The sequence below is a fragment of the Periophthalmus magnuspinnatus genome, chromosome 3 (genome assembly GCF_009829125.3).
Source record: "Periophthalmus magnuspinnatus isolate fPerMag1 chromosome 3, fPerMag1.2.pri, whole genome shotgun sequence".
Taxonomy (NCBI): domain Eukaryota; kingdom Metazoa; phylum Chordata; class Actinopteri; order Gobiiformes; family Gobiidae; genus Periophthalmus; species Periophthalmus magnuspinnatus.
Window position 1 is genome coordinate 25,732,627 of NC_047128.1, and position 144,179 is coordinate 25,876,805.

General features: G+C 39.3%; 3 protein-coding genes across 3 annotated transcripts; 2 read left to right on the top strand and 1 right to left on the bottom strand.

The window, feature by feature from the left end:
- Window positions 1-49,480: 49,480 nt before the first annotated feature.
- Window positions 49,481-115,495, bottom strand: LOC117385532 (A-kinase anchor protein 13). The gene is made up of 38 exons (XM_055229557.1): window positions 115,270-115,495; window positions 103,395-103,438; window positions 95,002-95,155; window positions 93,899-94,041; window positions 93,355-93,526; window positions 91,814-91,997; window positions 90,813-91,008; window positions 88,623-90,603; window positions 86,958-87,019; window positions 80,127-80,178; window positions 74,546-74,682; window positions 73,061-73,398; window positions 70,829-71,006; window positions 69,789-69,891; window positions 68,022-68,064; window positions 67,816-67,927; window positions 64,793-64,946; window positions 63,345-63,412; window positions 63,187-63,253; window positions 62,931-63,075; window positions 62,747-62,859; window positions 62,468-62,614; window positions 61,524-61,780; window positions 60,711-60,836; window positions 60,387-60,504; window positions 58,656-58,904; window positions 58,503-58,579; window positions 57,660-57,841; window positions 56,860-56,942; window positions 56,572-56,760; window positions 55,908-56,054; window positions 55,280-55,353; window positions 54,311-54,355; window positions 53,792-53,842; window positions 53,437-53,709; window positions 53,137-53,316; window positions 52,426-52,711; window positions 49,481-52,121 (listed from the first exon to the last, which is right to left on the bottom strand). Exons 2-38 carry the CDS (start codon window positions 103,425-103,427, stop codon window positions 52,069-52,071), a joined length of 6,972 nt encoding a protein of 2,323 aa, XP_055085532.1. The 5' UTR covers window positions 103,428-103,438; window positions 115,270-115,495; the 3' UTR covers window positions 49,481-52,068.
- A 7,664-nt stretch (window positions 115,496-123,159) lies between these two features.
- sv2ba (synaptic vesicle glycoprotein 2Ba) lies at window positions 123,160-135,826 on the top strand. Its single transcript, XM_033991689.2, has 13 exons — window positions 123,160-123,256; window positions 125,824-126,473; window positions 129,890-130,070; window positions 132,146-132,297; window positions 132,419-132,552; window positions 132,914-133,003; window positions 134,008-134,121; window positions 134,197-134,285; window positions 134,358-134,522; window positions 134,596-134,729; window positions 134,846-135,046; window positions 135,128-135,287; window positions 135,368-135,826. The coding sequence occupies exons 2-13, from the start codon at window positions 125,987-125,989 to the stop codon at window positions 135,549-135,551; spliced, it is 2,091 nt and encodes a 696-aa protein (XP_033847580.1). The 5' UTR covers window positions 123,160-123,256; window positions 125,824-125,986; the 3' UTR covers window positions 135,552-135,826.
- A 4,020-nt stretch (window positions 135,827-139,846) lies between these two features.
- On the top strand, window positions 139,847-140,744 carry mespba (mesoderm posterior ba). The gene is made up of 2 exons (XM_033991873.1): window positions 139,847-140,563; window positions 140,691-140,744. Exons 1-2 carry the CDS (start codon window positions 139,847-139,849, stop codon window positions 140,742-140,744), a joined length of 771 nt encoding a protein of 256 aa, XP_033847764.1.
- The last annotated feature ends 3,435 nt before the right edge of the window (window positions 140,745-144,179 follow it).

Sequence of the window (144,179 nt, forward strand, 5' to 3'; positions counted from 1 at the left end):
CAACAAATTAAAGTCTGTCATTTTATTTATTTTTTTATAATCAGTCAAAGTTTGCATGCCATTATTGTATTTGATCAGAGTTTGTATTTACTATTATTATCCAGTGTTTTATCTTGCACCATGTCGCTGAAGGAAATTGAGGATTTAACTAAAGTCTCAAATTAAAGAATTTTCAGTATAACAGCATAAATAAAGACTTAATTCATAATGAAAAAAAAAAAAGTGTTAACAATGATCCTTCTAACCCTATCACTTCCAACATTAAATTCAAGTTTGAGGGGGAAAAATAGTTTTGTTTTACGTAGGTCAGTCTTACTAACATGGTAGAGCTTTTTTTCCACTATCAAGTGTTTCAAACATAACATATCATGATCAATTTTAACATTTCAATTTCAGTTTAAAAACACAGGACAGAATGGACTAAATCACATGTAACTTTGTTTTTTTGTTGATCCTTGTCTCTGTTAAAGTAATGATGCAGACTAAACAAACCATCAGAACTGTAGAGAACCCCTGTAGTGGTAGAGCAGAATGGAAAACACAAAAGCAGTTGATCTGTAGCAGCTCTAGCCATAACTTTTGGATGTTTTCCTCGTGCTCTGAGGAGCCATAATATACGGCAGTGCACTCACAGTGTTCAAGGACGATTCTGAGCCGTGTGTGTTTAACCTCTGTTGTGGAATATAATAAAGAATGCATTATCGCGGCGGGTACTGCGCCTTTGAGAGTGTGATCCATGAAGGAGAGTGTAATAAAAATGAAAAGAATCCTAAACACAGGCTCCAGAACACCTCAACCACTCTCAGCTTGTCCATAGGAGGAGCTCAAAAAAACAAGACTCACAAATGTCCCATTGTATTTATTTTACCTTGACTTATAGTATGGTTCTAGACAGGAACATATTTAGCTCTTAAATGTGCGCTTGGTTTCTGGTGGTGGCTTTGATGTCTGCTTTTCTCCAGGGAGATGTTATTGCTTTGTCTGGAATCCGCAGTATGGCATTAAACTTATCTATATAGCAGTTATTCAATCTAGCTAAATATACCTTGAAAAACATGTATTCGGGGCCACCTTTCCACATAGCTTATCTGTTTCTTATTTGAAAGAAATGTATGTTAAATAAAAAAAAATAAATAAATAAAATAAATACTTGTATGCGACTCAACCTCTTCTATTTAGTCTTTTTGTCTGCAGATTCTAATACCAATCTGCGTTTATTTCAGTGGATATATTTCATCTTAACGTTTCATGTGGTACTTATGTGGATGGAAAGTATTTTAACACTGATTTGAGGAAACTGGATCACATCAAACTCCACCAAGGCATACTGCAGTCTCGTCACATGCGCATATTATTCAGTAGGGATCAGTCTATTTTAGAGGGGCTTAAATGCATCCTTTATCAAACCATTATTTTAAGATTATTTTCTGCCATGTTTTCTGGCCTGGTCTGGTGGTATTTTTATCACCACAGTCACAGTGCTGCAGTCATTCCTCACGCATTTATATTCAGGGTGAGACTGCATTAGGCAACCCATTTGTGCGTTTGAGTAATTAGGCCAACTCTACAGGGTCCCCAAGTCCAGATGGCAAGCTTTACTTTATAATTTAGGCACATAATTCTATAGTTACATAAAACTCCTATGAAAGACAGCTTGTACAGGGTGAACCCCATGGCGTGTAGGCAAAAATTGAAATGAATTGTAACGCTGTGTACGGAACAGGAGAAAAAGACAATGTGTTGATTTGTCATTTGTTGTGAATGGCTGATTAACCCCAGGATAATGATACCACTATAGCACTCTCATTTGTCTTAATAAATTATGAGCAAAGATTTATTTTAAAATTTACAAATAGCTAATTATGAAAGATTCAGGCTTAGTAACTAGATAGTAAGGTTGGTCACATTTTATATAGCGCTTTTCTGCCTTCTAGGTACTCAAAGCAGGGCGGAGTCAGACATTTTTGGTTAGAGCAGCTAAAGGGGTGCAAAGGTCTTCAATGTGGGTGCTCTGTACACCTTAAATTAAAGACTTTTAACAATGGAGTGTACCTCACAACCCTTACCATGTTTGCTTTGCTGATTTAAACAACTTTAAATGCAGTTAACACCTTGTAGTGATTTATATAAGCTAATATTATGGATTTTTATTTTATTTTTTTATTCATGTTCTACCAAAAGGAGGCCCCGGTGGGACATAAACACCTTGGGGTCCCACCGGAGGAGCTAGAGGACATGTCCGGGGTGAGGGAAGTCTGGGAGTCCCTGCTTAGACTGCTGCCCCTGTGACCCGGTTCTGGATAAGCAGAAGAAGATGGATGGATTTATTTTATTTTTTTATTGGAGTCTCATTTTGAACAACATGGATGTGCTATGAAAGTGGGGTAAAAATCTTTAGAGGAGCCATAGGGGTGCATTGACCTTTTTAGGGGAGGCTAGTGCCCCCTCAAGTCCCCCCTGACACCGCCCCTGACTCAAAGCGTTTTACATCACACACACGTCCGTACACCAGCGTACACAGACACTGGGCCGAGGTGAGCTAAGTGTCTTGCCCAAGGCCACAACAACAGTATTCATTTTGTGGCAGCAGGAATCACACCCCCAACCTGTGGTTCAGTGGATCTGACTACACAACCAATGATATTTATGTCAAGAGCAGAATTCAAACTGCCATCTCCGGATCAGTGAACAAACACTACCAACTGAGCTATTGTTGCCTGAATCATGCTCAGTAAACAATGCTTTTATTATGAATTAAGCCTTTGTTCATGATTTACAGTATCAAGGCTATTAAAATAGTATTTATTATAAAGTGTTATCCAGGATCTTCACGCAAGCTTGAGTTATGTAAATCAGGTTCACGAAAACTTGTATTGTATCTTACAGTTTTACCATTTTATGACAAACAATAGCTCAGTTTATTGACAGCACCAACATAAATAAAAGAGTTACACAGGGCAGCAAAAATCTGTGACATAACAGTAAAACATTTTAAAGCACACAAAATGTTTTCTATTGAGAGGAAAGCGCATCCCTATTCCTTGTACATTCACTGCACCCGGTTGAATTGTATTGGTTTATTCCTGTGTGTTCAGCTTATTACACTGACTTGCCGTTAAATCATTTTCAGAGCGCACAATATTTCTTCCATAGTGTTGCTTTGAACACTTTTCAGTCCGGTTGAGCCACTCCATAAATTACAGCCCCCCACACAAAGATGTCAAGTATCCCATGCGGTGGCAGTAGAGGTGTTTTGTGCACCGCTGATTGATCATAATGACGCCAATGAGCTGTGGAGAAAGTTGGCTTTTGGACGATTCTGGCCAGGTATTGCCGTGGACTGGTCGGGTTTGGCAGTGCCCATCCCAACTAGAGATGAATAACAGATGCTGGCCAACAGACTGCATCATCTGTCATTTAATTGTCTAAGCAAAACAGGCTGCAAGGTGTCGCTATACGTCACCGTCGGCACTTTGGAGGGAATGGGAATGCGATCAAGGCATTTCAATAATGTTTGACCTCTAAGTTTGCGTTCTAGTTTATCAAATAGCTTAACTGTTAACCTCTCGGTCCCTCTTTGTATTGTGGGCACTTGCTCTTTTCCATGATCTTGAAAAATTGTTGCATGTCTCATAGCCCTGAAGGTTAAATGAACTTTGGTGAGTGGCTATAGGGCACTTGAATTATAGCTGTCAGAAGACTGTATTTTAAATGGCATTAAAGTCAGTTATTCAGCTGCGTACTCTGGATGACCTTAACAGAAATGTGACAATGCAGAAGCAGCCATGGGGATCTGTAAATGGCTGCTCCTATAGCAACAGCCCAGCCTCTTCAAGAGCAAATATCCTCAGGAGCAAATGTGTTTATACAGTGTATGTGAAATATACAATATATAGAATACATAGAGGTTATTTTAGCAGCGCAAAACCTTGGTAACATTTCAAGATGTCTTCTTCTTTGTTTACTTGAAGTTCACACATTATGTATTCTTGTCGCCTTAGTTCCCTTTTAAACATGCTTTTGGTCACCTTGGGATTAGTATTTTATATTTTCAAACATCTAAATGTCAAAATTTGGAAAACATTTTAAAAGCTACACCTCTGTTTCCCATGTTTTAAACGGTAATGAACAATGGGGAAATAAACTAATAACGCCTTTAGACCATGTGACACAATTTGATCCCAGAAAAAGTCTGGGGATGGTTTATGAATTTAAAAATTGTAAAGGAGAAGTCTGGGTTTTTATCTGTGATGTAGCAATCCAGGTAAAATGCAAGATTTTTGAGTGCTCAGAGAAGACAACTTAACGGATTAATGACCTGATTAACCTTGTAAAGGTAGGATTTGTTAAGCCAGGCAAAATCAATGCAAACAATTTGTCTTAACACCTTTAACCTCTTTCCAGCACATGAAATAGCAGCACATTAAGTCACTACCTAGTTACCAGGTTCTCACATTGTCATCTACTGTACTCAGGGTGGTGTAAAGCTCAGGCAAATGTCAAACTGACCATTCATAGTCGGGTATAATAAAAATCTGTGTTGTCTTGTGATGGATTGCACTGTACAGTTCCCCTTCAATAAATGTCACAAAGTTAATATGTAGCATGCGTGCAGGGGGTTGTTCTCTTTCTGCAGGTTGTTGGGTCCACTGTAGCTTCCATGTTGAATGATGGCTTCTTTTATTGAGACAACAGCTAGGCGACATTGCTCATGTTGACAGGGGCTCTATATACACCTCAACTCTTTGGGGGGCTAGCTCAAAACCTTTCTTACAGAATTCTTGTCAAGGTCAGGAGCACACATGACTAACACCAGATGTCTGTCCAAGCCATGCCTACAGCAAAATTGTATGTTATTTTATGTTGGAATAAAAAAAAAAAAAAAAAAGCTATAGTGTAAGTAACTGCAATACAATTCCCACTGGTAAAAAAAACAGGTTAGACATCAGGCCAGCAGCCAATGATGCAAGAGGGAGAATTCTTAGGAGATCGGAGACTGAAAAGCACAAAAATAGCAGCCTCTAGATTCACTGAGCCACACAAATCTACTGATAACAGAGCGGTGGAAAGGGGCCTCCATATTTTTACTCAAATAATCTAAGGACTTACTAAAATGTGAGTGATTTTATGTTTTGTCTGGGTATACATGGTTGTGTGTAATCTTTATTTTCCTACAATCAAGACGCCATAGCTCCAGAAATAATACAGCTGTTAAATTATATTATAAGTTAACTTTAAGTTGTAACCGTAATAATATAATAGCCATTTAGTTATATAAAATAGATATTATGAATGCAGCTATGGAAAGCATAATATGATGACTCCCCACTTGATACAAAAACTGAAATACTGCGTTGTTAATTGTCGGCCTGTGTCCATAAAGCTATCTGAAAAGCAGTCTTAATGAAGAGGATAGAAGCGCTTTGCTCCTCTGATCTGATACTATTAAAAAGTGATCTATGAATAAAGTCTACATAAAGAAGGAGTAAAAGAAACCCATTTGGCTTAAAAGAATAAAACCCAGTGTAATGAAAGAAATTTGCTCAGCTACACTTCACAGAGTGGACCGGGGAGAGACCCAGGGCATTCTGTGTGAGAAGCTATCAAGTCTGTGCTTTCATACGATTTTCTAATTTGCAAGAGACAAAAAGTATAATGATTTGAATATTATACAAATAAGGGGAAAAGCTTGGTGTTTTTATATATCCACCACAACTGCCCTGACACGGATTGACATGGATATTGCTGCCACTCTGCGACTTCGACCTCTCTGAACCTTAATAATACAATCAAGTGGAAAAAATGTATGTGGAGAAAGGTGGATGATGTTTCTTGCATAAAAGCATGACAGCAATTAGGTTTAGGACATACTGGCTGCGTATTTCTTGCTTGAGATCAAAACAAATATGGCTGCTTACAAGGAAAAAAAAGGGAAAAGGATAACACATGGTTAATCCGAGGTGAGAGAACTTTGGTTTTGTTAACCAATGAGACGGAGGGAGGACCAGACTGATTTTCCTCTTCATAAAAATACAGAAAGATTTAATTCTGGACAGTACAAGTACATGTTGCTCTATGCACGTGTAACAGCTGCATGTTCAGAGACGTTTTATTAACCCACCATTGAAAGTGAATTGTTGGGGGTCACACTGCCGGGGCATACGAGGCGCCTGTAGTCTGACTCATTACTGGCTTAGAAGAATCATTTGTTCTTTTGTCAATTCATTTTCAGCTAGTAAAATTAAGTTTAATTGTTTTGCCGATCAACCAACAATGGATTCTGGATTCTTGGTAATGTAAAGGTCTTGAATGCTTTTTATGATCATCTTTTTCTTCTCCTCTTTGATGACATGTACGCTCAAACTGTCATACTCACTTCTTGGAGTCATATTTACAGCACTTTATAGATCACCAGCTGTCATTCGACGATACACACCATGTACTATTACACAAAATGAACAACACAGAATCCTTCCAATGTACTCATTCAAATCCCACTTAAGGAATGCCAGTTTCTTCAGATTAACCTGTCTCTTATGTGCAGCAGCTGTCTTTAACATGCGAATCACAGATGGATTTCCACTTACCCTGCCTGGAAACTAATAAAATATGTGATGTGTTACAAATGCCTCCATTACGGCCCGGCATCACCTTTATTCTTCATTTCCTAGGTGTCACTAAGTGGTTTTTAGGCCTGTGGGAGCCATCCAGCACCCTCATTAGAAATCGTGTTGTGACCCAGTCTTAAACATGTCATCTGCATGCGTCTCGGCGGCACCATGCATTAGCTAAAGAGCCCATTGATCGCTGTAGGCTTCTCACAGTCTTCTGAGCTGATGATTCCAGATGGACATTGACATCCAGAGCCTCCCCAGAGCTCTATGCCCCCCACATCAACACGCCAGTCAATAGTGCTTTCCATCGATAAGAACAGAGGAGATGGAGAGGTGTTTTGATCATTGGAGCAGCCTGATACTGATGGCTACAGGAGACTCAAAGGAAAAAACAATAGAGCGCAAGTAGATAGGAAGGGTACATTACGCATTTGTTCAATTACAGGTTTTTCCCTGTTCGAAAATAACTTTAAAATAACAAAACATGCATTCTTATTGTGAGTGGAGCAGATCCGACATGCAACTCGTCCCGGTATTAGTATGGGACGTTAAATTAAATGCCATTAGCTGTAGTCTGCAAGATGATATTGACGAGATCATGCTGTTTTTGCATCTTTGGGTAAGACACTCCACTTTCTTTTTGTTTATGAATCTGTTATATGTACAGCAGTCATTCCTAAGTATTTAAAGCAACTGGAAAAGGTGCTTATGGTAATTCTGCCATATACAGCAGTAATTCCATGGTACTTCTGTGGTCATTGTTATTAATTAGTTTCAGATCACATCACGACATTGTATAGTTCAGTAATATTTTATACAGATTTTTTCATTTTTTTGTCTAGTCACTAATTTGTGAATTTACTTTTTGTATATTTCATGACAAAGTACAGTGCGAGTATGAAATCATCACATTCTATAATCTGAAAACCACCTGAAAACGAGGTATTTAGCAGTAATAGTAATTCATTATTGTGTGGTTGTGGTATTTTGCTCAATATTTAGGTATGGGAATTTAATGGGGCTATATTTGCTATAGACATCTAGTTCAAGGAAACCGGACGTACTTTGGTTTCAAACGAAAAGAAAATCCTCCTGCATCACCCCAGCGGTCAATAGTGCTTTCTATTGATCGGTCGGGATGATGGACAGATGAGGTACTTACCCAAGTCAAATGATACAGACAAGTCTAAATAATACAAAAGAATAGACTGGAAAGCATGATATATTTACTAAGGTTGGTCGTTCTTAAGCAGCCTGTAACTGAGCTCAGGTAAGTGTCAGTGAGAGAGATGGAGATTACAGACTGAATGTCATGATCGATGCCTGAAGCAAAGAAGAGTATCCGTGACAGGGAAAAGACACTCAGATCATTGGGAGACTTCTAATCCAAAGAGCCACTGGTCATTTCTTGTTGCGACTGGATCTGTATGCAGGTATCTATTAGAGAAACCACCCACATATCTGTCAGTGTCTTCATATAAATCATTTCAGAATTGCATAGACTTCATTGCCATTGCCTTTAAACCACAATTTACAAACTAGGAAAGTGTTTAGGTGGCCATGATGCGAGTGTAGTATTCAGTATATGCAGGTGCCACAATAAATTGGAGTGAGGCTGGAAATAAGTTTAGCTCATTTATTTAAAAATGAAAGCACCTTTAAAACATTTAATGGGCAATTTAGTAAATGTAGATAAAATGTCCAGTGCTATTCAAAACATCTGCATGTACCCAAATCAACATTCCCAAAATGCAAAACACAGCAAATCAAAATAAAATGTTTCAGAATAGTGTGGCACTTCAGGACACTATGATACTATGATGAGATGATATATTGCGCCATTGCCCGAATTTTACTAAACCATATAAAGAGCCAAAGTGCATGAGTTAAATGTTAGGGGCCCATGTACATTTATTAATAAAATAAAATATAGTAGTGGGATTAAAATAAATAAATAAATAAAAACAACAGTGACAGGCATAAAATCAGATCAAGTTCCTATAAATCACACACCTCAGAAGTATAAACTCATACCAGTTGGATATAATCAAATAAATTAACAATGCCTTTGCCAGAGGTTGAGTTCAAAATGTTTGTACTCCTCTTCCTTTGGCTTAACACCCACAACTAAATTATTCAAAACAACAAATTAGTATTTTAAATAGACACAGTAGCAGTAGAAGTGCATGCAGAGCTCACGTCATAAAGTGCTTAGTGCTACTTCTGCCCACATTGTGGATGGCTGGAGGTAGTCTGTTTGATAAAGTGCCTATGGAATGAATGTGCAAATTGCAAGATTACTAGGCTGCAAAATGAGCGCATTACACTACTTTCATTTTAGTAAATGCAATTAATGAAAAGATTGCTTAATGCGCAAGGTAAAAAGATCGCTTACACAGGCTCTGTTTGATGTCCGTGTGCTGCAAGAGACTTTCGAAAGAATAGGAAGAAGAGAAAGGTACCATTTCATTACACATGGTGCTATGAGCCTTCGCCTACAGACAGTCACACGAACTCCTGCTACAACTTCTCCTGTTACACAAACATCAAGCAAGGAGTAATCAAAATATTCAAAATGTAATAATATGGAGGTTAAAGGGACCATACTCAGTATAAATGCTAAATTGCTACAGGAAGAGAATTTGAATTTGAAGTCTGGTGAAGGTGTAAGGACTTCTAATAGACAAAGGATCTTCACGGGAAACATTGATGTCTATGTCACTAAGATGCATGGATTTATGAGCTCAGGAGAGGGAGATGTACTCAACATACTGATCGGTTTGGTCCGTTCCACTGTCTAAAGTGAACTGTACCATCCTGTTTGATGCGTCTGAAGTGGACCCTGGCGGGTGCTACCAAAGCAGTCTGGTTCACTTCACTTCAAGATGGCTTTAGCTTAAGGAGGAGCTAAGCACCTGAAGGGACTGGATAAGAGAGAACGTAGACTCCGGTGAAAACAACAATAGCAAAATAGCAGATATGAACAGAAAGTAATTATTTCTCACCAAATGCTGCATTACTCTTAATAACCCACCACATTTCCAGTGATGTTTACTCATATTTTTAGCCAATATGCTTAGCAAAAGTAGCCAATGCGCATTAACAATAGTTGTTTATTCATGCATGACTGAGGACAGGCTAAATAAAGTAGTATTGTATTTAGATTTAGACACAAAACATAAAATTATTAAATGTCTTTTTTTCTGCATTGCTTGCTAATGATTAAAAAGTATAATGATTAAAAAAGATTTAATTTATTAGGAAAACATTTGTCCAAACTGCCCCATGTCAGTGCGGGCCCAAGTGCAGCTTGTGACCATGAAAAGGGGCCTATGGTATCCACCTTATTTAACCCTGCACACGTTTACTTCTGACTACTACTAACCCGCACTCATGTTGACCCTTTCTCTGGGTGGCTTAAACAGCTTTGGATATGATTTATTCAGCAGCCCTATGCAAAATCATACAACTGGAATGATAACTTCTGGAATAGGGTGAGTGGGATTACAACCATTTAAAAATATGGTGGGGTTTGGGGTCAAATAGTTTCACCTCAGTTGCTCATTCTGGTAGAACATGCTAGGCTTCAGTTCCCCATCAGACCTTTTGACTCCATGTCTTTACACATGTGTGCTTTCCCAGGGCACATGTCGGCCCGGCACTGAACCTGCAACTTATACAGAGTTGTGCCTCCCCTCAAATATATCAGAGTTCTAAGATGCACCTATAAAATGAAAAAGCCAGAGGAGAGCACTGTGTCTCGGAGTACACACACTGTGGCTGATTGAGGGAGAATGCCACTGATGGAAAATGTGCAAACTGCTGAAGGAAGGTAGCAAGGGAGGAAGCGAGGAAGGCCTAGTAGATAAAATGGGGGAGATAAATATCCCATCAGCCGCAGGCATGGGATTTAATTTTCCTCTATGAGCATTTCTACTTCAGCTTGGGAAATTGATCATTTATATTCCCAGACCAGGTGGAAAAGTGGAAGACGTGGTGCGCATGCGTGGGGCCAGCTTGTGCGTGCCAAATTTGGTGCTGTGTGTGTGACTGAGAGAGAGAAGGGTGCATGAAAGCATAACTAACCACATCCAGGCCAGAACAACATCTCTCAGTGGTGATACATTTGTTACTCAGTTAAATGATTCAGCAGTAACAGGATCAACAGAAAAACAAAACAATCCGATGCTGGATGTAGTGGCTGGGAGTAAGAAACAGGGGCTGACAGGTAGATAAACACTTCCCCACTGCCTGTTTAGCTGCACACAGTAACACGCTCATATTAATCACTCCTATTGATTGATAGCGACTCTGCACTTGACATTTCCATCATGCATCTTATGATAAGGTACACGGGCCTGCTGCTTCCACTGCATGTTCTGACATTATTGCTTTCCAGTTCTTGTCATTTTGTTAAATATAAACTGTATGTAATATTCAGTTTACACATTTACCCATGTGATTGTGGGAAAAGACCCAGTCAAAAAACAATCTTTTCATCCAGGCATAGTAACGTGAATACTACTTGACAACAGCACCAACATATTCTTAGATAGCAAAACATGGAAAGATGTTTGCAGTGAGTCAACTCCTATAAGGAACTTGTAATACCAGTATAGAAACGTGACAAGATGCGATGCTTCTGTTAAGTATTCTTGATCTGGAATTAGCATTATTGCAACTGTTTTGACATTTTAAGTGTCCAAACAGACTTTAGTTCAAGTGTAAATGTTGTTCTACTGCTGGAAAAGAATCCATTAAAGTAACCAATGTATTTCTTCTTTTACTGATTCCCGGCTGTTGGAAATTGTATAGTATCTTCTATAGATCTTGTTGCAATTTTAGATATAAATGCATGATCCACAATCACCTTTTCATTTTTCACTGTAAAAACACTGATGCCACATTTAGATACACCATTCTCTTGAATCTATTACAAAAAGCTCAGACAGATGAGTCGACCATCTCTATGTGGAAATTATTTAATAATAATAATAATAATAATAATAAGAGCAGTTAATTCTGAGGAAACGTCCCCTTGAAGAGCAACAAAACAGAAAGGAGAGAAACAACATTGGTCTCGGTTGGAACAGAAAGATAAAATAAAATAAAATAAAAAATTGTCTGTGCATCGTGTGATTTGCCATTCAAGTGAGCTCTCGGCTGGGGCTCCCATGAGTGTCGCTCCTGGGGAGTTGGGCTAATCAGATCACTACATTTCAAATTAGACCTTCAGGGAATGTAACATCCAAACAAACGAAAACATAAAATGTGTTTCTCCCAACAAGGGGAACCCCTAACAATCATTCCCAAAGTGGTACTCCTCTTCGATAACGTGAACTAATTTTTCTAATCTCGTCCTAAGAGGGTTCTCGGTACGTTTTTGTGCTGCTATAACCCAACGTACCTGTCCAGCATTGTGAGATACAACTGAAACACATCCTGGAGTTTCGGACTGGAAGCAACATTACATAGATATTTTGATGAAAAAATCTGGATATAATCATCTCCACTGTGCCCAGAAGAAGCCAGCAGTGCCATTATAACTATCCACGCTCATCCAAAATGCCGTAATTAGCAGATACGAGTACAAGCAGGAAATGTCTGTTCTAATTAAGCATTCATTTCACACCCAAATCTGCAAAACTTCTGTAATGCATAAGTTTATGTTGCACATAAAGTCACTTGTTAAAATTGAGACAGAAGTTTGGCGAGTAACTTTGCTATGCTAATAAACTTGAATATGAATGAGACATAAATGTGCTTTGCAACTAAAAAGGGAAATTGTCTACCTCCAATGCCTCTGCTTTATCCTAACTTCGCTTACAATGCTCTTCTTGCACTACATCCCTTAAAGGTATCATATTACACTATTTTCTGATCTATGTTATGTTTCTTCATCAAAAAACATACCTGGAGTTTTGTTTTGTTTCATTCACACATGTTTAACACAATCCTGCACATTTAGGCTGAGTTCTTCTCTCAAACAGTCTGTTCCACCTTGTGATGTCATGTGGTTATGCAGGAAGTGCTCCATCGACCCTCACTAGAATTCTTTGGATGATTTCAGCCCTGGAAATGCCAGTCTCTACTGCACTAAAAGTAAAAGGTTTCTGTCTCTACATGACATCACCAGGTGGAACGGAACATTTTGAGCTTTGAAGATGCAGACCGACTAATAATAAAGGGTATGTCTTTGATGAGGTAAAACATTATAGCATTGCTTAAAGCTCAAAAGAATCCATTTTGGATGATACAGGACCTTTAAACTCAATTTAGTTTGTTTTGTCTTCCAAGCCACTGACACTGTGCACATTTCTTTAAAGAGACTATAACAAATAAAACAAATGGGATGGATTCTTGGAAATAATTAAAGAGAGTATATACTAACCTATACAGAACATTTTTAAGATTCAGGACACAGATCTTATCTTGAAAGGAAGAAAATGAAGCAACATGAACCACGTTGGCGCAGGAAATAAGACCAATGATGATAATAACAAATATATATTATAACAACATAGTCTAGCAGAGTGATGAAAAAGTGAATAAACTCTCTAGTCATTAAAACAGAACCACGGTAAGGAGGGATGTTGGATGCCACTGTACTTAAGATTCCCATTCTCCTATATTTTCCATACAGCCTCATTGCTTTGTACTTAACTCACTCAAGTTTTTATTATTTTCTGGAAACTGTGAAAAAAGAAACTCGCTTATGATGACTTTTACAACAATGTCCCAAGTCAGAAATCACTGGACCCATTTGTATTATTCATTTTTATTAGATCAATATTTAAAGCAGAACAAAATATAAAATAATCATCATCATTATAATTTCTAACTTTCTAACTAACTTTTTAACTTTTCTGGTGGAGGATCTGCAGCCTTGTGTATTGTTGCATAGTATGTACTTGATTGTATTTGCCATCCTTAGGAAACATTCCAGTCAAAGCAATTACATCTCCATAGAGACAAGAAAAGTTATGTAGTGCACCAAGTACATTTATTATTACTATCAATCTGCATAGAAACTACATCTGAAATTATACAATCAGTGCTTCCCTGTGCACAACTGAGGTCAGTATCTCTACACAATACACATACATTACCAGCTGAAACATTTGAGATATTGGTCTTGCTACTTCATGCATAAATAAGACCTGAAGCAACACGGGTGAAAGATGAAAAGATTCCATGTTCCCTTCTCTTGCCTGTCCAAGACGAGAACTATCTCAGAGCTTACATTGGCTTGAACACCCTGATCTGGGTAAGTCGTGATTTTCTGAGGAGCAATGGCGACAACACTTAGTCCCAGGAGTGTGCAGAGGAACCAGGTTTGATGTGATAATTCTGACGCTCGTCTCCGCACTGTGCCATATGCCCGACCTCTCTGAGGAGAGGGAGGCAGCTGGCTCTCCTCACTGTTAATCAGCCTGAGGGGGGGAACGGGAGCAGAGAGTGGAGGGGAGTAACTGGAAATGTTTACTCAAGTACGATATTTGGAAGCATTTATGTTGATGTTTGAACTCTTGAATTTTAGTTGTTAGAAAAATATTATGTAGTAATAGTGTTAGGGAAAGGAGTAGTAGATGTAGTAGCACGAGCATGTTGGATCAGCAGTAGTGGCATTATAAGAGGAAAGCACATTGTTGATTTTCCGTTACTTAAGTTTTGTGCAATGCTATTTACCTGTATTTATAGTTGAATTCATGGATTTCATCTTCTTGAACTTTTCACCATTCAAAAAACACGACATTTTGTTTAAAACTGTTAATGGCTACAGCAACGGTACAAATTTTTTATCATTCTGAGCCCATACACATGTAGTACTTCAACCATTGTATACTATGATATTAACAATAATAATAATAATAATAATGCCTTAGTTTTTATAGCACTTTTCCAGACACTAAAAGTCGCTTTACAATTCATTTGTGGGGAAGTTGGCCCGAAGTGGTCGAAGTAGGAGACAGACTCAAAAAAGTCCCATTAGACACAATTTATTTGAAGCCTTGAGGTACTCCGCGGACAAAAAAATAATACATATTTACAAAAAAACAGCTGTGCTCAACATAACAAAGCAACAGAACTTAACTACAACTAAGGAGAAACTCCGCGTGTACCCTGGCTACACTGATGTCCCTCTTTCATGTCTAATTAGCCCTGCTTAAATACCCTCCTGTACAGGAAGCACCTTCCCCCGGTATACACCATATCCTTCACAGGTGCTGTGTGTATAACATTAGCTGTATATTATATTAAAACCATCTCTCAGGGCCCAAGTCCCTTAACTAAATTGTGTTTGACAAAATAACTATAAACACTTAAAACATTAAAACAAAATACAGAAGACACTGACACAAAGAAATAAACAAACTTAAACCAGTTCTCCCCTCCACATGGTCCGGCCCATGACCACACCCCCAAGCCCATAAAAATGGCCGACATAGGGCATAGCCCCTCTTTGTCTGGACCATGTGGAGATTCAGGTAAGTGGATTGTAGTATTAAATTGAATTGACACAATAACTGAATTAACTGCATTTGACCAAATACAATATTTTTAAACTAACAAGTGTGTGGTGATTTAACTAATTAAGCGAAAAACTAAACTAAACAAACCCGGGATAGTTCTATTTAGTTTTATATTGGAAAATTGAATGAACATACGTGTGAACAAACAAAATTATGGCAATATTAAAAAAGGACAAAGGTCCACTTTGTCACATCATTATTTATTCATTCACTCCATACTCAGTGGTGTTATGTTACTATTGTAGCCAAAGCTGCCCTGGCGTAGACTGACAGAAGCGTGGCTGCCAATCTGCACCATCAGCCGCTCGAACCACAAACACTCACACACAACACATTCATACCAGGCAATATGAGTGAAATGTGTTGCCTAAGGACAAAATGACAGTTTTGCCACTGGTGCCCCACTGTGGCCCCACATCCAAGTACTAACCAGGCCCAGCTCTGCTTAGCGTCTGAGATCTGACGAGATCAGGCTTTGACAAGGAGGGCTGGTTTGGCTAACACAGACACATGCTACATTCTTTGTAGTTTCTTGCTATGAAAAAAGCTGCCTCAGCACTCTCTGTATCCTCCTCTCTTCCTCCTCGGGTGCCCCTTCTTCCTCCCTCATCTGTCCTCATCTCCTGCTTCTTTTCCCTCTCTCATCTAAAAGTGCTGAACATCCATTACCCCTGCGGCCCAAATACTCCGGCGGGCCCGCTGAGGTGGAATCTACAGAGTGGACCAAATATCTGGATTATCACAAGCTGCTACTGTCTCCATGAATCAGATTGCCCAGGCGGATCCAGGTGAGAGCTTTGATCCCTAATTGATTTACCTGTTAAATCGAGTGCAGGCCGAGGGAAAAAGACAAGCCAGAAGTGGAAAGAATATCAACAGCAAAAATGGCCCCTCAAAAACTGGACTGAAACCAGATCCGGTTTGAGAGTTCCAAACGGGTGGAATTTTGTTTAAACTAAAAATGTAGCCCGGGTTTCTATTCCAGCGTCTCCAGGTTCCAATAGATCTAAACCAGGTCTATAATAGAACTATTCTTTGTCTAAAGGGAGAAAACTGTTGTAAAATGACATAACACTATTGGGGGTGAAAGTGGGTTCAGTGTCTTGCCCAAAGACGCAACGAAAACATTCATCTGAGCTGGAATCGCACCGCCAACCTGTGGGTCAGAGAATGTGACCACTCAACCATTAATGTTTATGCTAACAGCGGGATTTGAACTGCCATCCTACCAACTCTATCAGATTTACAGCATCTAGTGCTTGACCAGTGATGTCTTTCAGTGTTGTTATCCGCCATGTTTGTTTTGTTATGGATGCATGACCCTGATTGGCTAATGTACCTATCAATCATGTCCATCTGAACTCGGGGTAGATAAAACCGTTGTCCAGACTACTCATGTTTGTAAAGTGTTGGGGAAGCAGAAAAGTAAAAGTGAAATTTGTAGGCACTTCCTAAAAGGTGATCCAAGTTTTTTAAATAACATAACGTCACTATTTAATCAAAAGTAACTGCATCCTGAAATGTGAAATATGCTGCACAGCTCTATACAGCACTGTAATGCACACTTAAAAGGCTTGCACTAAGGCCCATTAAATAGGTTTTATGCTGGATTGCCATAAAAATGCTCAATAACTATTACTGTTATTTACTATTTTGCTAAAACATTTTTTCCTGGCATTTAAAAAAAAAAAGCTATACAGTCATTATTGTGCAGAGCCAATATAAGAAAATTGGAAGGTAGAGAAGGTTCTTACAAAGGAAATAAATTGTCGATTCATTTTTATTCTTAGGTTTGCTCTGAACAGCCTTTTGCATTCTCTCTCTCAGTTCAAGAAGCACTCTGATGGGGAAAAACAAGAGGTTGAGAAATGTTTATTTGAGATGTTGTGTTCCCTTTTTTAACAATGGGGACATTTTGACCCAGCCAGTGCCTGAATCACAGTAGTAAAATAGGGCCTCAGTAGATTTGATCTTTTGCAGCAAGAAAGTGGTTTTCACAAAGCTCTAAGGCTACAGAGCGGTAAGTGCAATACAAATGCAAGCCAAAATCCCACCACTAGAATTCACTTTAAGATGATCAGCAGCTTATTTCTTTTTAAGACAAATTTCACACATAATCCAAAGAATACAGCGAGTGGTTTGATCATGTTTTGTCAGAATCCCTGACTACACAAGCTTGTAATTCCATCAAGCACAAACAAATCACTAGACACACTGATTAATACAGGTGTAAAGAGATTTATTTCTGCAGTATTTGTAACTGAACGTGTGATGGAAAGTCATTATAGGAGTTCAAGTTTTTCCATATTTAATCTGTGTCCCTTTACAGAAAAAAGGTGGAGTTCTTAGTTTACCTTAGACATATTGGGCAAAATTTAAACATTTTAAACATGTTTTAAGATTTTAACCAATTGTTGTACCCACTCAAAACTGCATTTAGAGTGATTTGTGCATATTTCAGTAATCATGTGACCATACCAGCTTGTCAAAGCCTGATTTAGTGAGACGTCAGAAGCTAAACAAGGCCGACCTGGTTAGTACTGGATGGGAGACTGCAGTGGGGCGCAGGTGGCAAAAACTGTCATTGTGTCCTTAGGCAAGACACTTCAGGCACATTGCCTGGTATGACAGTGTTATGTGTGAGTGTTGGTGATGGTCGGAGGTGCCGATGGCGCAGATTGGCAGCCTTGCCTCTGTCAATACAATAGTAACGTACCACCACCAAAAGTGGAGTGAATGAATAATGCACTGTAAAGCACTTTGGATATCTTGAAAGGTGCTACATAAATCCAGTGATTAATTTGTGAATCTTTATTCTTCTGTGTTCAAGACGTCATTGCTCCGAGCTACCGCCGTTTTACCGCCACCAGTACACACTACTTTGTATTTATTTTGGCCTCCAATTTTATTTTCTTAAACAGTGATAAAGGTGAAAAACAGCATCGTCATGTAGCCATTTTGGCTATAATGAAAAAAAGAAAAACAATTTAAAAAAATATATAATAAAAAATAAAACATGTTCTAATATTTCAATGGGCATCAAAAGTTTCAAACCCACAATCAGCTGACCTGTTTCTTTTTTTCAGTAGTTTTAGATCGTTATAAAGATTTTAAATGCTTGTCTTCTTTAAAGTCTAATTATGGCACAGTCAAAAAATATGCTGAATATAACTGCTTTAGAAATGGATGGTAATAACACAGGATTGTAAAATAAATAAATACACGTAAAATCATTTATAATAACTATTACTGTATGCATCTACTCTTTGACAAACCAGTGAATTGCATATTGATAAGAATTGACTAAGCCCAACTTGAAAAACTACAATAGCTTTAGGTTATTGATCTGTGAAATACCTCCTCCTGATGATACATGACCAATATGTTGTGAGTGCTTGCATCAGTTTGTCATTTGTCACAGAGGTGCAGCGGTCTTGTTGAATGAATTTCTCCACACACCCCACACTCCGGTGCCCCCTGTGAATACATTTTATAACAACAGCTATAAAGCCACGGTCGCACAGCCTTCCATGACAAAGCACCACCAAGCCACAGCAATATTGGAACCTGGGAGGACTTAATTCCATTTCCACTAGCCTGATTACATTCAGCATCGCTCATTGTGTGTTTGGTATTGTTTAATTTGCAGCTGTGTGAACAGTAAATGGCTGGCTGTGTCTTGGCGTATACAGCATAGAGCATCAAAGTGCGGGAGGATTGCATTGACAGACTGACAGATGCAGGACAGCAGGCCGGTGCTTTTGGATGCACTCCCAGGGCATTGGTGAAAAGCTCCCTTGTGTGGTCCTATGTGAGAATATTTGCTTTACGAAAATGGCTTTTAAGAAGAGGACACATGGACAGCCTGAGGGTTTACAGTAGGAGGATAACAGATGCTCAGCTGGGCTGCCGGTGTTGGCTCTAATATGAAAAAGCAAAAAGTAAGACTTTACCAAGAATCCTGTTCAACAGATTCATATGTGTACATATTCGTTGCTTTTTGATCTGACCATTGATTCAACTTTTGTTGTTGTTGTTTATTTTGTTTATATTTTATTTTTTTTATTCAGTTGTTTTTTTAATTGTTATCTCCATCATTATTTTTTACATACACATCAGGAAAACTGGATGTCTGGCCTAGTCTGATTTAAACAGGATTTTGAAAATGCATGCTAACCCAGAATCTATGATTGAGGTGTTGTGATTCATTTCTCCTAAATCACATAAGCACAACTGGACAATTGTGTGTGTACTCAGAGCCCTGCAGCATGTAACAGCACAGTCCAATCCTGCTGGGAGAGGCATTACACTACACTGGACAAGAAACAGCCAAGACAATTTTAAACGTATGTTTGAAATATGACAGTTCCTCCACTTCAAAACTAACGTGTGTTACTTTGGTTTGCAACAATAAAGTGAAAAAACTATATTAGAGCTAATAACTTTTGAACAACCAAGTTCCTATCATGTCTGAAAATCAACTGTTCAATATAATGTCACTTATGTCTGCCAAAAGTGTGGAATACACTTATGATAGCTGTTTTTATCAGCAATTAGAGCTACAACGTTTGATCATGTTTGCTAAATGAGGGCCCCTGACCCCTCTTCACACCTATTCTGCTTTTTTTATGTACAATCCATTTAATAATAGCAATATTGTGCTTTACAAGTTTGACCAGCCTATAAAACCACTTCACTGAAGTTATCACTTCTTCACCCCACACTCTGTGGCGGTAGCTACAGCTTCCTGGGGACAGACAGACCAAAGCGAGCTGCCTCACTAATGTACACAAGTGTTTTGCCCAAGGAGACAACAAAAGCCTTTAGTGCGAGCTACACTTGTAAAAAAAAAAAATAATAATAATAATACATGTTCTGTCACATAGTACTATTGTTGTCTGTCTTCACTTCAACACCCACCTTGTTATGATATAATATTCCAAGAATGAACAAGACAAGCTGCAGCTGTGAATAAAAATACTGTAAGCAATACACATAAATACAAATCACTACACCGATATGTGCATTTATCACTCACTCGTCTCCCATGTATCCAGGGTCAGTCACCTCTCTGAGCGTGGCCCCCTGCTGGTGGCACATGCGCGAAGAGGCTGCTCATTGTCAGGAGCTCGGACACAGTTAGGATTCCTCTCAGGGAACAGCTATGAAATATTAACCTTGTTTTCCATCCTAATTGGCTGAAGCTTCAGAAGAGGTGAGAGGTGAGCTGGAGAAAGCACTTTGAACACAGCCAGAACGAAAATATCATCTGACATTCTGATCAGCTCTGAGGAGACGTCTGCCAGGACACAGGGTCACATTTTATCAAATTGACTTTTTCAACCAGTTACCTTCTCCATTCATTATGCTGGTGAAGGCTAAGATACCTGGATAAGGCATACTGGTCGTGTTGAATCTGTGGTTGCATTCATTATTTATTCCATGTTTTATTTTTAGATGTGTTTTATGATGTCATCCTTTAAGCTACATGCCCAAACCCTTGTCCTCCTACATCAGCAAAACTATCAGCTGTCTCAATCCCTCTTCTCCAGCTGAGTCTGTTGCCCCTGTGGGAACACAAAAATATCACATCCCGTTATAGCTCACAAAAATGACACAAAACACAGTGAAATTAGCTGAATCTACTTTGTGGAGATGTTAGGCCACTTTGACAGTTGTAGAGATTTACTAACCACAAGGTCTCCAGCAGAGATTTACTGATATTTTGGAGCCATTTGAACTATCCTCTATAGTCCGGATATACTGCTGATGCTGGAAAGTGAGGAAAATCATGGCGCTAACGATCACTCAAGGCTAACCCTAACCCTATATCTAAATTTGAATTAGCCTCATTTAAATACCAATCTGTGCCAACGGCCTCCTTAGCCTCTTTTCACACACACGCACACGCACGCACACGGACACACCACATTCACCAAGGCAAGATAGAAGTCTGGCCCACAGTTTTCCGCGGTTACCCACTGTACAACACATGCACATTTTCACAGTTTCCGCAGAGTCACAATTTTTACATTTTTTAGGGGATGATGGCATTTTGTAATTTAAATCTTTATTTATTTATTTGATAGGGACAATGCATACCATTGAACAGACATGATACAACATTAATGTAAACACACCAGATTATGGCCAAGGGCTTATTTCTATCCGTTGTTCCAAAATGTCCCTTTATGCTCTGTCTAACAGTCAGAACAAACCCATCTGCTGAAATGCATTCTCAGTCTGCACAACTGGCAGAAATTAATTCACTTCATCCTAAACATTTGTTGCAAAGTTACTGAAAAGTACACAACCTACTTGCTTCTACAGCCCTTTTCTTGATAAATAACCTCTTGCCCTCCACAGTCAAGCATTCAGCCCTCTTCAAAGACACATAGAGTTTGCTGAAGGTGCACAGGGGTTTGCTAAAAGCATGTCTGCAGCCCGGGACTGTTTTTACCTCGTTTCTTTCTCATAGATTTCTCCTCGCTCTGAGTCAGTCTCACTTTGGTTGGCTGTATTGCTATCAGCAGCAGTCAGAAATGTTCCTGTTATTGATGCACACGAATGCGCAGCCTCTGACAGGAGCAGACAGCATGAAAAGAGGAGCTGCTGAAATAAATACATATGTAATGAGGGAAAAGGAGCCCACCAAATGGCTTGCCAATTTGTGTTTGTCAAAGGCTGTGTCGCGCTTGCATTGACATATAGATCTATAATGGAGCCACTTCTTAAGTCATTTGGAAGGGTCCACACAGGTGCCCCACCTCCCAGGCACTGCAGTCAGTCGACTGTGGAGAGTGACTGGATTAGCGAGGTGCACAATTTTCATCATTACAGAAAATTGTTTTGTCCAATGGAGACTTGGGGTTATTCAGGCAGTCTTGACAAGAGAAAATAACCTGCCATTTCTGCCACCAGCTTGGCAAAGGTAAAAGATACACACTGCCATGTTTAGCCTCTCAACTGCAATCACCTGACAGCAAAAAGATAAGGTAGGATTATTGACTTAACTTGATGGATGTAGGTCCATTCAGAGACAGCTTTCTTTTTTATATACAATGTAGGCTGTAGGATAAATTAAAGTAGCCTCAAACCAAGCTCCTCACCCTATCTCTAAGGGAGCACCCAGCCACCCTGCAGAGGAAACTCATTTTGGTCGCTTGTATCCTTGATCTTGTCCTTTTGGTCATTACCCAAAGCTCATGTCCATAGGTGAGGGTAGGAACGTAGCTTGACCAGTAAATCGAGAGCTTTCCCTTCCGACTCAGCTCCTTCTTTACCACGACAATCCGATACAGTGACTACAGTACATCATTGCAGATGCTCCACCGATCCATCTGTCAGCCTCACGCTCTATCTTTCCCTCACTTGTGAACAAGAACTCCTGCACTTGAGGCAGGGACTCTCCACCCACCCGGAGAGGGCAAGCTTCCTTTTTCCGGTCAAGAACCATGGCCTCGGATTTGGAGGAGCTGATTCTCATCCCAGCCGCTTCACACTCGGCTGCAAACTGCCCCAGTGCCTGCTGCAGGTCCTGGTTTGATGAAGCCATCAGGACAACATCATCTGCAAATAGCAAAGATGCGATCCTGTGGTTCTCAAACCGGACCCTCTCCGGCCCCTGGCGGCACCTAGAAATTCTGTTCATAAATATAATGAACAGAACCGGCGACAATGGGCAGCCCTGGCAAAGTCCAACATGCACTGGGAACAGGTCTGACTTACTGCCAGCAATGAGAACACAACTCCTACTCCAGTCATACAGGGACCGGACAGCCCTTAGCAAAGGGTCCTGGACCCCATACTCACTGAGCACTCCCCATAGGACACTGTGAGGGACACGGTCGAATGCCTTCTCCAGATCCACAAAACACACGTGGACTGCTTGGGCAAACTCCCCTGAACCCTTGAGGACCTGATGGAGAGTATAGAGCTGGTCCAGTGTTCCAGGTCCAGGACAAAAAACACACTGCTCCTCCTGAGTCTGAGGTTGGACTATTGGTTGGATTCTCCTCTCCAGTACTCCAGAACAGACTTTACCGGGAAGGCTAAGGAGGGTAATTCCCCTGTAGTTGGAACACACGATCTAGTCCCCCTTCTGAAATAGAGGGACCACCACCCCGGTCTGCTACTCCACAGGCACTGTCCCCGCCTGCCACACGATGTTGCAGAGACATGTCAGCCAAGACAGCCCCACAACATCCAGAGATTTAAGATACTCAGGACAGATCTCATCCACCCCTGGAGCCAAGTGCATTTATTTCTAACACCAAAATAAAAAAAGATTTTACAAAAATAAGAGCAACGTTTTAAAATCAGCATGGTAGTCAGCAAATCCAATAATATTGTTAAAAAATATCTTTAGCAAAACAATGTTAATCTTTATTCAATCAAATCTGTGATTAAAATAAAGTTCTACATTAATTTATCAGTGTTAACTGTGGAAAACAAACAAGATACAAAAAGCTAACATAACATATATATATATATATATATACATATATATATATATATATATAAAATGTATGGGGAGATGGCAACAACAACAAAGGTTTAATCAACATGAGTAATTTTGTTAAATCAAATCAAATTGAGCAAATAAGTCATATAACACATACACAATCTACACAAAACTAAGAAGATTGGATGGTTGAATGCTGAGTTGCTGAAGGTATTGACCAGGTCTTTTCATTTACTATACAAAGTCCATGGATCGATCCCAGTTTGTCCAGTGTGAGCTGCTTTACACCAGTTATATCTGAAATAGTCAGATCATGTGTCCAATATCTCAACTCATTACAGGCACATCACAGCTTTCTCACTCATCCTCATAGATTTGATTAGCAAGATCTATTTTGACTCTTAGCTGTCAGCCTGGTACAAGTGCTGTGAGTTAGATGCACCGGCAGAACATATTCTTTGAAACATCATAATTTACATTCCATTCTTTTAACATTATTTTACAAGCTGTAAAAAGGCAGCAACGCAAACAAACCAGATTGAAACAACACGATTTGATGATTCAATATGAGTGTCTGAAAATCACAAAAATTCAGGGTTCATTTTAAATATGCATTTATCTATGTTTTTAAAAAGCAGTGTTTAATATTTGATCAGTTGGTCTGTTTTAGAGCTCACAGTTACTCAGGAGTTTTTAATGAGTATTGATGCCTGTGAAATAATTGAGTTGTGGCTTACAAATTAAGTTTGAAAAACATTTCAAAGGAAAAAAACAACAACAAAAAAACCAACAACATCAGAGCAAAGACTGGGGACACCATTGTTGGACACTACTGGAGGACTTCAACACCCATGTGGGCAACAACAGTGACACCTGGAGAGGGGTGAAATCGGGAGGAATGGCCTTCCTGATCTGAACCCATGCGGTGTTCTGTTATTGGACTTCTGTGCAGTTTGTCCATAACAAACACCATGTTCGAGCACCAAGGTGTCCATCAGTCCATGTGGCACCAGAACACTCCAGGTCAGAGGTCGATTATAGATGAGAGTGGCGGTCACCCGATCACCACCTGGTGATGAGTTGAGTGCTCTGTCAGCAGAACCTTCAACTCACACCTCCAGGAGAGCTTCTCCCAGATCTCAGGGAAGGCTGGCGACATGGAGTCCAAGTGGACATGGTCTCCACTTCCAATGTCAATGCGTCTGCTTATAGCTGTGGTCATAATGTCTATGGTGCCTGTTGCAACAGCAATCCCCGAAAGTACCGGCCAATCTACGTTCCTATCCTCACCTACAGTTATGAGCTTTGGGTAATGACCAAAAGAACAAGATTGCAGATGCAAGCAATCAAAATGAGTTTGTTGTCTGGGCAGTCCCTTAGAGATAGCGAGCTCAGTCACATGGGAGGAGCTTGGAGTAGAGCTGCTGCTCTTCCACATCGAGAAGAGCCAGCTGAGGTGGCTCAGGCATCTGTTCTGGATGCTCCTAGACGCCTCCAGGTGTTCCAGGCATGTCACATCAGAACGAGACCTTGGGGAGGGACTATGTCTCTCGGCTGACTGGGAATGTCTTGGGTCCACCCAGAGAAGCCGGCGGAAGTGAGGGATGTCTGGGAGTCTTTGCTCAGATCGCTGCTGCCGTAACTAGGCCCCAGAAAAGCGGAAGAAGATGGGAAAATGAAAAAAAAAAAAAAAAAAGTTTCTAGCATAAATATCAAATGTAAAATAGTTATTCCTTAACACTTTTTTTCCCCACAAGGAGATTTTGCATACCAGGATTAACTACCATTCCGTATACATAAATTTGGTGAATTTGACCATTTTCTATTAAGTGAAGTACATGCAGCCAAAATACCTTTAAGAGAATTGGTAGTCAGAAATGATGTACAGCAGCTTTATATTTATCTGTACTGTATTTGTTAGTGTTTTGGTGAGCTTTTATTACAGACATAAAGATTGAAATCAAAGCAATACATTGTCCAAAATGAAGAGACTGTAAGCCTCTGCAATTTACTTGCAGAGGCTTACACTCTACTTCTGTACACATCTGGGTTTATTTAATACAAAAATACTTTGTTAAATTGTAAAAACATAATCCATACCTCATTAAAATAATACATTGTGCACTGATTATAACAATTGTTTGTTTTGCTTTGATAGTACATGTAAGTTTATATCATGTCAACTAAATAAAAAGATTTTACGCATTCAAAATGACAACTTTGTAGTCAAATATGCAGGAAACATTTAACATCAACAACATGTATATTTGTACTCAGCTGTCCTGACCCTGTTGTTCTGAGAATAAACAAAAAGGGCAGTACTCTAGGTCAAAGTCACTCATTAATAATACATCATCACCACCAATGTAAATACACAAGTGCACCTCAGAGGCCTGGACCAAAGTTAATTGTGCCCTTCATTCTTCCTGCATGGTTTGGCCTGGCAGCTATTTAAAGGAAAGAGTCTCTCAAGAAACTTATTTACGTAATTGTTTTTCATTTTATTTTACATATTTTTGAAGTTTGTGCTCTTAAAACACAAGCTTTCACTTGTAAATAAAGAAATGGTACAATCGAAAACAGAAAGCTCGTTTCGTTATTTCATTTGCCATCTGCCTTTAGGTTTGAGAAATTGACATTACAAAGGTTGTTTTCCTAAAGTGTCATTTTATCCTGTGTAAATGTTTCTTTAAGAAAAAGAAGTTATTACTTTAAAGTATTTTTTTTCCTTTTTCCTTTTTTTAAACTTTTTTTTTTCTCTAGATTTTTTAATTCTATATTATCCAATTCAAAAATAGATATACTGAGGGTTTTATTTTTAAAATTTGTCAAAATGTATATCAATATATTTCTTCCAGATCATATTCAATCATATTCAGTCAAATACTAAACTATTTATCAAGCAAATCTCCATTTTTTTAAATCAATGTTTACAAAATTAATCACATTCTTTAACATGGACTAAGACTTGCATATTTATCAGAAACATACAGAAAAAAAAATAATATCACTGAATTGAAGTTTATTTCCCCCTGCAGTGTTTTAATTCTGGATGTTTTCCTCCAGCAAAATGATTAAGTGCCTGTCTCCACACTGCAGTGTTTTGCAGATTTTTGTTTTGAAGCTCTGAGCATGTGGGAAGATGGCGGTGAGATAGCGTGCTTGTGTTGTGGATGGCTAAGATACACAACAAACTGCTCTCACCTCAAACTGTTGCCCTGAGCACAGAGATATTTTGGGATTCCCATTTGAAGTTCCTCATCCGCCCGTTACTGCTGCTAAAGATTCTCTCCAACACCTCCTAATGTACACCCAAGGATGTTGTTATAGTCAGCATTCTGTTTACAACAAAATAGTAGCATTAATGTTTTTGACGCAATCCTTTTCTTTCTCCTCCTTTTGTAAAGCACATGCAATTAAGATCAGAGTCTAATACTCCAAAACTGCTTTAGTCCCACGTTAAAAAAAAAAAACATCTCCCTTAAGAAATGCAACGTTATAAAAGTAAATTCTCATGAGGATAGAGCCTGTAGTCTTTTTATTAGCATTCTCAGAACTAGCACAATGTAATATGTTTTAGTGAAAGCATGTGTCGTCTTTGGACAGTAATAACCCTCCGAGATGAAGAGTTCTCATTAAACTGCCACAATAATCACCATTTGAACATTTAAACTTATTTAGAATCTGCACAACCAGAAGGCAGCAAATGAAAAACACCAGACTAAATATAAGCAAAACAAACATATACTGTATGTCCCACTCATTTTTACTCTCATTGGAGAAGGCTATGATAGTCTTTTCACTACTTTGTGCTATTGCTGGTGCTTTTGTGGAGAGCTGATGTGACAAAGATACAGATGCAAAAGGGAATTCTTAACAGCGGTAATTTCAGGTGTTAAAGAATGATAAAATACACATAAAGCTTGTTTGCGTATATTAATTACCTTTGTGTTCTGGTCATTTTGTAAGGACTAACGCTGTCATTGGGAAGCACTATAGCGATCAACACAAAAACACAAGGGATATAATAAACTGTGAAAGTGAACATGGTTGTACCCAGTTTTTTCAAGTAATAAAGTAAAATTTGTTTGGCTCCAGACAACTATAAAAGTCAGCTTTGTGGTGGCAAAATAACGCTTTGACCTCTGAAATTTGTGCTTATAAACTCATAGTGGTGAATAATCAGGGGAATAACTTGTAGCAATGTATTGGGTAAGTGAGGAATAACTTTGGATGGCTGCAAATAAATGAATGCATTTGTTCGGGTTTTACATGCTTTTAAAGTCAGATATGTCATCTTCAAAATTAAACTTGTTATTACTAGTTAGGAGGGTTTGTTTACTTGCTTTATATTTCATTGCTACTTGTACGTTTTGTGTTATGATGCTGCTTATATTGTTTTGCCAGACAATAGGGGAAGCGTATTACAGCGATCCTGATTGGCCATCTAATGATAAGATGTTTACTCGTTCCTTGTTTCCCTGATCCAAAGATGCTCCTGATGCTGCGTCAGTCGTGATGTTTGTTAAACATGGAGAAACTCTGCTCTCACTGCCTATTTCTGTCTGAGTTGTCAATATTCACAGCTGATAGAAAGTGCCGCTCACAAGTGGCTCTCACACCCTCAGTACAAATGAGCTGACGGTCGTGTTACCAGGGCAACCAGAATCATGATCCCTGACTGACAACAGACAATTCTGGGCCAGAACATCTCAAACTGCCAACATAAAACATTTAAAGAGGACGGATTACGCAAAATCAACTTCTATGTGATTTTAGGTGTGCTATAATGGTATACCCTTATCATTGGTTTATTCAGTTGTGGTTGTATTTAGATTGATTTATGCAGGCTTGTGTAATCCTGCATTGTCCTGCATTTAGTTCCACCCACAGACAATAAAAATACTGGATAAGAAGTCACTGAGACACCATCATTGCAATATTCTCCAAAAGCATAACCTGTTAAGTTGGGAAAACCTCATTAAGTATTCAAACCTTTGTCTAATCTACAAAATGATTCATGGTCAGTCCTCTCCTCCACTCACCCAGTTCATCAGCACTAGAACCACCACACAACGTCTCACTCGAGGGGCAGCCCGTGGAGATTGTATAGTTCCTTTGAGGAAAAGTGCGTTCAGTCAGAGTGCATTCTCAGTTACAGCCTCTCAGCAATGGAACACAGTCCCCAGCAGGATTAGAGAGCTAACCCCATAAAGCTCATGCAAAAAACACATAAAGAACTGGCTAATCTCCCAGCAAACCTGTGGTCATTAAGAGTTTTTACTATATACTGTATGTGTGAGCTTCTTCTGTCTGTCTTGTGTGTCCTGTGTTTCTCATTTCTGTGCTTGTTTTGTTTCGTAATGTATAATGTTCTCATTGCTTGAATTGTGTACTGTCTTAACTCCACTGTTTGTACATTTGTAATTTTAACTTGCACTGTTTATAATTTTATAATTTTATAATCTTTACTATGTTTTAGGATGATCAGTTACCATCGGTCCAGGGACTACAGATGAAAAATAGCCTATCTGTCTAATTCTGTTGCATTTACAGAAATGTTAATTAATGTACATTGTCCCTGTCAAATAAACTACATAAATAAATATACTAAATCTTTTTGTTTTCACACTCATACAAGACGCAAAAATGTTATGTAGGAAGTTCCTGGCCCCATTTCTATTACCAAAAACTTTATGTAAAATAATGTCTGACTTTAATATCTTTAACATTTTTGTCATGTGTATGGGCTGAATGTTTTGTGATATCCTGTTTTTCAACCTGCCAATGGGACGACAAATGAAACACATTTACATGCTGTACAAACACATGCTAATCAATGTGCACTGACATATTTAATAAATAAACATAAAAAATAATCTCCATATGTTATTATCAGAAAAAAATGCATAGTATGTCTTCAGCAGCATCAGCACAGTAATCAATGCATTACAAGAAAATGGTATGGACTATAGAGAAGAGCTATATATAATGCTGTGTACATCCATACCCCTACTATTATTCCCAAATGGACATAACAACACTTCAGCTAAATGTTTACCACTATAGACTTCACACAGGATCTGGGTCCATTCTCCTGGTAATGTGTACACAGGCTCTATAGTGCATGCCTTTTACTCTGCATTGTCATGTAATCCATCTCCTACAGCAGCAGCACAGAGAGAGGGAAGGAGGGAGAGACAGAGCAGGAGGACAGATCTGGGACTAAACACTCTTTATTCATTGAACTATGTCTGCTGCTGTGGACAGTGCTCACAGGACTATTCTTTGTCCACTTTGCATGTCTTTCTATCTTTCCCCTCCATTCTCCTCCTAGTCTTATAGCAACCAGGGCCTCTATCAGGGGAACCAGAGTGCATCTATCCAGGCTGCCCGGCTACAGTTGCACAGCCAGATATCCATTAAACCCCATGTGTAAACAGGGAGGCAAACAGAATTGGATTTTAAAAGACGATGATAAATGCAATGGGACTGCTAGTAGTTGGTTTGGTTCCTGTGGTTAAATGCATCATAAGGAGCACAATAATACTACACTGAAGAACCTATACATTAACAGATTGACATCTGGCACTGTTATGTTTTGTTTTTAAAATGGCAGATTTTATTGATACAAAAAACATGTGTATGATGGTCCTGGGAAATGTGTATGATAGTCCTGAGACATTTCTATGATGGTCCTTTGATATGTGTATGATGATCCTGGGACATTTCTATGGATGTCCTGGGACATGTGTCTGATGGTCCTGGAAAAATATGTGTGATGGTCCTGGGACATGTGTGTCCTGGAACAACATATGATAGTGTTCAAAATGAATTTATTCTTTAATTCTTTGTGCCATTTGCCTGGCAAATCTAGAACTAATATCTCTCTGTGTTCTTATACTGGTCTATTCCCGATGGCCTCCATCATGTGTCAAGCCAGAACCAAACATGATCGTGCCATCTGTTTGTTCCGTTCTTTTCAGTGATGCATGTGGAACGAAGGAGCTCACTGGTCACCTGTCATTTATAAATAAAATCTAAATTCTCTTACTTCAGATTAACAAACTTTAGTGTTTCGCTCTTTGATTCTGCAGAAATCCAATGTTTTTTTCTGCTCCCTATAATGCCATATTTGTTTTGGTATGAACAGACCGTGAGCATCCCTGATTGGCTAATCCACCTGTCAATCACACACATCTGAAAATTGGGAGATTCACCGGTGATCAGACTCACATCTTTCTAAAGTATTGGAAAAGTGTGTATTCTGGATCTCACACGGTTGCCATGTGTTTCAGTATATACTGCCAGATGTTCAGCATTGTGAATTCTCAGTCCCATCAAATCAATCAGCATGAACAACAATTTACAAATAATTCAACTCAAACATAGCCAGACATCATTATGAAATGAGTCACAATACCCACAGTTTGTTCCAGCACCACTGAAATTTATTGCAGAAGCCATAAAATTGCTAATTATATTTTTTTTCAAATTGGCTCTCAAAACTTTGTCAATTCAGCACCTTCTGGATGTGCCAGACCAAACACAAATGTGAATTGTGCATATGTTTAAATTATTTGTATATTGGCTTGTCTATCATCATGCATAAAATTAAATAGTGAAGTGGAAAGTATTGTAAGTGACTAGATTTGCAATGTATGCAGTTTGTGTCTGGTGGCTCACACACAGGACAGGACACTATGGAACATCAGCAACACTGAAGTCAGATGGATCACCTCATGCACTTTTTGTTGACACAGTTGTAAATATTATATGTATGAGAATGAACAATTTACTATGTCTGTGTTTATAAATATCACAATTAGAATGAGAGATGCTGCAATCTAACAAAATGAGTTTTAGTGATAAGCAGACAGCCCATGTTTGCATCCACAAACCAATATGTCACAAGTTCTTTTTCAAATTTTCAGCCTAAACTGATTGAGTATAATTAATTGTATTATCTTAAACAAACACACTGATTTTCTCCACTCCACAAATCTTCTGAGCTCAGACTGATAATGTTGCTAGGGCTATTCTCCAGAAGGGGAGATCAACAGGCGCTTCAGCTGATACAAAGTCACAGTGCCCCCTACTGGATAACATAGTTACAACAACTCAATCACTTGAAATGTTTCCGACACAAAGCCATTGGGGGAGGGCACTTGTGCACACTGCCATGGGATAGAGCACAGCATTCCCCCAGAGTAGAGGAAGAGGTTTTTTGTGTCATGTGCTTGGCAACCCATGCAGAGCTCATACACGCTCAATTTGGGTTGCCACGTTTGATGGAAAACAGCTTTACATGATAGGGGGATGTGAATGTCTGCCACTGAGATGGGGAATGCACAGTGATGCATGTAGAGCATTTGTAGTCTGCTAGAGAAAAGCCTCATGAATACAGTGGGGAGCAGGAGTGTGGGGGTCACTGTGTATGAGCTCAAACACAAACATGAATGGGCATATTTCAAATTAAGCCTGTGATGTGACCAGGATATGCTGGAAGAGAGTTAGCACATCATAAAATCACATATATCTTATTTATATTTATCTAGATTAAAGAAAACCAAAGGAAGGAAGAGCCAAAAATTGTGATTATGTGTACTGTCGCTTAGTGTACAGTGCTACTCTGTGACACAACTCCCCACTCTATTATGGAGCGCCCAGCCACCCTGCAGACTAAACTTATGTTGACCACCTGTATCCACAATCCAGCTTGTCAAAAAGTCATATTTTTACCCCAGTTTGGCACTTTTCACATTTGGCAAAAGTTGGCCAAAATTCTCTTCTCTGTCTACCACAAAAACAGAGGGACATTTCTGACAGGAGATCTTCACATCCATATTGACGTGAAGTCCTGATGTTCTGAATTATGAATAAGTTACTCAGACTGCTGACAGCTGCTGTGAATCCTTCCATCCTCTGATACACAGCTGGAGACACTGTGAGAAAAAAAAGTCTGCATTCAAACGGATGAGGCAACAGGTAAGAAAAAGGCCAGGTTTCATAAAGAACAACTAAGTAATAGTAAACTGTTGAAGTGCTATTCCAAGCACCAAAAGTCACTTTATAATCTCATGCATTACTTACTCACTTCACTTCATCTTATGCTGGTGGTAACTATTTATAGAGCCTCAGATGCCCTGGATTAGATCGGCCGTCTGCCAATCTACACTGACAACCACTCCAACAATCACTCACGCTCCACATTGAAATAAGTGCATGTATGCAACAATATGCATGGGTTGAACCTGTGATCAAACCACCGGTTTCCACCCTAATTTTCACCACAGGCCAGTTTCCATCCCTCAACTCCTTGCTCCACTCCAGAGCCAGCCCCTCTCCAGTGCCCATGTCAGGGCTTGTTCCTGGAGGCTGTGGAGACTTGTTGTGCTGGAGCGATGCACTTCGTGGAGCTACAACAGCGGCAGCAGCAGATTGGGCATATGGTTGGACCACGGAGAGCATATGTCCACAATACTCATGCTCGGCTTCCTTCCTCTGGCAGGGAAGGGCCAACATCCCCAGGCAGACATTTACTCTCAATCGCTCCCAACTCGGAGGGTTTTGCTGCAGTGTGAGTAGAAGCAGTGAGTTAACAATTTGTCTAGTTAAAATGCAGAGAGGATTCGCTGTCTGATTCTTCCATGAAGTGAATCCATACGACATGGTTCATACTTTGTATTGTATTAAACAACTAGATGGATTTTTCCCAGTTGGGTTAGAATCCTGGAGTGTGTCCAGTGATATAAAGGCTCTTATGGCCCATCTGTTGGCTGACTTTATGAACTATTAGATAGCTGCGGCATTTTTAGAGTGAGAATGTGGGAAATTAACATAATATTTAGTATTGAATTGTTAACCTGAATTTAAGGGATATTTTATGCTTTGTCAATAGAAGACATTTTTAAAATCCTGTTTTTTGTGACATGGAGATGCACTTGATGATTCCTGTGACCAGAGTAAAGACAACTGAAAATGTGTTCTTAAGTAAAAGTACACAGTTACATAAAATGCATTCAATTAGTACTTCTAATAGTAAAAGTATGAAGTACACATGAAAAAAATACTGTGCAAAGTACTAGTTGAGTTTAACCGGTGATTTCTTTTATTTATTTTCTCTTTAGAGTAATGTGAAGACGAAGGGATTTTTGGTTTGTTAAAAAATGCCGACAGTGGGCCCTCGTGAGGTTTGAATAGAATGTAATTGATGTTTAAAGGCTCTTGCTGACAAAGAACAAAAGCCAATGAATTTTAAAATAGAGAAAGACAATAGAGCGGCATGACTTCAGCTCTGATAGCACCAGCAACAGAGCAAAATGTGCTGAGCTAAAAAGCCATGTGACAGGAGTGGTGTGACCCGCTGAGGAGGAGAATTTAGCAATATTATATCTGTACTAAAATATCAGTACTAAATGTGTGCTACCTGTTGTAATGACAGGGTATTTCTGTATTAATAATGCTATAAATCTCTCTCTCTCTCTCTCTCTCTCTCTCTCTCTATATATATATATATATATATATATATATATATATATATATATATATATATATATATATATATAAAATTTAAATGTATTGGCATTCCACCTAGACTTTTTCACCTAATTAAAAGCCCCCATATTTCATAGCGAGATATGCTTCAGCTTTGATTGTCAAGACCCAACAAATAATCAATTTGCTATCCCCCCAGACACCAACTATACCTACCCTTATATTTACAAAAAAAATATTTAGGTGGGATTTGAAATCTGATGTTCCTCTGTGCAGAGCTTGTCGTTCTCTAGAGACATCAGATCAGACAACAGAGGCTAAAACTGCAAAAATAGGGCCTCTTAATAACGGGTGAAAGTTCAGATATGGGTTAAAACAGTTTAAGGTTACAGTAATACTTAAGGTCATCGTTAAAGTTGGGATCAGTTTCCAGGAAATTAATGTAAGTCCATCCCTAAGCAGCATGGAAACTCAACCCGTGGGTCTGATTGCTTTTTCTACTTGTGTAATTGTGGCACTTGTCTAATTGTGGCATTGACAGTGTCTGACAAAGTCAATGTAACTAAATTATAATAAGCTAAAAATAAGTCAGCAATGAGTTTAAAATAAAAAATAAATAAACTACACAAACTAAACTAAAGCAGAAGGCACACAGGTTTACTTATTGATGGAGGCAAGTGAGTTCCAGTTTAAATAGTAGCATTTATTTTAATTCAATTCAATTAATCTTTATCCCGGACTTATGGTCCATTTTTAAAACAGACAAGGACAGTGACAATACAAACAGTAAACATTTATGTTTCAAAAAGACAACCATACTAGTGTCTCCACATCTTGGATTGATAGTGGATTGTACTGAAGCGTATGTTTGTGAGTGATATTATTTCATTTTCTGACTTATTCAGGCTGCAAATAAAACTGTACATTAAAGTTCTTTTTACAGCAAAGTGTTCACTCAGGCAGTGACAAACATCTCGATCGCACTAGTCCATCACGGCCTCCCAAGAGCACCCGTAAAGTGTCCCCCGTAAAGTGTCCTTATAAGACACCTGCAGCCTTTGGAGACTGCCTTTTTTATAATGAGTGGGCAGTGTATAATATGATTTAATACAACATCAAGTGTACATCATCAGAACACAAACTAAACTTGAACATAAGAGTATTAGCTTGAGCAAACAACATCCTGCATTGTCTATAGATATATCAACATCATCTTCCACATCTGCAGTGATGATATGCCCAAGATATTTCATTTTAGTTGTAACCCTCAACACAACATTAGACAGGCAAACAATTTGGATATCTCATGTGCTTGTCGTCTTTGGTCCTACAGATCATGATCATACTCCTAGTTGCTTTATACTTAATATCATTGGTGGTGCTTGGACTAAAACCAACCGGGTCGTCTGCAGACATTAAATGATTCAGTACAAGATTTCCTGCCACACAACCCTTTACATTTGAGCTTTGTTGACATTTCATCTAGATACAAATTGAATAAAACTGAGGACAAGATTCCTCCTTGTCTGACCTCATTGTTGACTCGAAATGGGGCAGAAATACTTTTTGCCCACTTAATCACTGTCATTCACCCTGTCGAATGCCTTGGACGCACCTAAAAAACATATGAAAACGGATTAATTATGTATTCGTCAATAATCTTTTTAGAGCAGATACACACATGTGCCCAGCTGAGCCTTAAACCCAAACTGATTGTCTGTGGATATAACTAAATTGCATAGAGCATAGTTTCATTCACTATAAAAGGACCGATATAATGCCATTTACTTGAACAGTTTGGTTCTTTATGTTCACAGGTGGCAATTACTTTCCAGCCATTTATATAACAGCATGTGGAAGTGAGGGAGTCAGAGGAAGACCAAAGACCAAAGACTGCTGGGAAACCTTTATAATTTTTGCTCCACTGCCACCTGCTGGTTGCTCCACAAAGTCAACCCTTCTACATAATAAACAATATAATTTCCTCTAAAAAGGGTGTTCGTTGTGGCAGTCATGCAGTGACCCGCTGAGGAGGGGTTGGCTGTGAGTCGTCACACAGTGGGTACACAAACAGATGGAACACTGAATGCAGGGACATGGAGACATGGCTCTGATAGGCTCTGCTCTCCTGGGGTTTGTCTCTGCAGTATAATTATGCAGGAGCAGAGGAGAGAGCGAACGTTCACCCTGTCTTTCACCCACAGGGCAGCTCTACGGAGGGGTAAGCTGAGCACTACGACAAGGAGAAGGAGGCAGAACAGAAGAGGTTTTAGCTTTGAGAGTTAGGTTCACACAGGTTGAATAACTATTGTAACTTCTAGGGTAGTTTTTGTAGACTAGATCGTGTGTGGAACCTCAGAATTTTTACTTAATTTACAAAAATGCATTGGACCCATTAATCCACACTAGTGTTAACATTCAAATTTCAAACTCAAACATCCGATACCAAAGAAAGACTCCATATTCAATACTGATTTAGCTATACCACAATGATAAACAAGCTGTTTTTATTGACTTTGTTTCTTGAAGTTGCCTCCGGCGCCACCATTATCATTCCAGTTATGTGATTTTGCATATGACTGTCGATCTCAGCAGCAAATAAGTATCACACACATTACAGAGCCGTTTTTAAGCTACCCAGAGATGGTGCATATATTTTACACCAATCAGCCTTCTCTAGAGACTCTCCACTGAAATGATTGAGATTCTTGTTTAAACTGAAGTACTAACATAAATGGAGTTTGAGGGTTAGTCGCAGTCAGAAGAAAAAGTGGGCAAGGTGGAATAGATAGATGGATAGACAGATAGATAGATAGACACAACTTCAGTGACAACTATGCAGGAAAAAAATGAGACAGAAGTAAGATCGAACATGAGTCATACTTTAGTCAACTCAAGAAAAAAGTTGCTTCTTCTTAAGGCAAAAAACAACAACAGGGGAATAGATGAGATTGTGTATGATAAGTAAAGAACATTTGAGTCCTTTTGAACGTGCTGCTATTGAAAGAGTATTTGATCTCGAATCCCACCTGTGTTTCCCACCTCACCTCTCTACATCAGTGAACTCAATTAAACTTTGCTCTGACCCACTTCTACTACAGCGAGACAGAGGAAGAGTCAGGCAAGAGCGTGTTCAGAGGGCCCAGTGGAATCCTCCTCCGAGCAACACAAATATAAAGGCACAAAGTATAAAAGAAGGAAATGTATTCAGACCTGCAATTAACTGATACTGACTTCTTGCTAAATCAATCGTTTTACTTGGATCTGTAGGCCTAATATAGTTCATAGTAATGGTCGTATTAGCAAGATATGTTGGCACTTTTATTGCAAGGATAAACATAGGTAGAAGTAGCCATTGCAGTATTGTGTAGTATTGTGTTTTAACCTGAGTATAAAGTTTGTTTACTTTCATCCCTCTACATCGCAAGAATTATTAGGTTAAGTGTTAATATACTAAAATTAATAAGTATTAATCTTTCTCTTTCACACATTTTTTGTTGGGAAAACGCTAATACAGCGTTTATGCACATTTGTGAGCTGAACACAATGATGTGTAAATCGTGGCACTATTTCACAAAATGGCTCTCTAGCGCCCTCTTCAAACATCAAATTATATGGGGTTCAGAGTCCTGGTCTTTATTGTAGACTAAATAGATGCTCTACACTAATCCAACTATGGTCTAAAATTCAAGATTGGCAAAAAATTATGTTTCAAAATGACTCAATAACGCCACCTCAAAAATCAAAATGCATTATGGCAATGAGAGAGCTTTTTCATCATAGATATATGACATTTGATACAAAGATAGAACATGTCAAGACAAGTAAAAAATTATATTATGACTTCACCCTAAACCCTACAGGATTGAATTTTTTACACTGTAAATTTTCCTTCAAGAAACTTGCAAATTGGACAAAATTAACTAGGCACATGTGGATTAGAGGCTCCTCCGACTGGTCCTCTGGGATATAAACAGTCCGTCCAAACATCCATCAACGACCACAACCCCTGAAAAACAAACTTCTATAAGCACATCTAAAGTTTGAACTAACAGTCCTGGAGTATACAGTTTTGGTTACTCTTCCCACTGTGAGGAAGTCTATAAGCAGAGATGTGTTGTACTCAGTTACATTTTACTTTTTGAACAACCGTATCTTTACTCCTACTTAAGTAATATTTAGTTTGAAGTAACTGTCAACAAGTGACAAAAGCTTAATGTTGACAATATGAAATGATCTGAACATTTGTGTTTCTTGCACCATGCTTCAGTAGTAGTTTCCCCAAATACTTATTAGTATAAATACTCTTTACTACTGGTAATTAAGATTAAGAATAACCCAAGAAATATGTTAATACAATTTGTTGCCAACTCTAACCAATTTGCACGGACATCAAGGGAGCAACATTTGACAACAAAGAATGACAACAAAGAATTAGCCGATTAGCTTGATGCTATTAGCGAGTTAGCTTAGCTCAGCTTCTCTCTCCGAGTGCAGAGAGAAAATGGCAGAAAATCGGAATGTAAGGGCTTATATATGCAACTATTAGCAACCATGGAATGTATCTGGTTACCATGACAGCGGTTAGCTTGTTTTGATTTAATTTTAGGTTTGTTGTTATGGTTTTACATTGTGAAAAGAGCGATATGCAAATCAAGGCACTCTCTCATAAAATGGCTCTCTAGCGCCCTCTTCAAATTTAATTTCCAAAATTCGTAGAAGACCACCGTTTTGTCGTGGACGTGTGAAAAAATTCACAGGGGCCTTATTTGTGATGGGGCACAATGTGAGAAAGTCACATGACTTTATCTGTTATGGTTCAGGAGAAAAATAATGGGTGGAAAATGCATTTCCATTATTATTCTTTATTATTTTGGTGGCCGGATTGAAGCCACTTTTGACCCCCTGAACGACCCAAAATTCAAGGTTGGTGAAAAATTTTTTCTTTTGATGTTCAAAAAAATTAACATAGCAAAATGACTCAATAGCGCCACCTCCAAAATCAAAATACATTACGGCAATGAGAGACCTTTTTCATCGTAGACAAATGAAATTTGGTACAAATATAGAACATGTCAAAACAAGTAAAAAATGATATTATGGACCCACCCTAAACCCTACAGGAAGTCGGCCATTGTGGGCGGAACTCCATTTTTTCAAAATTTTACCTTTCACATTTGAATTTATTACGCCTCGAATTTTCATTCAAGAAACTTGCAAATTGGTCAAAATTAACTAGACCCATGTGGGATTATAGAATACAAATTTTTTTAAGTTATAAAATGTGGGTGTGGCCACCCTGCAAAGAAAAAAGATATTTTTTGAAGTTTTAAATGGCCCGTAACTCAGACATGCAGTTTTCTATTTCCCGGCATTAATAAACGTTTTGTTCAAAATCTTTATCTGAATGCATAGATTTGCAATTTGCATATGTCAAACATTACATTGCTCCACAGCGCCCTCTCATTGAAATACATGGGTTTTGGTTCACAGGGATGAAAAATAATTACTTTGTCATAGAGCAGGGGTGGCGAACAAGTTAGGTACAAAGAGCCAAAATTTTCAACCGTAACACTCAAAGAGCCACACGACGCACTGACCTGCCAAGACACACACACACACACACACACAATTACAACCATATTATTTCCCTTAAAACACTCCTCTCCTTACAAAACAACAGTAAGCATTGTACTTCTGTTCATTTCAAGATAAATGTCCACCCTCAACACACACATCAAATGCATCTTAGCCAGAGTTAACACAGCACTTACCCCAGAGGTCAGATACCCCCCACATACACACACACACACACCCCCACACACCCACACACACACACACACCCACACACCCACACACACACACACACACACACCCACACACACACACACACACACACTTTTTCTCTTTATCTTCATCTCTGTCTCTCTCTGACACACTACTGAACACACTTCAGAAACACATGTAGGGCCTGTATAATGTAAACTGATGGAATATTTTTAGTTTATTATTTAAATTATTTTAAGATATTTATATATTATCTTGTTTTATTGCATGTACCATTATCCTTCTGTTCTTTAACTGTGCAGTGCAATACTGGAATTTCCCCACTGTGGGACTAATAAAGGCTTATCTTATCTTATCTTATTAAAATATTAACACAAGCAGAAGTCAGGTGTTATTTCCAAACCACATCACAGATTTTCTTCCCTTGTTGGGGTGATGGGATGATAATCTCAGTGGGATTTTTAATTATCTGGAGCCAAGGTTTCAATTACATCCACAAAACACTGTTAAAAACTCTCCTTCGTTGTACGTTTTTTTTTAGCACGGGCAATCTTATATATTTGCCATTCCATTCAATAAAAAAGTAAGCATCTTCCCATTCTTCCAGAAATGAGCTGTGTTCATCCTCATATTTTCGTTTAGTTTTGCATTTTGCCATTTTGACTCAAGGGTAACAGTCTGCACGCGCATCAAATGTTTACTTATTTTCGCGGCATTAGACGTGACCCACGCAGATGACCCGCGGTCACATGTCAGACGCAGCGTAAAAAAAAGCTGATAAATCAGTTTTTATATATTGTTTATTATTTGTTTTAATAAACCATGGTGGATTTGAATGTGTTTTAAGAGAGAAAAAAATAAGTGAAACATGAGACAATGCAAAGAGCTGCAGTATATAGAAAATATTATACGAGGCAAAGAGCCGCATTCCTATTGGCAGAGAGTCGCGTGTTCGCCACCCCGTCATAGAGCATTGAAATTTAGTACACATATTACTCTCATCATACTGAACAAAAAAGCCAATGAAGACATACCTCTATTTCCAACCGTGCAGGTGTGACAATGTCATAAATGGTCCCATTGGAATGAATGGAGCAGTATGACTGAGACGCTCATTTTGGGGGGAGGGGCGATGTAAGCGGGAACGAAATGCAGGATCTTCACTGTGGCCTTTACCCCGCAGTCGCAAGGGGTAGCAAGGGCCTTTATCACTGCTTGCAGTTTTAATTATTATTATTATTAGTAGTAGTAGTAGTAGTAATAGTAGTAGTAGTAGTAGTAGTAGTAGTAGTAGTAGTAGTAGTAGTAGTAGTAGTATTAGTATTATTATTTATTTATTTTATTATTATTATTTTTATTTTTTTATGAGTTACCCAAAGTACTTAAAACTGCAAAATATAACTTTTCTTGAAGAGGGTCTGTCCACTTGTCTCCACGGCGGTTATTATTACTTTCCCTGGGATGTTCCACTTTATGACATTAAACTTGTATAGTATGCACTTTATATAAAAGTACATGTATTTTTATTGCTGAAAATACCTAAAAAAACATGCATTCTTCTGACTGTGAATTGACTCATATCTCCACAGACATGACCTGTAACTTGGCTTTGTGGCGTCACTTGCTTTTCTCCATTTTCTCCATATATATATAAAGTTTAATGCCACACTTCTAGTCAAAGAAATAACATCTCCATTAAAGACCAGGTGGGGTGGACTCATCCCCTGAAAAGTTACATAGTACACATTTAAAATAACTGAATACTCCTGACATTTCCCTTTGTTTACGATGAACAATACACTATCGACGATCTAATACAGATAACGTATTTACAATTGGCCAATAGACTAATGTAAAATATTGCTGTCATTATTTCTCAATTAACTTATACTGCAACCTTTGAAGCTAGCGGCTAACAACATCTTACCAAATGAATTGTTTCTAATGAAAGCGCCTGCGTCCCTACTGATTTTTGAAGTCATACAATTGAACAGTGGGATGTTTCCTCATACAACAACTTGCGGGCATCAAAAGAAATCTATTAGCCCATGAAGGGGTAATGATTTTGGGGACACAGCTCCATTAGAGACCTTTTTCTTTTAAGTCACACACACATACACATAGGGCTTGTGGGTGTAGAGTCCTGCTTTGCTCCTTTCATTGTGGTAAAAAACAAGAGCGCTGGACCACAGGGAAATCCAGGCTGGCATTATCAGTGCTTCTTAACTATTCCAAACTGACATGAATGGCCGTGCTGCAGCATCCCAGCGGACCTTGTTAGCTCTTTTAATGGCAAAGTGAGCCCGCTTCTAAGTCCTGCTCTGGCACCAGATTCTACCCATGCCGTGCGAGGACTAAAGGAGAAAACACGAGTACATTTGTCAGATAATGAAGTTATGTCTCGGTACGTACAGTGAGATATGTATTAATTGCAGCAGAATAGAAAAGAGTGGGAGTTAATGTAATGTTATGAGATTTAAGGACGTGAACTTCTGTTGTGAATTGAAATATTTGTGATCTATAAGTGCAGCCTGATAGAAAAAAAGTAGAATGACAAGAATTTATATCATATTTTAAGTTAAGTTGTGACATTTTTCAACAATGGAAGGGTTAAAGGTGCACTGTGTAACTTCTGCCAGCCCGCACATCCTCGTCTCTATGAAGATGTTTTTGCTTTGCCTGGATTTTTCCACAGTATGGCATTAAACGTATCTATCTCCGTGGAAACAGACGGGAAACACTACCAGGCCAAGTTACAGCATTGGAAAGGCATAACATAGTAATTTTTTGCATTATTTTTGGAATTTAAAAGAAATTACTATGGCATTCCAGGTAAAGCATCACGGAGACCAGCAGGTGGCAGATTCCCCCAGGAGAAAAGTTACATAGTGTTCCTTTAACAAGAAGTTTGAACTAGTAACACTCTTATATTACCGAACAATATTACACAGTACTTACATCACTATAAACTTATTCAACTTTTAAGAAGAGAATGAATTTCACCATTTCAAAACAATTTGCAATTTTGTGTATAACAGTTACACAACCTTAAAATGTTTTATTGTGATTCATCTGGTAAAAAAGTGCAGCGGAAAGTACCATAACCACCAGCTGCTCCTGTATATCCACGTGTTTGAGATTGCATATTTTATTCCCATACTGAAGAAGATAAGCTTGTTGTACAATTGTATAAAATTACCAACACACTCTTATACATCGGTGAGGTATAGGATTAGAGTCACGGTGATGTCCAGCCGTTTTCCTGGAGCACAAGATGTTTCGGAGCAGCGCGGTGATCACAGCTCAATAGGCAGCACTGAGGTCATTAAGAGCTCCTCTAAATGAGATGGGCTGAGCGTAACCGTGGCAACAGGCCTCACCAACAAAAAAACAAGGGACAAGCCAGTGCCGAGGAGTGTCTGCGGAGAATGGTTTGTACTGCTAATGGTGAGGTTTGTATGACAGAGATCAACACTTCAATGCAGTGCTCAAAGTGTCTTTTTATTTTAGCTCAAGCAATGGAGAGAAAGAGATTAGCAAAAACAGTGTGTCGCAACTGGTAAATATATTAATCACTCTATAGTGGGAGAATATTTTTAAATGAACGCTTAAATAAATAAATAAATAAAATTAAAATTAAATAAAAATGAACGCAAACTTGTCTTAAAATTTGTTTAATATTAGACTAACTGGAAATTCTCTGCGATGTAACAACACAATCCCGAGCTCTACAGCCTAGAAGTGATTTTTGTAGTAGTAGTATTACCAGTACTTTGAGTAGTTGTAGTAACAGTAGAAACACAGCGTCGATAAGATAATCATAGTTATTATTTTTTTGTGACATAACGTGAATAATTGTGTCCTCGGATACAAGGTAAATACGTTCAAATCAAACAGCTTTTACTAATAACAGTCTATTGCTGATTTATTCTTAATTACAAAATTGGATGGTAAATTTGTCTGTATAGCGCAATTCATACACAAATTAATTCAAAGTGCTTTACAGAATAACAAATCAAATCACAATACAACAAATCAAAACAAATAATCATCATAAAATGCAAAATAAAAACGTAAGCACAGCTAAACAGAACCGTTTTGAGCCATGACTCATTTTATTTTTGTAACGCCCAAAATCACAACAACAGTTGTCTCGAAGGGCGTTCATGTTTTGGTTGATGGGGGAAACCGGAGTACCGGGAGGAAACCCATCCAGACATGGGGATAAACATGGAAAACTCCACACAGAAAGGCCTGGGCAACCCGGGGATCGAACCAAACCTTCTTGCTGTGAGGCATGAGTGTTGCCACTCAGCCACCATGCTGCCTACACACATGTTGGGTTTAGTCCTGACGCTGGGCACCAGTAGAAGGCTGGTCCTTGAAGTCCCCAGAGTGCGAGAAGGTTCATATTGCACTAACTTTGTACTAAGATGTACTTTAGTGCTAGGACATAGAGAGACTTGTAACAGTGTAAGCTATATACACTTCTTTTAATTGAGAAAAGAATGTACATGTCGGTGCATATGTAAACTGTCATGCCTTTGCGGAGGTGATACATAGCTTACACTGTACTGTATGATACCAAGAAGTACTTTCCTATTTTCCTATTTTCCTATTTTCACCAGCCCACCCACTGACCTGCGGCATTGTTCCTGCAGTGTGGTCGAACTGTAGCCTATAGTCTCCTCCCGAACACATTAGAATTCTATAGAAATCAGCCCGTACTGTACATGTGTGCGTTTGTGCATTAAGCCAGGGTCACTGAGGAATAATGGGATTGCTCTCTCTGCTTTCTCTCTCCACATACGGCTACGACAGGCCTCCTAAATCATCCTCCACTACAGAGAGAGAGAGACGGAGGAGTGGGCACCCATCTGCACCCTCTGGTACCACTGCACACGAGACAAACCACACATGTTGGGTTTCCATGCTTATTGGGGACATTATATTGACTGGAGATTGATCCTAACCTTAACTATAGTCAATTCTTGTTTAACCTTAAGCTAAACCTGAACTTTAAACCATGTTGTGGACGTCACGATGGTTTCCACATAGTCTGGGTTAATACTTCTCATGTTGTGAATATCAAATGGGAGACTGCAGATCCAGAAACATGGATTTTCTTCGGGTGCCACCATATACTTCCACACACCACATGAAAGTTGCGATTAAACTGGGACTAAAACCGGAGCAAAACCTGGAATAGATCAGGGCTAAACCAGAACTACAGAACCAAACCAAGAGTACCTCAGATAGAAGCTCGAACCAGGACTCAAAAAGGACTGTGTGTACACATTTATTACTTCTGTTCATATTCACCGTGATGACATCAGCCAATTACACATAACAGTAGTTTATAGTTAGCACAGTTGGAGACCGTAGAAGTTCAAGATTACAACGCTAAACCAATGCTCTCTTATTCTGTTTTATTCACTACTGCACTTGCATAATCTGTCAGTCAATATAATATTATTAAAGACCCTGTACCTGATTTTTTCCCATCTGCATTTGAATAAAATTTGTCTTGCCTCAGTACAGATTTAAGCAGCTCTTGAGGTCAAAATAAGTCAGCCATGTGTTGTCTGTATCTAATTAGAAAGCATTTTATTGGCTGATAATAAGGAAGTGGTCTCTGAAGGTTGTGAAAAGTGTTTAACTCATTGTGAATAATTACAATGCTTGGAATGGAAGGTAAGTGAGGAATAACTTTGCACCACTCACGTTTTTAAGACAGAAAAATCGCTGCCTTTAATGGATTTAGTAGTTTTTCTTTTGTTTGTTTTTTGTTTTTTCTTTCATGATCCCCTTTAGGCTACTACTACTTTACCATTATCCTGGATCCAAACAAAAGCAAACCATCTGAAGCTGTGAATAATCAAATTGAAGAACAACATACAGTAAATATTTGTCAATTGGTAATCTCATTTAGAGTTTTAGCTTGAGGAACTTCACAGATATTTAAAAGTTTTATTTCAACGATGCTGGACTTTGTGGTGCGTTTAAATTTGGTGCAAGACTGTAAATAACTTCTAAATCTTTGAATCAATGATCAAATGTGTAAGTTAAATGTGAAAACACTATCTCCTGTAATACTCCTCCTGCATAATGGATGGATGGATATGGATTGTCTTTAGCCTTTGGTGAGCTCATGCAGTTTCTTTATCACCATGACAACAGGTCAAGATAACAGAAGTGCAGCAATCAAGATCTCTACTCTGACAAAAATATATATATCCACACTTTTAGAATTAAATAAGTCTGTCAGTGTCAGACTTTTCACTCCCAGTACTCAATATTTGGATCTACAGCAGGTCTGTGGTGAAAATATTCCAGGTCTGAACTAGGGTCTTAAAAATCTTAAATTTAGAGGTATCAATTTGAGTCTTTAGGCATTTGATGTGCAAAAACAGCCAAAATCGATCATATTTGGGTTATATAAAACTCGAAAATAGATGTACCCAGATCTAAATGTCTTACTCCATTTTGTTGACATATTAGAAACTAAAATATTCAGAGAGGATTTTAAATATCTTATTTAGTATTTGAATAAACTTAATTAAAGTTAAAACTGTGATAAATTAGACCTGGAATATCTGGATTGTTGTACATTTCATGAAAATCTTGTTAAGTACAAGACTGTAAAGTTTGGTGTATGTAGGTGCTACTTTTAGAGGTGATCTTTACGTCCCTGTGGGAGAAAAGTGCATTTTGAGAAAATGGTCTTTGAAGTTACAATGTCCCATATAACTCTGGCTGCAAGTCGATTCAGTTCAATATTAAAACATCTTTCAGTGTAGAGCAGGCAATTTTGTTGTTTCCACATGAAAGACCAAACTGACCACAAAAAAACCTGAAAAAAAGAGTTTTGCCTGTAGTGTCTTTTAAAGGAACTAGATAGAACATTTTGATTTGACATTCCATAATGACCAATCTGTGTCCCCAGATGAGAGGTAGACATGTTTTTAGCTGTGACTGGTAACTATTTTAATGTTGATTACTTCTTCAAAAACATTGGTCATGTTGGCTAAGTTGTTTATGTTATAATTTGGTGTTTCGGTTTTTATCCAATCAGAAAGTGAGGTTCTGATTTGGGTTGCCAGTTTCAATGCCGAATTGCATTTGGTTTAAACATAAAAGGACTTTCTCTGATCTGAATGTTCACTACCTAAACCTCAGCACTTGCAGCTAATGATTAATCAGTGCTAGTGCAGCCACTGCAGCTCTGTGACTGGATTCTGGAGATTCTGAGCTTTTCCATGAGGCCTGTCCATATACTGAGATAAACTTGTATGTGTGCCCTGTATTCAGGCGTAAGCACTGGAATCCCAGGTTCAATTGTGTTTGTAGTAACTTTTTTTTTTTTTTTAACTGTAAGACTGCAGGCTACATATAGTTTCTTTCCGTAATTGTAAACAAGGACTTAGCTCAAAGGAGTGGAAAAACTGGACAAAATGATCAGAATGAACAAAATTCTAGACCTGCAGAGATGCTTGCATACCACCAGAAGAAGCCTGTACATGTACCATAGTTTGAGAAATAGTAAGGAGAAAAATGTTAGTAAAACAATGTTATGGTTTGTGTCTGCAGACTAACAAGTGGTAGATGTAGCCTGATTTAAAGGATGGTGCATAGAAGCAAGGCAGGAGGAAGTTGTTCATGTCATAATGATAGTGTCTGAGACAGTGCTGACGGAGGAGAGTTGTTTGGCCATTGGGATTAATGGTCTGATGTTTCTTCTCACAATAATCATAACACTAAAATGCTATTGTAACATCCTACCATGCAGCACAGTAGCCAATAGACAAAATAACTTGTATTTACAGTACTACATGTGTACTACTGCATTCTGTCCTGATCCTTGTCAGATTTCCCTGTGCTAGTGCTCCTCCACTGCTGCTACATGACTGACAGCAACAGGAAGTATTAGCATAATCCAGTTAGAGATGCTAAATTGTAATTATCCGTAAGGCGAGTCCTACAGGCAGCATGTAGTAGGCTACTAAATTAATCTGAGTTCTGAGTTGTAAGTATTTGCCACAGTTCTTTTATGTGACATCTGGAAAATTGCATGATAATAAGTGTAACAAAATTTGGTGTAAAAAAATGAAAAAAATAAAATAAAATAAATAAACAATAATAATAATAATAATAATAATAATAATAATAATAATAATAATAATAATAATAATAATAATAATAATAATAATAATAATAATAGGAAACGTTCTGTGCTGATAGTTGACAAAAAACAATATCACACTCAAGACTGGTGAAAAATAATTCTGTTTTCCTTTGGTTGTGTTTGTTTCTTTGGCAAAGAAGATTCAGCTTCAACTTTTTTTTTTTTTTTTTTTTTTTTTTAAGTGCTGCTTGAGGGCCGACGAGCATAGCAGCTAATACAGCAATAACTGATACTGAAGCACTGGCATTCCTTATAGTCTCACCAATTTTTATTTTATTTATTTATTTATTTTTTGCTGATTAGTTGCCATATTATTGTTTGTTTGGGGTATTTAAAATGTTACTGTTTCACCAGTTTGCAGTTTTACTAAAAAGCTACTTGAGGTAAAGCTATTCTGTCCTGTAATTTAGACTGTAACGGAAACTATTCTATGTTCATGGTCATGTAACATTTGTCACAGAGAGACTGATTTAAAGCCACAATATGTCACTTTTTAGCCTAAAGCGAAAAATCATTTTGGCTGGGTTTATTGCACTGAAAAACCTTGACTATAATATTCCAGAGTATGGCTTGAAACGTATCTATCATCATGGAGAAAGTTCTGAAGTCTTAGTTTTTTCATGTTTCTGTGGAATCATGCAGGTGATGTTCCACTTCCAGAAAGTCACATAATGATGTAACGAGTGGTGGATGAAAAAAAAAATGAAGGTTTGCGGTTCAGCATAAACATCATTGGTAGAGCTGACCCAGATCCACTGACCCAGAGGGTGGCTGTGCGATTCCAGCTCTCATAGTGAAAACTGTCATTGTGTCTTGGGTAAAACACTTAACCTACCTCACCTCCAGCGTCTGCGTACACTGATATATGAATGTGTGTGTGAATGGGTGAGCAGTTCCTTGTAAAAAGCTTTGAGTGCCTTGAAAGTGGAAAAGAGCTATATAAAAATGTGACCATTGACCAAAATGCAGAGAATTAACAGGGTTTATTGAAAAAATAGACAAAGGCTGGGTGCTCGGAGCTGGGTCGGAGGCTGAGGTGGTCTGTGGGTGTGGGTCTGGTCTAAAAACATGGTCTGATGAAAACATGAAACAACAAACAAAGTACTCAAAAAACGCAATGAAACTAACTAGGCCAAGCAGTTACAATACCACGATGGATAAACTAACAATCTGGCAACGTGAGCATGAATGAGTTGAGTCTTTGTACTGCAGAGGTTATAGCTCGACTGGCAGTGGTCTGCAGGTGAGTAGTGGGTGGAAACCATTGGTGAGGGTGGTGCCAGACTCTCCGCCCAGCTCTAGACACACAGACACACAGAAGAGAAGGAAAAAACAGGAATCCTGACACATACTGTAACTTTAAAACAAAACTTTAGAACAAAACTTTGCAGTCAATAATAATCTATTGTGACATGTTTTATTATGAGAAATATGCATCATTTTTACATTGCCCGTCACACTGAAAATGACGATAAAACATAAATAAAACATTCATACAAAATAAATCACTGACAAAACAATTCTTTTTTTTACATAATGATTTGTACATGAATCATATTTACACATTGCCCTTTTTTACAGGATGATTTGGAATGTTTTATGTACCACTTTTTACAGTACAAAAAAACGTTTCCGTCTTTTCTTCGCCGAGGTAAAAAAAAAATAAATCAAACGTCTCCCCTCCCTGGAGAAGATGGGTTCTGCTTTAGTGCATTTTATGGTCCTGATTTAAGGCTATGGGGAGATGGACACACTCATCTCATAGACAAAGCGATCATCGTGGGGGAGGGAGTTCGTTCTATTGGTGATTGTCGTGTACACAGACGTTCCCCAGAGCCCTTACATATTGGACTGATTTCAACTGAATAACCAATTACAACTGTGACAACTTATTTGTTTCACGCAGTCAATTACAAATGCAGTGTGGGGGAAATGTCATCGAGCGCAGGGCCCACGCTCATCACATTATCTGCAAAGCGGCAATGACCTGCTGGGAAAAATATGACAATTCTAACAGCGGGGATTACATATTTAAAAACAACAAAATTAAATTGTTTCAGACTTTTAGGGAAGTTGAGTTTCAGTGGGTGCAGTGCCACCTGTTGGCCACAAGGGGATATTGTTAAAAAAAATGTATTTGTCTTGTTTCTTTGACAGGATTACAGCAATACCCATAAACAGAGGACATGGAGCAACTAATTGGCTGGCCGTGTAAGCCTCTTAGCCGACACCACTGTAATAAACCAGCCAAGACCAGAAGACCAATTCTTCACAAAGACAGCAAGTTAACAAACTGCACTTAAAAAAGAACAGAGGAGAGGTTTAGAGTGAGACTGCTCTGTAGTCCACTGCTGCCTCTGTGATACTGAGACTGCTTTGTGTATGCCGCCCGACCAGCAGGCAGAAAGTGGCTTCAAATGTAACTTGAACATTTTAGTCATACTCTTAACCATTCAAGTCTTGCGTGTATATTTGGGGATTATTAGTGTATATTGTGGATTTTGGAATATTGGTAATACTTTCGAATAGTATTAGGACAATTTGTTAATTAATTTTCCACTTCTACAAGATTCATGGTAAAAGTATAAGTAATTATTTTGTTTAAGGTGGGGGTACATCAAAGAAAGTTGACCCAGAGAGTATCACCTTAATACATACGACAGTCAGACTTCTCCCAGAAAGATAAATACATTTGATCATGTTAAAAACTTTGACGTGTATGTTATTCTTGAGTGTTACCAGATGTTGTCCAACCATTTTGAACCATAATTTTACATTCAGACATTACATAGCAATTAAAATGTATTAAGGGCTGAAGTGCTTAGCAACACTGATTACTATAGAGTGAAAATTCAGTTGCACCTACAGAGCAGGTCTTGTCAGGCCATATCTTAACGGGGGTGTTTTATATCAGCAGTTAATAAACCATTTCGTCTCCTCTAACTTTGGTTTTATCCTTAATTAACACTGTTTGATGAAATGTTCGCTGTGCATGTACAGACTCTATTAGCAGAAATCAAAGATGGAGGTTGCAAACAACAGTTGAACTTTTAAAAGACTGAGACAGCATTAGTATGCGACCTGCGGTGTTACATGCAATTAAAAACGGAAGGAAAGCCCCGACTCAGATGAAAGATGACGGTCACATAAAAGCCCTCAGACAGGCAGATAAAGTGCGGATCAGGCTAATACTCATCCAAGGCTCCACAACACGCTCAAGGATCTGAATGGAGCCATTAGACACCCAGAGAAATGTCTCAGTCCTTTCATTACTGTTGAGTCTGAAAAACAGACGCGCACATGTGTGGAGCTTTAGTCCACTATGATATACTCATAATTCAAACATTAAATACTCATCAAGAAGCATGAGTGATGATTTAAAGTTGTTAGGAAGGGTTTCTAAATGGAACACTTCTATTCAGCTTACAAATCAGATTCAATTATAGGACAAAAGCCAATTTTCTGAGAGCAAAAGGAGTAATAGAATAAAAAATGTCATAAAAACAGAAAAAAACAGATCTGCAAAACACAGTTTCATCTGTCAACCAAGACACAAGATTTATCTGTGGTTTCAGTCATAGCCTTGTAACTGAATCTTTGGAAAAGGAGGAGGGTTTTCACGGTGATTGACTTAATTTGTAAACACATACCTAAAGATTGTAAGTAAGATTTTACCAAACATCAAAGTGCATCTATATTGTTATCCCATGTGAAAGGGGAAGGTAGGATTCCATTCAGTCACTATAGAGAATTTTTGACCATTCTGGTCAAAATCCTGGTCTGATCCTTAAAAATCATTCAAAGTAAATTTCCAAGGACTAAAATGGTAACATGGGGTGGACTGCAAGCAGGATAGAACCAAAGATAGGTTATTTTAAAGAACAGTATTCTCATAGAATACAATAAAATTCAATGTGTTCTTTGCATTGCATTGTGCTGCAATTTAACTCCTAAGCAAATGCTGTTAATGTTCTTGATTTATAGTCTTTAGCAGAAGAAAATCTCTCCATCCAAAGGTCCTTCCTGCAGGTGCTGACCATCTGTAAGAAAGAAAGACTTCTACATGATACAGCATATTTACATCATACTTGTATTAGCATAATTGTCATTGAACAGAAAACAGTGGACTGACTTAAGTAGTTAGATTTATCTTGTGAAATTCATTAAATTGTTTAATGATGTAAAAAAGTAAATCAAAGCATTTATACATGTTTAAATATTTTTCTAATTTTACAGGACTCTTAAATCAAACTTCAGTTTAACATAATCAAAATAGTTACTTTCTGAATGATCTGGAATCAAAATCTGGAGTATTCTATGCTCCCCGGTTACACTAAAGCTCACCTGCTGATGGAGCCCCCTTGCTCTTCTTCTTCTTTTTGTCCTTATCCTTGCCTTCTTTGCCCTTGTTCTTGGCCAGCTGCAGTAGACTTCTGGAGAGCTGGTTGTTGGTGTCACTGTTTTTACAGCTTGTGTTTGATGAGGTGAACGGATTGAGTCCTTTCCCCTTAGACTTGCTCTGCCTCTGAGACTGCTGCCGGGGCACAGAACTGAAATCCAGGGGGTCCAGCTCCAAAGACTGAGAGCTGCCGAGGAGCTGCGATTCATCTGATGTCGTAGAGGGAGTCCTCTGGAAGGACACAGTAGAATTACACAGATGTTAGCTACATCTGCTCTGTATGAATTAATGTTTGACTCTTGGGTTAAATCCTGAGTAAAGAGTCAAAAGAGAATGAAAACCTGCCAAGGATGGATTCACACATGTCCTGGTTTTGTCCAGCACATTTTAGTCCTGTGTAGATTGGTTTGGTGCTGTTGTAGTCCTGGTTTAGTACTGGTCTATTTCAGGTTTTAGTCTCAGTTTATTTCCCATTTTCATGTGGAGTGTATAAGTGTGTGCAAGTGTGAACATCCTCCTGAGGCCACAGAAGCACAGTTTACAAGTTGTAATTTCTGCTTTTTATTCTTGACTTCTGAGATCTGTGACTGAAGCACCAGCAGAGGACGTGTAAACAGGACCACAGCTGTAGTGCTCTGTGTAGTGCATGTGCTAACCTCTGCCAGGCGCAGCTCATCCATCCTGTGGAGCTGCCTCTGCACTGTCTCCCTGTCTCTCTCTAGTTTCCTCTGGGCATCTCGTAGCCTTTCCAGGTCCCTCTGGTACTCCTCCTTTCTGTTCTGCAGTTCCTGTTTCTCCTTCTCCAGCTTATTGTGCTGCTGTAGGATCTCCTCCTCCTGCCAGAATCAATCAGTACAAAATCTAGTTATTCCAGTGCCCAGTAATCACAGCCCAGAGCCTAATAATTTATGCAACCATGCTCCATGCTTCATGAGGATATCAGACAAAGGGTTTACCTGTACATGCATAAGAGCTTCCCTGTCAGAAAGCTGCTGCTCCCTCTGCTCCCATTCCCTCTCCTTCCTCCTCTTCTCGTCAGCGTGAGCGGCCTGTTGTCTCTGCAGGGAGGCCAGCTCCTGCCTCTGCTTCTCCAGGCTGCGCTGCTTCTCCTGTTCGATCAGAGAGCTAGGTCTGGAGGAGGGCCGAGATAAAGACAGAGTCGAGGACGAGCGCTCACTCAAGGCCTGCCGCTGGTCTTCTATGAAACTGTCCTGCTGCACCACCACCGCCTGTCACACACACATTTATATTCAGATGCTTTGACAAAATAGAATCAGCCATTAAATACAACTTGTAAGCTATTGTTTATACCTGCAGGGAGCTGAGCAGGAGATGTAGACTGGAGACACTACGGAGGACCTGCTGTTGAAAAGACAATGAGTATATTAATTACTTTATATTACTTTATATATTTGATGATCATTTTGTAGAATTGCTATTACAGAAAAGACTAGTTGAGAATTTATTGTACGTAAGATGTTTGTTTAACTTGTCAGTATGAAGCCTACTTTATTATTTTCATACATAGCTATTGTTTAAGTGTCTTGAAAATTTAGCTCCTTGCGTGAATCAAAACAAAGAGCACATTTGTTGCAATAAACAAACAGTCTATGCCAATAAAGGTCGATCCAAACAAATAAACCACTGACAAGAACATTGTTTTTTCTCAAATACATGTTCAGATCAGTGTGTTGTTTACACCTTGACATCACTGCGCAAAAATAATTGGGATGAAGGACAATAAGCACAAACGTTAGATTAAGGAGGCTATTGAGACAAGAAACAAGCCCACAAGACAATATATGGAAGACAAAGACAAGTCAGAAATACCTCACTGTTCCTCTTCAGCATGAGCAGAGGGTTGGCATTTACTCCCTGCACACAAACACACTGATATTAATGCACATGAATGTTCTAGACATAAAGGTAAACTCGTGTATATGGCTTAGCTAAAAATGTAATTATACTGTATGTTAAATTTTACTGTATTTATATATTACTCCCACAGCTGCCAAGCAATTATGCCAATAATAATAAACACATCTTAGGACAGCAGCAATATAAAAGCATGCATCTCTCATACAGGAACCTACAAACTCTGATGCACTGTAAAATTTGCTTTACTGTTTCATATAATACATTTTTTTTTTTTTCCAGTTAGATTTAACACACTATAACATTATTTAATCTCTGCATTATTAGCACTTATGGTTGTGGATTATTGTCCCAAATTGGTTGCCCTCTTCCTATATATTTTGAAGAGTTACAATAAAAGGTCTAAAACACATTTCAGGCAGGTTATAGCAGATCCATGTACAGGCGACTGCTCCTGATGGTTACTATTAGCAACATTGCCTGGCAGGAAGTGTCAAGAGGCTAATCCACTAGAGGCAGAGAATTGTCAATTGTCAAAGTTTGAGAACAAATGACCCAACCTCCCTGTAGGTCTGTTTTTATTTGTATGTTTTACGTTCTGACTTTGAATCATGCTTCAATGATGCAGGAACAGCATAGCATTGCTTATGGGACCATTCTCCAGATCTGTTGCCAGGATTTGGGTGGGGAGCACTTAGCTAAAAAAAAATGAGCCTTTGTGAATGTGTGAGGTTAATCAGGGAAACTGGAGTGCCCAGCGGAAACCCACCCAGGCAATTTCACACAAAAATCCCCTGAATGGACAATGACAATCACATGAAATCTGTGCAGGAGCTTTGAGTTGAAGGGCTTTGTCACTGTGTCAGATGGGTATGAGGATGTGGTAGTTTAGGCTGCATAATAAATGCCTGCTTAAATACCAACCTTCTTGAGTACACTGTCAGATTCTGTCCTGCGAAGATCTCCTGCTGTCTCTAGGCTTTCATCTTTGTCTCCACCTGTTATGGAGAGACAACCAAGAGAAAAAAGGAAATTATAATCTTGTCTGTTCAACCGAATTCTGGACATTAAACAATTAAACAAAACTGGGGCACTTATTCACATTAATTAGTTTGATACATAATAAATGTATGCAGTTTATGAGTGAGTTATGTAGTTTATGACACATAATGTTGAGTTTAAGAGCATCATGACATTCAGTTATGTTAGAGTTACATGAATACAGTTATTGGAGGCTATACTGGGTAGCTGTGATTGATGGCTGTCACTATACTAACAGAAAACCATGATGATTTAGACATGATGCCCAAGGCCAAGTTTCCCCCAGGAAGCATGAGCTCTTCCAGACTTTATCTGTCTACACAGGAGAGGGCCGTTATAGTTACTCCAGGACTGGTGGTAACTGCTTAACTGTTATTAAAAAAACAAACCTTATGCTTGTCTTTTCCAGTGGAGTTGGTACTGTTCCACTGTGCTTTGTGGGAGATTCAAGCACAATAGAAAAGCAGTACCAAAAAGTGCTTTCACAATAAGCACAAGATAGAAAACTTACTCTTGCTGTTGAGCATCTGATGACTGTCAAAGCCTCCAAAGGTCTCCGCGCGGCGGGGTAGGCACACTGGCCCCACTCCTCCTCCCTCCTGGATACTGGCCATAGCCCCTCCCAGACTGCCATTCACCAGAGCCTGTAATGTCTCCACTGCCACACACACACATATGCACAGGTCACTAAATGAATTAAACAGGCTAACTGTGTTACAGCTCAGTCCAGCACTCATGAATCCTCCCAGGCACCTCTGCCTTCAGTCTTCCAAGGGAGCCTGTTGCTAAGCAACCACTGAAAAGTCTTTATTCTACTAAATGTTTTAATAACTCAGAATAATGTAAATATGCGTATGTTGTAGGCAAAACAGAACATGATGACCTTTTGATTAAAACAAAAGTTGGGCAGTCAGGTGAATCTGAATTCAATAAGAAATAGAATTACTTCTGTCAATTCACATCAAGTAAGAACAATTGCTGCTGCAGGCTGTGGATGCTGCAGTGGAAACTGCAAAACACACTATGTTTTCGACAAATATAATGAGAAAAAAAGGATAGGCTCTTTCTTTGTAGCATAGCAAAAAAGTTGTCTAAAGTTAAAATCTGTGGTGTCTGTGTGTAGTTATGCTTTTGTCAATACACAAAAGGCAAAAGGACTTTCTGGGGCAAGTTACCTTCCTGAAGAGCATCCTTCATGATGGCTGCCCCCCGGGGTGGCTCCTGGCTGCTGTCTGACCTGAAGAAAGGCCCCACCTGCCGACTGCTCTCCTCTGCAGAGCTCAGACCCTCCCACATGCCCCTGAAGAGGCGCACCTTCTGCTCCAGCAGAGACAAGATCTCTGTGTCCTTCTGCCTCAGCATGTCTAAGCAGGGCAATAATTGAAACACAAATGAATAAAAAACACAATTACACATCAAACTGTTTTATTTTTTGATCAAAAACAAGGTAGATCATCCCAGACCTCTCATCTCACGAGCTTTGGTCTCCAATTGCCGCTTGTCATCTTCTGTCTCACTAGGAATTCCTTCATCCTCATCTTTGTCCCTGGATGAAAAAATATAGTTTTGACAAAGCCATGTAACATTATGCTTAATACAGTGCTTCCAGAACCTAGACTTATGTTTAAAAGTGAACATCAATATAAAGTTTATGCAAGGACAGACAGAGAGGCTGCAGACTTCTGCTTTGTTTACGCCTTCCTCCAGCCTGCCCATAGCTTGATCTCAATTTTGTTTTGTCAGAAGTCAGAGACAAACACGAGGTGCACCCCTAAATCTGTCTCCTCCCCGCTGGCTGCAGGGGAATAATCCCCTGCTTATAGAGCACTGCCCTTGAAGCCAATCCAGCATTAGACTGTCCCTGAGTACATCCTATCCCCAGGTAGAGGAGTGCTAATCCTCCTGACAGCACAGTGCTCAGTCACAGCTTACCGTATATTACCATCTACAAACCAGGGAAGGGCCTAACTCCTGGGTTACAACCAAGCTAACTAACTCACAGAACAAGGAGGCATGCTGCATATGAGCAATACAGGGAAACATGCTGTTATGTATAGGTCACCATTGTTGCCCTATACATAACAGCATAACAAAAGTGCTAATTCTTTGGATAATACAATTGCGAATCTGAGAAGAAGTAATAAAAATGTATTTCAATACTAATTTCCTAAAAATAAACTCTCTTTAGGTTTGATCATTGTGCAGGCTGACGGCCCAACCAGATATTCACCATACTATTAAAAAATTTAAACTTAAGACTTACATGGACTGCATAGCCTCCTGTATCTTCTGCATCCAGCTATTGCGTTCATCCTTGGAGCTGGCCAGCACCTCCATCATCTCCGGCTTCTCGATGCCCGCTGTGATGAGGAAGAGGCCGCGCTCCTCGTTGGCCACCTCCCTGACGATCAGCTTCTGGAGGGAGATGACTGTGGAGCGCTGGTCCTACAGAGGGAGACTTTGTTACAGGCGACAGGCAGGATACAGCGGGGACAATGAAAAAAAAGGAAAACAGATGATAGGAGGAGGGCCAAGGGGGAGACAGAGGAGGAGTGAATGCGAGAAGCGCAGATTGCTCACACTTGGAAGAGCAATGCAAGGGATGGGAAATTCACAATTGTTTCTTTTTCTTTTTTAAAGTTAGTATTAAGATTACTAGAACTAGTAACTGTCAACAGTTCTATGAGGTGAATGTTAATAAAGCGAGGGTATTAAAATGTATTTAAACAACAGATGTTGTTATGAAAAAATATCTGCAAACTAGTTCAGTTAATATTTTCAAAATCTTAACTGTATGCATTAGGTTTTGTTTCACTTATGGAAGCATTACATGCAAATAATATGAAAAACATATTATGAATCACATGAAGAGGAGATGCTCAAGGCCAGAGCAGCTTTACTGGGTGCAGGTAGCACTGTTACACAAAACATGCAAATGCTAACAACACCATCAGTGGGATAGGAAAACATGACAGCATCACTTCTGGCCTTACTTCAAATGTGTCTCTTAGAATAGGGAGGGCAGTGGGAGTGGAGGGGAAATGAAAGACAGCATTAGCTGTAAAGAGAGGTGTGTTAGAGGTGTGTTAGAAAACAGTGTTATTACCAGCATGGCAAAGACATATTTCTGGTCCTTTTCATGAAGGAAGACGAAGACATCAGATAGAAGTAAAGCATGGACTTCTGAGAAAACAAAAAGAACATAAGTTGTAATAGAATATTTACGATGAAGTTTGCTTAAGTACAGTAGTGCATTAACCTTTCAGTCTTCCCTGACTGCTTTTGAGCTGCAGAGGTCCATCGTGAATTAGCCTCCTCCTCAGCAGATCCTCCCTGGCAAAGATCTGCCCGCTCTTCATCATCATGATGGACTTGGTCTCCATGCGGCTGTGGAAGTCTTTGAGCCTCTGCCTCTTTTCGTGCTCGTTCACCTTCCCGTCCACAGCAGCAATCACCTCCTTCACCAACCGGAGAGCTTCAGTCAGATCCTCATAGTCCTCGCTACCCTCTGACAAAACAGCAGTTTGTTCTTATTAAAGATAAACATAATAATATTGCATTTGCATGTGTATCAAATACTAACAATATCTGAAACTGATGAAAGCGACATCTTCAGTCAATAGAATTTCCTCAATGCCCCAAGTTGTTCAAATTCTTTTTGATACTATCAAATATGGCTTCAGATTAAGCAACCACATTTAAGCATTTCAGAGTAGCATAGTTAGAGAGGTGTTTATGCAGAGCAGGTGGTGCAAAGAGATTCCAATGTGGTTTTAATTTGCCTGCATTTCCATTTTGTAGAGACCACCTCCTAAGAGTATTTTTTAAAAGCTTTAATTACACACAGACTGCCATAAAACCAGTCAGCTTTCTGTGACAGATCAACACAGAACCAAAATACTTGCAAATAATCAGATGATGTTAAAATTGTTTTGAGTGCTTTGATAATCCCTCTCTTGTTAGATCCCAAATGAGCAGCTAGATGCTATTTTTAAGAAGATTTGGTGTAATGGTGTTTTCCCATTCATATACTGTACACAAGCAATTTATCATCTGTTCTTTTGCTGCTTTTGCTGTTTAACCAGAGCAAAAGTTTAAGAGTGTTTTATTTCTGTAGTTATCTTTTGGCACAGGAATTGTACTCTATATTATAGCCAGATGGAATATGCATATATTCTTCCCCACAGACTAATCTTACTCCCCTGGCTGTTGTGTCGCCATGTTCCTAACCACTAGAACACTATTTCTTGCAGTGATTGTGCTCGGTTATTTCCTCTTGGTGCTCATAAGAGTTGGCAAGTGTCTTCTTAAAACACCTTTGAGATTAAGTCTAGAGCTCCCTGGTCCCACAAACTATTGTAAACAGGCTTTGGGGAGGGATTAGAGAGACCACACTCGAAATGACAAGAAGTGCTTCAAATCAGATATAAAACTCTGTGAAAAATCAGCTTTTCAAAGTACATTTGATTTATTATGTAACAAGCGGCAATCCATTAATCCAATATATCCCTCTCCACAAGTAAACACACACAACTGTATTGAATTTTTCAGTTACTTACTGAAATACATCTACAGAAGTATATAATAAATGTGGCCACGCATCAGGAGGGATTTTTTGGGGCAGATATCTTTAACGTTTAATCATTTACACTGTTCTCATTTAGTCTTTTTTTCTTTCTCTGGGATGGGAGTCCAATTAATCCACCAACTGTGAAAAAAGGTAACTAAAAAGAAAGGAATGTTGTTTTTCATTACAAAAACATGATGATGTAGAGAAATTGATTGTTAGGAATGTAGGACACATTTAGGCCCATTGTGGAACATTTATTACAATGGCAATTATGCACAAAATGTTGGAAATGTAATAAGTTAAAGTGTAAGTGTGTAAGTTTTGTTGATTGAGTTTCACTTTATGAAACTTGAGTGTCGGTACATTACATGTATATATATAAATACAAAGTCAGCTGGAACACTCCAATGCTCCACTCACCTTTAGTGTGCTGCAATAACCTCTGGAAGAGAACAGGGTACTTTGTTATCCTCTGGGTCACCAACAAGATGCATTCTGGGATACCAAGCCTCCGCACTATACTGCAACTCATCTTTTTCTGGAAGAAAAAATGAGTAGTTACATACAGCACAACAACAATAAGAACAGCAGAGTTCATTTAAACTTAAAACTACTTTATTGTGTCAAGTAATCCAATACTGTGTTATAGGTTTGCCTCCATAGCCATATCTGCATACTCTAACATTTAACATTAATTTATATTGAATAGGGAAAAGATGAAGACTGTAAATTACTTGGTCTTACTTTGATAAATGTCTTGAAACGTTTATCTTTTGTCAGTAGATCTTTGTAGAAATTGACAGCTTCATTGTGACAGCTGCAAAATTTTCCATAGACCCTTTTCATGCTGTCACCATTGGAACCTGAGAACTAAATCAGAACATATTGTACATTCATAAATAAAGGAAAGTAACAATTATTATTATGTCCCATTCACACTTTCAAATACGCAACATTTTCAAAACAATGTGCATACACACCAGAGGCCAAGTGTCACTGGAAAATGTTCAAATTGGCACAAAATAATTGTCAGAATAAATTTAACATTCAGTAACTGCATTGTAATAATTTATCACATAAATAATATTATAGAAAATAGATTCAGAAGTTTAGAAACAAAAAAAATGTAATCTGCATATTAAGTTGCTGTGTTTGTCAGATTGCCCCAGTGCCATTTAAGGATGGATTTAAATGCAGAGGACAAATATCATTATGGGGACAATATGCTACACGTTAACCTTACGTTAAATTTTTAAAGAAGCATGTCGCCTTTTAGGACCCCAGACTTATTGTGGTACAGAAAAATTGCAAAAATGTCCCCACTAGTACAAAGAAACAGTACCCATGATAAATTGACAAAAAAAAAAGATTGTTCCATCTATAATTTATTATGTATTATTTATTATTTATAATTTGGACGATAAGTCAATATAGTAATTATGGGGACAGGCCTACGCATGGTTAAAAACTGAAAACAGGCATTTAACACATCTAAATATGTGCTTCAATTTGAATCAAAGTTCTGACAAAAACAGATTTTCATAGTGATTTCCATACCTGACTGAGCACGATATCTCCTATGCTGTGGATGATGACTGCCCCGTCTGTGCTCCCTCCCTCCTGCTGGCAGCCCCTCCTTCTCTCCAGTAGCCGTAGCAGGTACTGTGTGTGTAGCTCCAACAGTTCATCCAGAGCAGGGAACAGTCTGTCCAGTGTGTGTGCCTCCAGCTGGACCTCCTTCTGCAGGCCCTTACTGTACACTTCAGAAAGGATGCGCAGTGTGCGGATGTGGTGCATTTCTGTCTGCATCAGCTCTACAAGTCGATAAGAACAAGTTTGTACATAGAATGAGTTGGGAATTATAGCACAAAAGTTAAAACACAAGCTGGGAACATAAAATGAAAATAGAAAAATTTCAATATTTCAGACTATCTTGGTGAGTAAATAGTACGGTTTTGATACAACAAAAACAACAATCAATTTCCAGTAAAGGCTTTTTGTGTACAATATACTGCAGAGGATAAACATATTGCCTACTGCTTTAGAACAATGACATAAAAATCAGGCTATATTGTGTAAATGTGAATTCTGTTCTCTCTTACCTAACAATGCCTTGGACAAGCTTTACAAGGTTGCTGAAGCCTCCTAAATCTCTAAACTGTAGTCCTTTTTTCATTCACTCCATACTCAGTATTAGTAAGTGATCATTGCAGCCACAGCTGCCCTGGTGTAGACTGATGGCAGTGAGGCTACCAATCTGTTCCATCAGCCCCTCCAGCCACCAGCAGTGACTCACGCATCATATTCATACCAGGGGTGAAGTGTCTTGTTCAAGGACACAACAACAGAACCTGGCCCTAGCAGCAATTTCGCCTCCAACCTTCAGGTTAGTAGATGAGTGTTCTAACCACTGAGTAATAGATGTCCCTCAAATCAAATAAAGTATCCAGCAGAATATCGTTGAACTAATAGTACAAAATGGACCAACTGTATATATGTACCATAAATGATGTCTTGTCGTTTGACCAAGTCTTTGCCAAGTTGCTGCAGAAAGTGCTGGTCCACTCCTAAACTCCACGAGTCGGCCTCCAGCTCTTTGGCATCAGCCTCAAACTCGCCCATCAGCTGACCATCCATCATCTCTGTGCCTGGACATAACATAACACAACGACACAGGGGTTAGAGACACAGTGAGTTCAGACTTAGTTTCAAAATCAGACTCAATCATGTACATTTAGTAGATTTTCTTTTATGTGATTTTAGTGCGTTGGAGAGCTGACCTTCATCTGTGAGCGACTCCATGGACTCTGTGACTTGGTTGGTTCTGTTCAGAGAGTCCGTGGACTGAGAGAGGTAGCGCAGGGTCCGTATAGGCATTTCATCAAATACAGGACTGTAAAGAACTGACAATATAAAACTGTCCTGAAGATTTACTTATCATCTAAAAGCCGGCACAAGACTTACCCAGCAATGTTGCTTATTGACAGACTTTTAGAGAGGTTGTTTCCATGAAACATCAGGCTTGCCTGTCTCCGAGATGGGATCATCAGGGAGGAATGGTCTTCAGGTGACAAGATGGCTGACCAGGGACGTTCCCTTGTAGCGCCAGCTAGGCCAGAAAAACAATGATAGAATCATCTTTATTCATTATCTATAATACCTTTAATATAGTAACAACTTCCTGATGTTAAGTGACTTACAATAATGTCATGGTACTTACTTTTGTTTCTCATGGTGACAGCAGGAAATGAGCTTGAATCTGGTAAAGCTAACTGCTGTTTGGGTAACTAGTCAGAAAAAAATGCACAAATGTATAAGTGAATGAACTGAAGAAAATATTTTAAAAGAATTATGATAATGGTTAGTTGCGAGCGATACCTTCATTTTCACCTTGGAACAGACCGGGAGGCTGTCTCGGCAGCCTTTGTGGACGGAAGCATTACAGTCTGGAAAGAAAAGCAAGCGAAAGAGTGAGTGAGTTTTTGGAGATTGCCGTGGGGGTGTTAGGTCTGACTCAAAACTCTAGCTAGTTTTCTTTGCCAGTCAGGAAGCTCCACCAGCCCGCTAATGAAAGCCAGACCGAGGCATGGTATGTGATGCAATCGAGGAGTAACACTGCTGCTGGACACACAGGCCAGAGGGTGACATAAACACTCCAGTCCATGGGAAAGTTTCAATCAAACAAACATCGCCATGGCTCTTGGGGGGATACAGGCTATCATAGAATATCTCCATATCAAAATTCACCAGTTCCCTGCATGAAAACTGTCCACAAGTATTTATAAGCCCTGTTTGTACAATGTTGACACAGTTCAAACTATTTTATTAGAAAAAACTACTAAATATTGATGAAGTGCTCCAAAGTTTAAGATTACATTTTGTAGGCCTACATGTAAAAACACTCTGTTAAATAGGCTACAATAGGCTACATGGGCTCTACATTATCACAAAGGAAAAATGTATAGGGTATTCATTTTGCTCTGCTTTAGACAAGTTATGAATAAAATATATGTGCAAAGTGAATGCAAGCCAGTGCTCACAATGCAAAGCAGGTAGAGTTATTCTTCCAATCGACCAGACATTGGCAGATTGTTATAGCGGCAGAATAACTGAGATCCATTACAGAGCGGGTTTCTCCTTTTGAGGCTGTTTTTGGTGTTGCGCCAAATGCTTGTGCAATAAACTACATCCTCTTTATGTGTACAGCTGCTGCTTCAGTGGAAAACAATGTGAATCTGATCAAATGTCTGACAGGAGCAGACAGAGGTGACCCTTTAGTTGGCTGCACTACTCACCTCAAGATGTAGCATTAAATAATTCTGCTTACGACAGAACCAAAATCAAATACACTTAACATCACTGTTAAGTCTGATACACTACGTGCATTGTATACTTAAACATTATGGGACATTGTATACTTAAACATTAAACATTAGTATTTGTGAATTTTACAGTTCACTATATTCTGATTAATAAAACTAGAAACATGTTTTATTTCTAATGACCACAGGTTTCTCAAAATTCTATATTGTAAATCTTTGCATTGTCTTTGATTGTATATAGATCACTATTAAATCCCTGTTCTATTGTATTGTAAGATAATGATATGGTGCCTGTGCAAACATTTATATAATAATTAAATGGCTCTTGTGGAGTTTTATGTGTTCAAAATTAAGATTAATTTCATTTTTATAAACCACAGCAGATAATGGGCTTTAATTAGTATTTAGCCACGGGAGATCACTTCAGTAGGTCACACAATTATATGATACACAAAACAAAGGAAATGTATAATGTCAAATAAGACATGAGATCAAGTGACTTACATGTGCAGAGGTAAGCCTCTTTGCTGGTTAATGTCTTATTGCACTGGGAGCACTGGCTGGATTGGGACAAGCACACAGAGCTGAACACATGACCATTTATGGACTTCTTGTCCTTTTCCTTGCCTTCCTTCTCTTTCTTTTCCCGCTCCTTTTCCTGCATATAATAAAGAACAAATTATAGTGATTATTTACACAATACACAATATACACTGCAGAATAAATGTTTTAATATGTTCTGCATGGGTGGCTAGAAACTTTAGAGACCAAAGATATTCTAAGTCCCAATTTGAATCCAGCAGAGCAGCATTATTACACTGATCTGCCACACAGCATGGGGTGTGCATATTAAGTGATGCATTATTTATGCTGACAACAAATTGGCTCATTAAAAGACCATTTCTGATGCTTATTTTGTGACAGTATTTACTGGTTTGTCTTTTGATGTCATACATAGTCTGCTAAATACATAAAAAGTTGGGGTAATGGGTGTATAAAGTCCAAATGAATACAATCCGCAGTTCTAGGCCATTAGCAATTGTTTTTTGTTTTTTTTTTTGTTTGTTTTTTTATTTTATTTTATTTTTTTAGATTTATCAGTTGTGGATTTGGATTTTTTTTTTTTTTTTTTTTTTTGTAACCACTATTATTGGTTGTTGCACATGTTCCATTATTTTGAAACATATGGCTGCCATGTAACTTTAAATAAAATTTGACAATAAATGTATGTTCAGTACTATTTTTTCTATTGGAGACGCAAAGTCTGGAAATATAATTTTGACCTTTTCATCAAGCCAGTCCTTCTGTAGCATCGCCAAAAACTGACAAAGATCTTCAGATGTTGGCCATATCTATAGTCTGTCCTTACTCACAATCCCATAAAGTAATGCTGGAAAGAACAGAGCCTTTGTATTCTCTTTGACATCACAGTGTCTCCACCCGAACCCAAATGAAATGGAAAAATGGAGTTTCCAGTCTAGTTTTAATGACCAACTTTGAGCCTCTTGGTTTGAGCTAGCCACAAAAGCTCTGACATACTAGAGCTTATTTTGTTCAGTCACTTAACATAACTTCAGGCTGACTGCACCACAACGGCATTACAACACTAAGCAGTCATTTTCACTTCCTACAACAACAATGTGTCACACCAGTGCCAAAAAAGACATCAAATTTACATGCTTTCCTTAAAATCATACTCTTTAGCACATTGCACTTTTCTTTAATGATTAAGATAAAAATACACACTGTTCTGAGCGTTTATGTAGCGTACTTCCAACTCCTGGCATTCACATTAACATGTCGAGGCACTGGCAGGTTAATCTTGTGTGACAATCAAAAGTTAATCTACAAGACATACCGCTGAAGCATGCTCTAATATACTCCGACTTCCCTGGAAAAAGAAATCAGCTCAAGAAGGAACTGCAGTCACTTTGAATCCAATATTGTGACAGGGTCCTTTAGCAGACTGGGAACAGACGATTCTCTTCTACCTACCTCCAGCCAACCCTTCCATCTGCGACAAAAGCCATGGCTCCCTGTGAATCTCCTGTATACCATCCCTGGCAGCCGAGACAGAGAGGCTGCCACTACAGCTGCTCAGGCCCCATCTGGGAAACTACAATGAGGAAGTGACTGGCTTGCTTCAGGAGCTGTTATTTCTGCTATTTATGTCTTAAGTCGGATACAGGCAACGTAATCAAACATTACACAAGTTTCATTTTAAGACTATGGTTGCTACGGTGGGGTTTACAGTATAACAACTATACAGACGTGGGAGACAACTTGGTGTAATTTTGAATCGTCTTCATCATCTTTCAACCTTTTTTAACTGCATTTTTTACTTTTTTTTCTAAATTAAAAGGTGTTACATACGACACACTCTCTGTTGTAGTGCCTCTTTGGAAACATTGCGCAGTGAATAGTTCTCACTTTTGAATACAATAATTTTTTTTACTTTACTTTTTTAGCTTGTTAGTTATATTGCAATAAATCTGCTCAACTGTTTATTAAAGGTGCACTGTGTAACCCCCACCCGCTTGTATCCATAAAAATACTATTGCCCTGCCCGGGATGTTCCACAGTATGCCATTAAACTTATCTAAAAAACAGAGAGCACCACTACATCTGGGCAGCCATATTTCTACCGACAGCACCACTACATTTTGCGAACAATTAAATTAAATGCACAGAATATAAATGTGACTATATGAGGGCATGGGGTAAACTTGTCAAATGGCTCTGTGATATCAGGGACAGTCCCAAGTCGGTGCCCCGCTCCAGCCTTCAGGCCTCTGTCCCTTAAAGCTGTGCCCGGGGTTATAGAGGAGATTACAACAACCAGAGACAACTTTATCATTGTGTCAACTTCCTGTTCGGCTTTTGGTATTTCTTTAGGGGAAGCCAAAGACTATGCAACACCGTTTGACAATTAAGGTAAGATTTAAACTTAGTTAACTAATAGTAAAAGGCATAACATCGTGGTGAATAATTAGGATGCTAGGATTGCATAAGTGAAGAATAAGTGACATGGCAAACCACTAGTTCTGTTTTTCATGTTTAAGAAAAAAATAAATAAATCAGGTACAGCACATTTAAAGTAGCGTTCATTAGGATCATTCGCAGTATTATTATTCTTATTTGTGGGTTTTACATACACACATACACTATAATCGTCATAGGCAGTGTTAATTAAAATGGTTCATACATGCTGCTGCTTAGTTAGCAACTATTATCTGATCCTTCAAATGTATTCATGTATATTGCTAAATTTGGATGGACCTGAGAACATTCTGATTTAAACCAAGTCAACTGGGAAATAAGAGCAGACAAAGCTACTCTGAACATTGAACATGTAGCGCTTTTTGCTATTTCTGTTTCAAGGGAGCTGATCGGAAGCCAAACCGAATAAGACACATTGCAGTTCCCAGAGGTTGTACTTAAAGTCAGTATGACATCAGTGTTTAAAATGGAAAATCTAATACGGTGATGAAAACATAGAAGAGAGAGAAATACTGTTCATGCCGTACCCTGGTCTTTTTGTACATTTTGCTTTTGAGGTAGCTGAAGGTCCGACCAACTTTTGTCAAATTCTTTTCTTCCGTGTCGGTGCGGAGAGGGCCAGGCTCCTCCTCTGATATACTGCAAAACATACAGTTCATTCTTTCTATTAGACACTATTTACTGTACAATGAGATATTCTTTTCAGGAAAAGAAGTACTGATGTTGGACTGACCTGTATGCTAGAGTTCCTGAGGTGCATGAAAACGGCCGCAAGCCTGAAGAAAAATATGAACAGATGAAATAAAATCAAACAATTCAATATGGTTGCAGACAAAATAGCATTGGATTACTGGGCAAATGTGGGCAATGATATCTCCTGATACAGAAGTATGGCAAAATTACTAGTTTCTTGAGCATAACATTTAATTATTTCTGGGAAACCATTTTGGAGGAGAGAGATAAAATAGACGCCAAAGTCAGAATTCAGTAGCTTATATCTGCTACTAACAGATTCAGAGTAATATTGTGATAAAATGTTATCTTGCAATTGTGAAGTACAGGAAAAGTAAAATCCAAATATTCTTGGTGTGAAGACAATGTGATTATGTGTGTCTGTTACGCAAATATAAGTTAATATCCAGCCTCTGATATGTTATTTGTTCAAAAATATAATAAAAAATAACATTCATGTATAATTCCAGCTAAACTAAAAAAAAACAACATAATACGTTTAAGAGCTCATTTTTGTGAGCAGCAACAGAGTCAAGGACACACTGAAAACTATTAGAAATATCTCACAGATAAGAAGAGAAAGGGGAAAAGGTATAAGGCCTATGAATACATCTATCTTTTGAAATGATAGTAGTGTTTCCATTCTCCTGCAGTGTACTACTTTTCTCACTGTGATTTTATGTAAACCCGAGATAAAACCAAAAGGTGTACAGTCACTGGGAGAGCAGGTTCAAGGGTTAAACAATATAGAATGTATGTTCTTGTTTCTATCTACAGAATAGTGTAGTGTTTTTTGCATTCTTTTGGCTTCGATTCCCTTTTAGACATGCTTTTGTTCCCCTTTGGATTAGTATTTTACATTTTCGAACTTATATTGATATCTACATTTGGGAAACACTTTATAAACTACACGTCAATTTCCAATTAGGCATTTAGGCACTGGAGCTCCCTCTGCTGTCAGCAACGGGAATGAACAATGCAAAAATAAACAAATGAAGCCATTAAGCAGCATGACTGAATGTTAATAGAGCCATGTGTTTGGTGTGAACACAATTTGACTGCAGTACTGGTGATGGTTTATGGACTTAAAACATTTTTTGAGTGCATGGAGAAGATGACTTTGGATTAATGAAACAAGCGTGAATGAAGCAAAATACAACTCCGGGCATGTTTTCTGATGAGGGGACAACAATATAACATTAAACATAAAAAAAAGTTATGTTCAGGGGTATTTACACAATTCTAAATGTTCAGTGTTTTGGATTTTTGCATTTCATTGATAGATACACTTATTACAAGGGAAATTCTGGGTGTGAGACATGCAATACTATGAGACGTGGTCAAGGATCGGGGTGTTCTAGTCTAGCGACACTTGTTGCAATTCCTACACGGAGTTAGTACTTACTGGTGCCATCTTCATCGTCACTAGATGAAGATTCCATATAAAAAAGCCGAGACTTAGATTTTGTGAGGATGGGGGAAAGGTTGAAAGAGAAAGAGATCCGCCGTTTACGTCTCGGGTGCCCCACTGCTGGCAGCAACAGTGAGGAGACAACAACACAAATCTTTCAGTGCAATGCTAAGTTTACTGTTTTCAAAGAGGTGAGGGAAAGACGGGCGATTTGAAGGAAAAACAAAATCATAATATTGTGTTATTTTTGCTAGTCCTGTGTTGTGTGGTTGTTTGGCGATAGAAGCTTCACTTTTCTTGTCTAACAAATAAAAGATGTAGATTAGACCATTTGAGTTTGTTTGAATCTACACCTACCATCAATGTCTCGGTGGCTGATGGCAAGCATTGATACAGACTTGGTGAGTGGCAGGGTTATGGGAGGACAGCTGTTACGCATGGGCCGATACCGCTGTGACTTCTGCAAGACAAGAGACAAGGTGAACTCAACAGACACGCATTCAGTTTGAAAACACTCAAGGCACTCGATTACAGACTGTGACAGACAGAAAGAGCACTTATATCAGCTCATACATTGTTATGCTCAAAAGTCACATGTTTTTGTTTGCACTTTGTTCCCAGATTAGGTAATAGACCCCGCTCATAAGGCTGGAGTGTTCATAAAACAGCCTGGAGTGCTGGTATGTGGTTTAGAGCTAGGGCTGGACAATATGGGTAAAAATATTTTAACGATTTTCCCCCCATATTGATCAATCTCAATTTTTGATTCAGTCTTCTTTCATCTTATTGAAAACATATCTTCAGGTATATGTCGTGTTGATAGGACCAATAATTCTGAAGAAAGTCTGGAATGTGTTAGTACAATATGTTACGCCTAAAAATATCTGCATTTTACCACTATCGGCAGAAACACATGTGCGCATGTGCAACTGCTATCGGCAGAAAGATGTGCTTTAAATTAGGTCTTCAGTTCCACTCTTAAATGATGACAAAATAGTCATTTATTTTCTGTAATTTGCATTATAATGATAAGAAGCAAACGAGCAGTGGAAGAGGGGAGAAAAGGTGAGGGGCTGTGGCTGGATCAGAGAGAGAGGGAGAGAGGCAGGGAAATGAAGGGGGCAGATGGCACTTCACACACCAAACAGGAAGAAGGAGACATCGGACTTGTAGTGAAATTGTGCATATTTAAGTCAAAACGTGTTAAACATGAGGACACATAAAGAGTTGCACGGCAGCCCTGACTCAGAGCTTTCACCTAAACAAGACAGTGATGACTCCTCTTCAGTACCAAAGGTTTGGCTGTAGACCTTATCATCGAGATTGACCAAAGTATAAATCTCAATCTATCAATCTTTCAGTTTTTGGCACAGTCCTATTTAGCGCAAATAAATTACCTGTTTGTCCAGTCTGCGGAGCTGCACCCTCTCCTCTGGCTCCTCGGTCAGTGACATCAGCGAGCCTCGCTCATCGCTGTCATTATTAGAGGTAACTGAAGGTTCCAGGATCTGTGGGCCCTGTCTGGAAGGACCTCTCAGTTGCTCCTGAACTCCACTCAGCCCCTCCAGACTGTAGCTGTATGACAAACAGACGGCACAGTGGCCTTGTGGTTAGGAAATGGCACAAGGACGCTGCAAGCTCACACTACTGTCACCTCTTTCAGGGTAGTAGCAGATCCACACTCCACCACATACCTGTTGGTACACACACACGCAGCTGGGCCTGCGCACTGTTTAGCCAGCTGAGTTATCACTGGGCTCTGCTGCAGATTTACAGCTGGAGCAGCAGCAAATGACTTCCAACATCAGCATCAGCATAGAGCTCTACACTTGTGATTTACAAACCCAATTACATCGATCTATGACTGGGAATAAGAGGCCTTAAAAAATCCAATACAATGATTATGGAGAGGAAAACTACAGCTACATTTCAGAATGAGCTATGCTACGTGACTGCAGCCCCTCCGCTCCCGGACAGCATGGGTGATAGTTAAAGCTGCAGCCGTATATCTCTCCTATCTCTAGCCCTTGGCTTTGTATGGCACTCTATTATCCAGCAAATCATCAGTCCAATACATTCCAGCATCAGTAACCCAAGCCCCACTAAGAGAACAGTGAGGTGGTGATTATCACTGACCCATCCTCAGGGCTAAGAATGTGATGGCTATATCTGTCAGGTGAAGCCTTACCTGTTATTACATTTTATTCTAGCCTGAGGGTCCACAGCAAAGAAACATGAATAACAGCAACAGCTGCTACAGCTCTTTGCTACTGACTGGCTGCATTGCAAGAGATTTGCACACACATAATCATGCAAATCAAGCAGCATGTAAATATTCCCTATTGAAAGTAGGCCATGTGCTTGGAGCAAGGCAAAACACAATCACACAAACACACGGTACCTGAGGGGACTGACTAATTTCACAGTGCCACTGCAGGGGCCATCAGGAGGGCAGCCTCTCATACTAACACAGGGAGGAGGGGTGTGACAAGTGAAGGTGGAGAAGAGCCCAGGGTGAGGCATAGGCAGAGAGAACAAACATCACTGTCATGTCAGAGTGGTGTGACTCTGCTTATCAAGGCCTAGTTTAGGTTACTATAATATTTACTTCTAGGGTTTACTGATAATCCACTTAAACAGATAACTTAGAAAGGAAAGCTTTACTTTTATAACAAGGAGCACAATGGAAGAGAGTTTGCCCACTAACCCAACAGCTGACTGTTAGATCCCAGCTCCTAACTGTATACTTAAATTATGTTTTTGGGCAAGACATTTCACCCCTATTTGTACACTATGAAACGATGTACAAGCAAAGTAAATAAAAAGTTAAATTATACATTAAAGTTATCTGCAAGAGTAGATCACAAGAACACAACTCACACAGAGTTAAGTTAATCTCACAACACAAAGATAGACACAGCTTATGGATACCTTCTCCTGTAAAATGTGGTCTTCCTCTGACCAGACCTACGCAAGGCACTGCAGATGATGAATGAGAAAGAGACAGGAAGTGGGTCACTCAGAGTAAGGAAATGAATCGTTATTTAATATTAATGATTTGACTTTAATCTTTCCAGTGGGTGGGATATGCACTCTAATAGACATTAGAATCTGTACCTTTGGGATGAATGACACAGGAATTGTGATAAAGGGTCCAACGTTCAGCTATTTGACAGTGCATGAAAAAGTGATACTGTATATTGTATACTGAACTCAATTATACTTAGGTCCAGTAATTATTAGCTTCTTTTACATTCTCAAATAGGAGTGCTATATGTTCTGTGAAAAGAAACCTAGTAGCTCACAAGAAAAAAACTCTCACTGTTTTGATTAAAATGCCAAATAAAGAACTGGTAAGTAGTGTGTGTGTAAACAGATGACTTGTGTACTGAACGCATGTATGTATGTGCGCATCTGTAGCTACACAGTTCCTTATGGGACCAGACAAATGGTGACAGCTGTTCCCTACTGGAGAATAAATATGAACACACACACAGGGAGTGACATCAACATGCTCCAGTACTGTACAGATTAAAGCAGCTGACATCTGCCAAATAACCCCAGACATGATATTGCTAATGCTACTGTTTCTACACATTAAACAGATCAACAGGTATTTGTGCACTCACCTGCGGTTCATCTCCACGTCTCCAGTGTAGTTCTTGCCGGGGCCCCAGCTGTGGCGGCGTAGAGGTGAGATGGAGCGGTGGCTGTTCCGTAACAGACAGGAGCGCCGTGGCACCTCTGTCACTCTGTCTTTGGCCTCTTCCTCAGCCTCTCCTGCAGTGCTGTCAGGGGTGTTGGGTCCAGCTTTTAGCCTCTCCTCTGGGCTCCAGTGGCAGTGGCCCAGGCCCTGGCTCCCCTCCGGGCTGGAGCTGGACGGCCCAATGCTGGCAGTTTCGTCTGTGGAGGAGCACGAGACTGACACCTCACTGGCACTGTCCCCTCCAGTCACTGTCTCATCTCTCTGTGGGCATTCAAAGATCAGTTATAAATATGCCATTGTGTAAATGAGAGCTCTCAATATTGAACTAAGTTAGTAAGTGCAAAGGCAGTGGGGGCAATTTGCTATCAAAGGTAATATGTCATTAGGAATTATTTTATTGCCTGGTCATGTGGGAAAATTCTCCTGCATGTGCTTTGAAAGTAGTCCATTTAAAGCTAATTCGTAGGTGAGACATTTAACTGGCTCTATTGTGCTAGCAGCTGCAGTACGCGCTGCAGATAGAGCTGCTTCTGTTTGAGTAGGTGAATGAAAGATCAGCTTCATTCTGCAGTCAGCACTTCCTGTGGGAGACCCAGAGTTGAGTTCATGTGTGTGAACAGAGAACATGAGCTCAGGGCTACACAGCATGGACTATGATGAGATCTAAAACAGGAAAAATGTATAGTATATAGTTGCATTTGAGGCAGTATTAGTGATATTAGTCATTGTTAGTATTAGTGATATATGATCATTCCTTACATCATTCTCACAGTGATAGTCATACACATCTCTATATTATCTATGTATAAATCATTGCCTATAATCTGCCCAGCCCTTCCCCTTATTATTATAGCATGCATATTTCATGTTCCCTCAGTTCAATGACTGAACGCAGACAGTGAAGAGTGCATGCACTGGACATGATCTACTAGGGCCCTTGGTTACAGGAGCAGAGGGAAACATACACTTGCCCAGCAGCAGTCTGCAGCCAGTGGCTTAAAATGACGCTTTGTAAAAGCCATTTGAGCCTCAGGGTGCAGATAAATAAAACACCGGGTTTGACTGACAAAATTGTGATTGCATATACAGTACATAATCCCAAAGGACGGGCTGCAAAACTAGTTTCTCGCTTCAGAATGTAGATTTATGGACAGCAGCCTGAAAAGTATTGGAATAAGTTGGAAAATTAGTCTTTGGCTGCGTCATGTATTGACTGAGCTGATGTATTATTTATTCTTAGAAACATTCACCTTCTTCCACCTTTTTTCCATTAGCACAAAAAATTATAAGTGTGTATATTTGCTTGCACAGCTGACACAGACATATACAGATTAACAAACACTCTATACTTTCACTTGGGGCCAAACACATGCATGTCTTTGGACACATGTATGTACAGTAATCTGACCTTTCTGAGGATGCCGTCATATTCGGACTCTGCAGTGATGAAGCTCTCTAAATCACTGCCAGAGTCTCTGTGATATGCGGATGGGCAGCTCTTTGCACTGTGGGACCTGGTTGGTAGCACAAAAGTCTGGGAGGATTCTGAAAGACAAAACAACATATCACTGCAGATTTTTTTTATTTTTTATACAAAATACCCAACCATCATATAGAGGTTTTAGTTTCACTGCTTAAACACAGGGCTTCCTGTTGGACTAAAGACTTGTGAGAACAGACATGTGAGAGGGTGTGAAAGCAGCAGATCAATAGAGGACTGTCCTGGCCAAAGCTGTTTGTGCTGGGTGGCAAGAGTAAACAATGGCTTCTTGTGTGTTTTTGCATGTACCGTTATGCACTACGGGGCCAATTAGAGGTGACATTTCTTGCAGCATTGGATTTCCAAACTTAACATTCAGATGCTCAATTACCCACAAATGATTCCCAGCATTTATAATTCATACCCAGTATATTGTTTATCTGCAGTCACATATTATTGCCTATGTGTTTAGGATAGAAAAATAAATGGTGCGATAAAAAATGCAACAGGGTATTGTAGTGTTTTCTTTGCTGTTGTGGTAAAGTCATGCACAAAAATAATTGCCAAAACACTACCTTAAACAAGAGATTCATCCATATTCCTGACAAAAGAATTAGTATACCAAATATATTAACTAACTGCTAGGGGTTATCTTGCTTTAGGTTGTCTTTGTGTTCATCGTAAAATATATTGCACTTCAAAATTTACTGTGACAGGCCTATATATCCACTGCATTCTAGTTAAATCTAATCTGGCATTTTACATTCCAAAGCACTGATAACATTCCAGAAGAAGCCTAAACAGCAGGTCTGGACTCTGATGAAGTACAAGGGTCTCACTTAAACCCTGTGCCAACAACAACTATGACATCATTTACCAAGATTGTCATTATGCATCTTTTCTGGTGTCTATTTTAGCCAAAAAGAGGAAGACCATGTTTTTCCCCCAAGACCGTTCTCAGCAATTATGTCAACAAGAGGAAATGCTTTGTGGGCGTGCATACTGTCTATGTCTAGCTATCCAAAATTATGTTATAGGAAAAAATTGAGGTTAAAAGTGGTTCTATAAGCTATATATCAAACTTAGAGGTGAACTGTGTAACTTTATTGGTGGAGGGTATGACAGTAAACGTGTCTATCTTGCAACTGACTTTATTTCCAAAAAAAAAAAAAAAAAATCACTTTTAAAAATATCTGTTCTTATTGTGATGTGACCTGTAACTTGGCCTTTTGCTACACCCTACTCGTCTCCATGGAGATACCTGTGCCTGACTTTTACTGTCTTGAAAATGTGCATGTCAATTGGCCAGAGCTTGTTCTAAACACAACGCATGAGCAAACAGGCTTGTTGCACTGGGGTGTCTGGCAGGCGGCTATTGACCAGTCACACGAGCCTTACAAGTGCATACTGATGGAAGTTTGGAGTGGCAGGGCATGACTTCTAACTCCAGGGGTCAAATGGAACATGGCTTAGAGGAAGTGACTACGAGAGAAACAGTGGTTACACAGACATATAACAGAAATGTCATGCACGCTTCAAAGCCATCTAGATTTCAATATAACAATAAACCATTTTGTGTTTCCTCTTAACCTAGGATTTCATATTTTGAATGTAAAGTGAATTTGCAAGTGCATTTTGGTTAACCTTTAAGAAGTAAAAATAAATCTTAAAAATATCTTTACCTGAGACTTAAAGGTCATGTAGCGGTACTTAATATATTTGAGCCAAATGTGTCTTGCCCCCGTACAGATATATTGAACAAGAAGCTCTTAGGGTCAAAATGTGTTTGCTGCTTGCTGTCTACATTTAATTATAAGCGTTTATTATCCAGTAAAGGAAGTGTGTGTTGACATGCAATTTGTTGTCCTCTTACAGCTGTGAAAAGTGCTTTTAAACTCATTGCAGTAAATAATTAGGATGATGTGAATGAAAAGGAAAGAGAGGAATAACTTTAATCTGCAAAATGTTAAAATTTTTTAAAAATGCTTGCACGTATTCACACGGTAATTTAGTAATTTAGAAATAATGGTTAAATATCCACAAACAGAAAATCATTAGCATGGAGAACAAGACTAGCTGAAAACAAAAGACTGACCTTCGACCTCAGAACTAGGGTCATCCTTTATCAGATTGTCAGGGGAAGCCGAAAGTTGATGCATTTTAGCCCTTATTCCACATACTTACACTCCAAAGCCAGTACAGGCACCTATTGGATGTGAAAGACCGGCTTAAGATCGGCGACAGATCTGAGAGGCCCCACCCCCTCACACCTGTTCCCCAAAACTAGCGAGAGCCTGCGAGCTTTGACAGCTGTCTCCCAGTATCTCCTTTAAACAGAGCCACACATACACATATATTATACCCATGCAGAGAGAGAGAGCGGTAACAGCTGTAAAGTCTTGATGAGTCAGTGGGAGGCTGCCTGCCACTGTGGCCTGAATATGAATCAGCTTATATTTAAATTGACTTCGCTGTTAACTATAGGTGCCACATTTATATAAGGTTAAGTCAGAAAGACAGCATGGGATATGTGTTAATATTCATGATGGCATTTTAATTTCTTTCTTTGCTTGCTCGCCTTTTTCATCAGAGGTTGCCACAACAAACTATGTCGAGATTTCTCATGTTTTTGGCTCGAATCCTCTCCTACGTAACCAGCCACATGTTGTAACTGGAGTGGTCAATGTGGGTGTCTGGGATGTTTTGAACTGGTTACCCTCTGGCTGGGGGACAACTACTTAATATCCAGGAATATCCAAGTCTATATCAAAACTATGACCTAATCGCGCACTGATATATAGTTCAATGTGTGTGGATTTGTATAGGGATCTACTCAGAAAGGAAAGAGAATACTGCACATGAAAGTTGACATAAGGTAATGGGATGAATTTCAGACTATCCATTCACAACAATGGTCTAAAATGGCAGGGGAAGGGCATCTGAAGTAAAATAATTCCTCCCTTAATATGCAAATCAATCCACACTTACAAGCAGGAGATTTAGACAACTATTCCAGAAAGGAATAAGGAAATAGTGTGCAAAACCAAACCAAACTAAAGTCAACTAAAGTTACCAAATTCAGTCTTTTCTGCTGCAGTGTTCACCCTTAACTTTTAATTAGATCCACAAACCCTTAATTGCTAATTGATATGGTCATCTGATCTCTATCCTTATTCTAGAAAATAAGCCGTTTATATTTTTTCACTGAAAGAGGAACTTCTAGTCTAGTGGAAGTTATAACAGGTCAGCTTCTGCAAATAGCCGGTTCTATGGCGCCCTGTATCCTTCATGCCGCTTAAAGATAATATACCTGATTTTCTCCCATGTATTTGAGCAAAATTTGTCAGTGGCGTGCTGTCTGCGTCTAATTATAAAGTATTTCATTGGCTGATAATAAAGAAGTGTGTGTTAGCATGCTAGTTGTTGTTAGCTTTACTATGACAGGAACATTTTTAAGACAGTCAAATTCAAGTACAGTGTCTTTAATGTAGCCTACTCTGGAAAACCATGGCCAGGAACCAGGAAAAATGTGCTGTAAGATGTATAGGACAAACAAAACACACACTGAAAATATAATCCACACAAATCTGAGGTGTGAACAATGAATGAGCCGCAAGATAAATCGCCAGTCGGGCTGTGTGTTCCCCCAATGGCGTTCACTGCATCTTCTGCTACGCTGCCAGTGGAGATAAGTTGCCACTCGAGGCTACCTATAGTGTTCTCTTTAAGTGCGGATCTTATCACCGCTCAGTCTCAACACCTTGTATATTTTTGCTATAAAAATAAGCACAAGACTTATTTGGGTGCTTTACTGCCACTTCTGGCTCCTCGTCTGCATAGTCATTGGCAAACACATTTCGAGTCATTTGTATAAGGTAAGGTTGACTATCACATTCATTATTTTGCAAACGCACAGATTTCGTAGCTTTTTGGGCCACTTCAAGTTATGGTGAATGAAGTTAGTTGTATTGTATTGCAAAAAAATTAAAAACTAAATTAAAATCTGTGAACTGGACAAGTGTTTGCATCTTATTTAATGATGGGGATGCACTGCAACGGTTTTGAATATATGGATGTATGCAAAATTTTAATTTAAAGTGATTAAAAAAAATACCTCAAAAAGAAAAACAAGTGTAATCTCCCAAACAATGGTATAATGGTGATATTTCCGCCTTGGTTAATATATGGCTCATTCACTTTGTGCTAGACTTGCACCCTAACCAGGACATGACACATTTCACCGCATTTCGGATCGTTATTGAGATAAGACAGATAAATATTAAGATATGAATTGCCCACCCTGAATTTTTTCCAAACTGATATGGAATTCACAGCATTCTTGAAGAGTTATGAGGCAATTTCATAAAAGAAAACACAAAACGATGACCTCACGCATCCAAATATTCTACAAGTGAACGCTTTCCAGTGACTAAATAGATGTAATTTCCACCTCCTTTGAGATGCCTATGTTTTCAAACTGTATCATTTTGGCTCGGCACACCCTGAGAGTCTCCTCCTATATAAATAAGGGTTAGTTGCGTGAGCAGAGCTAAACAAGGCATGACAAATGTTACAGGCACCAGCGTAAACCAGAGGAATGAATGTCGCCGTAAATTAAACTGACACTTTTTAAGGAAACATTGACTCTTTTTGAGCGACCCACAAACCTCCTGCAGCTCCTACACCTTCTTTATAAAAAGGCACTAATGAAGGAAGTGTCATGGAGTCTCAATCTGGCCCTGAACTGAAGGAACAGGCAATGACAACTAGCATACACATTTTGCACACATGTGAATCATCATTTCAAGACAGTACAAACCTTTTTTCCCTTATATTTGGTTTAACTTTTAACTCTTATTATGCATACATCATTATACATTCATGCTTTAGTGCATTGATACAAACTGATATTAGCCAGAAAGCTCAATACAACCCTGTGTCACTTACCAAAATAAGCTATACTGTACCTTAAAATGAAACTGACAACACATTTTTCACAATAATGCATTTCATCTGGTCTATAAGCAATGTGTATACAGAGAACACACAAGATAGTGGAGCAAAATAGTTTCACTTCCAAGAGAGTTAACAGCGAAGCACTAAACTGTGTCTATTCAGAAAGGTTTGTTTACAACAGCTTTAAAAAGGAAGGAACAATATCCACATATAGACTATAAACCACAATAGCTAGTAGCAAAACATCTGTGAAATGACTCTACATGGTTAAACACACAAACTTGATAAATGTCCTTCCTTAAAAACTGAAAAATCCCCCTCCTCTAACCTCAGGCTTAAAGAAAACCATTCAGTACCATCTAAAATAATATTCCTCAGTCTGGGTTTTATCACCAACAGCAGCAGCATTGTGTAAGTTACTGTAAATCAAGTTGATAAAAAGTGACTGTAAAGTTGAAACCAGGCCACTCTTATGCATTACTAGATTGTTCCCAGCATCAACGTGCAGTAATGATGATTCAAAGCCGAACATTAACAGGCGTATTAGTCTTACCTGATTGCAGAGCGTTGCATGGCCCACGAGTCGCCTCTCTGTCTCGGTGGATCTACACGAGAAACAGGAAGACAGTGAATCAGCCTTTGCAAACATGTGATCGTCACCCACAAAGAAATTATGATGCCGCCCGAGCGTGGCTGTTAGGAAGTGCTACTCACATCACAGGATGGGAGGTAACAATAACAGCGCTCCTAACAGCAGGCAGTGAGGTCAGTTTAGAAGTGTTTTCTACTAGTCTAGGGTAACCAGATTTTCTATGGTTTTGGGTAAATCTGCTGGGACATGGGACACAGGGCTCAAAACTGGGACTGTACCCGGGTCACGTCTGGTCACCCTATACTAGTCTGTTCTCTTAAAGATAAAAACTGCAGTCAAATCAACAGTAAAGGGCTGTCGTAAGATTTGCGGTTAGCGGTAAAAACACACAACAAACAAGTGCGCCGCTTCTTCTGTGGTCCGTGAGGCGATACAACGGCATGTGTGTGTTAAAGGGAGAGGGTGGTTAAAGCTAGCAGAAGCCACAGGCAGCCCCTCTTAGCACGCACAGGCAAAGTAGCTGCAGTTGGGCTTCACTCATGCAGTGTTGAGTGGCAGCGTTGAATGTGCGTATGAAAGCCTCACAGAGAAGCTCATAGTGTTTTTATGAGCTCCAGCAGAGTTATCAGGATAAAGATGATGAGCTCTGACTCCGAATGTATCGCTTCCACAAACCACAACTTTCATATTTTTGTGGTGTTGTACTAGCTACATACAGGTGAATGTGGGTTAGAGGTAAGGCTCGTTTTTGAACATGTTTTGAGTGCGTGTGTCTATAGTGAGTTATAATGAAAAACAGAAAACAATGGGGGGGATGCTACTTCCCGCTTGGCACTGACGTGATCATTTTTGTGATTTTTTTTGTCATATTTGCCCCCGTTACTGTAACTAATGTTCTATTGTAAATATTAGCGCCTAAAAGTGGGATATATATCTCAATGGATGTTATAGTATCAGTATCGCTTTGTACGGCATTAAATAAATATATCTTTACATAGTTACATGGTGCATCATTAAAAATGTATAATCTTTAAAGTAAGGATTTAAAAAGGTTATTAATGCAACTTTGTGGTTCATTTTTACACTTATGACTTATTGTGATACTTGAACCTCAACAAAGTCATACAGACCCTTTTTATTTCTGATGAATTGCCATAATGTCTGAATATTGTCATTGGAATAATAAAAAATATATACTTTTAGAGATTATAATCCAAAACTGAGTGTCTTTAGTTTTGAAAATACCCACCTGTACCTGTATAGCTGCCATACATATCTATCTATACTATCCACAGTCTATTGCTGAAATTACGTGTTAAGTGTTATTATGTTTATCTCATGCAGAAAAAATCCAAAGTTTATCAGATTTGAACACTAAACAAGCTCCAGAATACTCTTACGGATCCCCCACACATTATTTAAACGTGTTTGGTGATCCACAAATGAATCAATGACACACAGTAACCGCCACCTTCTACTAACACCTCTCAGCGACCGTGCTGCGTGCCTTTGGACACTTTATACTGTGTTTCTAGCTCTCCTGCCTCACAAGCTGCAAAATGAAATCCTCCACACACTAAGTGCACACACTGGCTTTTCCACAGCTGCGTTCGGATATCAAACAGGGCCCACTGAGGAGTACAAACATGCTGACGAGGAGAGATTAGATGGTCACAGAGGACGCCAGCGCACACAAACACACACTCGCTCCTATTCAGGCTTGGTACAGAACTGAGGTGATGCCAGTGATTGTAACAAATTACAAAAAGCAACTGGGGGCAATCTTATAGAAGAGAGCAGTGACAGCAGAACCCCAGACAGACAAAATAGTGCTGACTGAAAAACATGTATACTGCACAGGAAAGAGCCTTGGCTAATTTATTATTTAGTGACAGCTGCAGTTAAATGTAATTGTAATTGTAGTACAGTATTTGGTATTCTAAACATAAATACGATTGTGAATTTGAGGGAGAAATATGTGTTAATAAAGTGAGATAAATACAGTACAGTAATAATGAGTTTCTTTAAATAGAAGGCATTGGATATAACTTGAAGGTTCTCACATAACACTTAACATTTGTCTGGCCATAGAACAGTTTTATAATGTATGACACCCTATTGTGTAGCGCTCGAGTGCAGGTCTACTACTTAACTGGCAGTTCAGTTTCAGTCCAGGTCTGTGCATTTTTGTATTATCAGGGGAATCTAATGTACCCTGTAAAAACACATCTGGTTTAAAAATAAGGATTAGGGATGGTGTGGCTAACAAAGCACGACTTGAGACTTTATTTCTCTTCAAAAAGGTGCGGCCGCTGAGGGGAGAAATGCTAGAAGTCTGATGTTTCCTGAATTACAATGATGAATGTCAATGCAATACTGTAGTCTAGACCTACCGTATGTCACTTTAGTACAACACTACACAGGAACAGAGTACACCCTATTTACAGTCTAACTCTACATATATATTTAAGAATGACTCTAAGAAAATATTCCTTAAAAAAGAAAAAAAAAATACACATCTGTATTTAACTTATGCCATTTAACAAGCAATACACTACAGCATTCAAAGCACATCTAATTTGTAATATCGTTTTAAGTATTAAAGCTGCACTATGTAACTTTTCAGAGTGGAGGCTCCATGGAGATGCTATTGCTATTACTTTGAATATTATACAGTATGGCATCAAACATATCTATTACCATGGAGACAAGCAGGTAAAGTCATTAAGCTGCGTTACACGAATGCATGTTTTTTTGAGCAATAAGATCACGCGTTATTGAATGCATGCAAGCAGATTCATGCCGTACTAGGGAACATTCCAGGCAAAGCAATAACATCTCAAAAGAGACAAGCACTTACTGCACCCTCCATGACAAATTTTACATACCGCAGTGATTTAAAATGCATGATTTAAGTTTACAAAATATATAATGAAACTTATCGCACCCATCAGTTGATAACCATTCAAATAACCAGTATATTGATAAAGATTCATTATACCATGAAATACTTATAAGGAACTGTTATGTTTTGAGGTTATGAAAAAATAGACACATAGGAAAAATAGTAAAGAATAACGTTGTAAAACATATCTCTGCGGCTCACACTTGCCCTGTTTGTTGGAGGGTTCAGTTCCCCCATTAGCAGCAACTATATAATAAAGCCTGTGCCATTGCTGCAGTGTACTTCCTAAATAGTGAGCTTTGGGGGTTAGGTTGGCTATTTTAAGCATTGCAGGGACCTCATTTTACTGTAGTATCCTTTAAATTGACATGCTTGCTCACAGTGTGTGCCCTTGTGATGGTGCATTTGGTCAATTGGGCCAGAGGAGACGCTGGGATGTGAAATAGTGGCTGCAATGAAGTCATTTGGCACCTTGCCTGTTTCCATCTGAATCCAGAGGAAACCGTTAGCCTAGCTCAGCCGGTTCCCACCATCCGCCAGCATCAGATCACTCACCCCATCTCTCTCACTCTCTTTTTCTCTCTCTCTTTGTCTCTCTCCCTCTCACATCCGCTCTCGTCTCCCACACTCATCCTCACTACTGCACCCGCGGGAGAGAACAAGGCGCTGACATCAGGGGCAAGTTTAGCAAGTGACAATGTACCAAGGAAAGGTCACTTGCACGCTGTTTTTCTTCAAGGTGTCATAACAAGCATTATCTCCATGGCAGGGTTCATCTGCTTCGACAATATCCCCAAAGCGAATACAAACTGACAGGGTATGCATTTATTTAAAGGTACATTACATACAACTTTTGTGGTGGAGGACATGATGGCTTCCATTCATTTTATTGTTTTAAACTTATCTATCTCCACAGAGACAAGCAGGTGGCACCCCCAGGTTAAGGTGAAACTGCACTGTCCACAACATATAAAAACATAAGTCATTTAAATGCAACTTATTTAACTACAGTGTGGAAAATTTCAGGCAAAGTAATAACATCTCCATGGTGATGGATCCTCCACTTAAAAGTTACATGCAAATGTTTCTACTTTAAATCAAGTATAATTTTAAAATAAAGTTTATGTTTTGTTTTTATGGTTTTATAATCGAATTCAAAACAACATAAAGAAAGTTCCAAGAAAAATGGAAAGGAAATGGTTAAGAAGCCATTGCATTTACTGTATTTCACATTTGATGACAAAACTAACTCTCTAATAGAACCAGACATTTAGGATGTTATTTCATTACTGTCACTTCTACCTGTAAAAATCCCCAGAAGCAGAGAGAAAGATTTATTTAGATAGGAACAATAATGGTCTCATATATAGAAAGTCCAGGGAGCACTAGTTCACTTAGTTCTAACTTTGACTAATGTTAAAGGCATTTTACCAGATTTTTACTGCCTTATAAACAACAAGATCTAAGAGCACCCTAATTATTATGATGAGTCTGTAAGAGCAGACCAGAGTTTTGCTGTCACAGTAAAGCTCACAACAACTAGCATGTACCTTTCCTGATTATCTGACAATACATTATTTTTAATTAGATGCAGACAGCACGCAGCAGACTTCTTTCTCTCAAGAGCTGCTTATACAATATATCTGTATTGGGATAAGACACATTTTGTGAAAAAACAGGTACAAGGCCTTTAAGTATATCCATTATTTTTATAGTAACTGGAATCATTATAGGTTTTACACTGTCAGTAAAAAAACCATAAATAACTCGTGTTAATAACATTGTACAGGCATCAGAGAAGCCACATGTGTCATTGCCACAAACACATTGGTGCACTCTGAAACCAGAAACTACAACTCCTCACCAAAAGAATCAGCACTGTGTTTGTAGGGCCACTCTAAACATAAGCATGTGATTATCTCCCAGGGTGCACTACAGCAAGACCTGTCACTGTAACACAAGATGCAAGATTGTTCCAACTAACACAACTTTGAATTTCAAATGCTTTATGACAGAGGAGGAAAATGAAATATTTATTAAAGTATTTTTTTAACAACTTTCCTAGATTATGTTTCTGATTACTTTTCAACCTCAATTTGTCTTTCAAGTCAAACATTATGATTTTAAGCCTCTCACAGCTGCCATTACAGTAGTTGGCACTGCAAGAACACAGCTAGAAAACCATGTTAAAGAAGTTACTTTTAAGCCCTACCTTTATCAAAACCACGTCTACAGCTCTCTCCCCCTTGGCACATAGGCTGTATCTCCGCTTGTGTCGCTCATACATTGTCCCCAGATGAATGAAAATTGTTAAATCCAGCAGAAAAAGTGGTGACTGGAGAGATGGAGAGAGGTTGTGTGCTACAGGCTTCACATCTGGCCATAGAAGTCGTCTTGAAGCATACTCCTGCCCACTCTCCTCCTCTCCGCTCCGTCCCCTCCGCCCCTGTACCCTCCCTCCCCTCCCCCTGTCGCCTCACAACTTCTCTGACTCAAGCTTTTCCTCAACCTCGCACTTTTCCCTCGCTCCGACTGAGCCTGTCAACAGGAGTAGTCATAGCTAACAGTATTGTAGAATATCACGCTAGGTCTGTTATCAGCCGATGGGATAATCTCATCTGATAACATCAAATAAGTTTCTTTCAGTGCCAAAACTTCCTGTATGCAAATGCCAGCAAACACAAGGCAGTAGGGTCAAGAACAACTCTAGTTCTAACCTGGACTCACGATCACAGATAGCACAGTGATGTGAATATCAATGAAAGGAAAGAACAACCAACTTTAGAAGCTCATTTATTCTATTAAAAAACTGAACTGAACTACTGACTGTAGTTTGCGATAGAAAAACTGTAAATTTAGAAGTGGCAAGAATTTAGCTGAAACATCTATATAACAAAACCAACTTAAAATTATGAGAGCACAAAACAGTTGATTTTTTATTTATTTATTTATTACTTTTTTTTTTTTTTTTCAGTGTGCGCACTTTCAACATATATGCTTTTTGAAAATCATTTTGAACTATATTACACAAGGATTTGTTAATAGCTACTTCTAAGCTTACTTTATTGAAGTTTTAAGTAAAAAAAAAATCCACAGCTGTATTTTTGGTATCCAGGATTTCAACTAAATGAAGCAAGAAATTTAAACCTGACTCATTCATTTAGATTTTTGTTGATGAAAGTACTATTTTCTGTTTACTGGTTAAGCTTGTACAACCAATTCCAAACAGAATGAGACGACCTAAATTCGCAAAACAATAAATGCACTAAAATAAATGAACTTCTACTCAAAGGAAGGTTTAAAATGTGCTTATCCTTCTGAATCGTGCAATAAAACTTAATTGAATACAGTTTACTAATGATAGTGCATTGACTAATAATTACAATTGGCTTTCTACAGCCATGGCAAATGTTGCATTTATCATCAGGATGGGTTAAAATTGCCAGCCCGTTGTATAAATTACAGGAAATTTCAAGGGATCAAATGGCTGGTCATTAAATTCTCCATCTGGCCTCGTGAGAATGCCTTAGAGAAGCAGCTGAGACTACAGTGCCCTCTGCTGGCGACCCCAGTTTTTTGCATCTGTGCATGTCCTGTGGCAGTCCAACATCTGGCATTCAGAACAAGCCACTGACTCAGACCACAACCCAGGAATAAGCATCACCACTGCACTCTCTGGCTGCTCAGGAATCTGTCAGTCAGCAACATTTCAATGCATGCACACACCGTGGACCCAATGAGCTACGGACCACTCTGCACAATACAAAACACATTCAAACATTTGTATGAAGAAACTTTGATAGTTAAGTGCCAGACCTTTTTGCATGAAAAAAAGAGCTAAAATCTACCCACACACAGCAAAAACAAAGAAAACATTTGGATCTTACCAAAGAAGCGTTCTCCACAGCAGTGTCACTGCCCTCTTCGTCTGCTCCTCTATCCTCCACATCTGAATAGCACACAGCACAGTGCAATTAGCATGCCGTAATGTAAATAAATGTAAATAAATGTAAATAAATGCAGTGGTGGAAAGTAACAAAGTAGAATGCTTAGGTATCTGAACTTTACGTAAGTCCATTTTACAGTGGGTACTTTCTATTTTCACTTCACTACATTTGAGAGCAGAAATCTGTACTTTCTACTCCACTACTTTTTTGAACTAGACTGAAAAGTAAAAAGTACTTTTCATAGGATTTGGGTTGTTTTTTGGGTTATTTTTACCATGTTTGTGGTAACATCCTGACTAAAGGTTTTTAGATCAGGATTCGGCTTTGAGCAAATCAAATTATACACACAAAATAAGAAAAAAATAAGAAAGTGTTTCGTATTGCAACAGTTGAAATGTGTATCATGTTTTCAATCAGTATCACTACATTCCACTTACATTACATTACACTAGACTACTCTTAAAAAAGTTAACAACACTTGTGTGAAATACTTTTACTCTTTAAATACATGTGTATCCAAATGTATCGTAAGTGTGCGTAAAGGACAGATTTTCTTCTACTGTTGCACTGAATAGTCACATTTAATTTGTAACATTTGTCTTGGTGTGATTTCTTTGTAATTATGTTTACGATCCATTGTAAGGTTTTCCAAACTTTTCAGGCCATGGCACTTAAAATAACCAACAGACAAAATCAAGACCCCCACTGCGAAGTGAAAGCAGCAACACATGTCCAAGATTTATGTTGTTTATTTCAATAGTTAATCATTTTTGGACCTAATTTCACTGTAAGATGCTGTTTTCAGTTAAAGAATAAAATAAATACAGTCTTTATTTTGAAAGATATCTTGAAATGATCTCACGACTCCCTGCTCACTGCCTTGTGACCCCCTGGGAGTCCCGATCTTTTGGCTTGTAAATATATACCTCTTTGCTGTATATCGCTCACGTGTAAAGGGCAAGCACTTTAAAAATGCATGAACTTTGTTTAAGTCCAAATTCCTTTTACAAAGACAGATCTATAGAGGTGTGTGTTTGCTTTTGTAATCACAGCCTTTGTGTTCTGTGTTAGATTGTATCATGTGGTCTTGAATGTGACATGTCAGTAGCATGACACACTACTGTACTACAAATGTAATAATTGTATTAACTTACTATAATGCGCTACATGCTCTACACAAAACTATGTTCTTCAAATTACCTTTACAACTTCAACTAATAAAACACATAAACTGGTATACAGTACTTCTTTTATGTTGTAGTTTGATAGCTCTATTGTAAATATATTTACCATCCTTTATTGTATTGCTGCTGCTGTTGTTGGATTTTGCATTTGCAACAATGTAATTTCCCCCAGACAAATTGAGCTTTCGTTTTCTATTTTTAAAAGCAGTAACATCTGTGAGTAAAATACTGTGTGTTATATTATGTTCAGCTTTGTGGACTGTGGAGTTGTTGCCATTAATCTTGCGTGACAGACTTAATTTGATTTACTATATTTGCTCATGTATTAGACTTTGATAAACGCACTATCCTGTGATGTATGTAAACATGTGAGACAAAAACAAACATAAAGAGAAACTGAAATAAATCAGAGCTTTCCCACCTTGTGCCAGGCTGTCCTGTGGTTCTGAGGCTCCATGCACGCAGTCTGACGAGTGGGTCAATAATCCCTCTTCTCTATGAGGTTCACTGGTCACATTGCTGTTTAACTGGGCTGAAAAAGTTTTGGTTGAAATGTCATACAGACCATCAGATAATGCAGTGGACTGAGGTGCGGATAAAGTAGTGGTATTCCCTGAATGTGGTAATTCCTCAATTGTCATATTTGTATCTTTGATTTCATATGCAGGAGTTTCACAGTTTTGCAAAGTTTTGATGTCACAATTAGATATTTCAAGAGCTGGAGCTAGTGAGACATGTGCATCCTCTGATGTTGAATTGCCTGTAAACACATTTCTGTCTGAGCTGTTAAATGCATTTTGGCTACCATCAGCTTTTATTGCTGATGAGACCCAATTCTCAGCCCGTGTCTCCTCTAGCAGCTCTTCTGTGGAAGGGTCAGGGGACAGTTCGCCTTCTTTGGCCGCAATAATCAAAGACTCCATTGTATGAGAACTGGGTGACAGTTGAAGTCCAGGCCCAGTGCCAGTCTGGCTGCAGTCGGGCACTGTCCGAGTATTGACAATGGCAGAATCTGAAGGCAGTTCTGCACCCACTGTGAGTGAATCTATGTCACAAGACTTCTCAACAAGTGGCTCTTCAGTCCTGAGTCCTGTAGGAGACTGCCCCTCAGTTCGGGCTTGGTCCGATGGATGAAAAATCTCATTTGTTGAGCTTCCCACTGATTGAAAACTGGCATCATCATCACTAGATGTAACGTGAATCGTCTCTACCTCAACATGAGCATGCGGTGTCACTTCAGCGTTAGGCACAATTTGACATGGTCCCAAAAAGATATCAGTCTGAAAATCAGAGACAGATGTTTCTTCCAGGTGGTTTAGTTCCTCTGTAGGCACGTCAGTGCTTTGAATTTTATGCACAATTTCAGCAGAAGTATCCTCTGTGCACTGAACATATTCCTCACCAGTTGATATCCCGCTACAATTCCCAGAATGACAACCTGTTTCTGGAGTCAAGCCCCACTGCTGCTCCAGAGCATAATCCCTACCAGCTGTTTCCTGGTTTTGTTCCAGGCTGTTTGTGTGGGGTGGAGGTTCCCCCTCATGGAGGCCCTCTATCAGGAGAGGTGGAAAAGCACTATCACACACTGCGATTACATCACCACAGTCTGTCAGCGGTAGGCTTTGGTCCCCCGAGGCACAGCTAAAGTCATTTAACTCTTTAGTGTTTTGTTTCTCCTCTTCTGTTACACTAGGCTCACCTGTGTCATCTTCCTCTTTGTAACTGTCCTTTAATTCACAGTCAGATGTATCAGACATATCAGAACATTCAGTAGAAGGGGATTGGCCCATGGTGGAGGCGGTCGTGGCTTCACTGGATGTTATTAGTTCAGTAGGCTCGGTCTCCTCTGAACCATGTGTTCTGTCTCCACTGTGCGCAGTTTCCTGCTCAGATCTCTCTCTCCTCTCTGTGGCCTCCTGTCCTTCCTGGATCCCAGTGTTTCTCGTATCAGTGTCTTCTGCTGCTGGAGGCACGGTTCCCACACACACTGTCTCCTCATGTGCTCCACTCCTATCACACAGACTGTGAGAGGAGCAGACTGGCCGTTGCCTTCCCTCTTCCTCTGCTCTCTGGTAATCACTTCCAGCATTTGAAGCACGGCACACCCAGTTCTGTGTGGGGCTAAGGCCAGGTTGCTCGGGATTTTCTACCTCTGGGGTCCCCCCACAAAAGCTCCAGTCTGTTTCTGAGTTCCCATTCTCATCATGTCCACAGTCAGCACTGCTCTGGCTGCTTCCCACAGAACAGTTTTCATTCCCACTCCCTTGTTTTCTTTTATCCAGGCACTCTGGTGCTGTGGCAGTGTGTAGTCGCTCCACTGAGGTTATCTCAGTCTCTATATCCTCACAACATTCGGCAGCCGTGTGCAGAGAGTCAAACTGTAGCTCTAGTGTAGAAACTCCCTACAGGAGAGAGGAAGGGAGGATGAAAAACATTAGCTTCCTTATCAATTACTAGCTCACTGATTACATAAGGTGTTCCACTGGTTGTACAAACTATCAAGGTTAAAAGGGGAGGGCAGAGAAAAGACAAACAATGTTCAGTCGGAGCTCCTGGGTGAAGCCAACATGGGCAGAGATAGCGTGCCAGAGGGCAGGGTGGCGTGACTCACCTTGGCATGAAGATGACATATCAAGTGCAGCAGCTGTTCTACGCTCCTCTGAAGGCTGGGAGGGTCGCGGCCTGGTACGATGCTCAGGGTAAGAGTGTGGGTACTCAGGCGAGGGAGGTGGCAAACTAACTGGGCGTCTGTAGAGACCAGCTGTACAGTCTCAGTCTGGTTGCACGCCTCTATGTCCTTCTCAGCCCTGTAGTGAAACAAACACTTAGATCACTAAGAAACAGCTCTGGTGTGATTGGCCAACACTCCACAGTACTGCATAAAAAACTGACTTTAACAGTGACGTGATCCCAACTCCCCCCTTTACCCTCAGCCCACACTACACAATAATGTGTCTCTATACTTGCACTGCTGTGTCCATGAATACAGTGGTTGAGTGTTTTCAGCACATGTGGTAGATTATCATTCTTATCCAAAGTGGGCATATAAATATACAAAAAAACAAGCTGATAGTTTCCTCCCTCTGCTGCTTTAGAAGGTGAACGCATGTCTTTTTAGTTCATGCAGACAGCACAGTTCACTTTAGACACCTCCCAGGCAGGCGGATCTGTTTGCGTAATCTTGGGTGTATGCTTTAGTTTAGCTTCAAGGTCTGGCAGCTGAGGTCACTAGCTGAGCTTCAAGTGACTTCATTTTTCATGGAAGTATTGCAATTACCAATGCATAACGAACAAACAACCTCAGGGTACACTTGCAAGTCATGTGTGCTTCCCATTTTGAGAATCTCACAAAACCTATTTGGATGTCTAAAGAGTAGCCAATGTAACCGTTGCATAATTTCTACAGTACTGTACCGTATATGAATGATTGATTATGAATTTGAGATTTCTTTTCCACAGATTTGATCAAATATGTAGAATGTGGGTTCAAAATAATTGAAAATATACAGAAGACTATGTGTAGCTATTTATCATGTTAAGACAACAAACCTTATTTCTACTGAGGCCACTTTTTACTAGAATATAAATTATCTGGTACAAACTTCCACTCACCTAATAAGGAGCTCATGCAGGCAGTCATGGCCTTTCAAGGCTGCAATGGCTGAAGGAGTGTATCCTTGTCTGTTGGTCAGTTTCAAAGCTTCTTTTGCTCCAGGCTGTTGTAGCAGAAACTGAGTCACCTGGAACAGACCTCGACGGGACGAAAAGTGCAACAGAGTCTCCTGAGGGTCCAAGTCTGAACAAGACACAAATGTAGACCATCCATTACTGTCATTTGTGTGTCCATGACTTTTTGGTTCCCCCACTAAGGATTTATAAAGCAATCTATCCTTTTAGAAAACTGAAGGCAAAAAAACTGGAACACATCACTTCAAGTCAAAATAGTCCCATTAGCTTGACTAATCAGATAAGAGCCATGGTATCTTAAGTTAAATTAACACAGTATTTCTGGTAGTTGCGGTTTGTTAATACACTTGGCTGTCATGTCGACTTGCCCTTTAGAAAGATCTACGGCAAGATGCAATAATAAAACTATCAAACTAATGACCGCCAGCATGCCGTAAAGTCAACCCCATTTCATTTTAGCCAAGGTAAGCAACACCAGCCATTTTAATTAAAGTCCATTATCAGGCACGTTTATCAGAGGAACTCCTAATGATCCCATAAAACACTCCACTCTCTCCTTGACACACAAGACAATAATGGACAACCACTGTAAAACATGCAACTTCCTCTTTTGTCACTGCGTAAAATGTAAAAAAAATATGTTTGTTTGTTTTGTTTTTTTTAGTGTGATCCACTTTTTTTTGTTAAATACAATAATGCTGCTGTTAAGAAGATTTTTTTTGTTTGTTTTTTTAATGCATCCTTAACGATCACATTTAATTCTAAAACTCCAGAATCCCACTCTTTGGTCTCATGGCCAGCAAAATGTCTGCTTATATCCCCAGCATGAGGAATAAGATAGATAAACCACTGTCACCTGCACCTATAGTCTGATGCGATCGTTCTCCTGACATGTTTGATGAATGGCGAGCCGAGCCACCCTCCTCTTTCTTCCCCGCAGTTTCGCAGCAGCTGAATGTCTTGTATTGAAGTGGTGACATATTGTGAAGCACTGCCTATTAGAGCACACATCACTCACCGCAGTGGGAAGCAGCCCTCCGCATCAGCTACATGACAGCTGAGTTCAATGCAAAAGAGTCTGCGGGTGTCCATCTATGCTGGCCGATTTTTCACAACAATAACAAGTGGGTCATATGTTATCCTCTCAGAGCTGTTTACAGATAATCTGATTTGATAGGTTTCATTACATCTTTGTACCTTTTCTGCCAGAAGCTGATTTGAGACAGTTTTGGCAGCTTTATCAAAATATAACTTGGATTTCTGTCAGGTCTAACTACAAGCTATTATCTATGTCAGAAAGTAAAGCATCTTTCCAGTAATTGCCAAAACAATAGCTCCAGGTAAAGGCACACTCCATAGCTTCAAATTTCTATTGCTAGTTGTTTTGATAATACCTACAGAGTGATTTTGGTTCACTTTTTGAGCTAGAAAACCACATGTTACAAACAGTTCACTGCTTGTCTCACCTGTGCTGTTGGACAGTTTGCTGCCAAGTAAGCTCCATCCTGGGGGCAGTATTAGGTGGTGCAGAGCCAGAGCGAGGCTGTCATCCAAGCGTTCACACTCCCTCAGAGGAATGTGACACTCATCCAGCAGCAGCGCCCCCTCCAGGCCATCAGTCCGCCCTGCAGTGCTCACCTGTTCATAAACAACTGTTAAGTACTGTTTGTAAGGGTAATGTGTTATGGATGGAAGAAGAATACAAATGAAAATTATACTGCTATGCAATTTTCTATACAACATTGTGAAAAAAAACTTGATGTTGCATTTGTTCAAATTATTATTTAGTTTGTAGATCTTGATTTGACTTGATATTTGTGACTTCTTTTAAAATATTATCCTTATTTTAGGCAAAATTGCCATTCTTGTATAACATATCTTGCTCCACTGACAAAAAACTATATTAGAAAAAGTAAAAAAGTAAAAAGTATCTCACAACAGCTAAACTCTAATCTAATCATACCCATATGCATACTTATATTTCGGTATGCATGGTAAATTATAACCTACCAGAAACTGGGCCATGTCGAAGGCCAAGTCCTGGACAAAACAGAAGCGGTGCTCTGCCAGTGGAGTCACATGACCAGCATGGCCCTCTGAGGATGGACTGATGGAGCACAGCGTGACAAGCACAGCCTCACAGCAGTCATGAGCTAGAGACAAGACAACGGGCGCAAATGAGACTGAGAGAACTGAAGCTTTTGAAGAATAACATGAAGAATACAAAGAAGCACAATTACAGCCTTTGTGTACGAGAGCTGTGCAGCTCAAACAATACCTGCTCATTTTTGAGCTTTTCAGAAGCTTCATTCAACAGGCTGGTATGATACTGAAGAAGGGAAATCAAATCATGCAGATGGGTAACCATTACTCCTAACCTTAATCTTAAGCAGGTTATTCTTGTATATAGAGAAGCCAACTAGAGAATATGTACTGTGTGAATACTTAAAAATATAGGATGAAATGAAATAAATGAAATGAAATAAAAACTTAAAAATGTACAGAAATGTCCAAGTAAACTGTTATATTTCATTTAATAAATGAAATATAAATAAATTGCATACGAGCCTCATGACTGGCAGACTACTAATCTAGTGTCTCTGCAGAGATTTTCTCAACTGTCATGGGAGTTTTATGCTGCGACCTTCTTGTCGGTCACTAGCCCAGCTCTTTGGAGCTCTGTTCTGATGGAAAAATCAGTGAAGCAAAGCTAATCTGTAAGTATAGTTACATCTACTCAGCCCCTTCAGACAGCTGAGGCAGCAGGAGCTTTTGGAAAATAGAGTTCAAAACTATTTTTCAATATGGCATGTTTATCACATTAAAAGAGAGCCTGATATAAATTTTGCTTATAGCTAACTAGTCTAAAGATAAGAAGCAGTATTGTTCCTGCAAAATAATTATGGTGAGCAAATACTCCCAATTAAAATGTATAATTAAATCCTCCCATGTTTTGATGCAGTAGTTGACCATTTCTACTCACAAGTGCTTTTTTCATTGCACTTTCATTTTTCATTTCATCACTGGCATGATAAAAAATACAAACATGAAAATATTATATAAAATGTGAAAATATGACAAAAATGAGAGAAGGATGCAGAAGGGGTCCATACCAGGACACAGGGCCTGTAGAGTGTCATGGCTGCTCCTGTGGGTGCTGGTCAGGTGCCGCTTTGTGCTGCCATTGAAGAGCAGGAAGTACTTATGCCTCTCATCTGCCACAGCCAGCTCCTCATCAGTGAGCTGCACCGTGACAACACACCGGCCCTGCAGAGGATGCAAAATTTGAGTCAAAAACACTTAATAATGCACAGGAACACTAGTTGTTTTGTGTGTTTTAATCTCATGTATGTTCATTAACATGCACTGCCTCAAGCAAAACAACCAACAATACAAACAATACAATAGGAAGAGCATAAAATATAATCTAACATCCTATTACATTTGACAATAACTAACCTTAACCTAGCACTGCTCTGTCTATCTTGTTTTACGCCAATAATAGTTATTATGCTAATGATTTAGTGGAATTACAGTGTTAAATCATATTATCAACAAATTAACTGGGATGGAGCAGACACTAGCACGAGGGAACACATTTTCTACAGCTCAAGCATACCCAGCCACATGAAAATATGCAAAACAACTCAATTAACAGCCATAATTTAGTTTCTACAATACATCAGGTTGAACCATTCATCGGTGTTTGTGGATGTTGCAGGTCAATCACTGAGCTGATAAATGTCGGGCTTTTAGTGAATGCTTGCTCACTACATGTCTCACTATAACCGGACTTTATTTAAGGATTGTGTTTAGATTAAACAAACCTGTGTACACTGATAATACAGAAAAACAAGCACAAGTAGTGGTGTCATTCCAGGACAAAGACAGACAATGTGAAATATGAAATGAATCATTGAATGCTTTCCTTCGGGGGCACAATGAAAGCATATAATAGAGCACTTGATCCCACGGAATCAAAAGTGCTGCAATCTTTCCAGCTGGCCTATCAGCACTAACAGTGCTGTGGCATGAGCGCTAACAGGCACAGGTCAAAGGTGCTTCCTCCTTTCTCTTATAAAGTGCTACCCTGCAGACCTCACTCCAAGAGGGGTTGACAGCGGCAAGGCTAACCAACAGCCTTGAGACCATCTAGTCACTGTTAGACTCCCCCACTACTGCTGAGTAATAGGAAAGGGGGGGAGAGGTGTTCAAAGGCAACTGCATGCATAGCCCAGAGGCGGCAGGAAGGAGTCATAGCCTGCAGTTATCATCTGTGAGCCAGGACTGGATCCAGAGTGCAGGAAGCAGCAGGTTTTGCTATGCACGGAGGGTCTCGACTTTAACAGGCACAGCACAGGCACCGGCATAAATGAGTTGTACTAGATGGGTGCGAGCCAGCAGGCATGACATTCTCTCCATTAAAAACTCATCTCTTATCCACAGCCCAGATTGGAAATTAGGGTCTGGTTGCTACGGCACAGATTGCTACCTCGGTGGATTTGTGAGGCTGCACTTCAGGTGGAAATGAAAACGTATTAAGGCGAGGTAACGTGCACATCCTGAACGCAAACAGAAAAGAGAAGCTGTTTTTTTTTCATGAGGGGTTGGTCATGACTGAGTGACAATAACACCTGACAGTCCCAGTTCACAAATGTAGAGCTAGCAACTGGAAACTAAACATTACATTCTGGTCCTATTTTTTGCACTGGATTTTATCAGAATTAGATCTTCTATCTTAGGGGAAAATATACGTTAAAAATGTATTAATAAAAAAACTAAATAATAATAATAATAATAATAATAATAATAATAATAATAATAATAATAATTTAAATACAAAATCCTCCAGTAAGGGAAACTAATGATACAACAATACAACACAATTTTAAAGGAACTTAAATTTCATAAATGTGACCTCTCTGTGCCCCCAGATACAATGCAAACATGTTCAAATCAAATAGCTTTTACTGATAACAATTCTAATGGTTTGTCTTAATTACAAAAACATTTATTTGGTGTTTTGGTTAAAAAAAAATCCTATGAAAAAGCAAGATTTGCCTCACTTGACTGTTTTATTTGGGTTGCCAGCTTCAGTGCTGAAAAGTGTAATGCGACTCTGAGTGAATTCTGGGACTTTTTAGCTTTCACGTGAGATAAGGCCTTTCCATATACTGAGAGACACTTCGTATTTATCCTCAATCTGAAGGTTTAGGCACTAGCGACCCAGGTTTAGTTGTGATTGTAATACCTTCTTTTAAAAAAGTGTAGGCTACATAATGTTCCTTTAAGAGTTGTACAAAGGGGAATAAATATAGTCTTATTAAGAGGCGTGTGTCCGACTTTATTCAGACTGTTGTGGGTTCAAAGGCAGCGTAGCATGTGCACAAATGGATGTCTTTAGCGTCATGACTCTGCTCTTGGCTGGTAATAAGTACTTAACAAAGTGACCTGCTGAGGCATTGACCTGCTAATCATGGAGCTTCCACAGGGAACAGGGAGCTTTTTAGTGGCTTCAAAAGAACAGCTGGGTGTTTTGAACCCCCACCACCTCTGTTAAATATGTTAAAATGTTGCCTATCTATTTATGCCTTATGTGTGGCTTTGTGAATCACTAATATTAGGTATATAATGCAGTGATTATGCCACTGTTTAGCACAAAATTTAAGATTAATCACACAGTACACATGATCTGACAGTTGGTTTATAAAACATGATTGAAATTGGCATTTGTGAAATGTGTATTAAATTACATCAGCATTTCATTCCAGAGTGGATCATGTAATTACATGTCACACTGCAATGTACACAGAGTGGAAAGAATGAAAATAGTATGTTTGTTCTCTTTACATCAGGAGCTCTATAGAAAACAACAATCCTCTGCCCAGTGTACCAGAAGGAAATAGTTAGAGTTGTATATAAACATATCATAATCTAAACTTGTCGATTAATACAAAATTTGGTTGACTCAACATCTATAAGATTTGAGCCTCACAGGCATTTATTCCAACACAATCTGAGAGACAATCTTTTGTTGTAAAGGGATGAGCAAGAACTCCAATACGCTAAAGCTAAAATATAGTGATAAGTGACCCAAATTTTAAGTCTAATGGGGCTGAACTGAGCCTGGTTGCACTGTGAAGTTTTGGTGTAAATCACTGATTAAGTTGTCTCAGTTTAGTGTGCAATGCAGTTTGTACACTGACCTTTCTTCTCTTCAGCTAATAAAGTAATGAGGCATCAATGTACAGAAACTCAGTAGAGAAAGCTCTCATGCTATGTAGTTGTTATTCTATAAAAAAGTCTATATTTAAGATTTATGAATCCAAGGAATCACAGCATAAAGTAAGTCCTGCCCCCTACCAGACATCAACTCGAGCAATACCACAAATGAGATTTAAAAAATGAATGGAACTTGAGATTTCAGACTGCTGAGATGACCTCTGCAACATGGTTCATCAAAATTCTGTATGAAATGGTCAGCAGTTCCATCCATCCTTTTTTTTCTGCTTTATCTGAGGTCAGATCGCTGAGACAGCAGTCTGAGTGGGGAGGCCCAGACTTCCCTTCCCAATGACTTCCTCTAGCTCTTACGGGAAGATACTAACGCATTTCCATGTAAGCCGAGATGCATAGTCACTCCAGGGTGTACTGGGTCTTCCCCGGCGCCTCCTCCTGGGGAGACATGCCCAGAGCACCTCCCCTGGAAGGCGTCTGGGGGCATCCTGACCAGATGTCCCAGCTGGCTCCACTCAATGTGGAGGAGCAGCAGCTCTACTTCGAGCTCCTCCCATGTGACTAGGGATGGGACGATATACGATAATATCACGATCATGATAAAAAAGGTCCATAATTAATCTTTCATGGCATTTTTAATAATCCTGATCATCGCACACGATTATAAACGCCTTTATGGCACCAGACTGCCTCATGTTTTCGGTTTCAATGCAATGTTTAGATGTTAGCTCTGGTGTTTGTCCACAAGGGGGCCCTCTATCGTAGCAATAAAACTTCTTAGCGTTTCTTACTATTCTGAATTGGGGATGGTTCTTCATCACCGTCAGTCATCGTCATGGCTAGTAGTGGGCAGGCAGTGGATCTGGATCCCAGTGGCGGCGCACATTTATATCTTTTATATCTTTCACTCAAGAAGGTGAAGTCTGATGTGTGGAATTATTTTGGATGTCTGTGTAATCCCTCAGTCGTCCAGGTCTGATCCATAGCAAAAGACAAAGTTTAAATCTGTCCTCAGAGCCAGAACAATGAGAAAAATAACAGGGTCATTAAAGGCTGAATAGGGTAGTTTCAGCTGAAACTACAGACAATAGATGTTTACAGTTTCAGTGTAGTTAGCTCCTCCCTTCAGACAGATATAAGGCAGTGGCCACCAGCAATCTGATCAGAACTGAAGAAGTGGCTTGGATGAGCAGCGAAACGTCTTCACTCTTACAACGATTTGTCCACTTGATAGAACTTTGTCTTTTGCTAATTATTATGGATTTGAAAAACAAAACCAACAAGATGAGCCACCAATCTGCAGAGCCTGCCGAAAAAAAGATATGGCTCCGAGGGCAAACACGGGAACTTACATGCACATTTGCAATACAACCATCCTGCATCATTTGACAAACTTGAGCCGAAAATATCTATCATAAGTAACATACCATGTGAAATAAACTATTGAATGTAGTTTGTGTTAGTTTGGATTTGTATGATCCGTGTTTGTGTTGACTTTGCTATCACTCGGTTAGCACTAGCTGAACAGCATTTTGCACAGCTGATTGCACGGCTTGCTAGCAGCGCGCATGGTTTTACAGCAACCATGAGTTAATCTGAATACCTATAACCTCCTAGGACCAGGCGTCCACATATGTGGACGACACATTTGGGTTGTCTAGGCCACAATATATTTTTTTCTATAAAACGTCCTGGTGTCCACATATGAGGACATTATAGGACTTGGAGGGGACTTGGTTTAATAATTATTTATGATAATATCATGAATCGCAATTATTTTGGTCACAATAATTGTGCATCTAAATTTTTAATATTGTCCCATCACTGCATGAAACTGAGCTCCTCACCCTATCTCTAAGGGAGCGCCAGACCAATTTACAGAGGAAACTCATTTCAACCATTTGTATCAGCGATCTTGTCCTTTCAGTTACTACCCAAAGCTCAGGACCATAGGTGTAGGAACGTAGATTGTCTGGTAAATCGAGAGCTTAGAATTTTGACTCAACTCCTTCCTCACTACAACAGTCTAATACAGTGACCACGCTGCAAAGGCTGCACCGATCTGCCTGTCAATCTCACAATCCATCCTTCCTTCACTTGTGAACAAGACCCATCTTGAGGCAGTGACTCTCCACCTTCCTGAAGAGGGCAAGCCACATTTTTTCTGGTCGAAAACCATAGGCTTGGATTTAGAGGAGCTGATTTTCATCCCAACTGCTTCACATTTGGCTGCAAACCGCCCCAGAGCATGTTGTAGATTCTCGTTCAATGAAGCCATCAGGACAACATCATCTGCAAACAGAAGGGATGAGATCCTGTGGTCACTAAACCGGACACACTCTGGACCCTGACTCCGCCTAGAAATTCTGTCCATAAAAAACAATGGACAGAGCTGGTGACAAAGGCCACCTGCCAACTTGCACTGGAAACAGGTCTGACTTACTGCCAGCAATGTCAACACAGCACCTGCTCCGGTCATACAGGGACTGGACTGCCCTTAGAAAATGACTCCAGGCAGCCATACTCCCGAAGCACCCCTCACAGGACACCTTGAGGGATATGATCAAATTCCTTCTGCAAGTCCACAAAGCACTTGTGGACTGGTCGAGCAAACTCCCATGAGCTCTCGAGCATGTGATGGAGGGTATAGAGCTTGCCCAGTGTTTCATACAAAGACGCATCAGCCAAGACAGCCCGACAACATCCAAAGACTTAAGATACTAAGGACTGATCTCATCCACCTCAATGTTTTCAGGGTGGGTGATGGATGAGTCCACCGCCAAGTACTCAGTCTCTGCTTCCTTCTTAGAAAACGTGATGTGGGATGGAGGAGATCCTCAAAGTATTCCTTCCACCATCTGACAACATCCCCAGTTGAGGTCAGCAGCTCTCCACCTGCACTGTAAATGGTGTTGACGAATCACTGCTTCCCCCTCCAGAGGATTGGAGCCACGACAAGCACCAGAGACCTTGCAACCACAGCTATGAGCAACCGCATTGACAAAGGAGGTGGAGAACATGGTTTACTCAATGCTAATTGCTGCTACTGCTTACACCTCATAATAATGACAAAATGAATGGGCAGTGGCAAATTCACTCACCAAGCCAAAGTAAAAAAAGAAATGCAGTTCTTTCAAGATGGAATAGCTGCCACAGTATGTGCAAATTGAATTGTATGTGCAGTTGGAATTGTATGAAGATGCAAGATAGTAATCAGAGATAGTACATTATTGGTGCAGAAAGACTGGGAGAAGAGGAATGAGCTGTCACTCATAAAGAAATCCAATGGTGAACAAGTTAAAGTTCTCATCGACAATATTCTTCTAGCCATCAAAATGAACGCATCACTGCTGCAAGTTCAACAAAGAAGTATGAGGCCATTCTCCACCACCTACATTCTGTGGAGGCCATTAACAGTGAATATGCTGACTTCAAGTACATATAGAGACAAAACCTTAAATAAGAGTAAATCAGCACATTCTTTGCAGCACATTATTTCAAGGAATCATATCAAAACAGTATCCAGAAATTGTCTTGAAGTAGCACATTTGGACCAGCTGATGGGGATAACGTCAAAGCTAGAAACAGACGGGGCCATAAACCTGGACAAAGTGTGTAACCACTGGAGACGTGAGGAGGTCAGATGGGAAACTTATAGTGTAATTTAAGTTCTCAGTTGTTTTCATGCTTATTCTAGTGTCATTTATTAAGAATTTCCATTTCCATTCTGCATAATAATCATTCAGTGCTATTACTATGAGTAGTATATCTATTTTTTTATATATATATATTTATATATACTAGATATATACTTATATTTATATACTTATACTTTTACAGTTAATGGAATTTTCACTGTATCACATGCTTGTGCTACAGCAAACGCATTGTGCAAAATATGCATGTTTTAATGTGAACAAAATTTTATCTCTAAACAGAGGACATATCTTAATTCCCCTCTAACCACAGAAGGAGGATCCTTACACCCATTGTGAAAGAAGCAGAAAGGGGCATCAGCCTGGACAGTGTACAACCATTGAAGAAGTGAGAAGGACACACAGGAACAATACGGTGAAATTTAAGTCTTCAGTCAGATTTGTGCTTATTTAGTGTAATTTATTAAGGATTTTCATTAATGGATATTGATCATTAAATACTGGTACTTGTTTACGAATAGAAATGCCAATAAACAAAGACAAAGAGTAACAGAGCAGGACTCCACAGTTGGACCTTCTCACTCAGTGCACAGCAGAAGCACTGACATACAAACATTGCCGTTCATTCCTCTCCAAGTGTCACTGGCATTGCCCAAGTGGGCGTCTAAGTCCCCCATTAGAACAATGGAGTCTCTGGTCGGTGCAATGTCTAGTGTCCCTCCCAGGAACTTCAAGAAGGCCAGGTCCTCTGCACGACTGTTTGGCCTGTAGGACGACATGGTGAGAGACCTGTCCCCAACCTGAAGGTGCAGGTGCGTGACCCTCTCATTCACTGGGGTGAACTCCACACTTGGGTTGAGTTGTGGGGCTATAAGCAAGCCCACACCAGCCCTCCGCCTCTGCCCGTGGGCAACGCCAGAGAAGTGGAGGGTCCAACCCCTCAGTGGAGTTGGGTAGAGCCCAAGCTGTGCATGGAGGTGAGTCAGACTATATCTAGCCAGTACCTCTCAACCTCCTGCATAAGCTCAGGCTCCTTCCCCCCCAGCGAGTTGACATTCCACATCACCACAGAGAGATACTGTGTCCGTGGACTGGGTCATTGAGACACCTATGCTCTTGCCCAGTCCTCTTCGCACATGAGCCTTATGACCCCCTCTGTGGGCGGTGAGCCCACAGGAGGTTGGACCAACATCATCCTTTCAGGCTGAGGTGCTCACATTCAAGCCATACCATGTGATGTCACAGTCCTTGCTTTTGCTCTGGTCAGCAGTTCAGCAACCAAATAGGGCCCATGCAACATGCTGTACCTGTTCCACCTGAACCACCTGACCTGGCTACTGCAGTAGACCACCCAGGTGCCCTGCTGTGGAGATTTGGTCTAACCTGTGTGTGGTGGCTACTTGACACTGTCTTTTTTTTTTTTTTTTTTTCAATTTCTTATACTTGATATCGTAGTGATTTGGTAACCCCCCTACCCATTCCTACTGCAACAAGCCACAAACTTTACATTTAATTGTTCAATTCAGAAAATACATACATGGTAGTGGTATACAGCACAGTAAAAGTCCATTCCCGCCACCACAATTGATTTAATATTGTTTTATATTACTTACATATAATGGAGCTTGTTGTGGACTGAGTTTCATGTCCCTGGACACTGTAAAAACAGAAAAAAAACATATGAGTCAAAATAGAGCAAAACACATAGAGGCAGCATTTGTCATAGTGTACTTAGGAAGAGGGCAGCAAGAATGGCAGATAGAAGTATTGTAACTACTACACAAAATGTCATAGGCTGAACAAATCTTCTACTGGAGCTGCACATTAGATAATGATTAGATATTGATTTGCTCATTGTCAAATGAAACAAACAATCAATAATCTGTGTTGTCTACAAATGCCAAAATTTGTGTTTTTATTTTGCTGCCTAACACAAATGAATGACAGAACGTTACAATCAGTACCAGGCTGTGTGCACTACAACTGAAAGCAGGTCACTCCTGGGGGGTTTATTATTTAACGTTATACCAGCTGCAGTCTATATAATTATAAAATATATAGTGCAGAAATATTATAAAAGCATAAGACTGCATCCCCAGCCCAGTGCAGTGCATCGGCTATAGCATCAGCAGAACATAGTTGTCGACAAGGTGACAGTTAAGCTTTGCCCTGGCAGCCTTCCCAGCACTCTCTGGGAGGTTAACAGTGCACGAGGAAGCTATAGGCAGTGCAAACAGTACAAGGCACATGGGGAAAACTGAGAAAACTACCAATTATGTCCATACATGTGCACCCGCTGCCCTTCCTGTGGACTGCACAAGCTACAAACCATGTAAAATAAAAAAAATCTTTGACAAAAAAAAAAAAAAAAAAAAAAAAACACAACTTAGCCTCTGCTTCATAGGCTTATGCCAGCTAGATCTGTTAGTGGGATTTAGCAGCTCATGTTCACGTTTGATTCCTTTACTCGCAGTCTGAGACCCAGTCCTCAAAGCCGTTTTCTGGGCACAAGGTCAGAGGCAGCGGGTGTGTAATTACATCCAAACAAACCTATTACAGCCTCCAGACTCCAGGACAAATGGGATGGAAACCTTTGTGTTCAACTTTGAAGAGACATTGACCTGCTTATATTTATCACTGAATACAGGGAATGCAGGAGTATGAACGAACGTATTGTCCTTTGCTACTTCGGAAGACAATTTTCTTTTGTCGACCGCTCTATGGCTCTAAAACAAGCCCTTGCTACAAATGGTCAGCAGTGCATTAATCACATGTCACCAACAGCGGGGGAGGCAGCGACCAAAGGGCAGAACCTAATGAGTGGAGCAGAGAACATCACGAGAGTTGGCGTTGGAAGCAACAAAGCACAGGAGCAGGGAAAGGCCAATTCACTTTCAACGCCCCCAATCCAAACATTTCTCCACTTTTGGGTTAAATAAATAGGCAGAAGCTAGAATTAGGCGGATCAGGTAAGGGGATAATCAGTAGCGCTAATAATACTCTGGAGTCTAATCCTCTTGCTTCTGCTGTGGGCCACAACCAACTTCATCACTGTGTGCACTGATGGGACTGGCACAGAGTCCAAAACAGGTTTGAATGGATATTATTACAGTATTAGGATTTAAAATGGAGACACTCTGATGAGTTCTTGTATCTTTGAACAAAAACATGATGTTTGTAAGCCATTGTCAAACTGGAGGGGGTTTGGGGGGGATTCCCTGTAACCACCTGCATAACTTATAACTTATAAGCTTACACAATAAGGTACTAGTGGTCAGAAAAGAATTGGATTCACGTTATTACAAATTACAAAAGATACTTGAGAACACTTCATAAGTGGCTTTTTAGAATAAAATCTCATTTTAATAACAGAGATTGCTCACCATAGATCAAAGCCTGCCATGTTTTACGTTGAAATAAGTTACTTATAGTTGCATTCTAGAGGTCACTTTATAGTCTCAGTGGGGATTGCGAAAGTGTGTGGGATAGAGCAGTTTTGTCATTAGTACAGATGGGTTGTTTTCTCCTCAATTAGACAAGAATATTACTCATCTGAGGTTTATGTGAGTAAAGTATTATCATAAAGGTCAGTCACACCCCTGTAAGTACTATCTAAAACAACAAATTATACGATTTTTTTCATTACTGCTTTTTCTATAATTGAATTATAATCACCTTTAGTAAAAACTTCATGGGTTCCAGATATGTCTATCAAAAGGGTTTGATCCTTCTGACATATCACCCAATCATTACATGTAGTTAATTTGTTTGTTTGGGACTTAACTGCAAGTATTTACTATCATTATCATAAATGTGTGTTACTTAAAACCCAGTGCAAAGTTCCTAATTTTGTGAAATAACGTCTTGTAGCTAACCACTGCCTCCCGACACCTGCTTATGGAGATTACACAACCCATTAACTCCATCTAAAACTCTAGGGGACAGCCGGGCCTCAGCCAAGCTCCTTAGAGTCCGTATTACGATAAAAACTGCCTTTGAACTTTTAAAGGCGATTTTTTTCTCTCTTCCTCACTGCAGAAAGGATACAAAGAAGCAGGGCACGGGCCACGCTTAAGTGCCAGACCATCACCAATGTGCCAATAAATCAAGAGATAAAAGCTGCTCAGTGGTGGGATAGGGTGCTGATATGCAGAGTTAGGCTTGTGAATGGACCTATTATGGTTTCACCCAGGTCCCGGGGCTATCAAAAGAGACTATATCAGCCATGTGATGGCAGCGTGAATGGAGGGATGAACAGGATTAGCTTCACAACTCATTAATCTGCCTGTCTTGTACTCACTTCACACTCATCGGCTGAGGGTTTCCCAATATAAGCATTTAGCAGTTGTACGACGCACTGCGATTCCTCTCTGGGGCCTGGGACTCTTTTCTATAGAAGACGTAAACACAGATTAATCCGTCTATGGCTGACCTGCTGCCAATAAAGATTACCATAATAGCCTGACTGTGCAATGGAGTATTTGCTCAGCATGTTATTGAGACGGTCTTGAGTTGGAAGAGGGTTCAGAAATAAGAAACATTAAGGTAATTATGACGCCGTTATCATGAAAATGATTGATGGCATTAGCGTTCACATAATTGCACAAAACCAAATAATTAATTGCTGCATGTACTACATACAACTTACTTGGGCTGAGACCCAGAATATACACTTCTCCAATATCTTACAATGATATCAAAACAAATGGCTCTTTACATGCATGTTGTTGGTTCTGGTTCAATGAAGCCGTCAGGACACCATTATCTGTACACAGCAGAGATGAGATGCTGTGGTCCCGGAACTGGAACCCCTCCGGCTCCTCAGTGAGCCTAGAAATTCTGTCCATAAATACAATGAACAGCACTAGGGCAGCTTGCAGCCAAGTGTGAAGTGGCTGGAATGAGAATCAGCTCCTCCAAATTCGAGGCCATGGTTCTCGACCGGAAAAAGGTGACTTGCCCTCTCTAGGTGGGTGGAGAGTCACTGACTCAAGTGGAGGAGTTCAAGTATCTCAGGGTCTTGTTCATGAGTGAGGGAAGGATGGAGCGTGAGATTGACAGACGGATCAGTGCAGCCTTTGCAGTAATGCGGTTGCTGTATCGGTCTGTTGTGGTAAAGAATCTGTTCTGGATGCCTTCTGGACTCCTCCCTGGGAAAGTGTTCAAGGAGGCGGGAAATCCCAATGGGAGGAGGGTCTGGGGAAGACTTAGGATACGCTGGAGGGACTATGTCTCTCAGCTGCCCTAGGAACACCGTGGGGTCAGGAGAGCTGTTCAAAATGATAGGTAACCGATGAACTCCTTCATTTCACATGTGCCACCGAAATAAACATATCTCTAATGCAACAGGGGGAGTGGTGACCAGACTGATATCTCTATTTATTAAAAAAAATACAGAGAGATATCATTCTGGACTTGCCAGGAAACAGCTTATTACAAATTACTATACAAGAAGAAACATCAGGACTGGGAAATATGACAATACAAATCCTGATCTGATCCTTCTGACAATATTATTTGGGTGTAACGATCATATTGTGATTAAGTAATTATTTTACTGACACTTCCCCAACCACTCCTCACATTGGTCAGCCTTAGTCATGCTCTGAGTGAGTGACAGTTGAATGTAACCAATCACGAGTGTGAACTTTCAGAAGAAGCAAAAGACTTTAGGTGCCTTTTAAACACAATATAAAGATACTAAGTATCACCCACCCCTACCTAAGAGACAATAAATAAGCAAAGCAAATGTTTGCTATTGTCTCTTTTATTTTACTAGAGAGACTTTGAAAGGTGTCTGATGTGTTTATGAGCAATCATGGAACAGAGTGAGAACAGAGTAAGAAATAGATGAAACCCGAGGAGCCGTGGGTGAGTACATCATACACAGACTCCAAATCATGATGCGGAAGGAGGATGTTTTATAACTCAGACAAAGTAACCAACTCAAAGTAGCTCAAAATTATACTGATTTTTGTTGTACTTTAACTTTGGCTTTATCTGGGTCTAATTTAGCAAAACTCATATTCATGGGCCTTTTGCAATCTAACCATTAATCAGCTAATCAAAGAAAATGATCATCTGATTAATCAATTACCTAAAGTAATTGCTAGTGTCACTCCTACAACAATTAGCTGTGTACTCCTCAATACCATACAAGGCTATTGCATATGAGCAAAGTGCATGTTTGCATAGCTCCAGGAAGAACTCTTCAAGGGAAAGACATTTCTTATAAGAGATAGTATAAAATGCTAAGAAGTATTGTGAGACTGTGGCACCAACACCATCTTCTTTGTTATTGCCACTCCTTAAGATTTCCTGTAACACCACCTGAGTCCTATCCAAAGGCCACATCTTGTCAAATTCCTAAAATGAATGGAGGTCAGGGTTTTGCCATTGCTCAGCGACATAAAGGTCTCAGCTATTACCCAGTCAAAGTCTCAAGTAGAATGCCAAACAAACTGACTGTGAGACATTTAAAATCTGGTAGCATCTGACCTGTTGCCTTTTACCAAAATGTGCGTGCCAATTAGAGCATAGTACTGTCATTTGAGTCATTTACAAGGCCATTATTACAGAACACTTTGGCGAATAGCTTTCTACTAATCTTATCAAGAAACTGGCATCTGCATAGGAAATAAAGTTCAAACTGGCTATATTTAACAAGAGACTATCATTGTGCAAGTGTTTTACATTCCAACAGATTTCCTAAGGCCATATTCAAGACAACAAGAGTAAATTAACATCTCAACATAATAATAAACACTTTGAGATCACTGTTTGAAAGCTGAAACAAAAATAGTTATTCTATTTCACTTTTTTATGTGATGCAATTTGAGCAAGTATTTGAGTGGTTACACATTAACCTAAAAATTTCAATTTGGGGCAAGAGTTTCTCCAGCCTGCTTCCTTATATAGATCATTGAAAGGAGAGCTGATATAATTCAGACTGCAGGGGTGTCACCCAACACCAAACCTGGGCCTAACAAAGGGAACTAGTCTAAGGGGGTGGTGCAGGAAGTGTGCACCTCACCTTGCACACAATGAGACATTATATTACCTTTTCTATTTACTTATTTGAGTTTACCTAACTCTATCATCTCAAAATACTTCATCAGAGGATTCTCTTTATCTGTTATCTGGACAAGTTATTGTTAGAAGGAATGATTGTTCATCACAACAGCTCAATCAGCGGACCATGCAGGTTTGATATTTAATGACTTTATATTACCTCATGCATCACGAGTGTAATTCCAGATAAAACTAGGTCATAAGGCTAAACCAGTGCAAACCAATATGCCCCTTTAACACATGTTTGTTTCTTGCCACATTTCAAATTGAAGGCAATAATCAGATAATGTTTGATAAAGTCTCAGATGGCCTTTTGCTATCACCCATCATTTTCCACCATTATATCAAATACAGATAAAACTATAAAATGTTGGGAAATGGGAACGGAAAAGATTTTTTTTTTCTGGGATGCGAACAGTTTCTGGTTGATATCCCACTAGCTGCTATTAAAATATAACAATATAATAGTAAAACTCCAATAAAATCAGATACTGTTGCTGCTGGTATCACTCCATGAGGCTCAATGTGGTTTGATGTTTAACCCAGACATTTGTTTAACCCTGTTCAGTGTAGACCTCTATTCCCATTCCACAGCAACCACTAGTAACTAAGCAAAGTCTACAGCACACAGTTCACCCCCAGCTGAACATCCCAGAGAGAGCAAAGTACACACGGGCTCTAGTGTTCCCTTTCGCAGTTTATCATCCCCTTCTCCAGGCCACTGCTAAATTAGTCAGAGCTAGCTAGAAAACCACGTCACGACACTAACTTGGACACAGCATGTTGACAACCATTTAGATAGTCACGGCTGTTTGATTTAATCAGACCTCGCTATTGTCTCTACAGGCAGATATGAGGCCCCAGTGGTGACACAAGCTCACCCCCTCACACAAAAGCCTCTTCTGTGCATTAGTGCTGGCCGACAACAGCAGGCCGGGGGATGAAAGCTCTGCTCAGTGTTTGGTGACAGTTATTACCCTCTCCACTGAAACCAAATACCTGTGCGCCCAGATAGCATTATCTTATTGCGGGGCACACAAGCAGGGGCCCGGCCTGTAATCAGTGCTGCAGCCTTGATCAGTGCTCCGCCCCAGCTCTGATGCCCATGTCTACTCTATTTCCATAGGACCAAAACATGGATCATGATGTGTTTTTTGTTTTTTTTGGCTTAGTTATGTAATGTGCAAAGTTAACCTTTTTTAATAAAAGGGCTTGTACCCGCTTTTTTCATGTACTTATGCAAAATTGGTCTTGCCCCAATATATTCTCAGGTATTTTGTATAAGCAGCTCTTAGTCAAAATATGCCTGCAGCGTGGTGTCTGCATTTAATGATAAAGTGTTTTATTGTCCAATCTTAATCAGGAAGTGTGCTAGTTGTTGTTAGCTTTACTGTCAGGGAAAAACTTCACTCTGGTCTGTGAAAGTTGTGAAAAGCACTTATAAACTCATTGCTGTGAATAATTATGATGTCAGAATGCATAAGGTAAGTGACGAATAACTGCAACTATTTCAAATGAGCTAGCTCTGCTTTTCATGTTTTTAAGATGTTTTAAAATAAACATAAAATAAAATAAGGTACAGAGCCTTTAATGTGGAGCAAATTTAATTCCCAAGCAACACAAAAATGGCCAAACATGAGTGTGACACGTTAATAGTAAAAATATTACATAGCAAACCCTACATATATGGTTCTGACCTTGCTTTTAAACTAGAACTGCAAAATCAGCAGGGCACTATTCACTTTAAGACAAAAGTCTGAAAGATAACAGCAGTAAAAGTGATGTGGAGCTCACCTTATATACAGCACAGCCGCCTAGACAAGAAAATCAATATGAAACTTCACTGGCATGTTGCCACAGTAACTCACTCAACCATATGATTTAGGGAAGAAAAAAACTAGCATTTAAATGAAGACAAAAGCTAAGCTGGACAATCTAGACAGCCAATAAGAAAAAGAGAGAATAGACATGAAACGTTTAGAGGTTAATACTTGCCGTAATATTATGCAGCAATAGCAGTGTGCAGAGTTCAGTTCACAAAATACTGTTTTCTAATGTTTGTGTGGCTTTTCATGTCAAACTGCTATTATAGGTAGAATAGTGGATGTTTTATTTACCACACGCAAAGAAAATATGCCAGTTAGTGAGTCGCTGAAGTTAAGGCATGTCGAGCTAGTCAATAAAAAACTCTAAATTAGCAATAAAAATGCACAACACTCTATGTGCTTCCCTGCATTGATAACTTCTGTGGGGCCCTTAACCATTTAAAGAATTACTCACAAGATGACACAATTATGTTTCTATGGCATTTCTCTTTAATTTATCCAAGCTGTCAACACTTTGGGGAAGTGTAATTGTTGCAACTTCCACCAAAAGGAGAAATTAAACTGAATCTAACAGTTGTAGTAATCAGACCATGAAACGTGGGTCATCATAGATTAAGAGTTTGGCTTTTCAAGACCCGGCTCCATTTGGATGTAATTTAACAGTGGATTCACATGGGCACACAGGTTGTTATTAAAACCATGAAGCTTATCGGTAAGGCAGACGTTGCAACACACTGTAGGTGCATCAGTCAGACTTTGCCCTGGGAGAGTTGTCCAAAAGACAAACAGCAAAAAAAAAAAGCCAACAACAATATGCACACTAAACCACTGATCTTGATTTAGTGTTTATATTTTGTGCTAACTAGGCTCACATGAAGGCGACAGGAGGAAGCTTACCCGCAGTGAGTTGGCAGGCGGCGGCTGGGAGCAGACTGCTTCAGGTGCACATTAAGTTCATTTTGAGCGCATCAGAAAAGGCAGGTGTGTTTACATAGGCAGGTATCCTGAGCAGCGGGCATGTGAGCGCTCAGTGCACTGATTACACTCAGCTAAATATGGCCCTGTGCTAACACACACAGCAGACAGATCAAAGGCTGATGTCAGAGGAGGGGCGGAGCCTAGGGCCACACATCAGGTGGCTCCTGTAGCTCTTTCTATTCAAAATACACTAATGGTCTTTTGCTAGCTTTAATATATTAGAATTGTACAATGTCACACAGCAAAGGCAAGCATACCTATGTTTATCACAACATCAGCAAATTCGATATGTTCATCACAAAAAGTCCAACGTAACTGTAACAGTCACAGAATAAAAGTGCTGTTTTTACCTAACCTTAACCGGTCTTTACTCAAGTGAACACTGGCCTGAATGCATTGGTATAGTAAATGGTTAAAACTGCATGTCTTAGCTTTGCACTCTTCTAGTAAAGGTATTTCCTATTCACAACGACAAATAAAATCGGTATACAACACAGTTTGTATGGATAATTGTGAACACTTTTGATACCACTTTTGTTTTGCTCTTTGGGACAGTTCCCAAGCTGAAATTCCTCTGAGCTTGTAATGACATTATAATAACATTATACAATTATAAAATTGTTACAAAATGTTGTAATCTGCATGAGACCAAATAAACATGTTTGGTTTGACAGGACAAAAAGAAAAACATTTTTTTATCATTCTGACAGTGATTATACAACAGGTTTCAATATTACTCAATGTGCTAATTGAAAAATGCTTTTGCCAATTATTTTTCTCAGTCCTATATGCGTAACTGAATTATTCTCTCAGCCATAGTGCATAAAAACACCAGGAAGTTTTAGAAAGCCATGCTTTCATTAAAACTGGCAAAGCTAACATAAAGTGTGTCCTCAACAACCCAGAAGTTATAAGACACCACAAACCACACAATGCGACAACTATGGCCTGTTTTGGAACAACGAGTGCATTTGCTCTTTGGCGTGCTGTGGGGATTGCTGTGATTCCTGGCTTAACTAAAACTAACTCAAGGTTTTATGGAGGATAACAGCAGGGGATGTGGTATCACCCAGAAGCATATAAAAAACTATAAACAGCAAGACACCAAGGCACGATACCTGTAAGTTATCCTCTAATGCTGCCATTCTACAGTAGATACAGAGTAATTACAAGGCTGACAGTGTGTGCATCCTCGATCATCATTAAATTAGGGGGTTTGTGAAGTTGAGAAATTGACTGGGCTATGCTTGGAGCCAGCGGAATCCTTGTGGCAATTTACAGGCACTCCAAAAGGGGGACCAATCCTCTTTCATTTGTCTCTTGTACTGGAACTAAATACATATTTCTGGCTCGAACTGGCACACAAGGAAGCCTCAGCTGGAAGAGACACAGCAGCGCTCTAATAAGCTTTTGTTTAGCGGGAGCCCCTACTGATAGTCTCCGGAATTAAAAAAAAAAAAAACAAAACTGTGTTGTGGCAGGATGTTTACTAGTGCAAGCCTGTTGGCAGTCCCAGAGCTCCATATGAGTACAATATCATTTACCCTAAGTAAGCTGGGCGAAACAGACAAAAATGAATATGTCAGTATATATATTTTAGGAGTATTTTGTTAACAATATTTAGACAACATTATATTTTTAAAGTACAAACAAAAGTACAGAAATATCACCATTATTTCAAATACTTTTTTTTTCCCCAGCACTTTTTGAAGCTATTTTTTACTAAACAATAACTCACTGTTCAACTTTTGCATATGTTAAATACAGCACTCATAAATTCATATTTCAATAATCTTCCTGCCTCTAACCCTAAGTCATCCTTCTACATTAGCAAGGACTAAGTTTTACATTTATTTTGCAGCAGTGGAAAGGTTGCTCAATAATTACAAAAAAGACTTCCGCCAGCTTTTTCAGTATGTTCCCATCTTCAGTCTCTGCACTTGAAATGTAAACTTCCTTGAGTAGTTCAGACACTGAGAGTGAGGTCAGAGTTCATACTGTCAGTACATAAAAGTTAAGCATTATCAAACTAAGAAACTGAAAAAAAAAACACACCTATGTTGTCTCATAGGCGTATGCACAATCTTGACTACTTCCCTACATTTCTTACACAGGCCGTTGAAACCATGTAAAGTCACAGCCTTCTTATTAGTCATTCACTGCTGACCTAACGACACTAATCATTAATGCTCACACAAAGAAACTGTGCAAGTTTAACAGGCCGAAATGTTTACATTGAGAAGCGGCAAGGCGATTGGTTACCTGACGTCAGGTCTGTCGGATATGTGCCCGTCACAAAAGCAGTTTGGAGCAGACAATCACAGGGGTCAAGACACTATTGTGAAGGCTGTGATTTCAACCGTGTCCAGTATTTGTCATCCACCTGCCCCGACAGCAGATAAAGGCCATTTCTTTGACGGGAAAGCAATAAAACATGGTTCAAATCCTTAAATCCTTTCAGCTCATCCGGCACAGTGGCACTTGAGTTTTTGTCAAGGTTTTCGCAAGTTATTGGTCAGGAAAAGGTGGGAGACACAGCAAAAAAATCAAATCTACATCTTGCAACCATAAGCACAGAAACTCAGTAGGTCAAAGTCGCAGGGTTAGTCACCAATAATTCTACTCAAGTGGAGGTAGGCCTTCACTTCATGTCATATAGTACCTGAATGACTCTATGGAGAAAGATCTGTTCTGTGAAGGTCTTCATTACAGTCTATTTTTTGTCTGACATCTTACACGGTGTGGATTTAGGTACAGGTAGGCCTATGATGCGCCAATGGGCCTAATGGAAATGTAACGTGATAGTAACTCTTGCTTGATTGATAACATTGAAACCTAAGCCCTGAAATTAAGATAAATGTGCGCCAGAGGATACAGGGTGTGTTAAAGCAGGAAACCAGTAAGTAGTAGTGTTTACTGTCTCTTCCCATTTAAATAAGTTCAAATGGGTGAGGTCAAGCAAGTGTAAATGAATGAGTAGGCTAGTGTTTAAGGCCTACATGTGAGCAGAGCAGAGCAGGCCCTCCCACTCATGTAAATGGAAGCATGTGGTGAGATCAGCTGATGAGCACTGCTGTATCTGTTCCTCATGTGTCCCAATAAGTAGGCCAATATTAAACCAGGGAGGTGCAAAAGTAAACTTAACTTAAAATACACGTGTTGTACTAAAATGTTAACTTCTTTGGTGACAATTCCCTAGTAACTTAGCCCAGTTGTTAACGAAACTATCATGTTACATCACTCTAATGGCCTTTTTGGTCCATCTACCCATTGCGCATCTCAGGATAACGTGTTTTGGCTTTTGTATTCTTCTTCCTCTGAATGATACACAATGGATCAGGCTACAATTGAGTTCCTTTTGTATCTTGTTACATTTCTATCACACCACATTGTCCTCCCTCGCTCTCGCTGTTCACAGAAACATGAGAAGCTCCCACACGGCCAATGCCTTCAATGAGGATGTCATGGCTACCAAGCAACACGTAAAACAGCCTGAATGCGCTATTACACAACTTTTTGGTTCAAGTTACTTTTACAGTCTCACGCAAACGCCCTTTCAGTCCAACTATACTGTTAATATAGGCCCTGTAGCGTGAAAGACCCTATCCCTTACCTCAAGCAGCGACAGATGACGCTCAGCATGAAGTAGCGGCTTTTGAACACATAATAATAATCCTTCCAATGAATGGGATTCGGTAATCTTCGCAGTTCTTGTACAAAGTTCCGGAGTGTTTGTTGCGCGTAATGTGTGGCCGCCCGTGCGCTTTTCTGCCCCGACCCAAAGCTGTGCCCGCAAAGACGCAGTAGAGTGGCTGCACTTTCTTACAGTTGTTAGTGTTTCCCAGGACAACTCAGTGTGGGCGGAGCGAGCAGAGGGGCTATTATGAGCACCATTTACATTTGGCTTCTGTAAAAGAGTTCAGTATCATACTCCCGGGGGGACTTTTCTGTTAGAAATACAAAAGTTCCAATGAGCAATGTGGATGTTCATGGCTGCAGGGAATTATTGAATGTATCACGTTGTGCGTTTTCAAACTTAAAGATATAGCCTAGTGTTATCACAGACTATAGACCTCTAGGTAAATACGCTATGCCACGGGCCTACGCGTATTTTATGAGCTCTTTTCTTACATATTCTAAACTTTCTCACTTACGTTGACAGTGGCTACAGGTTTACACTGTCGGGTATAATTCCCTGCTTTTTACTCTTATGTGAAAAAATGAATAAATAAAATCTCCTGAGTTTAACTGCCCTCTGGTGGTTCAAATGGACATTGCATCTTTGGCCAACCACTAGAGCAGGGGTGCGCTTTTTTTTAACACACGGGCCAAAATGGGCTCTACAATTTGAGGGGCCGGGCCAGGATATATATGTATATATTACATTAGACATTTGGCATGTAACACGTAGCAAAGCATGGATATGCAAGGATCATTGCACAAGTTGTTTTACAAATGCGTTAATAAAATTAATAATTAGTTTATTAAATTTCAGTAATTTCATTTCATAAACACAGCAGAAAAATTCACATTCAGTTTTATCAAGTGCCAAAAGATCAACAACTTGTTGAAAAGGTAAACTGAACAAGGTCTACCCTTACCTATTTTTATATAGGTAAGGGCCATAGTGGCCCCCAGTCTGGCCTAGAGTTTTTAGCTGTATGGGAAATATAAAGTTACTACTGGGAGATCACACCTTTGAAAATTAAAATTTGAAAATAAATAAATGCTATTGTAATGAATATATCCAGCTGCTTTAGGTGTTCCATTTAGGTCTAGCTGCAGCAAACAAGTAGGCATTTAAGTTTTTCAAATACAACAAACTGAGAATACACTGCACAATTATGTTTGTCTTCCAACCTGTGTACTATGCCTTTTGCAGTCCTTTGTAAAGTGTGGTTGTGAGCTTTTGAGTCCACATTTACAGATAAAATCAGTGCAACCAACAGGCGGATGGCCCTAGGGTGTTTGAGGCAGGGCTGTGGACGAGCTAGAGACAAAGTAATAATAACTGTTTGTGTCCATGCAACACAAAATCCTCTTTCCTTGCCCATTTGCCCTACAAATTGACAGCAGGTACAAGCAGACAGTTCTATCAAGGGTAATATTTCTGAAGGTTACATTTAAAGCCACCATTATAGCTTGTGGTTGTCTCACTCCTCTCATTCTGAGCACAACATATTCCCTGTTATGGTGTGGGCTGTGACAAAAGCATTATGGATGAATTACAATACAGTCTGCAGCCTTTCCCCAAATAAATGCCTCTTGCTCAAATGGGAAAAACACAATAAATATCCAGAATTCTCCAATGAAATGTCTTTATCTACAGCAAGCACACTATCGAGGTTTACATTAAGCCTGATAAATAAGGCTATGAAGCAAAAAATAGAATTGTAAGTAAAATTTCTCCACTTGAGGATGGTGCAAAGCATCGTTAATCTCGCAAATGATCTTTAGTGCAAACAGAAAACAGCTGCTGGAGATTTAGAAAAGGGAAAAAAAGTATGGACAAAGTGTCTCTGTCATAAAAAACAAAATCAATCTTGGCTGGATTTTTGAGTGAGTCTGCAGTCTGCAGAGCTGTAGGTGGGACAAACATAGGCTATATACAGCAACCTTTGGAAGTGTTTTAAGGCTCCCTCATGCATAGACTACTACTAACAACACACCAGGTATTGGGTTACTATTGCAGCATGTGAAACTGTAGCGGAGAATGGTTGCTTAGGGGGCCCAGCAGGCAGCACAGCCTTCTCTCTACCTCTTCAAACATCTGAGCCATGAGCTTTGTCTATCTATCCACCTGTAAACCAGCGCTGGGTTAGATAAATGGCAGGTGGTTTAGAAAAGTGTCCCCGTTGAGTGCCATGCTGAGCTGCACTTAGACACATTATTATTGCAGTCTGGACAAGAAGGAGGAGGAGGAGAGGGGTGACGTGTGGAGAATGTGCAAGCAGGCGCGAGTTGCTGACTGCCAGAACATAGGCGAGACAGGGAAACAAGCATGACACAAAGAAGGACATAGCTGCTTTTGTGCAGTCCTAAAAGGAGGTTTTGTAAGCTGGAGGACTTGCAGGATGGAAGTGGATGGAAGAGATAGCGCTAGTGAAGAAAAAAGAGGTCCAGCCAGAGTAAACACTTGGACAGGGAGACAAAAACACACAAGTTTGGAGAGAAGGGAGCAGGAGGCGTATCATTGGGCTGAAGTGGATCAGAGTAGTGCATACAATTTGTCTCATGATTCACTGAAAAGAGCTTTAGTCCAACTGTCAACAGTTCGTCTGGGTTTTGAACATTCTGTACAGCTTACTTTTTGCTGGAGAGTCTTTCAGCCTGAAATAAAGAATTTAAAAAGTCAAAAATTTAATTATGGCATACACTGACATATTAATGGGTATCAGAAAATCTAGTGCTGTTATGTTGCCATAGCAATTAGTAATTCAAAACTAAATATTATATATTTTGAATTGATGAACGTCCTCAAAATATCATCTATTCATGGATTTTGCTTCAGATTAGACAACATTTTGAGGACTTTTCACTATTCAAAAGATGTATTTTGTTTGTAATTTTTAATTGCTATGGCAACTATCCTAATTTTTCATCATTCTGAAACCCATTGATATACAGGAAGCTCAAACCCATGAATAATGAATCAGTGCTTTTACATTTAACTTCCTACAGTCAACCTGTTTCCAACCCTCCTGAAATAGCCCCTGTGTTTTCACTGTGGCACCTGTGACTGAGGAGTATTGTGTTGCTGTTTATTTCAATGATCATCAAATTGTATGGCCTAGATGTCCACTCTGAGACGCATTCACAACTCATTTTCTGTCATGTGTAAAATGACTATTTTCTGCACTACTTCATCGTTGTATAGATTTCTATGGACAGCTACACATTCTTGTGTTTACAGAGTGGAGCTTCTGTCTGTAAAATGGTTCATAATTTTCATGCAATAAGTTTATATACAAAACATTATGGTAGCCATGCAACACAATACGATGACCATAAACTAATGAAGTTAGTTAGGCTAGTAATTCCTGTGTGTCCACTAGGTGTCCTCATGTGTGGTCCAGCATCTCTGTAAGTACAAGTGATCCCATCAGTTAGGATTACTGTCTGTGGACAATGCAAATCACTGACAAGAAATCTATGTTTTTGCATCAGTGATTTTAGTTGGTTCTATTCTATTATTGCATATTTAATTGTGATTTTATCCAAAATGGCAAAAAGAGATACAGAGGTAGTGCAGAGGCCGATATAACTCTATGGGAGATTCACTGTTTATGAAAAAAAAAATCCAATCTTATGATCCGCATATGTTGAACCCTATTATTATTTGTTCAGGGTTAGTTTCACAAACTCGCTGTGTTTATCTTATGACTTAAAGTCCTTTCAACTGACTGACTGATCACGTCTTTGGGGTTGAATAATGCCGCCACTTTCTGAAGCTATTAAAATAATTCCACTTTTGAGAAGACATTCTTTGTCCTAGTTTTTGTTTCCTGAGGAGAGACCCAAAAATGAAACATGTCCTTAAACAGCAACTTGTACCATAGAATTCTCCAGCTCAATTTTAAGTGATAAGGTATTAGGCATAGTAGTATGTTTTAATGTCAAATGAACCCAACTTATTGTTTGTATTTTCACACATGCAATTTCCTGTGCCATCAGACAGCACATCAGGTGACTTAGCCTGTTTTGTCCAATCAGACAACAACGATTTGGGAAGGTAGGACCACGGCTGTCTGTTACCTCCTACACACTTCCTCACTCCTCCTCCATTCAGTAAAGCTCTGTAGATTAACTCCCTCAGATCTCCTATCTGTAATTACGAGCAAACAGGAGCAGCCCAGGCACAGAGGCAGTATAAAGAGGAGTGAGGAGAGGCTCTACTGGGAAATAAACAGAGGGCTGCTATTGTTGTTGCCGGCTCAGCATCTCTGATTTCATCTCACTGAGGAGGCCTATGTAAAGACATTACAACTGTGGCTCTAACTTGTAATCTAATTATACTGTATATCCTTGGAATAAGATGAAATAAAATGAAAATTAAATTAACTTTGTAGTCAGATTGTATTACTTGAGCTTCAGCTGAAATAACAAATTAATTATACTTGTATCTGAATATTTATAATGGAGGTAACTTTTATGTATTCATCATCTTCAGGTTCTCTAAACTGTCAAAGTAAAAATGTACACACGCAGATAGAAAAGTAACACTCAAAACCCATCTTTGAAAGTCTGGCAATAGTGTCTTAGCAACAGCTCAACAAAACTATAATCAGTAATTGCTGAAATGGGGCTTTGTTGTGTTTTGCCTTTACCTTGTTAACTCACATCACCCACAAAGACGATCAGGCAAGTCAAATTCAGGTAAAACACAAACAACCCACATGCTCCTATTACAAAACACTAGAGACTGTTAGATAAAAAGGAGGAAAGCATTCACATTTACCAAAGTTGTAATGTTTGTCAGAATATAATTTGTTATATTTTACATGCTTATTTCACTTGGGGATAAAGAGTTACTGTTAAACTAAGAAGAACTGCATTCTAAAAAGAGTATCTTAAGGCTGTTGTTTGAAGTCAAATCAGTAGAAACAGTGGGTCTATCACTCTTTCTTAAATAGTCCCCTAGCAGCCATTCATTTTCTGGTTTGCATGATATGTCTGTGTGCAGCCGCCTGTGCCTCTCCTCCTGGGACAGGCCTCCACACACCATTAGCTGTAATCCTGCTACGTGCACCAAAGGCTGAAGCTCTGAGACATGCCCCAGAATGCTGTATTAGCACGCAAACTCTCCCTCAGAGGACAGCTTCTCGTCAAAGTAACTGAGTCTCTGTGTCACTGCCATCGTTTTAAAGGGGCTCAATGGTAGGGCATCATTTCTGGATTATTTTACTGTGAACCATTCTGAACGTCACTATGACATTATGATGAGGCAGAGTTTTGATTGGTGGACAGCACTGGCAGCATGGGGGAAGAAGCAGCTGGGTGGGGCTTGAGGAGAGGTTAAATGCAGACTGGTGAAGACACGGAGCATGGGGGCTAAATTTAGCCAATGGCTCTGCTGGGGTGGAGCTAATCCTCTTTGCACTGAATTATCTGGCATTGGGATTAGAGAGCTTTGCCTCTATGCAAGACATCTACTCTCAATAATGATGTCCCATAGCGGAATGTACCATGTCCTGGGGTGAAGTGGGTGGAGAACTCCGTAGACTGATTTGACAGCAGCAATGAATGGAAAATGTTGTTACTTCCTAATCCTATAGTGCAATATATTTTCATTGAAATAAAGAGTGAAAAGTTAAGGTCTAGTAAGCAAAAATATGTATAATATATAAAGTTTTAATGCAAATATTTGTCTGCTACAATAATTGCAACTATACTTCAGCTTCTTTTGCATTTTCGAGTAAATGCATGTTTATAAAATATACTCCCAAATGACATAGGTTCTTAAGTAGCATGCCTTAGCATTCCTTTATTTACTTACGTAGCATGCATAGTATAATTATACAGTTGTGTAAATGTGTGTCAGTGATCCTACATTTAATGCAGTTTTAAGCGCTGTGCTTTGACTGGTGTCCATCCCACAGCCTTATATTCTGTATATAAAGCACAGAAATGATATGTGTGGTGGGAGAGCTATATGATTACCATCTCCAGCTCAAGGTGCCACTCAGACACATCCATAATCACATCTGCTCTCTTTCCCACCCACAAATGTGCTGATTTAGTTCAAGTCAAGTGAAGACTTTTACACTCATTTTAGAACTATAAGTTGGCTTCGGACGCTAGTGTAGTTGTTCAGTGAGATTGTCAAGGGCATTAAAATAAGAGTTTCATTGATTTGCAGTTAACAAAGGACAGGGCAGTCATGTATCAGACCAAAGGCAGCCACTGGCCTGATATTAAATCTCAGACAATTTCAAGAATGATAACACCAAAGACTATTATCCTATGTTTGTGTGTTTGACTAATCTAGGCAAAACAGTTGAAAGAGCCTGGCAGTGCCTCCCTCCAGTTACTTGTATATTACATATAATCCCTAATTAAGTGATTAGAAATGCAGTAGCAGTGCCATGCAAGACAGAGATAACATGAAGTTGGTTGTTGATGGATAAAATTATGTTGATTATTAGCAAAAGAAAAACCTCTATCAACTGGACAAAGGTTTTAGAGTGAAGATGTTTTGCTGCTCATCCAAGCAGCTTCTTCAGTTCTAGTCAGATTTCTGGTAGACAATGCCTTACCTGAAGGGAGGAGCTAACTTCACTACAACTAACACACCTGTCTGTTTACAGTTTCTGTTTGTTTGCTAAATCTATTAAACTACACTAAGTGTGAACTCCTGTCTGAGTCATATTCTGCACCATCATTCAAGCCCCTATGGGTGCTATCCCACCTATTACACACACCTAACTGACTATCACTATTGTTTTCTTTGTTTTGATTTAGATCTGAGGATGGAGTTATAAGTAGGAGATAAATTATATCAAAGCCCCCCATTTCTATTTAAAGATGGATTGTCATTCCTAAGAAAAATAGCCTCTCAAACCATTTCTTTTCTCGCAGAAAGTCCTCTCTGCTTGTGGATATCCAAAATAGGCCTTCAATGGATCTAAGAGAGCTAAAAAACACAACAACAGAGAATCAGAACTTAGGAAAAAAGGTGTAACTATTCCCTGCACAGCTGCTTTGTCTGAAACGCTTCAGAGGATTCTCAAACAGCATGAAATCCTGGTCTATTTCATATCTACAAACATTTTAAGACAGAAAGTACTTCACCCAAAAGACAAAACCCTGAGCCACAAATGTGTGGTCTACTCCATTCAGTGTAGTGACGTATGCAGTGATCATTACATTGGAGAAACAAAACAGTCACTCTATAAGAAGATGTACCAACACTGTCATGAGAGCCCCTCAGGGCCCCAATCTGCCATACATCTCCATCTCAAAGCCACTAACCCAAAGCCACTAACCATTCGTTTGCATACTAAATAGGGCTAGCCAGTTAAAGCTAATAAACATAAAAATATCCATAACTAAACACTAAGCAATAGCCTATAGAGTTTACAGACAAGCATTAGAGTGGTGAGGTCATGGCCAACAACACTGGTATGGATATCGAATATAACACTGTGAAATCTCTCAACTATGAGTTCAGACCAAATACAGTATGAGTCTCCATGACAACAAGCATCTATGTAACGCAAGAAACCTTGAAAAAAAAAATAGGCCTGCAGTTTTCTGTTGTGACCTTTGACCTCATACTCATACTGAGGGAAGTGAAGTTTTAGTTTTCTTTCCTCATTAGAGGTATTAAAGTCTGTAGTAGACTGGGCTGTACCATCAGATGTGCAGGGTGGAGGGGTTGAGTCCAGGGAGTTTCCTGTTGGGATGAGCCTGTGAGGGAGGGGTGGTGGTGTGTGTGTGGGGGGGGGATCGTGAGGTTGGATCCTAATCCCCCAGCCTTGGCTACTGCCCGGCCTTAGGATAAACTGACATGTAGACTACTCCTACTCGGACATCAGCTATTTTAACACACTTTTATTTAATCCACAAATATTTTTTGTGCAAAGGGAATGCCAAGTCTGGTAAGGAACCTTGTTCATTTGAAATTTAATCAAGATTGTGCATTTGATTTGATATTTTGCAAAGAGATGAAAGTGACAAACTATTTCCAAATGTCAAATTTTTGTTATGTCAACAATTAGATAAATAGTACCTATTTTAGCAATTTAACAGACCAACAATCTAACATCAATCATGCATCTAAAAATAGCTGTTTATTTGAGCCAAATGAAGCTTTCTGTCAGCCAACAGGTTTTCATGTATTATCTCACATCAAAATATTTTGCTTCCATTCATTGTTATGTGCTGTGCAAGCAAGAAATTATTCCACATTTCAGTTTTTGCAACTGCTCTCACAGTGTCCTGTTGAGGCTGTTAAGTTGAGTTTTAGAAATCAGTTCATTTAAAAACAAAAAAAGAAAAAAACATTTTTAAAAGGTCAATATATTTACTTATTTTAAGTATGTAACTTTCTAATAAACCCCTGAAAGGGTTAGCAAACAGAACACTATTCTAGAAAACACACAGGATTGTCCTTTGACCTCCTTAGGTCATAAGGGAGCTCAGGTTAAAATGACCTTATTGCTTTGACAGCTGTGGTGAAATGCAATATACAGAAACCTCTGTAGTATTTTGTGGAGCATATAGATATTTGCAATTTTTTTTCAAGCCTGCAATGAATTTGAATCATTAAATACTTTTAGTATATCCTTTAAATATGAAGGGTTGGCATTTATTCAAATGTTATTGATTCTTTCGTTAGCCTAACCTAAAGCCTTAATTCAAATTTTGTTCTTTATCTAAATTTTGAATGGTTGTACTTTGCACTTGGAAAAATATGTTTAAAACTTCAGTTAACCCAAGAAGACCCGAAAAATACCAACTGTAACAACACTCTGCTGTTTATGTCCAAACATGTACATTTAAAAACTCACTGAATCAAAATGAAGTATATTTCCAAAAGGTCATTTACTCCAGGCAGTAGACTGTGTTTGCATATTTAGCAGGTCTTTTCTGTGCTCTATTAACATAACAATAGCACAACACACAGCCTCCATAGTTTGTGCCAAACTGAGATAGCTGGCAAAGACAACAGTCAAACTAATGAATGGTCGAATGCTAAAAGGTCACTAGATGAAATTGAAATTGCCTTTTTGTAGGCTAAATTACTTTGCTGGTTCCAGTTAGACCTCTGACATGCATTGATTTTTTCAGATTCAAAGTAAGCAGTTTGACTTTTGAACACATACAATGATGATTTCTACTATAAAGGCTAAGACTGATTTGATATTTGAGCGTTCCTAATGGATGTATTTATTTAGAGAAAGAAGTGATGAGGCACATGGGAGGGTGCGATGTGCCTGCTATTATGTAAGCAGCAGCTGCATTAGTATAACGGCTGGATCAGAAAATGACCTTAACACAACCTCTGTCCACTAAACACATATCTCCTTAATAGCGCACCTTAAAAACAGCTACAAGCACAGAGAAAGATATGTAGAAATATCAATAACGTTACAACAAAATATGTTTGAAAAGTTCCCATAAATGTATGCACTATGAAGTAATGTAATTTCCCCCTATAATCCTCAGGGCCACCTCCGTGACTTTCATCATCCAACAATAGCATAAGGCAACAAGGACAAAATGAAAAAAAATCTGACGTTCTAATCTGGATTAAATTATTGGACATTCAGGTTACAAACTAGAATAACGTGGCCCACAGCCAAGAAAGAAGTACAATTCAGATTTTCCTTTTTTTTTCTATCAAATCAAATCCAACCACTGTAGCTGTTAACATACAGAAACCTGAATCTTTGGTTGTTATAAAAGTGGATTTAATATGAAAGAAAGACATATATTCCTTTCAGGTTCAAAGACCTAAATAAATAGGAAAACCTAGTCCATTATTGTTATTTAAAAAGACGCGCAGATGGAATTAAAATTACTGGAGATTTTGAATGAGGAAGCTATTCACTGTTTAACAGATCAAAATGGCGCCACTACTGCATGTGAGTGTGGAGACAACAAGATTATCTGTGTGGAAGGACACAGGCTGAAAGCAAGACTAGGAAGTACTATCTGTTCTTATTTTTAAATGACATATTCAGATTAGAGGTTTTCAAAAACATCCCACTGCAAAATTTGGCCAAACCTGATTTTCGAAATGTCACAGGAAAACTACCTACTGTAAGATAATTTAGATATATTAGAGCAAATATTGGACTTACTTTCTGAAAAAAAATCTCCTAAAAAGTGACAATGTATATACAATTAGATACGTATAATGAGTATTTTGGAATTGTCTATAGTCTCTTGGCAAAGGTACCAAATAATGCAAATATTATGGTAATACACAATATGGGATAGTTCAAAGCATCTTCATTTAGCCCTGATGTATAGCCAAGGGTCAAGGGTTCTCCATCTGTGTTTTGTTAACATAATCTTACAAGAATCCTTAGGGGAATGTAGAGTGTGACACCATTTAGCAGGTCACAGCATGTCCCACAAGGATCTGTTGCATAGCAATCTGTACATTCCACTCTGAGATTCTGCCGACAAATAAACTCTCATCTTTATTGTATCACAGGTACAGCATGCATCTCACTGCCTATCAAGGAAGATAGGACAGTCCATAGGCTCTTAATTCCTACCCTGCACTAAATTAAACCGAGGGGACGATTATGCCATTATAGCTGACAACTTCATCAGTAAACCGCAAGTCACTGCTCCTTTGAGAACTGCCTTGAACCATGGAAGACCCATATCAAAATAATGTCAACCAGCAATACACAGAGGGTGGAGGTGGAGAATACACCTACACGCAACAAGAAGGGGGTGGCAGCGGCTACCCCTACCAGACAGACTACCCACCTCAAGAGGAGGATGCAAGGAGCGATGCCACAGAGGGTGCAGACGACGATGACCAGATGTATGAAGGAGAGTACCAGGGCATCCCGCACCCTGACGAGATCAAGGAAGCCAGGAGAGCAGCCAGGATAGAGGCCCGGAGGAAAGCTCGTTTGGCAGCTCAGCAGGAGGAGGTGGAGGAGGAGAACCTGCCAGAGCAGTACGAGAGCATCATGGAGGACTGTGGACATGGGCGCTTCCAGTGGATGCTGTTTGTGGTCCTGGGACTAGCTCTGATGGCAGATGGGGTGGATGGCTTTGTGGTGGGCTTTGTCATGCCCAGTGCTGAGAAGGACATGTGTATATCCAACGCTGACAAAGGGCTGCTAGGTAAGTGGAGATAATAAAAACAATGCAGAATTAATAGCTTCAAGTGCAAGGGCAATGCATGCAAAACAATGAAATAAAATTAAAAACACACACTGACACACAAGACTTAAGAAATTTGTACACAATTTTTGCTCACCTTTACAGTTCACATTGTGGAGCCGAAATTTGACCGCCAAACTAGCATCTGCCTTAGATTATTGTCATCTGCTTCACTCTGTTGACTGTGTGTTGTTTGTTTTTACTGTATTTGTCAATGGATAGAGAGAGTATGGCACAAATTTATACTGCATTTATTGCAAGAAGATGGAAACAACCAGAATCGACCCTGTACATGAAAAGTGAACCTTGAAATGTATTGCAAGGTCATCAAGTAATATAAGTGGGCAAGGCCTTATGCCGTTAATACTATTTGGGAGGGTACAATCGCAAAAACTATATACAAAAAAATGCTAGCTAAAAGGCACAATTATTAGTCATGTTATAATGAAAACAAACTTTCTAAGCAAACATCTGGAAATAAACTTAATTTCTTTTCAGATATGGCTGAGTGTTCAAATTTGGGATGCCCTCTAGTTGATGTGGGGTCCTGCAGGTTTATAGATTGAAATTACTCATTGCAATCAAAACATGCTCACATTCAAATTCTAATATTACCAACCAAAATACGTACTAGGCTTGCAAATGGCATTCATCTGTCGAAGAGCGGAAATCTTTACGTAGAGGACAAACTCATCAGTGAAATGATTTGCTACTGTGCTTGGCTGGGACAGAATTGGCTCGCGATGGTGCAAGGCTTCAGACCACTGCCTTTGGCCAATGGGATCAATTAGCAGCAAAGTGTTACTAAGTTTGAGCCAATACATGCTGTGATTGTATAATTGCACTTTTGGTTTTAGATTTCGTAGGCCATTAATTAGAACAAATGAGTAAATGGCTTACATATCTTAAAAAAAACAACATTTCTACTTGATCACGATTCATGAAGACTTGGTAGTTTTATATTTCCTTTAAGAGTGGGTCTCCTTTTCACAGATCTGATGTGCAACTTTGACTTCACTTGCCTCTCTCAATGAAGTGAGATAGATTCACTATGGAAAAGCAATAATATATCCCTGGAGAAAAGCAGAAGGCGAGCTCTCCATCAGAAAAGTGTACCTTTAAGAGTCAAATACAGCTTCTTTTGAGAGTCGACACTTTGCCTGGTTAAATCCTCCTTTCACAGAGTATAATGAAGGTATATGTTCAAATCTTATCTTAGTCTTATAATATAATTTCATGGCCCATCCCTAAAATGTAAAATCTTCAAAAGATATCTCTCAGTAGTTATTATACTACATTAACAGCAGGACTATATCAACCTGACATATCCATTACTTCTTAAATTTCACTCCAGAACCAAGGCACTAAAAATATCAGCAAAATCTGTATGCTGCATAGATTTCACTTAAAGGGAAATGTAGCTTGAAATGCCCGGTTCTCACTCTACGCCTTTACAACGAGAGCACGCATTACTATTCAATATTACTATCTCCCCCATGTAGTTTTTTGTGTGCAGCAGCAGGCGATGAGGCGGATTGTGCATCATTATTTCATCTTAACAACAGGCCCGTGGGACAAGGGCGTTGCCAGGGATTGATGAAGAAGCCAGTGGTGATTGCATTCAGCGTGTGTTACCAGGGCTAATGTGCAGCATGTTGCAGCCGTCAGGGCCCGCAGAGCTCAGTGCAGGGTTGTCAGATACACTCGAGGCCTCTGACAGGTTGTGGGAGCTGTAGGGAGGAAGGCCCTGGCAAAAATGAAATCAGGGTGTTTGTGCAGAGCCTCTGATCAGTGGCAAACAATGATCCTTTTCCCCCTCACATTCGTGCACTGTTCACCACATGGACATCTCTAGGGATATATATGATGTTCAAGGTTTCTCACAATGTTGGGCAATACTCCTGGAGCTCCTGGAGTTTTGTTGAAACTGAAGAGAACTTGTGTCATGTGTACAGAATGATTCATTTCAGTGCGGCTCAAGATTTAGTTTGCCACAACTAAAGCTCCAATATTTACCCTTTACATTGTTTGTGTTCATTTTAAAGTATTCTGTGTCATTTTAAACACTGATGTCCTTTAAATAACATTATAGCAAAACAAGAAATGAATCAGGTATAATGTTTATACCAGATGCCCTACCTGTTTGGGTTATACTATAAACCCAATGCCAAATGAATATGTAAATTTGGTTGATTTGTTGTGGTGAACCCCTGGTGGGAAATAGAATTATATTTCACATAATTGCAAAGCTGTTTTGTGCTTTTATGTAGGTGATGCAGCCCGAAGAATTAAAAACTATCTCCCCACCTGTCTTTGCTGTGCCCAAGGACACTTGTGTAATCACAACTGCATGTTGCTGCAGGGCTCGAGTCTAGGCCTCTACCATGTTTCCAATTGCAAGGCCACTCTGTCAACCTGTCAATGCGCGTACAATACAATATCTAAGGCACACGCATATAGCCTCAAGCAACCGCTGTGAAGTGCCACATGGGCCTGGGCGTCCCAGTGCTGCTGCTGTTGAATGGGTCAGGGAGGTACAGCTTGCCTTGTGTGTTGCCATCAGCACAGCCCTTAGACCGTCTGGTAATCCACAGGGAAGGTGCACTGTACACTATGGCTCCACGTGCCGTTAAGCTGCTTAGCCTCACCGTAATTAGGGCTGTGTGTAGTAAAAACAGGCAGGAGGCTGGAGGTATGGGTGGTCAGGGGGAAACAACGCACTGGACTGGACAGATTCCCCGCATAAAAGAAGGGATGCACCGATACAGTACTGGAACATTTTGCTGGATTGGATATTGGCTACCAAATATCGGTTCAGCCAATATCCTGGTTGGACATTTAAACTGATATAATAAAACAATTTACTGGTCGTAATTGGCTCAGAAAGTCTCATGTTTGAATTTTTATTCATACTCAGTTGCTAAGCAGTTACTTGAGGGATAAATAACAGTTACATTGGTTTAGTCTTATTTAATTTTAGTTTAAAGAAAATAAATGGAAAGGCTGGATCGGTACATCTCTACATAAAAGGCCCAAGCTCAAATCTATTTTCATGATTAACCTGTTGCATATGAGTGTATGCTGAGGGTATGAGAAGGAAGAGGGCTATAATTAAATACAATAAAAGGCAACACAAAGATTCTTAAATGGTTGTTATTATTATTATTATTATTATTATTAATGTATTTTTATTATTGTTAATGCGGGTGATTAAATCTAATTTCTGATCTCATTCACTCTTTTTCTTTTTCCTAAAATTATCTTATACAAGCACACAATTCACAAGCCAATCCATACAAGGGTAAAGGGAGCCATCTTGTGGAGATATGAAAAATCTCAACCCAATTACAAATAATAAAAATTCTCTGTGCCTGCAGGTCTCCTGGTGTATGTGGCCATGATGGTTGGAGCACTGGTGTGGGGAGGTCTATGTGACAAAATGGGAAGGAGAAAGTGTCTGATCTATGTTCTGTCCATCGACCTGGTCTTCTCTTTCCTCTCATGTTTTGCTCAGAGCTACGGCTTCTTCCTCTTCTTCAGGTTCTGCTCAGGGTTTGGGTAAGATAGACTATGTATTTAAACGCTGCTATCTCAAGTTCAAAGGCCTATGTGAATTCTCTAATATCTGAAAAGGAAGACTATGCAGAGTAAGGAATTGTTAAAATAAATACTAAAGATAAATAGTAGTAAAAACACGAACAAAGTTACAATATTACTAACATGAAACCAACATATTCTTATCATAAGGTCCTTTATTCAATATAGCAAAGGCAACCTACAAATCATTATCAGATATGCTGAGTCTGACATTTACAGAATGTTTAAAAAAACACTGATTGCACATAAAACCCCAAATCCAATGAAGTTGGGAAGCTGTGTAAAACAAAAACTAAAAAAAGAAAAGAATATAATAATTTGCAAATCCTTTTCAACCTATATTGAACTGAATAAAGTACAAAGAAATTATATTTAATGTTAAAACTGATAAACTTAATTGTTTTTATGCAAATATTCACACATTCCAATAAGGCTGGGACAAGGGCATGTTTACCACTGTGCTACATCACCTTTCCTTTTAATGACAATCTCTGCTGTCGCATTTTGCGCTTCATAATGTGCCACACATTTTCAATGGGAGACAGGTCTGGACTGCAGGCAGGTCAGTCTCTAGTCTAAAAGACGTTGCTTGGATGGCAGAATATGTTGCTCCAAAACCTGTGTGTACCTTTCAGCTTTAATGGTGCCTTCACAGATGTGTAAGTTACCCATGGGCACTAACACACCCCCAGACCATCACAGATCGCTGACTTTTGAACTTTGCACTGATAACAATCCGCGGCTGGTCCTTTTCCTCTTTGGCTCGCAGGACACGACATCCATGATTTACAAAAACAATTTGAAATGTGGACTCATCAGGCCACAGCACACTTTTCCACTTTGCATCAGTCCATCTCAGGTGAGCTCGGACCCAGAAAAGCCAGTGGCGTTTCTGGGTGTTGTTGATATGTTCTCTTTACAAGGTACAGTTTTAACTTGCACTTGGAGATGTAGCGACGAACTGTGTTAACTGACAATGGTTTCCAAAAGTGTTCCTGAGCCTATGTGATAATATCCTTTACACATTCATGTCTGTTTTTAATACAGTACCACCTGAGGGATCAAAGGTCACGGGCATTCAATGTTGGTTTTCGGCCTTGTCGCTTGCGTGCAGATTTCTCCAAATTCTTTGAATCTTTTGATATTATGGACCGTAGATGATGAAATCCCTATATTCCTTGCAACTGTACGTTGAGAAACGTTGTTCTTAGACTGTTGGACTATTTGCTCACACAGTTATTCACAAAGTGGTGAACCTTGCCCCATCCTTGCTTGTGAATGATTGGGCCCTTCGGGGATGCTCCTTTTATACACAGTCATGGCACTCACCTGTTTCCAATGAACCTTTTCATCTGTGGAATGTCCCAAACAGGTGTATTTTAAACATTCCTCAACTTTACCATTCTTTTGTTACCTCTGTCCCAGCTTTATTTGGAACGTGTTGCAGGCATCAAATTGAAAATGAGTGAATATTTGCATAAAAACAATAAAGTTTATCAGTTTGAACTTTAAATATCATGTCTTTGTAGTTCAGTTCAATATAGGTTGAAAAGGATTTGAAAATCATTGTATTCTGTATTTGTTTTAAGTTTTACAAAGCGTCCCAACTTCATTGGAATTGGGGTTGTATATAATCTCCCTCTGTCCCTTAGTTGAGTGGCTCTAGCCCTACAGCCATGAACTCTATCTGCAAAAGGATGTGCATTAGTCCTGGACACATCTGCAGCCCGTCCATGGGAATGAATCTCTCCTTCATTGTGGTTCTCCTTGAGGTTTCTTTTTTTACCAATTTTTTTGTTGTGTTTTTCCTTGCTAAGAAGGACGGTCTATGGAAAGGGGATGTTCTGGGACAGTTCTCCATTTGTTGGTTTCTGTTGATTAACTTGCTTGTTTCTGTTCCATTTTTGATTTTCTAACTTTCTGTTGGTTGGGCTTTACCAAAATAAATTTAATTGAAAATAAATAGAATAGAATATTTTTTTGTAAAAATGTTAAAACTTCAATACATGCAGTGTAAAATATTGTTACTCCTGCAGCATTGGGGGCTCTATTCCCATCGTGTACACCTACTTCACTGAGTTCCTTCAGATGGACAAGCGAGGAGAACATCTGAGCTGGCTCTGCATGTTCTGGATGCTGGGAGGCTTGTATGCTTCATTCAGTGCCTGGGGCATCATCCCTCACTATGGTAATATGCAGACTGTAAGCTCCACCCAAGGGTGCATGTGCAATATTCTGTAGTAGTGTAGTGGTAGTGACTACTTCTGTTTTATGAATGTTTGAGTTGGGCTAAATGTAAATTGTTACAGGTTGGGGATTCGCTATCGGCTCAGAGTTCCAGATGCACAGTTGGCGTTTGTTCATCCTGGTGTGTCTGTTCCCTGCTCTGGCTGCTCTGGTCGGAGTGGTATTCATGCCAGAGAGCCCCCGGTTCCTCCTGGAGGTCAGAAACCCTGAATTCTGAAACAGCGCATAAACACAACACACCATTTTATACAAAAATATCCAGTTGATTTGGTTAAACCTGTTGAGTCATCAGCCCCCTCAGTGTCACCCCACTGCTGTGTAAAGTAACATGGAGCTGTTAAGGCTCTACCAGAACACCACCCACCCATGTTTCACATTGTCAAGGATGTAACCACATGTGGTATTATGTTTGCCTGTTATAACAGAGAGTTGCACCACATCCATGTCACATACTCAATAAATATCATACCCATGACTGAAAAGAAAATGGTTAGAGTCTGTTTTTGTCTTGTTCACCATATGAATATGTAATAAAAAATAATGCTACCTGTGTGCAGAATGCTCGGCATGATGAGGCATGGATGATTCTGCGCCAGGTTCATGACACTAACTGGAAAGCAAAGGGAGAGCCTGAGAGAGTCTTCACTGTGAGTTATTGTACTTGCTTTCAACTTTAACATATTTAGCACAAAATAACAATACATCTGCTACCGTGTTGATAAGTAATAAACTTGCAAAAGGGGGCATAAGAGTCTAAATGTTAGTCTATGGTTTTGATGGATGTTGCATGGCCCACAGTGGACACTTTGACTTATCAAAGCAGAGAAGCCCAGTGTACCACTATTAGCTCTAATGATAGCGCCGGTCATTCAGCTGTGCCATGGCAAGCGCAACAGGTATTTTTCACAGCAGGCGTTTTGACATGTTGCAGTCGGCGAAATTAATCATATGAATTACTGCCTTCTATTCAGGTCTGCTGATACTATTACACCCACTGCTCTCTGCTATGACGAGCTGTGGGAGTGCAATGACCAATGACAGCGTTTTCATGTGTGTGCTGCAGTTTTTCTACTGAATAATTAATAAATGAGACAATTCCAAAGATTCTGAATTTAAAGATTTAAAGACGCCTACATCTCACAAATTCTCACTAATTATTTAAAGACGCCTACATCTCACAAATTCTCACTAATTATTTAAAGACGCCTACATCTCACTAATTCTCATTAATTATTTAAAGACGCCTACATCTCACTACTTTCTTGTAGAAATAATTTGAGTAACCAGGAGACTATACAATAACAACAAACTGAATTTGTTGTTGTAGTATTGCCTATTTGAGTCTGTCAGTGCCTGCATTGACGTAGATAGAGCTATCCACAAAGGACAACAGGCACTGAGCAAGTGTCTTTGGTACAGTAGAGCAATTGCCCCATCCAAAAATTAAAGGGACAACAAACTTATATACCCAGTTTGTTTCATAGTAAAATAATTTTAATGTTATGAATTTTTTTTATGTGAAATTGCTGACCATATATTTGGCCTTAGTATTGCATTGCAGTAACTAGTATCTAGCCATGAGGAAAATGTGAAGTCCAACTCATAAAATTTAAAAGCATCTTAAGTAAACATTGTACTTTTCCATTTAAAGGTGACAAACATCAAGACTCCTCAAACTCAGGAGGATGAGTTCATCGAGATTCAGAGTGACACAGGGACAGCCTTCCAGCGCTGGTCTGTGCGGCACATGACCATGTTGCAGCAGGTATGGACCAGCACACAGGCACAGTCCTGAGACTACATAAAAACAAACATATCCAACTTCTTTTCTCTTGGTTAGGTGATGGCCAACATCATGTCCCTGTCCGCCCCTGAGCTCAGACTGCAGGGCCTCTTCTTGGTTATCGTGTGGTTTTGTTTGGCTTTCAGGTATCACTCTGTTTAATAACGCCATTTGACTCTAAGAGAAGAAAGTACTGACAATGTGTGTTTTGCCTAAAGCTACCATGGCCTTGGGGTGTGGTTCCCTGATATGATCAAGTACATGCAGTATGAGGAGTACGAGTCCAAAGTGAAGGTCTTTCACAGAGAGCGAGTAGAGCGTTTCCACTTCAACTTCTCTTTAGTTAATCAACTGCACCGTGAAGGAGAGTACATTCATGACAAGTACGTTTGAAGAAAAGTATTATTTAGTATTTTGAATTTGAGGAAAAAATATTTAATTATCTTTATTATTCAGGTTTGCAAACATTGAAATTAAATCTGTGAAGTTTGAGGACTCTCTGTTTGAGAACTGCTACTTCGAGGACATCAAGTCAACAAACACTTTCTTTGAAAACTGCACCATTAAAAACACAGTATTCTACAACACAGGTATTACATCACAGAAATCTAATGAGGCTTTAAAATACTTTCAACATGTTGATTCCAGCCTAGTTTCCTGAAATGCCATTTTAGTTTTCAACAAATCTTTTGTGCCTTGTTTTCAGACCTCTGGCAGGAGAAATTTAAAGACTGTCGAATGGAGAACACTACTTTTCTCCATCCAAAGAAAGGCTGTCATCTCAACTTTCAGGAGGAAAATGACATTGTCATCTATTTGGTCAGCTTCCTGGGAAGCTTAGCGGTGTTGCCTGGCAACATCATATCAGCCCTGTTCATGGACAAGATAGGAAGGATTCGAATAATAGGTGAGAGGAGCCTAGGGGAAGGTTAACAGTGGCATCTGTATAGTGTCATCAGCTTATACAGTACTCTGTGTTTGTGTGTAGGTGGTTCTATGCTGGCGTCTTCAGCTTGCACCTTCCTCCTGCTGCTCAGCTTCAGTCAGGGTGCTGTAATATGTTGGCAGTGTCTGTTCTACGGAGCCAGTGTGGCAGCATGGAATGGATTAGAGGTCATTTCTGTAGAGCTGTACCCCTCTGCAAAAAGGTACTCTTCTGTTTGCTTTAAATCTATTACAATATGAATAGGATGCTAGATGTATAATGACCTTACCTTTGTCTTTCCAGAGGGACAGCTTTTGGTATTCTGAATGGCATCTGTAAGTTTGCAGCCATTATAGCCAGCTTCATCTTTGCAGCATTCATCGGTGTCACTAAGATTATTCCCATCCTCATGGCCTTCTCTGCTCTCGTCTGTGGTGGTCTGTTGGCTCTGAAGCTGCCTGAAACCAGGGAGAAAATCCTCTCTTAGAATACTCATGAAAAGCCAACTGGTGCAGTGTCTAGGCCCAAAACACTCTACCCTACTATATTTAGTAGGAGAGTATTGAAGGTGAAAAGAAAGATATATTTTTGAATTTGTCAAAGCCTGTCTGGTTGCCTACATGGACCTGTGGATGCTTTCTGTTTCGCTATGAGCTCCTCAGGCTGACTTTCTTTTGCTCCCAAAACTTACTGTACATAAAATAACATGGTGTTAGTCTGTCCCATACACTAGTTTTTTGTTGCTATGTGAATGGAGCTCAACAGTGACGGTCCACCCCCGGTTCTGGAAATAAATTTCTCATTTGTTTTCCCATAGACTTTCCAAAAAATATATATTTTAAAAGTTTGAAAGGGATAATCAATTATCTGATAACTAATGACCACAAGATGTATAATTTTATTTAAAATATGTTTCTAAAACGTTATAAAAGGTTATTAAAGCATTTTGCTGAATCTACCACATAGCTGGTTAACCTCCACAATGGCTTCTGAACTCTTAATATTTTTCAATAAGTCTCTGGAAAAAATAATGGAAAATTTACCTCTGGTGGTCACTCTTGAGTTCCATGAGAAATTGGAAATGTGTCTGTGCATAAAGGTGGTGTAGTCCTTGTTGAACCAGGATAGGCTTGTTATCCTGCCTCGGACTTTACAATGTGTTTGACAATCACAGGGCCTCATCTTTGCCATGACATAATGTGACAAACTTATATTTTTCTAAAATGATTGATTAGATGTTTTGATATGATTCTCTTTTTGTTGTTTTGTTAAATCTTAAACTGTTTGAACAAGATAATCTTTGAACATGATTGTGCAAGGAGTGTATGGTTGTGCGCCTGTTATAAGTACTGTATGGTAATGATAGAAACGTGCTTGTACTGTCAACTAGCTGTTACTCAATATTAACTTGAAGTAAGTTGAGGTCTTCCTATTTTAAAAACTAAAACAACAGAGTACACATTTCCAAATGTCTTTGGAAGAGAAAAGTCCCCACATGTAACTGTTTACAGAATTATAATGCATTTTGTCATACATAGAATACTGAATTAGAGGGAATAGTATTGCGCTGTGCAGGTACAACAGATTTGTAGAGTTATTAATATTTTGTTTTGTTTTTGTGTTGTCATAATGAATAAATGTAACTGTATTTCATTAGAACAGTTTTTATTCTATGGAGCTGGTCAATTTCTCTTCATAAAAGTACTAAAAGAGTACTATTTTACTTAGTTGTATGTGTGAACTCCATGTTGGAGCACAGAGCTGGAGGGGAGTTGGGAGCTTGTAAAAACATGGCAGCGCACAAGTGTGAGCAAGTGCTGCTGGTATGGAGAGGATGTGTTTACTCTGAGCAGAGGTGTGAGAGAGCACTGCTGACTGAGGCACTTTTTACACACTGTCACCACTAGAGGGCACTACGTATACTAAATCTTTTTATATACAGTGGTAACACTAAACTAGATTCCTTTAATAATATTGTTTTTATGGCTGATCCAGACCTGTTTGTTAGGCTGCAGGAGAAATGAAGACATTCCACCTCTCAATGTGGTGAGAGGAGCTAGGGGAAGGTCCTCCATTGAAAGTCCATTGGTTTTCTCAAACAGCTCCTAGAAGTATTTAGCTTTAGTTGGCAAATATACAAAAAATAATGAATTCACATTTACATTCTAATATCTAACATGAATATGAACTCAATGACTAATATGGATGGTGCCTAATCTATCAATTACTAATGAAAGAGCAAAATTCTAATTACATTAGTTCATAGCCACAGCTGAAAACAAATCTATAAATTGGTTCTTCCTATTTTATATGCAAATATTTTCTCTGTCATGTCATTGTCCTACAATTAGACAAAATTTACAGTCCACCCTTGGCTGACCCCTGCACTCAGCTACTTCGCACCAGAGGTGCAGAATGTATTCCCTCCACTGAGACCTCCCAACCCCCCTGCCCTGACCACACTCACAAACACACCCCCATGCCTGCTGTATCATCAGGCTTAATGTGCTCTTATATATACTGTATGTATAAAAAGTTCCCTGCTTCTGCTACATCAACTCTATAAGGGTGTTGTTGCGGCAGAAGCAGAGTTTTCCTGCAAACATGAAATGCCTCTGGCCATATCTTGAACAATGTGCACGTAGCGGAGGGGTCATGGTAAGGTGGGTGCGCTAAGGAGTACAGACAGGTGGCAGGCAGCCCGGCTACACAGCCTACTGTGGGTGGGCGTCCGCCCAGAGGTGCCAAACTCTAGGCCGGGCTCCCACAGCCTCACCTCGTCAGGGTGAACGTCCTGCACAGAGTTCAGTCCCAGTTCACTGTGCCCCCAGACTGACACAAGTCCACCTATAGCTCCTCTGTTCCATATAGCCAGGCATGTCAGAAAATCTCAAAAATATTATTTAAAGAAATAGCCTATGAAAACTGGAAGCTGTCACAAGCTAAAAAACGATTTGAAAAAGAAGTTTAAGTTTAATTGAGAATACGCAATAAAATAGAGCATAAATTAATATGAATGAGAAAATATTGAAGAAAATACAGATTCAATGATAGTGGTTATATATATATATATATATATATATATATATATATATATATATATATATATATATATATATATATATATATATATATTTTCCTTATTTATTATTCTTAATTATTTTATTTCTTTTTACAGCAGTGGTAAGAAAAGGGAGGTAAGTAAGACAGTTTTAGTTATATTTCTGAAAAAAAAAAAAGAAAAGTAAATAACTGACAAACTCCTTTTAGTCAAGCAATAATGACTCTGTAAAAGCTTTTGAGGGCATTTATAGAGAATATGTTATCCTCTTCACAATACCGCTCTGTATATTGTATTGTAAGGGTAATATCATAGTACCATACATTGCTTCTACATTAGGCCTACATGTGTTTTGACAATTGCATAAAATGCAACTGTGTTGTGTATAGGATCGTTTAAATATTAATTGATAAATTGATGAATACATGTTATATATACAGATATCAAAAGCCAATGGGGAGACAAACAGCCAGAGTAGAGGATCAGTGGGCAGAGTATCCCCCTGATCCCTGGTTCTCACAGCTGACGTGTGAAGTGACGCCTTCAGACTCATCAGTTCTCATCAGTGTGAAACCATCTTACCTCTGCATTAAAGCCATAACACAACTCCATGGCTCATTAGGCCCCAGTACATTTCATCTCCATCTGAGTAGTTTAGGATATGAGCCTATCTATCCAACAGCAGCAAAACCCAAGCAGGCGAGACATCGTAATGCGGTCTTTATCTGATCATAAAACATCCTCTGAGTGGCAAACTAGGAGAAGAGTCACATGGGTGACATGCAGGTTCAAGGTTGTACTGAGGTGTGGCTTAACAAATACAATGCGTTAACATTTTTCACAGCTAAAACAAAATTTGCACTTTTAATATTATACAAAAAAACAAAAACTATTTGAATACAGTTAAAAAAAAAGCATGCAATGCAACTCCAAAGATGCAATGCAACTCCAGACACGCATCACGTGCCGCAACTAAATTTGCAATAATAGTTACTGAGATGAACACTAATTATTATTTCATAATGTAGGTCTTATTGCCAATATCACAAAACACAATGAGTCTGTCAATGTACACATTTAGGTTGTCATAATACTAATGTTATCTTTGCTCAGAAATGCAGACTGCTTTCTGACATCATACTTGAGAATGGTTAAAACCCATAAAATATTAAATACACAATGATAACTCAAGAACAATTAAATTTAGAAATTCAAAGAACACACTCTGACGTCACTGTCAATACTTATATTTTTATAAATACAATATCATTACAGCCCAGAATCAACTACAAACATGTTTTGGGGTCTTACTTTATTTCCAACGTGGGAAAGTGTTTCACTTTCTCCAAAGTGAAGCCAAAAGTGCCTCCTGTCAAACATAAGCTACTTTTGTGCAGCCATGTGCAAAATGCATCTACATCGCTGAACGGACAGAATCTCAAAAAGCAAAATCTGTTTATTGTTTGGAGAAGGGGTCAAAATTCACACTTGGGCTGCTGCAGCTGAATTTTCCCAGACAGGAGGAGCAGAGAGGGGCTCTGACAGAGTGCTGCACAGTGTGTGTGAGGGCCTGCCTGGGACACTGATGGTTTGGGAGAATCTGCAGAGGTGTCACTTCACACCTCTGCGGCCTGGCCTGGATTTATATACCAGCAGCACAGCTCAGTGCGGCATACACACTCCTTCAGTCTCTCTAGACAGACCCCTGAGCTCCTCACAACATGGATACCTCGTCTGTTCTGGACTACAGCCTGCAATACCAGTGGTGTTCTGACTCGGATATGTCTAGCCTTTCTTCTCCATCTCTCTCCCCTGTGTCATCTATGGACTCCAGCCTATCGCCCTCTTACCGGCAGCTACCACAGCCATCCACCAAAGCCTCTGACACGGGATACTCTCAGAAATCTAAAAGCGTAAGCAAAGTGGGCCGAGCCAGGACAACCAGGATCCGTTCCAAGCAAAGGGAGAGCGCCAGTGAGAAGGAGAAGTTGAGAATGAGAGACTTGACTAAGGCGCTTCATCACCTCCGGTCATTCTTGCCACCTTCAGTAGCCCCTGCTGGGCAGACTCTGACCAAGATCGAGACCCTCCGCCTCACAATTCGCTACATCTCCTACCTGTCCGCTCAATTGGGCCTGAGCGAAGAGGTGCTGTTCCAGAGAAGGGAGCAAGGAGACATGACCGCCCACGACACAACCTCACCGGATCTCCTCAGCTACTTCCAACCTAGACCTATGAGAACACAGGACAGTCAGAGTCTTAACCTGAATCAAAACTTAAGCCAGAACTTCTACTTACCACAACCTGCAATGGTGCATTCTGGGAGTTGTAGTTTTGGGATGGATCAGTACAGCAGAGGGTACAGTGAAGTTCCACAGAGGGAAGTCAGAATGGACAGTGTTCTTCAGTCAACTCCAGCAGCACAGTCATCCTATCAGGTATGTTGATTTTTAGCTATAAACATAATACTATAACACCATGACAATATTTTATTTCAGTGCAATGTCATCTTGAGTATGACTATTAATAAGTCACCTTTTCCCTTTTTTTTTTTTTTTTTTATAGATGTATGACAGTGGATTCCACCTCCCTTTGGTTCCCGGAGATTACTACGCCTGAACATTTCAGAACAACAACAGCCTACTTTCCAACTTAAACTGCCTCACTGTGAAAGGACTAATTTATTTGTTTAATATATATGTTATTTTGCTTTATATTTATTCTTGTTCATGTTTGTTGTAAATATTTTAAAATGTAACAACTATTTTTATATGTCTTTATACCACTATTTATAATAAAAATATAAAAATGTTAAATTGTGCTTTTGGCATTGAAATTTTTTGTTGGGTAAAGAAAATGAGCTGTTAAAATTGACCATCTTAGCTAATCAACAGAAAAAAATATATCAGAGCCACTTTAGCCCCCAGTGCCCTCTGCTGGTTATGGGTGGCACTACATTATTACTACATATTAGCAAATAAAAACTTGAGCGCTAGAGTATTATTAACATTTCAAATTAAGTATTATAATAGTATAATATTTTCACTTGATTAAATATTATAGCCTGGTCTATGCAAAAAAGCTCAATTTACATCAATGTTTTGACTGAAGATATATCATACCCAGTTCTAAAATCATTAGCTGCATGTTGTCGAACTTCGTTATTTATTTTCAGTATTTAGGGATAGGTTTCAAAGATATTTTACCGTCTACTCGAGGTAGCTTTGCCATTTCCTGTCATCATGAGGAGCATCCATGATTAGGCAAAAAACATGGAGGCTACAGCACATGCCTGTGAGAAGGTATGTGCTATTTTGTATTTATTTATTTTTATTTTTACTTTTTTTGCAATTAGTCCCAATAGCCTATTAACACTTTGAAAGAAAAGAAAAAGAAAAAAAATGCATCCCTCCATATCCATGATTTAGTTATTAGGCAATGATTGATTTATTAACGGCAAGAAGACGACCCTGAAACAAAACAAAAAACTTTCCTTGTAAAATCATAGTAGAATATAAGCTATTCCTTAATAGAAAATAAGCCTTTCCTTACTGTTGATAACCATGGTGGAACAGTATGGAAGAAGTATTCAATTTTTTTTAGGTTACTTATCCAGGAGCAAAAAAAAACTTAACGTACTGAAGTACTAAGAGCAAGTAAAAGTAGCCTAGATTGTGTATTTCCATCACTGTATAATGTAGTAAAAATAGTCTACCTAATGTTTTTTTTGTTGTTTTTTATTAGATTATACAGTGTTTTTACTTTATCCCCCTCTGGATGTCTTTTTTCAAATAGTAAAGCTCTAACCTGGATTAAACAATTAGGCCATTATGCATTTCTTGATCAGCTGCTAATTATTCAGTGTCAAAATAAGACTAACCCCAAAGCCCCAACTCAACATTCATGACACTTTCCAGTCTGGTTTCTGTGAACATCACTCGATTGAAACAGCCTTGTTGAAAGTATCCAGTGGCATTATGTCTGCTGACTCTGGAAAATGCTGTTTCTGTTAGACCTGTCCTCAGCATTCGACCATCATATCTTGTTAACAAGACTGATGGACCTCGTTGGACTGTCAGGTTCAGTTCTTTGCTGACAGTATCCAGCAATATTCCTCTTTTAAACCTTCTGAGATACAAAAGCTGAACTCCATAGGGAAAATGAAACGATGGCTACACAACAACTCTCTGCAGCTTAGAGAAAACAGAAACACTGGTTTTTGCTCCTGATGACTTAATTCCAGGCATTAATCTAGGAAAATTGTGTCACAAAATGATCTGGAGCTTATAATACATGCCTTTGTGTACTCCTGTTTAGAATATAGTTATAGTTTGTTTTCTTGTCTAATCAGAAAGGAGCTATCTCATCTGCAGCTGGTCCAAAACTCTGCAGCAAGGGTCTTAACTCATACCAATAGAAGCTCTTCACTGACTGCCGGTCTCCTACTGGATACTGGAATTTTGGTGCTGAAGTTCAGAACCTTGCATGGCCATTCTCCTTCCTACATCAGCGATATGATCCAACCATATGCCCTGCACTTTGAGGTCTCTGGATCAGAACCTCCTGATGGTTTCTCACACTTCCTCATCCTTCCAGGCTGCTGCTCCCAGACTCTGGAACAATCGTCCACTCTCTCTGCCTCCCTCTTTTATGTGAAGCACGACCTTGTCTATGAAAGGTGCTATATAAATACATTTTGCTTGCTTCCTTGCAACTACTTTTAGGAGATAAGGCCTGCTATATAGCCTAGTTGCAGTTTGTAAAAATGATCTTCTACAAATGATTGTGACTTCTGATGATCTGTTTTTTAAAAGTCATGACATGGCAGCCCAGGTTTAATCCTTTCCACCGTTTACCTATATTATGTGGGATACCTTTGATAATGAGCCTCAGCAAACATAGAAAGGTCCTTGGCACCGCTAAGTCTAGACTCCGATCCCGATTCTGCTCACTTTCCCCCCTCTTTCTCTCACCTAGGGCCCTAATTACCTGCCACAGCCGGCTGAGAGCCTTTTAATATTTATAGGGAAATGCTGATTTACATATCAGCCCAAGGAATTAGCCCAGAGTGTTTAGTTTACCACATATATGCAATTTATTTGAAATGCAAGCAGAAAACCTAACACAGCCTAATATACTCACTTAGGCCTTTCATCAAAGCCAGGCTAATACACTGAGGGCTGGAGGATGAAAAGGTGGCACTGCTGTGCTGATCATTCACTCATTACATGTGAGTAAACACCGGCAGGCCTAATGTGGATTAGGGGAAGGGTATCATTTCTCATTAAACTTCAAGTGGAATGTAAAAAGTGACAGCTGCATGAGCTCTAAGAGGAGCATAAAGAAAAACAATTAGCAGCTAACAGCACATGACTGTACATGAAAGAACCAGGAAGCATCAATCCTAAATAAAAATTAACATCAGCGTTGCTTTCAGTTTATAGCTTTTTGTGTATTGCTATTATGTAGAAAGTTAATGTCACATGTTCACAATCCACATTTTTAACATAATCAGCTTCACGTACCACTGTTTTTTCTTTATGTTTAGTGACTATGTCCATCCTCATTTGTGTGTATGATATATATACACACACACACACACACACACACACACACACACACACTATAATACAGTTTGTGACGTCCAAATAAGCATTGTAATGTGTTATGTAGGATTGCTTTTTGTTGGCAGAACAATCTCCTACTTTGGCTTTAAACTTGTTTAAATGTAAAGACAATTTGTATTCGCAATAGGATGTCCCTGCATAAAAACTATATTAAAATGATGTGCGTAAATATTTTTTCTCCAGTGCATAAAGTACTGTGGCGCTATGCTTTTTATTTATCAGCCTGAACCTATAGCCACAATTGTCAAGATTGATAATAAAGTTGATCAGTTCTCTGTGACACTTTGTTCAAATGTGATTACAGCTTTTTATATGCAACATTATACATACAATGCATTCATTCCAATTTGAGAACATCTACTATAAAACATTTGTTCTGAGAATTTTAAATGTGGGAAATCTTACCCAAATCCCCTATGGTCACCTA

Excerpts from the sequence above, each read along its gene's own strand:
- LOC117385532 (XM_055229557.1), bottom strand. The coding sequence starts at position 103,427 with ATGAAACTCAGTCCACAACAAGCTCCATTATAT. Across the intron at positions 63,076-63,186 it reads TGTCACCATGAGAAACAAAA|CTGGCGCTACAAGGGAACGT; the intron begins GTAAGTACCATG and ends TTTCTGGCCTAG. Across the intron at positions 60,505-60,710 it reads GTTTCAAGACATTTATCAAA|AAAAAGATGAGTTGCAGTAT; the intron begins GTAAGACCAAGT and ends TTTTTCTTCCAG.
- sv2ba (XM_033991689.2), top strand. The coding sequence starts at position 125,987 with ATGGAAGACCCATATCAAAATAATGTCAACCAGCAATACACAGAGGGT. Across the intron at positions 133,004-134,007 it reads AGCCTGAGAGAGTCTTCACT|GTGACAAACATCAAGACTCC; the intron begins GTGAGTTATTGT and ends TTCCATTTAAAG. Across the intron at positions 134,122-134,196 it reads ACATGACCATGTTGCAGCAG|GTGATGGCCAACATCATGTC; the intron begins GTATGGACCAGC and ends TCTCTTGGTTAG.
- mespba (XM_033991873.1), top strand. The coding sequence starts at position 139,847 with ATGGATACCTCGTCTGTTCTGGACTACAGCCTGCAATACCAGTGGTGT. Across the intron at positions 140,564-140,690 it reads CAGCACAGTCATCCTATCAG|ATGTATGACAGTGGATTCCA; the intron begins GTATGTTGATTT and ends TTTTTTTTATAG.